The sequence below is a fragment of the Rana temporaria genome, chromosome 2 (assembly GCF_905171775.1).
Source record: "Rana temporaria chromosome 2, aRanTem1.1, whole genome shotgun sequence".
Classification (NCBI taxonomy): domain Eukaryota; kingdom Metazoa; phylum Chordata; class Amphibia; order Anura; family Ranidae; genus Rana; species Rana temporaria.
The window spans coordinates 118,629,960-118,774,138 of NC_053490.1; the positions used below are offsets into that span (position 1 = coordinate 118,629,960).

The following is a 144,179-nucleotide window of genomic DNA, read 5'->3' on the forward strand; positions in this document are numbered from 1 at the left end:
TTTCTGAGCTGATACCGCAGAACTTGTACCAGTCTCTACCAACCCAGCAGTCTCGTCACATCACTCTCAGTGACAATGTCTGTATTTTACTATTGGATGCAGGAAACACATTTCTCCATAGCGCCATGCTTTTTCCCTACCCCGGGCCCCTTCTCCCTCTCCGACTCCAGTCTCAGTATGTGGGGAGTGGGTCACTAGTGAAGGAGCCAAGCACACCACCCCCTCACTACTAGAATATTTGTCACCCTTGCCATGTCACCTTATTCCTGGCGATACAGCAAGTGACACAAACATGGTGATCCTCAGCAACAGCAATATACTTTCTTAAAACGGCTTCTATGCTTGTTAAACCCATGTACTGTATAGTCTCTAACTGCTCTTCTGTACTTTTTGTAAGCCCTGTTCTTTTGATATTCCTTACATGCACCCCTTTAAAAACTTCAGACCAGGCAATTTAGATGAACAATAAAGGTCTTTGAGAAGAGAAGCGGGGGAAGGGGGTGTTATGCTGTCGCAAATGACATCTTACATTAAAGTGAGAAGCGGGGGGTGCTGACTGCTTACCTCTTCTCCCATGCAGCGAGTGGGTTGAGAAGTGGAGTGAGGGGCCTAAAATAACTTCACACCAGGCGGGGCCTCTAGTAATTTGGGGGGCCCTCTGCAGCTTTGCGGGGCCATAAGCGGCTTGCATAGTGAGCCTATAGGGCAGATCGTCCCTGCCGGACAGTCATATGTGACCTCACCCCAAGATTTTACAAACTGTTCTGCGTATGGATTAGAGCTGTTGCAGCCAAATTTGCTTTAGTAAAGAACTGCATGCATGGGCGTAGGAACCGGGGGGGATGGGGGGGACGCATCCCCCCCAGGAAATAATGCGGAGGGGACAGGTATTGTAAAATCCCCCCCAGGTAAAACGGCCGCGGCGCTGTCAGCCTGTTTTTTTTTTTTTTTGTCTGTGCAGCGCGGAGGCCCAGCCCTCTACATTGCCGCCCCCTCCTACTATTCTCCTCACGAATGCTAATACCGCCCCGCCTTTCCAGCCCTCTGCTTTGCTGCTATACTCACAAATGCTGAGGATAGTAGGAGGGAGCAGCAATGTAGAGGGCTGGAGAGGCAGAGTTCAATGTAGAGGGCTGGAGGGCGGGGGATAGTACTGAGCAGCCGATGACTAATGGATTACAAACTTTAATGGTGGAGGGCGGAGCCTAAAGCTCCGCCCACCCCCTCCGTGCGGCTGTTGTTCACTGGGTCCTCTCTTGGAAGGGGGAGGCTGTCTGATGACAGGAGGAGGAGGAGAGAGAGAAGCACGAGGGGAACCCCCTGCAAAGGACAGCAGGTACAATTGAATAAAATACTCTTATGATATACAGATCATGATTTTTCAATAAAGTGATCCATGCTGCAAACTCAACAGTCTCCCTTCAGCGACAGTTCAAGTTTTGCAAACTTTGCAGTACATGAACTTTCACTGAAGGTGTAGACTGTTTAATGAGTTTGCAGCATGGATCACTTTATTGCAAAATCATGATCTGTATATTAATCAACTTTCAATGAATGTGATCTGTTTAACGAGTTTGTATTGATTTCAGCATGTGCAAAGTGTTCCATGCAATGCATGCTGAAATCAATGCAAACTCATTAAGGAGGTTGAGGCTGCACTCATTGCCACTGATTAGGCGGCACTCTAAGGGCCCTTTCACACGGAGCGGATCAGTACTGATCCGCTCCGTGTGTCCGTACAGCTCAGCGGGGATCCTCTGTAAAATCCCTGCTGAGCTGGCAGCTGACAGGGCGGTCCCCGCACACTGTGCAGGGACCGCCCTGTGTTTCCTTCGCTCTCCCCTATGGGGGATCGGATGAACACGGACCGTATGTCCGTGTTCATCCGATCCGGCAGACGGAAGAAAAATAGGATTTTCTTCCGTCTGCAAATGCGGATCTTTGCGGAGGCGGACAAATTACGGGTGTCAGCGGATGTTCATCCGCTGACACCCGTAATCACATAGGGACCCATGTATGTCCCGTTTTCATCCGCAAACGGACGGATGAAAATGCGGACATACGGTCCGATAGTGTGAAAGGGCCCTAAGGCTACTTTCACACTGAGGCATCAGCAGTAAAGTGCTGCTATTTTAAGCGGCACTTTACTGTCGTTTTGCAGCGCTATTCGGCCGCTAGCAACTCCCAGTTTACTGGATAAGAATATACCTGGCGAGTAAAAATGCTGTCCCCCCCAGATTTGTAAGGGTTCCTACACCCATGACTGCATGTGCTCGGTGGTAGGTCTGGGGAGGACAACAAAGATCAATATGTTGCCAGTCTGCTAATTAAAGTGTAAGTTCACCTTTCAAGAAAAATCTTTACGGTGAACTTACACAGGACCCGTCCCACTGACTTGCAGCATGGTGATCTCCCATTCTGAGCCCTGTTATTGCTGCCTCACCAAAACTGGGCTTAGAAAGCCCCTCAGCATTCTCTCTACTTCTTCCCCGCTGACAGGACAGGCTACGCAGGATCTAATCAACGAGGTGTGATTACTGTGTGTCAGCACCAATCCAGTTTCGTTTTACAAAGCATCACTGCCTCTATTGGCTCTTTGTCTCTGTACATCAGAGAAGCAGGAAACAACAGCAAAAACTAAACTAAACTGCAGGCACATTATATGATTGGTTTTTATCTATTTTTAATCATTTTTAAAAGGAATCAGTTAACTATTATGTCTCTATACCCTGTAAACAGCCATTTCAGCAAAAAAAAAAATCATCTCTTTAGTGACCCTTTAAGCCAAGGGGATTTTCTAAGCCCTGGTCCAGTGAGGTAGAGATAGCAGGGCTCAGAATGGGAGATCGCTGTGCTGCAGGTCGGAGGGGGTCCTGTGTAAGTTCACCTTACTGATTTTTCTGTAAGGGTGAACTTACCCTTTAAAGAATCAGTCATCCTCATGTAGCATGATTACCCCCAAATGAGCCACTGTAGATTCCCAAACTGGTGTATAGCACACAGCAACAGTCCATTCACTCTGGCTCATTGAACAGTAGGGGTTTGTATTTTATTGCTTATAGAAACCTGGGAGGGGATTTGGGGTTCTATTCTACAGAGGACAAGCTATACAATGCTGCAGAGGACAACTTTTTCCTCTCTCTCTAAATAGCAGCAACACAGTCTTTCACTCACAACTGGGAACCATGAAGTAGTCTGCAGGATAGGTAGAGCTAGACTGGAACGGTCTATAGGTTCATGAGACTGAAGTAGCTTTAGCACAGGTACATCTAGATAGGTTGATGGCTGGGGACCATGAAGTGGCTTTAGCACAGGTACAGCTAGATAGATTCACAGCTGGGGACCATGAAGTAGCTTTAAAACAGGCACAGCTAGCTCAGCCCATTGTCTGCAGAAAACGGGTCACAAGAGTGTAGAACGAACTGCACTCCTGTGATACACAGGAGAAGTATAGCCGTATGTGCTTTGGCTGTACTTCTCCTTTAATGGATGTCACAGAGCCACTCTGGGCTCCTGACCATATTGTTGGGATCTACCCAGCGGCCCGATTGACAACTGGGTCCGGCTCTCAGCAAGGGGCTGACAGCCAAAGCCAGCTACGCCCACACACTCTCCAGCCCACTGCTCCAGTAAGCACTGGAGGGGTAGAGTGGGGGGGAGGATGACTAACAGTCACTGCTCTCTGCTCTGAGAAGACGGAGAATTGAGCGAAAAGTGGTCTTGTGATCTCTCAGTTCTCACTCTTAGAGCGACGTGCAACAGCGCCAACATCACATTATGAAGGTGACTGCGTGTGTGTTTTTTTTTTTATGTACCCCACACTTTTTCATATAGGCTTATCATTGGGAGCAGATTCGATTTTTTTTTTTTCTTAAGTCTGCCTTGGTGGAAAAAAACTCATAAGTGAACAAAAAACTTGCATGTGAAACACACTAAAAAGTGCACTTAAGGGTGTGCACCCCCTGAAGGAGTGTCCACCCCGAAAGGAGTAGGACCTCTACCCTGATCCCCAAGGGCGCAAGACTCCTGACAGGGACTAAGGTTTACAATGGTCTGCCTAGCCAGGCAGACACCGTTCTTCTAGGTTAGCCGAAGTCGACCATTAAATACTTGGTCAAGGGGCTCTCCTTCTAGGTTAGCCGAAGCCGACCATTAAATACTTGGTCAAGGGGTTCTCCTCCTAGGTTAGCCGAAGCCGACCATTAAATACTTGGTCAAGGGGCTCTCCTTCTAGGTTATCCGAAGCCGACCATTAAATACTCGGTCAAGGGGCTCTCCTTCTAGGTTAGCCGAAGCCGACCAATAAATACTCGGTCAAGGGGCTCTCCTTCTAGGTTAGCCGAAGCCGACCATTAAATACTCGGTCAAGGGGCTCTCCTTCTAGGTTAGCCGAAGCCGACCATTAAATACTCGGTCAAGGGGCTCTCCTTCTAGGTTAGCCGAAGCCGACCATTAAATACTCGGTCAAGGGGCTCTCCTTCTAGGTTAGCCGAAGCCGACCATTAAATACTCGGTCAAGGGGCTCTCCGTGCAACAGCGCCAACATCACATTATGGAGGTGACTGCGTGTGTGTTTTTTTTTATGTACCCCACACTTTTTCATATAGGCTTATCATTGGGAGCAGATTCGATTTTTTTTTTTTCTTAAGTCTGCCTTGGTGGAAAAAAACTCATAAGTGAACAAAAAACTTGCATGTGAAACACACTAAAAAGTGCACTTAAGGGTGTGCACCCCCTGAAGGAGTGTCCACCCCGAAAAGGAGTAGGACCTCTACCCTGATCCCCAAGGGCGCAAGACTCCTGACAGGGACTAAGGTTTACAATGGTCTGCCTAGCCAGGCAGACACCGTTCTTCTAGGTTAGCCGAAGTCGACCATTAAATACTTGGTCAAGGGGCTCTCCTTCTAGGTTAGCCGAAGCCGACCATTAAATACTTGGTCAAGGGGTTCTCCTCCTAGGTTAGCCGAAGCCGACCATTAAATACTTGGTCAAGGGGCTCTCCTTCTAGGTTAGCCGAAGCCGACCAATAAATACTCGGTCAAGGGGCTCTCCTTCTAGGTTAGCCGAAGCCGACCATTAAATACTCTGTCAAGGGGCTCTCCTTCTAGGTTAGCCGAAGCCGACCATTAAATACTCGGTCAAGGGGCTCTCCTTCTAGGTTAGCCGAAGCCGACCATTAAATACTCGGTCAAGGGGCTCTCCTTCTAGGTTAGCCGAAGCCGACCATTAAATACTCGGTCAAGGGGCTCTCCTTCTAGGTTAGCCGAAGCCGACCATTAAATACTCGGTCAAGGGGCTCTCCTTCTAGGTTAGCCGAAGCCGGCCATTAAATACTCGGTCAAGGGGCTCTCCTTCTAGGTTAGCCGAAGCCGGCCATTAAATACTCGGTCAAGGGGCTCTCCTTCTAGGTTAGCCGAAGCCGACCATTAAATACTCGGTCAAGGGGCTCTCCTTCTAGGTTAGCCGAAGCCGACCATTAAATACTCGGTCAAGGGGCTCTCCTTCTAGGTTAGCCGAAGCCGACCATTAAATACTCGGTCAAGGGGCTCTCCTTCTAGGTTATCCGAAGCTGTCCATTAAATACTTGGTCAAGGGGCTCTGCCCCCCCCCCCTCCCCCCCAGGGACAGCGGAGAAAAGAACCTGAGGGCCACACATCCTCCCCTTAGACATCAGGGCAACACCCTTCATCCGTGAGAAGACACACACAAAAGTGATAGCAGCAACAAGCAGCGGAAGAAAAATAAATAAAAAAATAATAAAGTGGCTGTGCAATTGTGCAGTGGCCGCAACCTGAGGCCTGGTAGACCACTCCTAGGGGGCACAGACACCACGGACCTTCTTGCTTTCCCAGCCATTGCCAAACAAGGTAGAATGTCCAATTTAGGAGGTAATGGGTTCTTCCAGCTTTCCCGCGGGAATTACCCCCTATGCCCCAACTGCCTGTGGGCACCCCAGTTTTTGTTCAAGCCGGTACCAAGCCCTCACCACTCTAACAGAGATTCCTAGACACCACCCTAACCTTAGTCAGGTCAGAATGACAGCACAGAACCTCCACTAGAACACTGATAAGAACAAATACTACACCGGATCTTTGCCAAAAGGCAGAGAAAAATACGGAACGCTTCACCAATGTCACCCTTTGCCATGCTAATCTTCTCTTCATTGTTCCCAATGACCACAATGCCCGGGCACTCGCATTCCTCCCCTCTTCTACTATCAATCATGTCAGCTCTCCAAGCACACAGCCGCTGATTGGAGCAGAATATTCCAGCTGTTTCCAATAGCAACCAATCACAACTGTCGTCTGATGCTCCCACACCACTAAAGGAGAACCCAAGTTGTTTATTTTTGGTAACAATTGCACTTTCAGTTCCATTTTGTCCCTCCAGTGTGAATCATTCAGCCTCAGTCACAGCGAAAACAAAAGCATCCAATCCTCCCCACAGCAACCACAAAGCCTGACCACGGCCAGCACAGCAAACATCGCGAGACTTCGCGGCCACGCCCCTACGCGGTCCAGTAATGGTGATCCCGCATGATCCCGGAGCCCTAGCCGGGTCCCAGTTCTTCCCCTGTGCTCCCCATATCATATCACTTCATTACACCCGTCTACCCCACCATCGTCCCCGACCCCGCCCACACACTGCACCATCTCCCGTCATGCCTTGTAACCGGGCGGACTACATTTCCCGGCAGCCCTCCGGTGCTCCGGTGACGTCACAATGCCTATAAGTGGTTACATTGTAGCGAGCTCAACCCATTGTTACTGATGTATCAAGCCGGGGCGGACAGGGCTGGACGTGGCTGCTGTCCCCGATCTCTCCCCCATTGAGAATCACTGCATTCCTCCTCCTCCTCCTTATTCCCACCGCCCTTGTACTGTGTGTGTGTCCGAGCAGATCGAGGAGGACATGATCCCGATCTGACACCCCATGTCATTGATCTCTTCTCCCTTCCGCCCCGGCTTCGATCAGGCTCGCTGCTGACCAATGCTCCATCCGTGCACAACCACCGACACCCCCATACACACAGGCCGGATCGCCCCGACATTGCAGCACACCTCGGGACTCGCCCTTCACTAGCCGCCGATCTGCACGTCTGGGGTCCCATCGGGAGGAGGATCCGCGGACACAGTACGTATGGTGAATGTGGATGGACATTTAAATCCCCAGCCTGGGAGGATGGCCTCTCCTCCAATACACCATCCATGACTGGACATGGGGCCCAGACTGCTGGGGAGAGCACAGCATCCCCTATTATTATCGGCCATCTCCCCCCCCCCCCCCCCCCCCCCCCCCCCCCCATATACACATCACTACTTCATCTAGGCATCCCATAATAGTCTGCTGGAGGCTCCTTGTATTGCTGTACACAGAGCCTGCCTGCCTGGGCTCAGCTTTGTTCCAGGATTTCCCAGCAATCAGCTGCTACAGAGATCTGTGCTAATGGCAGGCCTGGCTGAGTGTCAGCTGCTGCAGAACCTCTTATTACTGTCTTGTCATGTGAACTTTCCAATTCACAGACCCCTGTAATGTCATCAATTTATGGGGAGCCTTGTCATTACAATGACACTTAGCTGCAGGGGATCCCACCACCACCTCCAGTTATTGGAGTTCCCTGGTGTGTGATGGAGTGCAGAGTATATGGGGGGGACTGTGGATGGATATCTGTGCTGGACTGACATGGGTGACTATTGGGGGTGGTGACCGCCATTAATTGCTGGAGTGCCTGGAACTCCTTCTTTTTTTTATTGTTGTTGACATAATTAATTCAATGTCAGCTTACCTTGTAATTACCCCACTGGATGGGAATGAGAGCCTTTCCAACTATGACTGTGCAGTCAATATCCCTAAGTTTTATATATACCGTATATATGTGTTTAAAATGATTGCATAGCTAGAAGAATGTGAATCACACCTTATAAGTACATTATTTGATTTTGATTTGGTGTTCCTCCAAAGTACAGAGTCAGTTTTTATATATATATATATATATATATATATATATATATATATATATATATATATATATACACACACACACAATGTGTATGTATGTGTGTATATCTATATATATATATATATATATATATATATATATATATATATACTGGTGAACAAAAATGAAAAGGCCCACCTGTTTATTTTTTTAAGTATTGTGTATATAGTGAGTTGTGTATACAAATACATACATGGGTATAAAATGTACTGTCTTCTAATGTTGTAGTCATGAAAGCTCTACTATACATAGGATTGATATTTTTTTTTAAGGTTTCTAGGTTTTGTGTATATATCTGATATATGAATACATATGTGTATAAATTTAGCTTCTGTTTAGATATGTTGCTTTTGAAAAAATGTATGTTTGCTTTGCAAGTTTAGGTTATTGTATAATTTTCTACTGAATACAGAGTTCTAGGTTTACAGCCGTGGTTCTCCACTAGTGTTTTGTGGAAGGGTTCCTCTAGAGCAGGGGGTCTCCAAACTTTTTCTAAACAAAGGGCCAGTTTTAGTGACCTTCAAACTTTATGGGGGCTGGATTATGGCCAGTGGGAGTAGAAAATGTTTAGGTATCAGTGGGAGTAAATAATGCCATAGGCTTGGTCAGTGGGAGTAAATAATGCCATAGGCTTGGTCAGTGGGAGTAAAAAAAAAAATTTATATATATATTATCTCCCCCTCTCTCTCTAATATATATAATCTCTCTCTCTCTCTCTCTCTCTCTCTCTCTCTATATATATATATATATATATATATATATATATATATATATATATATATATATATATATATATATATATATATATATAATCATTGGTGTCAGTGAGATAATTTGTTCCCCCATTTCGGTGGGAGAAAAAGTACCACATTGTGTCAGTCGGAGAAATAGTGCCCCGTGTTTGGTGTCAGTGGAAGGAATAGTACCCCAAGGGTTGGATAAAAGCAATAGTGCCCCAAGGGTTGGATAAAAGCAATAGTGCCCCAACGGTTTGGATAAAGGTAAACAAAGGCCCAAATCTGACCAGTGATCCACAGTTTGGAGACCCCAGCTCTAGAGCAGGGGGTCTCCAAACAAAGGGTCAGTTTACTTTAGAAGGGGGTGCAGATTGTGGCCAGCGAGAGTGTTCTGGCGTCAGTGAGACTAAATAGTGCCCCATTTTTGCAATGAGGGCCCATTGTTTGTGTCAGTGGGAGGAATAGTGCCCCAAGGGCTGGGTAAAGGCAAGCAAAGGGCTGCAGTTTGGAGACCACCGCTCTCGAGGTTGTTAGGGGTTTTTCTGAGCAGTGATCAATGTATGCCTTTTAGACAAGACCCCACTTACACAAGTGATTCTTTAGGTTACGGTATCTGTAAGGGGGGGGGGACCACCAATGTAAGGAGCATTCTTCCAATCGACCTTCATGTACTGTGAGCTGTAGATATATCTATGCAACTGATAAGTTATCTCAATATTTTCCATGTTAAATGGTGTATTTTTTCTGTCCCCAAACCTTTAGTCATTTGCTATCATTTCTCTCCCTGGACTATTTGAAATTTTGCTTTGTAAAGATTTGAGGCCTAGTAGCAAAATGGCTTCAACTCCAGCCCTCACATAGGTTCTTACCAAGACTGCATTCTCATAGCTGTTCTTTTTAATCCAGTTCTTCTTGCAAATAAATATCCTGATGAACACTTGTTATAACACGTTTTTGGTATTTAAATTCAGAGAACCCCCCTCCAAATTTGTAACCGCAATTATCACTGGTTTCTGCTTGACCAGTGGTCCTTGTCAAATGCGGTCTCAAATCGTATTACTCTGGAATTTAAGATATTTCTGGGATGGATGCCAAGACCTAAATGTATAGGATGTGAGGGGACATTTTCATTGCCACCATGTGTCACCAGTAAATGTTTCTTTGTAAATTTTGCAACATTGTAGAGAATAAAGAAAATGTTTCAGTGTTTATTTTGGAAGTTGCATTTTCTTGTACGGTAATTCATGCAGCTGCTGAGTAGTATAAGATGTTTTGAAATATCCAGAGCATCCGTTGGGATTGTCTAAATTTTGCATGATGCCTTAGAGGAATTGCAGCAACAGATGGATGCACAAAATAAATCTAACATTTCACCAGCAAATACCTAGCACTCTGAGGGTGTAATGGACTTTAAGTCATAAATGTAACTTTAAAGGTATACGGTAGATGACTATGTAATTCTACTATAGGGACAAGAAAAGCAGCGTATAGACATACTTAATGCATCAAGAGCTTGTACTAATATTCACAACCAGGATTAGTGATCTGCACACGGATGGTTGTTTTACAGCCCTGCTTAACAAAATCACAAAAGTTAATCTCATCTGGGGGTGTCTAAACTATAAAGTAGAGCTGTGGCTAAACTGATATACAGTGCATCCGGAAAGTATTCACTTGTTCCACATTTTGTTATGTTACAGCCTTATTGCAAAATGGATTCAAATGATTATTTTCCTCGAAATTCTACAAACAATACCCCATAATGACAATGTGAAAGAAGGTTGTTTAACCACTTCCCGACGGCCGTACGACCGCAGGGTGGCTCTAATTCTCTTTTTACGGCCTCCGCTCCTCCTGGCCACTGGGGGGCGCACGATTTAGTTGATTTGGACATGATTTGGAAAGGCACACGCCTGTCTATATAAGGTCCTACAGTTAACCGTGCATGTCAGAGAACAAACCAAGCCATGAAGTCCAAGGAATTGTCTTTAGACCTCTGAGACAGAATTTTATCGAGGCACAGATCTAGGGAAGGGTACAGAACAATTTCTGCAGCATTGAAGGTTCCAATGAGCATAGTGGCCTCCATCATCTGTAAATGGAAGAAGTTCGTAACCACCAGGACTCTTCCTAGAGCGTGCCACCCGGCCAAAATAAGCGATCGGGGGAGAATAGTCTTAGGGAGGTGACCAAGAACCCGATGGTCACTCTGACAGAGCTCCAGTGTTTCTCTGGAGACAGGAGAACCTTCCAGAAGAACAAGCATCTCTGCAGCACTCCACCAATCAGGCCTGTATGGTAGAGTGGCCAGACAGAAGCCTTTCCTCAGTAAAAGGCATATGACAGCCTGCCTGGAGTTTGCCAAAAGGCACCTGATGGACTCTCCGACCATGAGAAACAAAATTCTCTGGTCTGATGAAACAAAGATTAAACGCTTTGGCCTGAATGGCAAGCGCCATGTCTGGAGGAAACCAGGCACCGCTCATTACCTGGTCCATACCATCGCTACAGTGAAGCATAGTGGTGGCAGCATCATCCTGTGGGGATGTTTTTCAGCGGCAGGAACTGGGAGACTAGTCAGGATTGAGGGAAAGATGAATGCAGCAATGTACATCCTTAATGAAAACCTGCTCCAGACCTCAGATTGGGGCGAAGGTTCGTCTTCCAACAGGACGGCGACGCTAAGCACACTGCCAAGATAACAAAGAAGTTGCTATGGACAACTCTGTGAATGTCCAGACTTTAACCTGATGAAACATCTCTGGAGAGATCTGAAAGGGGCTGTGCATTGACGCTCCCCATCCAACCTGATGGAGCTTGAGAGGTCCTGCAAAGACGAATGGGAGAAACTGCCCAAAAATGTGTGCCAAGCTTGTAGCATCATACTCAAGAAGACTAGAGGCTGTAATTAGTGCCAAAGGTACTTCAACAAAGTATTGAGCAAAGGCTGTGACTATTTATGTATGTGTAATTTTTTTTCTTTTTTTTTTATAAATTTGCAAATATCGTAAACAAATTTCTTTCACGCTGTCAATATGGTGCATTGTTTGTAGAATTTTGAGGGGGAAAATGACTTTAATCCATTTTGGAATAAGGCTGTAACATAACTAAATGTGAAAAAAGTGAAGCGCTGTGAATACTTTCCAGATGCACCGTGAGTTCAGTTGAAATACATTTGTATTGGCTGTCTTTCCTACCTGAATTTTGGTGTTCTCTGCACAGTCATGTCGTCTAGGGGACCCATCCAGTAAATATAGCTAGGTACCTGACCTGACTGGCTGCAGGGCCTAGTGTTGACTACAATTATGTTTTTAAAGCCTATCTTCACTTACACCAGCCTTTTCCAATCAGGGCGCCTAGGCAAAATGACTAGTGCCCCAAATTGCTAACAAATTATGTACAAGGCAGCCGATGTGTCATGCCTTCCTTCTTGTTACACAAAGCCACAGGTTTTCATTGTGCAACATTACAGTCTTGGGCACTGTGTAGGCCAGCTGCCAGTGTCCTAATGCCATTGGATGATATGGAGGATACTAGGCACCTGCAAGCACCCTTGACAACCCTCTGTCAGCACTGGGGTCATTTTATCTGCATGGGGGAGAGAAAATTAGGAATAAATGTTGTAATACTGTGTAAAAAGTGGATTTGCTTTGGAAGAATAAATTAACTCTAATGTTGGGTGTCCTACATATGTGACTGCTGCAATATGTAAAACTATTATTTTTTTACATTTTAGAATGAGGGTGCATTGACTGGAAAAAGGTTGAGAAACCCTGAAGTTGTCATTCAAACCCCCAACCATCCTCAATATAGCCCATATAGTAAAATGCCTTCAACCCCAATTTCTTCACTATGCGGTCCTGCCCAGTCTTTGCACAAAGGTCCTGGCTGAACTTTTCACCTCATGGGCTCATGTGTTGCTACATTCAATTTTTTGACTTGGTTTGTGCTGCAGTGTTGGATGGCATTGTCTGCTATGAGTATCGCCCAACTGTAGGATTGAACAAAAATTGAAATTATCCTTCTAATGCCATCTTTTGCATCCCAGAAGTCCCAAATGTAGAGACAAATTAGTGAGTCAATAATGAAAATCTCTAGCCTTGGTGCTGTGCAGTACATATGACCAGCTATGACACAAGCCAATTTGTGGCTCGACAGTTCGGTTGAGAGCTTGCATGCTTGACCTTGTCAAGTGGTGGCTCATACCGTCTTACATCTTCTATTGGCCCATTACTATAATGGATTGCCAGTAGGAAGTTGTAAGAGGGTCAGTTCTCAGCATCATTAAAGGGGTTGTAAAGGTTTGTTTTTTTTATTTTCTAAATAGGTTCCTTAAGAGTTGGTTCACACAGGGGCAACACGACTCTTTGGAGGCGACCTGGAAGCGGCCTGAGCCCGCACCACAGCGCGACATGTGGCGACTTCAAGTCGCCTCCAGGACAGGAGGATTTCCAGTGGCCAATTAAACTTGAATCGGCTCTGTGGGAGGGAGGGGTTTGCCCTAAAAACTATTTTCACTTCCTAAAAAGTTGCTGCAGTAAAGACAGTGATCCGACTTCTGAGGCGACTTCCATTGAAATCAATGGATACTAGCGCTGCACGATTAATCGCGGAGAGAATCGCAATCTCGATTCACCCCCCCCCCTGCGATCTCCATGCTGGATGACCCGCGATTTTCTTCTCTCATCGCCCGCTCCACGTAACCAGCGTGGAACTCAAATGGCGCCGATATCGGAACCGACGTCAGCAGCCTGCACCGCTGGATGGATGCCTGGGCTTCTCTCACAGTTCTGTACAACTGCGCCATGCGCCACCCAGTGGTTGACAGCGGTACTGCTTCTGATGTATTAATCTCTTTCTCACAGTTCTGTACAACTGTGTGTATCCATGCACCACCCAATGGTTGCCGGCGGTACTGCTTCTGATGTATAAAAAACAGACCAGTGATATGTCTCTAATGTTCAAGACCATATAACTCCTATGAAAATAGCAGAATCAAAGTTTGATTCTGCTTTTTTCATAGAAGTTATATGGTCTTGAACATTATAGACATATCACTGGTCTGTTTTTTATATATTCATATTTTCAGATAAATCATAGGTTTATTTATTTGGGGGGGGGGTTCTGGCATTCAGTTTTTGAGAATCGTGAGAGAATCGTGATCTTTAGTCTAAGCAAAAGAATCGCGATTCTCATTTTGACCAGAATCGTGTAGCTCTAATGGATACAAGTCGGATTGAAGTAGTACAGGAACCTTTTTTTTTTTAAAGTCGGACAGTACAGTGTACATTTAGACGGCTCCATTACTGCCATTGATTTTCTCGAGCGTGCGACTTGAAGTCGGATCCCAGGTCGCCCCTGTGTGAACCGGCTCTTAAGCTAGTGCATTGTTGGTTCACTTACCTTTTGCTTTGATTTCCCTTCTAAATTTTTTTTTTTTCTGAATTTCTCACTTTCTTTACCTCCTCAGTAAGCTTTTCTGGCTGACTAACCCCCTGCCAGAACAGCTCGGATGATGGGGGCAAGCTTACTGAGGAGGAACAGGAAGTGAGAAATTCAGACAAAGGAAAAAAAAAACATTTAGAAGGGAAATTGAAGGAAAAGGTTTGTGAACCAACAATGACCTATTTAGAAAAAAAAAAAAACGAACCTTTACAACCCCTTTAAGTGTGAGCTTTGCATATTGGCGCACCTTGGGACTTGAGGCTTCTAGTGCACTCTGAAGGTGTTAGTAACTCGCATTTTGGTACTGCAGTACGTTTAGAGTGTTTGTTTTCCTTACTGACAGGGGTCCCTTATAGGGTAACCCCACTTTTGTGGGGGGGAAAAAATTAGCAAATAGAAAAAAATATAGCGCATACAAGTGCGACACAAGCCATATTGTAATTGAATGTTCTTAAAATTACTTTTCTATTCCAATCTGCAGCGCTTACATTTTTTGTACAATGCAATATGGCTACCTGGAGGAGTTCTGTAAACATATGGTGTACATAAGGCCTCCAGATATGTAATTTCCTGCTTGTGTGATTGGCTCACATAGTTTCCCAGAAGTCTACAATATTCAGATTTTGTATATCCCCTGCAACAAAAATGTAATTTTTGGTGAGATACTCCTAAAGGGAAATCACGTCTAATGGGGTGCAGACCTTGCCACTCTCCTCATTGGAGCCCTGCAGGTGCAGCAGCTGATGCATAATTATAAATCCACTCCCATACAGATTCACTTAGCACATGGACACAGACAAACCACCATTTCTTCAAAATAACAGAAGGTAGGAATCTGCAACAAAGTTTGTTAAAATGCCTGCAATGTACATAGATCACCCAGAGAGGAAGGTTTTTTTCTTAGCAAAAGTGGAGTTTCTCTTTAAGCAGTGTGGTTTGGTGAAGCTTCACTTCAGCCATTAGAGGGTGACCAACAGCAGTAACATGCAGCATATATCAATGCAGAAGAGTCTTAATGGTTCCCAGTGATGACCCCTCTGCTCCCAGTCCTGCTGTACGTATTACAAGAAGCTAATATTAATGTAGAACTAAACCACACATTTTCCGAAATGGTTACATTCAAGGCATGTCATGAATTATAACTATAACAGTTACTAGTGTGCTTATGCTGCCTCTCTATCAAATTGTCAAACCATCAAATGTCTGGTGTCCTAGCTGTTCACATGTGCAGCACAGTGGTACCTGCAAATCAGAGGACTAAAATGGCAGCTTCAATGGCTGTAAATGATTGGAGAGTTTAGTTCTTCTTAAGACAGATTCCATTACTTATGTTCTTTTGTTATTACTAAGCCTGTAAGGGTGAAATATGCGAGAAATGGGTCGTCTCTTAGTGGGAATAAACTATGTTGCTTTTATGGATGAATAAAAATTGAGCCGAGTGACATGATCGAAGTGTAGCTTCTCTATTTCTGCGTGTTATGGCTGTTAAAATAAAAATGCATTTTCATGATGTCTACCCCACCATTACCTTCACAGTACAACCAATTATTTATTTATCTCAGGTACTTGTATAGCGCCATCAATTTATGCAGCAGTTTTGTACATTTACATCCATCCCTGCCAATTGTACCAGTGCCTTCATAGTGTACATTCACATTAGTCCCTGCCAATTTATTTGTACTGAGACTTTGTGAGATACAACACACATGACCAATGAATAACTAGTTTCCAACATTGTTGTTTAATAAATTGCTTATAAAAAGAGGATAAAATGGAAACAAGCTGATTTGTAATGGATCCATATTAATGCATTTCATACATATAGTGTTGAACATATACAATCCATATGGCATTATTAAAATAAATATTGCATCCATAAACTTGACGCGTTTCGTGAATTTTGTTCACTCTTCAGGAGTTAGATGCATGCATAGTAGGGTGATACCGATACTGCGAGGGGGTGCTGATAAGTATTTAGCCTTACCCAGAAATAATTGAGTGAGAAAGCTGTTAATTGCAGGGTGTACTGGCCAATTTGTCTATATTCAACGGCGCAATAAGCAACTACCTATGATTTTAACTTTTCTATCTTTTTCAGGCCCAAAGTGAACATGGCAGCACCTCTAGAATTTTTTTGTGTAGCAGAGCATAGGATCATAATCAAGTTCTTGTTTCTCAAAGGGAAAGATGCAAAGCAGATCCATGATGAAATGTCACATACTTTGGGTGACAGTGGCCCTTTATATGTAACAGTTAAACCAGGGTTTGACAAATTTGCTTGGAATCTAGGAGCCAGCTAAAAAAGTTAGGAGCCAGAAAACGCACCCCGTCCCGACGAGCTTGCACGCAGAAGCGAACACATACGTGAGCAGCGCCCGCATACAGTATGTAAACGGTGTTCAAACCACACATGTGAGGTATCGCCGCGATTGGTAGAGCGAGAGCAATAATTCTAGCTCTAGACCTTCTCTGTAACTCAAAACATGCAACCTGTAGATTTTTTTAAACGTCGCCTATGAAGATTTTAAAGGGTAAAAGTTTGTCGGCATTCCACGAGCGGACGCAATTTTGAAGCATGACATGTTGGGTATGAATTTACTTGGCGTAACATTATCTTTCATAATATAAAAAAAAAATGGGGATAACTTTACTGTTGTCTTATTTTTTTATTAAAAAAAGTGTAATTTTTTCACAAAAAAGTGCGCTTTTAAGACCGCTGCGCAAATACGGCGTGACAAAGTATTGCAACAATCGCCATTTTATTCTCTAGGGTGTTAGGATAAAAAATATATATAATGTTTGGGGGTTCTAATTAGAGGGAAGAAGATGGCAGTGAAAAATAACATTAGAATTGCTGATTAACTTGTAATGCTTAACTTGTAATACCAATGGCCACCACCAGATGGCGCCAGCTCACATCTGGTGGTAATAACTTGTAATACCAACGGTTTACCACCAGATGTCCACCTTCCAAGCCAAGTCGCCCGGACACTATTTCTAGTCGCCCTGGCGACCGGGATTTGTCGAGCCCTGAGTTGGGTTGTCCATTTTAAAACTGTCCGTTTCGGTGTTGACATTTTGAAACCCAGTGCAAGGCCTGTTTCTGCCTCTGTACCTGTAAATGTGAAAGCCATCCATGACGTGATCATCGAGGGCTGTAGAATATTAGCCAAAAATATTGCTTCATATTTGGGAATATCAAGTAAGGGAGTTGGTGCCATTATCCACAACGACTTGCAAATTAGAAAGCTTGCAGCAAAGTGGATCCCAAATCATTTGACTTTTGTAGGCACAGAGACAAACGGGCCTTCCACTGGGTTTCTCATTTTTCAACTTCGAAATAGCCAGTTTTAAAATGGACGACCCAATGTTGCATATGAAGGCCCACTGTCACCCAAAGTTTGTGACATTTCATCATGGATCTGCTTTGCACGCTTACCTTGGAGAAACAGGAACTTGATTATGGTCTTCCACATTGAATTATTCTCAGGGGGCTTCCATGTTCACTTGGACCTAAAAAAGAAATATACGTTAAAATCATAGGTAGTTTTTTGCACCATTAAATATAGACAAATTGGCCAGTACACCCTGCAATTTGCAGCTTCCTTGCTCTATTATTTCTGGGTAAGGCTCAATACTTATCCGCAGCCCCTCGTAGTATCGGTGCTGATACCAAGCATTTGCACAAGTACTTGTACTCGTGCAACTGCTCCGATGCTTAATCTGATACCACCAGGAATGAAGAGGCATCCCTCCCGGAAGTCAGTGGGCGGAGAGAAGACAGAGCGAGTCAACAACATGCTGGCAGGTAAGCTGGCATGGATGCAGCCGCTATGTTCACAAGACAAATGCCGGGTGTTCATCAGAATCAGCGACCCATCAGATTCGGTAATGGAAGTGACGTTCCGTTTGAACACCACAATGCCTATCTTGGTACACCCTGCACTCGGCTGCAGTGGACATCTTGTTGCACCCAGCCCATATAGTGAAATTGCTTACTGCGGCCGAGTGCAGGGTGTACCAAGATGGGTGTCGGGGTGTTATGACGGAACACCACTTCTGTTACCGAATCTGACAGAACACCCGCCACTTGTCTTGGGAAGACAACATAAAACTTATTATTTCATATGTATTAAGTTGCAGTGAGGCCAATCGGTGCCCATTAGTTATGCCTATTGGCAATCAGTGCCTTCAATAAGTGGCACCTATCAGTGCCCATCAGTCAGTGCCACATATCAGTGGAGTCTCTATTGTGCTTTGAAAACTGTCACATGACATTAAACATTTTTTGGTGAGTACTTGGGGGGGAGAGTATCTGTACTCAGTCTTAAAGTGGTATTGGTGCAACCCTAATGTATAGTATTTGTAAGATAAAACATCAGGCATGTAGCAAACCTAATGGTATCTCGTAATACAAAGGGTAGTTCCAACCTCAAAAGCCGCTAGAGGGGCTCTAATACTTGCAACTCAGCTAAGAATAGACATGACAATATTTCCAAATGATGATTGCCAGGGTAGTCTCACCCGGGAGCTGTGGAAGTATGACTCAGTGAGAACTGAAGGGGACAAACAGGAAGCAGATTCAACGTGGGTGGGTAATGCATGATGGCACCCAAAGTAGTTGCTATAAAAATAAGTTTAAGTATGCATATAGTGATAAATGAATAATGAAATCAAAATGGGTAATAGGCAACAAACATAATGTGCAATGCTGGCTGCAATGTAACAGTGAATAGTGCACACATATAGCGAGTGTGTGAAAGGTGCAGAAAGCTGCACATAGTGGTATAAGCATTAGAAAGACACCTATGTCTCAGAGTTCAGTCCACAGTAAAAGGAGTGTGCCCGTAAAAAGTCCACCAAGTGCCCGGAGCGGAATATGAAGACCAAAATATGGGAAGCCAAAGTTCAAATCACCAAGAACTTTCATTATACTATTAAATAAATATTAAAGTAAGAAAAAGTGATAAACAAAAATAAAGTGCAGCACTGGCTTCAATATAGCAGTAGTTAGAGCAAACACATGATGAGTTTGTAAAAGGTACAAAAAAACTGCACATGGTGGTATGAAAAAAATAAATAAAAATTACCTCCACAACTGTACTATATATAATAAAGAACCCAGATGTAGACTTACCTTTAAAGCATAATGTCTCAAAGACATCTATAACTAACAGGTTTCAGAAGCTAATTAAACAATTGTTATTTGGATTTATGGGCCTAAACAAGAAAGGGAATGCTCAGAAATTGCAAAACTGTGTCTTAGATCTTATAAACAAGCCTTAAAGCGTTTGTTTCCCTAAAAAAAAAAAAAAAAAAAATGGATCCTGTTCCCTTAAAGCATGTTAAAGCAGTGTATGTGCTGTGTAATTTGGCCCCCTGTATAACCTAAAATACCTGGCTGATCCTGCCTGGTTCTGCCCTCCCCCCTGTAAACTGACCACGGTTTATTATGGTGGTCAGTTTACGTGCCTCCATCATCCACAGCTCTTCTTTAACATCCTCTCCCCTTCCCTGCCTGTCAGCTCCTGACAGTGCCGAACACTCGCCTCCTGCTGCAATAATTATAGTATATTCATGGCATCCTCTTTGTTATTTTACAATGTGTCTATATATAAAAAAAGCATATTTCTACCTTATATCAGAGCATCTTCCAGCGCTCATGTGAATCCTCAGCTCTCTCTCCTCCCTGGCTGACTTCAACGGGAGTTCTCTGCCCCTTCCGCTACCGCTGTCAGCCGGGGAGAGGATAGAGATGAGTTATTTTTTTTTTAAATAACAAACATGTTAGCCTGCTCTATGCAAGAGTTTTGCACAGAGCGGCCCAGATACTCACTCCTTTTCTGGGGTTCCCCTGGTAGCGCTCATGGCGCCTCCTCTTCTCGAGTGCCCCCACGGAGAACCGCATTCCATTGGACCACAGGTGCGGGCGCGCCCCCGAGTCCTGCTGCTGCATCTATTGACACATACAGCAGGACTCAGCCCGACTCCTGTGTCACTGGATTTTATTGACTGCAATCTAGCCAATGAGGACCCGAGACAGTGGCTGGAGCTGCTATGCTCATCCTTGTCGCTGGAATGGTCGGACTCAAAGAAGAAGGGACTCTGGGTGGCTGCTGCAGCACAGAAGCTTTTTCACCTTAATGCAAAGAATGCATTAAGGTTAAAAACCAAGAGGGTTTACAACTCCTTTAACCACTTGCCGCCCGCCTTATGCAAAAAGACGTCGGCAAAGTGGTTTCATCGCGGCGATCGTTGTTGCAGGGTGTCAGTCTGACACCCCGCAACACCGATCTAGGTAAAGAGTCTCCGACGGAGACTCTTTACCACGTGATCAGCCATGTCCAATCACGGCTGATCACGATGTAAACAGTAAAAGCCGGTAATCGGCTTTTCCTCATTCGCGTCTGTCAGACGCGAGTATAGGAGAGCCAATCGGCTGCTCCTCTGACAGGGGGGGTTTGTGCTGATCGATTATCAGCACAGCCCCCCCCCCCCCGAGAATGCCCACACTGGACCACCAGGGATGCCACTAGACCACCAGAGATGCCCACCACAGGTATGCCACCCTAGACCACCAGGGATGACAATCACAAATAATGGATGCCAATCAGTGCCCACAATGGGCATCACTGATTGGCAGGCATTATTGTTTGGCACTGATTGGCATCCATTAGTACAACACATACATTAGTATGTTAGTGCCACCTATCAGTACCCATCTATGCCCATTCGTGCCGCCTATCAGTGCCCATCCATGCCCCCTATCCATGTCCATCCGTGCCGCCTATCCGTGCCCATCAGTGCTGCATATTAGTGCCCTTCATCAGTGCCCATTAATGCCACCACATCAGTGCCACCTCATTGGTGCACATCAGTGCCCGTCAGTGCAGTACCATCAGTGCCCATCCGTGAAGGAGAAAACGTACTTATTTACAATGTTTTATAACTGAAACAAAAAAAAATCTACATTTTCAGTAATTTTTTTATTTTTTTTGCAGAAAATAAAAATCCCAGGGGTGATCAAATACCACCAAAAGAAAGCTCTATTTGTGGGAACAAAATGATAAAAATTTTGTTTGGGTACAGTGTTGTATGACCGCGCAATTGTCATTCAAAGTGCAACAGCACTGAAAGCTAAAAATTGGTGTGGGCAGGAAGGTGTATAAGTGCCCTGTATGGAAGTGGTTAAGGAGGCGTTGAACCACCCTATTACACAAGACATTTCTAAAGAGAACTTGTGAGAGAATGCTTACATCTATTCCTTCAGTCCATCCTCATCAACTCACTCTAATACAGATTAGGAGACTAGGCAAGATGGCATGTGAATATTTATAAAATATGGATATTGCTAAAGGATAAGCTAGCATTCTGAGTGTTTGCTTTAAAATTAAAATATGTTTTTCTATACTGAGATAAATAAAAAACTTTTAAACGTAAAATAATATAATATTATATATACCGTGGATATAAAAAGTCTACACACCCCTTTTAAAATGTCAGGTTTCTGTGATGTAAAAAAAATGAGACAAAGATGTATAATTTCAGAACTTTTTCCACCTATAAATTGTACAACTCAATTGAAAAACAAACTGAAATCTTTTAGAGTCGGTTCACACAGGGGCAACACGACTTCCAGCACGACTTTGGGAGGCAACTTGGACACGACTTGAGTATGAATCATCAGGCAACTTCAAGTCGCCTCCAGGACAGTACAAGGCAACTTCAAGTCGCCTCCAGGACAGGAGGCTTTCCAGTGGCCAATCAAACAACAATCAGCTCTGTGGGAGGGAGGGGTTTGCCTGAGAAATGTATGTTATCTTCCTGTATTGTTGCTTCAATTAAGACAGTGATCAGACTTCTGAGGCGACTTCCATTGAAATCAATAGGTACAAGTTGCCTACAAGTCGGATTGAAGTAGTACAGGAACCTTTTCTGAAGTCGGAGCGACTTCAGTAGTGTACATTTAGACGGTTCCATTCACTTCCATTGATTTTCTCAACCACGCGACTTGGGGAGACTTCAAGTCGGATCCCAGGTCGCCCCTGTGTGAACCGGCTCTAAGTGGAGGGGAAGCAAAAATAATAATGTGGTTGCATAAGTGTGCACATATTGTTATAACTGGGGATGTTCAGAATTAAGCAATTACATTCATACTCATAATAAATAGGAATCGGTACACATCTGCCATCATTTAAACTGCTTCTGATTAATCCCAAATAAAGTTCAGCTGATCTAGTAGTTTTTTCCTGACATATTCTTGGTCACATCCTTCAGCAAAAGCCATGGTCCAGAGAGCTACCAAAGCATCAGAGGGATCTCATTTTTAAAAGGTATCTGTCAGGAGAAGGGTACAAAAGAATTTCCAAGGCATTAGAAATACCATGGAACACAGTCATCAAATGGAGAAGATATGGCACAACAGTGACATTACTAAGAACTGGACATCCCTCGAACTGGTCAGGGAGGCTGCCAAGTGGCCTACAGCAACATTAAATGAGCTGCAGGAATATCTGGCAAGTACTGGCTGTGTGGTACATGTGACAACAATCTCCTGTATTCTTCATATGTCTGGGCTATGGGGTAAGACGGAAGCCTTTTCTTACGAAGAAAAACATCCAAGCCTGACTAAATTTGGCAAAAACACATCTGAAGTCTCCCAAAAGCATGTGGGAAAATGTCTTATGGTCTGATGAAACCAAGGTTTAACTTTTTGGCCATAATTCCAAAAGATATGTTTGGTGCAAAAACAACACTGTACATTACCAAAAAAACACCATACCCACAGTGAAGCATGGTGGTGGCAGCTTCATGCTTTGGGGCTGTTTTTCTTCAGCTGGAACAGGAGCCTTAGTCAAGGTAGAGGGAATTATAAACAGTTCCAAATACTAGTCAATATTGGCACAAAACCTTCAGGCTTCTGCTAGATATCTGAACATGAAGAGGAACTTCATCTTTCAGCATGAAAACAACCCAAAGCATAGAGCCAAATCAACAAAGGATTGGCTTCACCAGAATATTAAAGTTTAGGAATGGCCCAGACTTGACTCCAGATTGAAAATCTGTGGGGTGATCTGAAGAGGTCTGTGCACAGGAGATGCCCTCGCAATCTGACAGATTTGGAGTGTTTTTGCAAAGAAGAATGGGCAAATATTGCCATGTCAAGATGTGCCATGCTCATACACAAAAAGACTTTAAGTTTGTTGTTCAACTAAGTTGTACAGCTTATAGGTCACACTAAAGGTGGAACAAGTTCTGAAATGATTTATCTTTGTAATTTTTTTTACATTGCAGAAATCTGACATTTTAACAGGGGTGTGTAATCTTTTATGTCCTTATTTCTTCTGAGAAATCCTCACTTCCTGTTCTTCTGTCTGTAACTCCACACAGTAATGCAAGGTTTTCTCCCTGGTGTGGAGTGTCATGCTCGCCCCCTTTCTTATACACGTCATGCGACATGTGTTCCCAAAGTTGGAGCGTATGTCTTACCAGTGTGGACCCTGCCTAAAACCTGGAGGCCGATTGGCTGCCATGCACAGCTGGAACCAGAATTCGCACAGTTTTAGTAAATCAACCTCTTTGTGTTGTTGTTCCAGAAAACATACAAATGAGATGTTGCTTGTGGCAGTTTCTTAGCAACTTATCTGTCAAAATGCTTCAATAATAAAATCCGAGGCCACTCTCATTCACCTATTCATGCACTGGGTCGGTGAGCGGAATTCCTTCTTTTCTCTGATAAAGGATGAGACTAGGTACATTTATTTCACCAAACGTTTTTTTTTTGTCTCCTCCTGCAACCTGGGGCTCGGGTAGTATTGATTATGGTAGCTGCAGTTTCAGGGCATCTGATTGGTTACGTGTTACAATGAACTGTGGAGTAGCTGTTGTTCTTTTTGGCTGTTATTTTTCCTGCCCTGCTTCTGCTGTAAAGAATAGGGATCTTGGCCAGTGGAGTGTTGTGGGACAATTCTCAGGTCTGTGGGATCAAAATCTAAGAACCACCCCCCTTCCACCCATTGTGGTAATACTCAGTGTTGGGGGTTTCCACTGTGACTTTTTCTAATCAGCCTCTTGTAACCTCATACAGAAAAAAACGCAACATTTTCTGCCTTAGAAACCCGCTTATTTCATGGAAATTCATTAATGCCCATATGTTGTCTTCTGGGCAATAGAGTTCTAAAATAGGGGCTTCCTTCCTAGCCAACAAAGGCATTGTCTGGGAATGACTGCGGTGTATAGCCATTCCAGCCTGTGCAATGTATCTGAAGAACAATGAGTGTTTTAGGGAGTATCAGGGTTGTGGCTCTGCCCTGCCCTTGACACCCATATATATCTGCATGATTCACATCTGTATAATCCCCAGAACAATCCTTAAACAATTGTCTATCATGTACAGTTAAAAAAAAAAAAAAAAACCTGGAGTAAAAAAGTATGTGCATATAAATCTATTGGAAGGTTAAAGTGTATGTAAAGACAAGAGTAAAGCCTCCCTCGTACACACTGAGAATATTGGACGAATGATCATCCATTTTTTTTTTTTGCTTGTTAGTCTCATGTCAAAAATGAAGTGATTTATTCCATTTACGAAAGTTCTCGTACGATAGAATACAACTTCGAAAGTGATGTATTCTGTTGTGATGTGTTCTGTCATTTTCTGAGCATGCGTGGTCTTGCTCTTATGATTTTTTTTCAGACAAAAACTGTACTGATTAAAAGAAAATCGTACAATCTTGTATTGTGCGCGAAATTTTTCGTGTTTGTCTCTTCGAATAATTTTGGATAAACTGTCGTGATTGGCTCTCGAAAGCTGTCTATTAACGATCAGATTATCGTACGATTGCTTGTCAGATTTTCTGATCGTGTGTACTAGGCTTAAAGGTTAAGTTCACCTTGGAAACATGTTACATGTCCCAAGACAGTAGTATGAGGAAAAGTTCCCTGTACTAGCTGTTAGTTTTTGAAATCGGCACGGCCATATGGGGCTCCGTTCAGCGTCATTCATTCACAGAGTTCTGTGCATTGTTGAGCTACAAGTACTGACATCCTTGTTTGATTTGTAGTTCTCAATGAACTACCACGGTGCTGTGGAGAGCCATGGTAGTTCACTGATTCTTCCTGTCAATGTATCTGCTTGCCTGATAGATGTACAGGCAAACGGATACACTGACAGGTCTGCAGAAAACCTGCATTGCACCCATAGGCGCGCACGCACAGAGTCAGTAAGAGGGAGATCTATCCCATGTTCCTGCTGCTATACAGAGCGATAACATTAATGCGCATGGGGTGATTAGGGTGTGCGCGCCTGGGAAGAGCATACCCGGCACACCCTAATCGCCCCATGCGCATTAATGTTATCGCTCTGTATAGCAGCAGGAACATGGGATAGATCTCCCTCTTACTGACTCTGCCATAAGAGAAGTGTTTTTGCTCTTCTCTTTTACTGTGCTGGCAGGAGATCAATGTGTCTGGTGTGTGTATGTGTGTGTGTGTGTGTGTGTGTGTGTGTATGTATGTGTGTGTGTATATATATATATATATATATATATATATATATATATATATACACATATACATACCTGTTTGCATGAGCTAAAGTGTGCATACCCTAATGCATTAGGCTGCACACACCTTTGAATTTTTTAAGTAAACTTATCCTTTAATGACTTTACATACACTTTAAGCAGCTGACAGACCAGCAACTGTCAGTCTCTTTAGGTGACCTCTAACCTCTGGCACTTTTGCTAAAAAGTCTAACCTAAAATACTTCATATCAAGTTAATTAAGGGGACATACTTATTTTTTACTTCCTATAACTGACCAAGCTGTCCAACAAATATGGCAGTTAGCAAGTTCAGACAAACCATTTAACACTTACTGCTCACAATGGTCAACTTTTTAAAAGGAAAAAAACTTTTGTAACTGCTTAAGTCTTTTGAGTCCAGCTTTAATTTGATAGTCCATCTGAATCTACTAACAATACCCTCTCTTCAGGGTGACAATACTCCTATCAAAATTTTGGTTGCACATGCAGGAATAGGTGTAATTTACACACTGTCCTGCATCTGCAACAGTATGAACCTAGCATGAAATAAGCTACTTTTCAACAATAGCAAGTTGAATGAGACCTTTATTTTCTTATATCTGCACAATATTTAGACACAATTTTGAGGGGTAGGAGTTTACTAAAGAGTACCTTCTTACCTCAGCTCAGGAAGGCCAAGAATTATTGTCACAAATGTGGGCCTATCTTTTAGCCCGTTTAGAGTTTTTTTTTCGTTTGTGGGGGAATTCAGACCATTTCCTCTAAACCCCCCCTACTCTGCAGTCCAAGTCCTTCGCATTAAGTTTTGCCCCCACTCCCATCCCGACCAATTCTTATTGTATTTAAGTCTGGCCGCCTAGGGACTTGTAGCCCAGAGTGTGGTGATTCTATTTCTGACTGTGGAAATAAATTCCTACTCAAACCTCTTTACGGTGTCTAAGAAAGGTAGGCTACAACCTGTCTTGCATCTCATGTTTGAATGTTTTTGTTAAAATCCGCAAATTTAAGATTGCCATTTACCAGGGGTTCTTCAGAGAATTATCAGTCTGCAGCCTTGTCCTTTGGCCTAACCACAGGTTCTCGAGTGTTCACTAAAACGTTGGCACTATTGTTGTCTGCCTTGAGTTTGAGAGGCATAGCCATTATGGGGTATCTGGATGACCTACTGCATCCGTGAGTCGTAACTCAGAACTGGAATCCAACCTGTCCTTTACCATTTGGACTTGCTTATGCCTGGAATACCTGGGGCTGGTCTTTTTTTGTCCAGCTAGGTCATGGTGTTACTTCTGTTGGAAAAGCAACAAAGCTACAACTTTAGGTTTATCTACTGCATGTTCGCAGGTGGTTATCCATTTGCCATTTCACGTTTTTTCTGTCTCTGGATCGGTGATCGAGGTAAGTGATATTGACAAAGTCATTGACAGAGTCATTTGGTTTCATGTCTCGACTCTCCTTTTGGATGCCAGTCTGCGTAGATTTATCCAGTCTCCGGTTCACTCAGACTTCTTGGAGTAGTCCCTGCTTCCAAAGCCATTTGCTGGAACTTTCAGTGATCAGGCAGGGCTTGGATGATCTCTTAAATGGCCATATGTGCCTGCCTTAAAATCTGGTGACTAGATTGGGTCAATTTGTACACACCCAATAAATCACATGTTAATCTGTCCTTGTCATCGTTACAGAATTTCTGGCCTGTTTACAGGCCATTTTATAGAACATCTATTTAACCTATAAACTCCCTTGGAGTTAATGGCCTTGCTGAAGCAGAAGGTATAATACCAAATGATTGTCACTTATCCCTGCAGATTTGACAGGCTGACTTTTAGCATGCTATTAATTGAGCGATGAGTACATTGTAATTTCCAGCTAATATTGTATGGCAGTCATTCTTTAAGTGTCTTAAATTAAACAATTTTTTTTTCTGCAGGATGTTTTCAATCCCTGCTTGTTTTTGTGCTCTGGCCTATGAACAGAGTTGTTGGCATTGTAGGCAAAGATTAGGGAAAAAGGAGGTATGACTGGAGAAGTTGTATGTCATGGAGGCCATGAAAGGGATGGGAAAGACAGGATGTTATTGAAGCAGAAGTGAAACTAGATCCTTGGCTGTTCGTACAGGAGCATATTTCTAAAGCAGGTTATTGCGTAGATGTCCTTGTCTAACCCGTCTTCCTTAAAGCTTTCTGTGCTTCATTATTGTGCTGTTTGGCAGTCCACAATGTCAAATAAGGGTCTGTACAGACTGCAGTGCAGGTGTAATGTACTAGCAATGTAGAAACTAATGGGACTTTGGGGAAAGTTAAAGTGCACACTTTTTTTTTCTGTAGAAGCAAATGTTTCCAGGCTCTTTAAATCCTTGTTGCATTTAAATTCATTTCACCACCCAAATGCATACTTTATGACCTATCTAGCCAAGTCCTAATGCTGCATTTTTCTAACTCTGGGGTCTCCAAACTTTTCAGTATGAGGACCACATCACAAAATTTGCAAATATTCACGCACCCAAAAAAATGTTTTGTAAATGAACGATATAAATTAATGAATAACTTTTTCTTTGAGTTTTTGTCTAATCATCATATGATTTAGAACAGAAAAAAAAAACTTTAGGAAAACGATCCAATTCCAAGTAAACTTGAGCCCCTCAGGTACTCCCCCTTACACCAGAGTTCCCATCAAAGTCTACCTTACATTGGCGTTCCCCATACATCTGATTACCTCCTTACATCTGGGTCCCAATCAGAGAGTCACATAAAATCTTGCAGCAGGCCACAGTTTGGAGAACCCTGACCTACAAGCTGTAGCTTGTGTCTAAGCTTAATAAGCTGTAAGCTGTGTCTGGGTTTAGTTTTTGTACTTAATAATCATGCTGTAGGTAGTTCATGTGCACAGAGCACATAAGGTAATAAACAGACCTGTATAGAAAATGTGCAGTGTTGTCCTACCTCTATTATTTCCAAATGGAGCAAAACTTTGTCAAACGTCTTACCCCTGAAAAAAAACTTGCACGTTTCAGGTCTTGGAACGCCAGCTTAAAAATATAGTGGTGGACTTTCGGGTCACTTTGCGGCGGCAAACTAAAACAGGAGTGGGAGTGGGTACCTGTCAATAGCAGGTACCCACTCTTCAAATGCCAAATGTGGCAGCAGAGGTGGGGAGGAAGCAGGCAGGCGGAGCTTTGCATTTTTTAAAGCTGAGCTTCACCCAAAAGGAGATTTAGTCAAAAGACTGACTAAAACTAAATCAAAATTTTACCTCAACACAGATTGGTGGTCTATGTAGGTGAGAGATAAATTTGCGATTTCTCGAGAAACCCTAGTTGAGAAAGGCTGCTATAGCCTTACTGCTACCACTGCATAGGTGACATAGGGAAAATAAAGTATTTCAACCCAATTGTGTTAATACAAAAGTGGTCCTTTCAGTCTATCCAGCAGAAACACCAGTTGTTTAAGATAGAACATAAATACCCAGAATGTGAAGGCAACTGCACAGAACCTAATTTACTTCACCCTCCGAGTTGACACCTTGGTCCCAAAAACAGATGCTGGCTCTTCATGATGCTTGATCAAAGATGGTGGCATCTTTTTGAGAAGACAGGGAAGATGAATATCTAAACTGTTAGAAATTACCTAGTGTAAATGCATATGCTTAAAGTGGTTGTAAACCCATGGGAAAAAGAAACCCTTGCAAGACAAAGGCACAAGTGGTCTCTGCACACCGCTTTGGCCGGCGACATTGCTCCCTGGGGTTACTTCCGGGTATCGGGGGCTCCTTTGCTGTGATTGGCCGGAGCCACAATAATTGTCCGGTGCCCTGCATTTTAATGTAATAATATGCTAGTATGCATTGTATACTACAGTATGTAATGGCACAGTAGCTGAAGAAATGGAACGTATGAGATGTCTCTTCAGTGCGCACGTGCCGATGACAACAGCACATCCGTATACAGTGAATATCTCCTAAAATATGCAAGTTTAGGAGAAATTCACGGTAGCTACAGGTTAGCCTTTTAATAGGCTTACCTGTAGGTAAAAGTGGTTGTAAAGGGTTTACAACCACTTTAACATAAAAGTACTTTGATGTTTAGTCCACTTTTATTTATAACCTTGATGCCTGTGATCTGCAGAGTTTTTATTGTAGGTGGGAATGGTTTGTAAAATACATTTGAAACATTGACTTCACCAAAGTAGAGTAAAAAGAAATGACACCATTTGCTGGAGTATATCAGTGCATAATGTCGATAAGAACAGCGAATAGACAATGATTTGTTATCCTCAGTCAGTGCCTGCTGATGTCATAGTTGGCACAGGCTGCCAGTGAGATGCCCTGGTAAATGCATTTGCACTGCTCCAGAGTCATCCCCTTGGCAGATTATTCCCTCATCACAATGAGAATCCTGATCAGAGTTAGATGAACTTGTTTAGAATAGAAGAGGGGATGGGTAATTAAATGGGATTTGGCAGGCAGAAAACAATCTATTCCATCACGGGCCAGCACTATGCAGAGTGGTTATTTCACTTCTATCCATGCCATTCACATGTGGTCATGCTTTTAGGAAGTGTTGCTTATGTTTTGCTTAAAGTTTTACAGTAATTACCAGTTGTCATTTGTCCATTAAACTTGACATTGTACTTATATTTTTCCTAAAAACTTTTTTTTCCCAAGAACATTTAAACTGCATCCAAATATGGGGATTGATGGACAGTTTATAAAATATATACATTTTCTTTGGAATGAACATTTAATGCATGAAAACGAGATCTTGGTGCACTGCGGGTTTGCTAAAGAGACTATATGTTAGCTGCTTTATTTCAGGGACAGATCAAAAAAAAAAAAAAAGAGCCTAGTCGCGATGACATCGCTCCCGCTCATGCGCACGGAGTCACGATCACGACACAGCACTCTCAATGGATGACACACTTCGGTAAACCGTCCATTCAGAGCACATAGCACATGCGCCATTGACGTCAGCTGCAAAATATGTGAAAATCACCTAAACGGTGCACATTTAGGAGATAATAATTTTACCTATAAATAAGCTTTATTATAAGATTATCTGTGGGTAAAAGTGACTTCAAGGCAACTGTCAAAGACAACTTGCTCTTTGGTATAAAGTGCAAAATATATAGAGGTGACTGGACAAACGTGGTACAGCTTTTCAGTCCCCACTATGCCCAACATACAAAGTTTAGCCTGTAATGGTTTGTAACTTTGTACAGCTGTGTTTCCCAGTGTTAACCCCCCCATGCAACTTATTCCTCCAAGAGGTGAACTGAGTTCACACCAACTTTTCTTGCAGAGTCCTACTACAGACTCACAATACAAGATTCATGGGTGTTGCCACAGACTATTCCTCTGCCAGTGCAATGCAACTAGGAAACTAGCAGGAATATCTGTTCTCTACATGTGCCAACCCTTGGCTTTTCCATTCATATAGATCACAGTATTGAACAGTGTGTATTAAGATAATATAAATGTACACCTGTTAAGCCCTGTACACACGATCGGATATCTGATGGAATCTAATCCGATGGATTTTTTCATCGGATATCCGATGAAGCTGACTTTCATCAGTCTTGCCTACACACCATCGATTAAAAATTGATCGTGTCCAACCCGGTGATGTAAAACACCACAACGTGCTGAGAAAAATGAAGTTCAATGCTTCCGAGCATGCGTCGACTTGATTCTGAGCATGCGTGAATTTTTGACCGATGGACTTCCCCACAGACGATCGTTTTTTCTATTAGTTTTTTTTACCATAGGACACATTTAAAACAGGTTCTATTTTTTTTTCACCAATGGAAAAAAAAAAAACGATGGGACCCACACACGATCGGGTCGTCCGATGAAAACGGTCCATCGGTCCGTTTTCATCAGACAAACCAATCGTGTGTACAGGGCTTAACAGTATAGTAGAGGTATAGAATTGTACACCTGAGGCACAGTATAGTGAAAGTATAGAAATGTACACCTGAGCACTGTATAGTAGAGGAGTATAAATGTACACCTGAGCACTGTATAGTAGAGGAGTATAAATGTACACCTGAGCACTGTATAGTAGAGGAGTATAAATATACACCTGAGCACTGTATAGTAGAGGAGTATAAATGTACACTTGAGCACTGTATAGTAGAGGTGTATAAATGTACACCTGAACACTATATAGTAGAGGTGTAGAAATGTACACCTGTAACACGGTAGATGAATGTACACCCATAACACCGTAGAGGTAGAGAAATGTACACCTCTAACTGTATAGTATCAGTATAGAAATGTACACTTGTGCGTAGTATAGTAGCGGTACACCTGTATGCAAGGCCGCTGATAGGGGGATGGAGCAGGCCCTCTTTTACTGGGCACCATCAGTTCAGCAGGGGCCCAGATGCAGAAAGTAATTTTTAAATATCTTTGGGAGCATGCATGGTAATCCTATGGGCCATCGCGCTGTTGCTCCTTTATCCAGAGTGTAGGCACCACTCTAAGGCCCCTTTCGGGACCGTCTGTCAGTTTTTCAGGCGAACCCGATCGAACCACCCATTGTCCCCTATGGGGATCTCTAGGCATCCGATCCGACAAAATTAGCTGAAAACAGACGAATAGCGATAAGTTCGCCATCTATCCAGCGGATTGGAGGACAATGGGAGGGAAATGACATGCAGTCCGCTTCCATCCGACCGCCCTATAGAGGAGAGCGGGCTGTGTCCGCTCTGCATACCGGAGTGAACACGGGCCTGTCATCGGCTTGCTCAGCAGGGATCAGCGAAGAGATCCCCCGCTGAGCAGGTGGATTCTGTTTTGATGGAACTGCCCCATGTGAAAGGGGCCTAATACAGGAGGCGTGTTGCTGGTCAGATCACCAGGTGAAAACCCTAAAGAAGAAAATGAATGCTGCCACCACATCTAATGCTTTCTGAGCTGCAATATATACAATTTTTGGTTTTAATGGCATTTTAAGTTTGCAGACTGCGCTGGCTGGCTGCCAATTGTTCTGCGTCTGTTACTCATAGTATTAAAGCCAGGGACAGCTAGGCACTTTGCATGTTTAAAAGGAGGTCAACGGTGGTCACCTACTTCTCAGCACAGGTTTTCTGCTATCTTTCTGTCAACACAGTATTACATGGTCTGCGTGCAGTCTGATTTGTTGCCAAGGAGCCAGTTAATGAATTCATTTCCTTAGACCCAGGCAGTAGGGACCTTTCATCCTCATCAAAATATTATTTCCGCTCAGTATGTGAAGGTGTAGTAGGCAGGCGGTGATGTGAATTTTCTTCCCCTCACTATGAGCCCCCCTTCAGGATTATCTGTTGCTGGGAACGCCAGCCTATGCTGCTGTTATTGGATGCAGTCACTCGGTGTTACATAATTTTGCTAATTCTCCCCTATCTACTTTCCCCGCCTGCCTAACATCACGAGAGGAGACGCATGCTGGACTCGAGCAACACACTGCTCTGCGTTTCCCTTCTGAGATGTGGCGTATTCCCTCTGTGCAGTGAGCAGCCAGCAAGGTACAGTTTCAATGCACTCCTAAATACATGATCTATAGGCTACTTACACAGATTGTAAGCTCTTATGAGCAGGACTTTCCTCATCTTATTGTGTTGTAACTGTAATATCTCCCATTATTTTGTAAAGGGCTGCGCAAACTTGTTGCTACATAAATCCTTTAGAATAATAATCTAGATTGTTGACCATATACAATGCTGGCAAGCTTTGATTTCTCTCCATTATAGGTTTTCTGTAAATTAAACACAAATAATGAATTTAGGAAAACCTATACTAAAGTATGGAGGCTGCCAGATTTCTGCTTCTGAAGTTGCTAGTTTCCTGGCTGTCATGCTGATCTGACGAAGACCTTTAGGTCTGATATGCTTATGGATTCCAATAAATGGTGATGTTTTATCTTGCGTAAAGATGCATATCCTCTTGCAAGTTTAATGCTGATCTGTCAACTTCAGTCCTCAGCTTGCTTCATGCTTTGTCTTTCTCAGTGATGGGTACTGAAGCCTGACGTGGCCAGGCAGCTAGTGGTTGCTTAGGTTTAGCGATAGCAACCCTCGTATTCTCTCATTACATGTTTACTTTAAAGCCCATTTGCATGGGGAAATGTGCATCGTGTACTTTACTTTTAAGTCTTGATTCCAATTACCTCTTCCTTAGTCATCCCACGGTGTAATGGATCACAATCCTTTATACGCCATGCTTATTTCCTGCCCTGGGGAGCAGATATTTTTCCCTGCTCTTTATCTTCTTGAGCACTGGTCCCTTCACAACTCATGTGAGTTCTCCTGACTCCAAAGCCTATGAGAGAGGACATGTCACCTTCAACACAATGAGGTGTCCACATCATAAAGGCAGTGACGTGGACATCTGAAGCAGGACCCCGGGAAGTGGAACGGAAAAAAGGATCATCACTTGACCTTGGCTTCAGGTAAGTAAAATGAGCATTCAGATCTTTTTTTTTTTTTTATTGCGCGAAGGTAAAATCCACTTTCTAACGCAAAAAAGAACCCGACAAGGTTGTCCCCCGATGATTTTCATACTGACATGAGAGCCCTTTCTTTGCAGAATTAGGGACCATCCTGATATCATCGACCCCTCTATATGGACACCATTTCATTTGCATGTCACAGCATCTGCTGATGTCTTTCTCTTCTTCATCATAAACCCTATGATATTGCTTCCAAACCTTTTGACCGAGCTAGACAAATACAGTTCACTCTCTAGTTTCCGCATACATTTCCAGAAGCCAGAGGCATTAAACATCTCTTTACCCGAATACTGTATTGGACACCTTAAGACTAAATTTCCATTTAAATGGGTGATGGCACATATTACATACCTGGACACCAATCTGTCCAGAAATCTAGGTGACACTTTTGAGAATAACTAAGACCTATAGACTTTCTACTGTTCTGCACTCAGTGCGTGCAGCGAAAATCTCTATTTCTATATTTTTGAAATGAAGGCAAGCGCCTTCAATCACTGGTTAGTAAAAATCATGGAAATCTACAAAATAAGGGACCTGATTGCAACAGAGAAGGGCACTCGGGAGAAAAATGATTTTACTGGTATGACTTTGTGTACTCCCCTGTTTACAAATCCCTACTGGATATGACAAAAGCATGGTAGTTCTGCCTAGAGACGTGTGGGGAGGAACAGGGTTTTACCCTTTCTACCCCCCCCTTTTTTTTGCTTTTGCCCTGTCCCTTGGTCTTCTCTGCTCTATTTTATTTTTGTGTATGCAGAGAATTATACATGTATGTGGTAGTCACTTTTTTGTACTTTGCACTGCTACAATGGGCCCAGGGAATAGACATGACCATATATGTCTCCATGGTTGTATACCTTTGTTATTGTGCCATTGGTCCTGGTATTCAGTCTTTTCCACCATGATGCATCGTCATAACCCAGAGTGGGTCTTATTCATGGATACCCTTTGTGCTTTGATATAGTGAAAATAAAAATTATGAATTGGGGGGGGGGGGGGGGAAGTTCCATTTGCTTTACCAAGTAGAAAATCTGTCTCCAAACCACAGTTTGATCTCGCTGACTGACTGACCATTGATATCTAGACCTTAAAACCCAACTTCCAATACGTTCTGGGCAAATCAATGAAGTCCTAAAAATAATTTTTTCATAGTTGTTTCTTTAATCATCTGTGTCGAATTCAGATAAGCTTGGGAAGCAATTGGTCAGTAACATTACTGCTGCTTTGCATCTACTTGTTTAAGGTAGCTCATGCCTTGTACTTCATTAGCACTGTCCCCATTAGCCTCAATGTTCTTTGATGGAGCATGTTTTTTTTTTTTCAGTATTAAATAGCACCCAGCATCGGTCAACCAATTCCTGTAAACCCAGGGCATCAATAATGTCCCCCCCCCCCATGGTATTATGTAATCATGAAGCCACTCTGGGCCTAAGGAATCATTCTGAAAAGAGCATCATGCAGTTGGGCAGATGAAACCTGGAATAATGTACATTGATTTTTTTTTAAATAAAAGGGGGGCAGGAATTGGGTAGGGAAAGCAGAACTGGAGATGGACTTTAAACATATTTATTGTACCTTTTCGAAATCTCTGCTTTATATCATGCACAGCTTTCAGAGATCTTGAAAAATTTGCTAAAACTTCTGAATAGTTCTACAAAACCAAAGCTGTTAGTGGCCTCTGAACAGGTGTTTCCTTTTCTGTGTATCTGTCGCATAACGGATTGAATAGGACAGGTGTTCAAAACAGTGGCAGTGTGCTAGAAGTATATCTAAACTGTTTTTTTTTGTGCAGTAACCCTTTGGGTAATCATCCTGTTATTTGTCCTGGTGTGCACACTGGCTGTGCGAAGACTGATCTGACCAAAAAGTCTCTTCTGGCATTTTTAACTAAAGTCACATTTTAAAAGAAATCTATGGTTGGAGCTTTCACTTTATCTTATAACATTGCATTGTAATAGCAATACAGACAGTAGTTTTTGATAATCCGATATAAGCCTACTTGAAAATTCTCCTTTCATGTTGTGAACTCTACTTGCCTGCTGGCCATCTCTTTCCACAACGTCCTGCATTCCCTGCATGCTTTGTAGCTTCTCCTCTGCTGTTTACTTTCGATTTCTAAAGACCAAATATCCCATGGTTCCTTGCTTTCTGGAAGCAGTGATCTCTGCACTGACTCAGCCTACTGAAACTCCTCATCTCAGCACCTCTGTAGTTCAGAAAGCAGGCTCTGTGAAATGTGTGACACAGCAGTGCCTACTCACGGGGCATAGTGACTAGATGTCACAAATTCAAGGCTGTAAAAATGTGGGGATCTTTACAAAGTAAGTTTACAAACTTCAAAATCATTCAGATTGTTAGAAATAATTAATATGTGGGAATGAATATATGATTTTAAACTTTGACCATGGATATGCTTTAAAAGATGATTCTTGATTGGTTGCTGTGGGTTAGTATACTTTGCACATTATCAACACACTGTAATGGAAATCCTTTTTTGCAAATGTTCAAATTGTCGGAATACCATCCAAGGACATACCGTATTTAGGGAATTTTCAGGGAAAAAACTTTCCAGACCCCTGCACAGCACACGGACCCCCTGCACAGCACACGGACCCCCTGCAAAGCACACTGACCCCCTGCAAAGCACACGGACCCCCTGCACAGCACACGGACCCCCTGCACAGCACACGGACCCCCTGCACAGCACACAGACCCCCTGCACAGCACACGGACCCCTGCACAGCATACAGACCCCCTTCACTGCACAGTACACAGCCCTCCTCCTCCTCTGCACTCCCAGAAGACCACCAGTCTCCTGGGACAGCATTTCCAGCTTACTGTAAAGTAAATAAAACCTCACTGTCAGCCCCTTCTACACTGCTCCTGTGTCACTCTTACTGCAAATCAAAGCTTCTACATACCTCAATTAATGCCGTTCTCTCGTAGACACGGTCATGTGACTCTCCTCTGCTGTTTCATTGATGGTCACATGACCGCTCTCCTCCAATCACAAGCTACACTCAAGAAGGAGGCGGATCGGGAGGAGGAGAACAGCCAGAACGAGCGTCCTTATCTCAAGGTATTAGAGAGGCTTTGATTAATTTGAGACGGAGTGACACAGGAGCGTTTTAGGAGAAATGGCTGGCATTAATGTTTTCTACAGTGCTGTCCCACGGGCAGGAGAAGTGGGGCGGCCGGCATGACATCCTCCCAGTGGGTAGCACCCGGGGCGGACCACCGATCCCCGCCCCCCATTGAGAAAAAATTTAGATATCGGCGTATAACACGCAGGCATGTTTTACCCTCTATTTTCAGGGTAAAAAAGTGTGTGTTATACGCCGATAAATACGGTATTCATATCAATAGGAAGGATACATACATTTTTAGAAAGGGAGATAATGAGCAGATGTAGGGTGGGAACAGTTGAATGACTAGCCAAAGATGAGTAGGATTGAGGTAGATGAAGGAAATTTTTTTGTCCTTGTGTTCGATGTTCGGAAAATAAATTCATGAGTGCTACTGTGAAACCGGAATTGAAAGCAAACATTAAAAGCGAATGCAAATATTGATGTAAATTTTGCAAAGCATTTTAGTGTCAGGTAAATGTGATGGATACCTCTTCATACCATCTTCTATTTTTAAGGTGGTTCTGTAATTTTAGTAAATTATGTATTTGTTGGTGCCCTGTGTGAGGCCTGAAAGTAAATTATTTTACGGAAATAGGATATGCCCTAGTTTGCATATAAACCTTGGAACCCTGGTCATAATTTTTCTTTTTTTACCAGGACATTGCTCAACCTCCTGTAAATCTGATCACAAAAGCTGCTAATTTGTGTTTTAGACTTTTATTATAGTTGCTTGAATATTGCTTATATCTCTTAAAGTGTTTTTGTCTAGGCAAATTCACCCCCCAACATGTATACAGTATATGAGGCAGAGTCATGCTGAATTTGTCTTTTTGTCCAGACATACACTTAGATTTATGTTTTGATCTTCCTTCTAAAATTTCTTAAAAATCATCATAAAGTTGGGTGGGGACAATCTGGAAATAGAATTTAAATGGGTAATAAACCAAAATTGAATATATTGCAACTTACCAAACCTTAGATGTGGTGGTTGCATTAATTACTGTAGGCTCTTTTCCTCTCTGTTTTCACCTGGTAATCGGCCCAGTAACACACCTCTTGTATTACAGTGTCTCTACTCTGGATGAAGGAGCACAAGGGGCACCTTTGGACAATAGCATTGTCAGTCTGGAGGGATGGGGAGTTTTAGAAGTACTAGCAAATTTTAATACACTAACAAATTAAAGCCAAACTCCAGTCCACACTTAAGGCTCTGTTCACATATAGGTGTTCCTAATTTTCAGAAGTTTTTTGGGGAATTTTTTCAGAGTTTTGCAGCGTTTCTGTACAGGTTTCTGTTTCAAGGTTAAAAGATCACCAATGTAAAAGCAGTAAAACACCTGTTATCTGCCAAAAAGCTCCTGTACTTTTTTGAGCAAAGGGTGTTTTGCGTCAGGCAACAGAACGCTCAGATGTAAACAGGGGCCATTGAAATTAATGGGATTTGTCTAGTTGGGCGTTTTTTAGAGCTGATGCTCACTGCAAAAAAAAATAATAAAAATGCCTAGATATGAACAGGGCCTCAGTTACACAAGCAGCAATAGTTGTTTTTCTTTTGGGATAAAAGTTTTACATGAATAAATAAAAGCTGATTATTTTAAGCATCCCCAGTGTTAAAGAGGATGTCCGCTGAAAAAAAAAATATTAAAAGCCAGCAGCTACAAATACTGCAGCTGCTGACTTTTAATATTAGGACACTTACCTGTCCTGGAATCCAGCGCCGTCCGCAGCAGAGGACGGGCTATCGCTCGTCACTCTGCTGCCCCCCGCCATCCTCGGTGAGGGAACCAGGAAGTGAAGCGCTAACTTGCATTCATACATACACATAACTAGGGACAATTTAAGCCTAGTACACACCACTCCTTTTTTTTTTTTCTCATTAAACCAAGTGGGTTGAACCAAAAAAAAACTGACAGCTCCGATCTGATGTTGGTACAGCACTCCTCTCTGCTGTGTTCTACTGTGTTCTGACACGGGGACGTCCCTCTATCACAACACTCTGGTCAGCGTTCCCAGCCATTGGAGCTGATGGTTTTCTAGCATGTTTGTCCGACAGAAGCCAGCCAAACCGGCCAAAGATGCCCGACATTTGGCCTGTGTGTACTAGGCTTAAGACAGAAGCCAATTAACCTACTAGCATGTCTTTGGAGTGTGGGAGTAAACCAGAGTACTCAGGAGAAACCCTAGATAAGAAGTGGGCTGTAGTGCACTTGTTATAACATATTTGAATACTCGATTAGGAATACATGTACGTGTAATTTCAGAGGGATTAACAATTAAGACAACTAACATATGCGTTTTGGTTTCCAGCAATTTCGTCGTCGTTGGTTTGTATGAGGATCAGGTTCTCAGAGCTGATAGCATTCTGTGTTCAGGTTGGTATTGCTCATAGGCCTAATCCATGTGTGGGCTGCTTAATGGATTCCAGGTGTATCCTAGCTGTGTCCATTATCTGTTACCTAAACATAGCCATATGTCTTCCCTCCCATAGACCAAAGGTCATCTAAAACACCTTCTGTTGAGACCGATTCCTAAAACCTATACACTTTAGCATCCTGCTACCTCTGGCTAAACAAGCTTGGCATATCTTCAACACAAAATATTAATGAAATAAGGGTTTGATCAGTTGTGATGCATTCAAAATTAGACAACTTGTATTATCCTAATATGAATTTTATTTTGTCATTATGTATTAGTGTATATACAGCGGGATCGAAAGTTTGGGCACCCCAGGTAAAAAAATTTATTAATGTGCATAACGAAGCCAAGGAAAGATGGAAAAATCTCCAAAAGGCATCAAATTACAGATTAGACATTCTTATAATATGTCAAAAAAAGTTAGATTTTATTTCCATCATTTACACTTTCAAAATGACAGAAAACAAAAAAATGGCGTCTGCAAAAGTTTGGCAATTTATAGCATGCACTGCCCCCTTTGCAAAGCTGAGACCTGCCAGTGTCATGGATTGTTCTCAATCATCGTCTGGGAAGACCAGGCGATGTCAATCTCAAAGGTTTTAAATGCCCAGACTCATCTGACCTTGCCCCAACAATCAGCACCATGGGTTCTTCTAAGCAGTTGTCTAGAAAACTGAAAATAAGACACTGGAGTTGTGGTACACTATTCCACTATAAAGAGATACTTGTACAAATATGGTCTTCATGGAAGAGTCATCAGAAGGAAACCTCTTCTACGTCCTCACCACAAAAATCAGCGTTTAAACTTTGCAAATGAACATATAGAGAAGCCTGATGCATTTTGGAAACCAGTTCTGTGGACCGATGAGGTTAAAATATAACTTTTTGGCCGTAATGAGCAAAGGTACGTTTGGAGAAGAAAGGGCACAGAATTTAATGAAAAGAACCTCTGTCCAACTGTTAAGCATGGGGGTGGATCAATCATGCTTTTGGGTTGTATTACAGCCGGTGGCACAGGGAACATTTCACGAGTAGAAGGAAAAATGGATTCAATAAAATTTCAGCAAATTTTGGATGGTAACTTGATGCCATCTGTGAAAAAGCTGAAGTTAAAGAGAGGATGGCTTCTACAAATGGATAATGATCCTAAACACACCTCAAAATCCACGGGGGATTACATCAAGAGGCGTAAATTGAAGGTTTTGCCATGGCCTTCACAATCTCCTGACCTCAACATAATTGAAAATCTATGGATAGACTTTAAAAGAACAGTGCGTGACAGATAGCCCAGAAATCTCAAAGAAATGGAAGACTTTTGTAAGGAAGAATGGGCAAAGATACCTCAAACAAGAATTGAAAGACTCTTGGCTGGCTACAAAAAGCATTTACAAGCGGTGATACTTGCCAAAGAGGGCAGTACAAGATATTAACTCTGCAGGGTGCCCAAACTTTTGCAGATGCCATTTTTTTGTTTTCTGTAATTTTAAAAGTGCAAATGATGGAAATAAAATAACTTTTTTTTTACATAGTATAAGAATGTCTAATCTGTAATTTGATGCCTTTTGGAGATTTTTTCATCTTTCCTTGGCTTCGTTATGCACATTAATACAAATTTTTACCTGGGGTGCCCACACTTTCGATCCCCACTGTATCATATATACACCAATATATACATAATTATTGTATATATTTATAAATTCATGGACTTGAGTTTGAGGTGTTCTCGATGGCCCAAAAAAACATCAAGTGATTCTGGTCTCCTGTACCCCTTGTATTGAACTGTATTGTAATTGTACTGTCCCCCATTATATTGTAAAGCGATGCGTAAACTGCTGCCGCTATATAAATCCTGTATAATAATAATGATTTCTTTTGTCGAGAAATCAGTTTGAAAAACAGCCCTCCTCCCCCAAGCATTTCTGGTCGTAGCCATCTTGAGTAAGGCCAGATGTAACATTTTACTTCCTCAAACCATCTGCCCTTTGCTTAAAGCGGAGTTCCACCCTAAAAATGAACTTTCTATTAACAGCTTGCTTACAAAGGTAAAATGATAATGTGCAAAACAAATTCCGCAGTACTTCCCAGTATTTCCTAGTGGTTCCGGCCCTTACATGTTACGCGACGTGGCGTAACATGTAAGGGCCGGAACCACTAGGAAATACCAGAAGTACTGCGGAATTTGTTTTACACATTATCATTTTACCTTTGTAAGCATCTTTATTATCTTTATTAAATCCTTTATATTACTTACTTCACTATGGGGAATCTCTCCTTTTTATCCTGAGCAATATCAAGGGACCTATTTGGGATATTCCCTGCATTGCTGGAATCTAGTTGGAGAACACTTTATGGGAACCACTCTAGGAGATATTCAGCTGATACAGGTACTAAGGAATGAAAGGATTTGGCTCATGTATGGAGGCATGAGGTTGCCAACATCTCTGTATCAATTGAAAAAGATGAATACCTCTAAGTGAGGTGAGATTTTTCGGGCAACCAAAAAAAATATAGTGACAACTAGGTCATAAAAATATATAAATTTTAATACATTAATTTACAGCATAAACATTTCATAATGACAACATTAATTAAAAAAAGGGGGGGGGGAAGGAAAAAATTATTACTGCTAGAGGATCACCACACACCCCAGGACTAGGCTAAGGGTATAGGTGATCATTAATCCGACGCGTTTCAGATGTCTCAGTAATACATCTTTCTTCAGGGAATAGAAAGCAGCAAGAGTTTTTCCTAAAACAAAAGAAAAGTATATAATAACATACAGAGTATATACCTGTAACCAAAGATTTGTTCTTTGACATTTGCAACATGTAGAAAAAAGGGGGGAGAGATGGAAAGCTCAATATGTAAGAGGAAAAAGGAACTCACCCCTTTCCAGACACAGAGCGCCTAGATCATCCCCATGGAGCTTGTGTGTGAGCCGCAATCAGGGCAACCAAACCAGATGGTGTACTTAATGTCCATAACGATCCCCCAATCCAGAGGACTCCATAACCATGGGGGGGTGGAGTGACATAAGTCTCCACAAAGGAGTCAGCAGTCATAGGACAAATAAAAAGTGTAATGGCTGGGGAGAGATTTAGGTAAATAAGTACAGGGAGGGTATTAGATTCTTCACTAAAAGGTGAGACCAAAAATAGAAACAAACTCCCTAAAATGTACTTACCACTCCCAATGCATCAGCTCAAAGGTGAACAGCCATTCCAGTCAAAGAAAGGAAAGCAAACTTGACCAGAAGACAAAATAACCTCCAGCTCCAACAGGTGAGGGGAGGAAAGTGAATGCTGACAGGGAAACCCCCCCTGACTACCCTTTATACTTACTTTGAGGATGATGGACCTCAGGTGTGGATGATCCATTCACTCCGGCGGTGTAACAGCTGTTCCTTGAATGGGATAATTGGTTGTAGGTGGAGCAGTAAATGGACATTTGGGGATCAACTGAAGTGATTCCTATCCTCCAAATCCCCCATGTTTGGCGTGCAAACAGCGCGCCCACTACTGACGTCAGCGTCAGGTGGCCGAGCTCTGATCACTCAGGGCACGACACCGTGGACATGCCGCTGGTGACGCGCCTCCTGCGCGTCACACAGCACATGACTCACGGCGTCTAGCGTGATCCCAGAATACCAAAGGGTCATGTGACGACTGCGCACCCAATCAGGTGCATGAGACGTCAGACGACCGAACGCGAACGCAACACACACAGTGGTGCCACCCACTGTACGCGTCACAGCGACGCGAACGAAGTGCGCCCAACGACCAGACAGGGAAAGACAAGGAAGTGTCCGCACAGAAGGGGCGGAAATCACCACCCGTTCCAGAGAGCCTAACAGTCCATAGATTTAGACAGCAGCAATAAAATTGCAGTTTCGGGGCATCATTAAACAGGGGACCCGGGGAAACAAGAGAATCCAAAAACAAATACAGGGCAAAAATGGAACCATTGGAGGAACGCTTGATGGAGTGAGGGCAAATTCCTGAGAATGGGGCAAAGATATTCACTGTGCCTAGATGTCTCAGAACTGACAGATAAGAAAGTCTGACAGTTAGAAGGGAGATAAAGTCACCACTGCCGGGTAGGGGAGAGCCTCTAGGGCATAGAATGCCCCTGGGGCGGGCACCAAGGTGCTACTCTCCCCCGGCAGTGGATGGAGGAGCCCTCTTGTGATTGGTTAAGATAAGACCATAACGGACATCAACAACATCCAGAAAGGGCCGGTGAAAAAGCGGTACTTGACACATAAAGCTCCTGGTTGGAAAGCCACAGGGTGCACTGTCAACAAATCATCAATGGTTGATCACAGGTTTACAGTCAAAAATTTCATGTATAAATCCAAGAAGAAAACTTTTAGCTCATACATTTACAAAATCATAATCATACAATAATTTACAAATATAAATCCTACTTATTACAGATCTCAACCTAAGACCCCAGTATACCACAGGGTACAATTAAGGTTAGAATAGGGAGGGGGGGAGAGAGAAAGGGGGTGGGGGAACAATTTTAACAGTTAGTCGGTTCAGGAGAAGGGGAAGGGACAGGAGGATGATTTCCCAGTGGCATATGGGGGCTAGTCCGTTTTCCCCGAACTGAACCCCTCTAGGAAGGGCCTAAAGCTCTCCATCTCGTTGAGTCCTGGAAAGGTTGTAGCTTTAAGGCATCTGATCCAGCGCATCTCGCGCTGGAGGAGTACCTTGTTCCAGTCCCCCCCACGTAGAGGGATATGTATTCTGTCAAGAACGGAAAAGTTGACTTTGGGCATATGGTACCCATGTGCTTTGGCCACGTGTCTCCCAAGGGGTAAATATAAATTGCCAATTCTCATGGAATGCATGTGTTTTTCCACTCTTTTATAAAGAGGTTGTTTGGTCTTGCCAACGTAGAAGGAACCACACTGGCACTGCATGAGGTAGACTACTCCCCGTGTGGTACAGTTGGCAAAATGTTTTAGCGAGAGAGTCTCCCCATTGGGCAATGCCAGTGTGGTCCTCCTGCCAATGACCTCACATTGCGCGCAGTGTCCACATGGGAAGGTCCCATGGGTCTTGCAGGGGTCCTTGGCAGAGTTGCCTTTGTATTCACTCCGGACCAAGATGGTCCCCAGTGAATCCGCACGTTTAAACGTGAGCTGAGGTCTATCCAAGAGTAGATTTTGGAGGATGGGGTCCTCAGTGAGTATAGGCCAGAATTTCGTTATTATTCTTCTAATTCTTGCATGCTCATTTGAGAACCCCAAGATTATCCTTGAGTTGTTTTCTTCAGATCTAACATTTTGTGATTTGGTTTTAAAAATCAACTTGCGTCTGTCTAAGGCTTTAACTCTGTTAAACGCTTTCCGGAGACAAGTTTTGGTGTATCCCCTGGCGGATAGCCGGAGGGAGAGTGCATTGCATTGTTCGTGGAAGTCATCTTCCATCGAACAGTTTCTCCTAATTCTAAGAAACTGGCTATAGGGTATAGACCTCTTGAGGGGTTCGGGATGAAAGCTACCCGCATGTAATATGGTATTCCCAGCGGTCTCTTTCCTAAAAAGGGTGGAGTAAATTTTACCATTGGGATCTTTTTTAATTTTAATGTCCAAAAAACTGATTTCTGATTGATCGTGAGACATGGTGAAGAACAAATTAAATTTGTTGATATTCATAAGTCTCAGAAGTTCATCGAGGCCACTTTGCGGTCCATCCCAAATAATAAAAATATCGTCGATGTAACGCTGCCAAATTAAGATGTGGGCAGCGCACATCGACGCATTCTCTCCCAGGAGGAAATCCCGCTCCCACTCCCCCAGGTACAGGTTGGCGTAGGAAGGTGCACAGCACGTTCCCATAGCCACACCCTGTACCTGGAGGTAGTGGGAGCCCTGGAAGAGAAAGGTGTTATGATACAAAATAAATTCTAACATAGTAAGGATGAAGGCGTTGAACTTGAAATCAGTGGTTGGCTGCTGCTTGAGAGCCTGTTCAACAGCCCTCAACCCAGATGAATGGGGAATGCTGTTGTACAGGGTCTCAACGTCGACGGAGACCAAAAAGGCGTCCGTCGGTATCGTCATATCTTCCAGCATCTGTAGCAGATGTATAGTATCTTTAGTGTAAGATGGTAGGTTGAGAACGTGTGGTCTCAAATATTGGTCAATGACCTCACTGACACCTTCAGAGATTGAGCCAATCTCAGGTACTAAGGAAAGCAGAGATTCATATCCAAGGAGTCATTACATATGTAAGGAGGTAAGCGCTCTGTGAGCTCACTTTTTGAAGACCACTTTAGAAGATCACTGGAAGATTATTTACTTATTTACGAAGATCATATATTATTATCTTATGGGACATTTGTCATTATACTGCACATTGTCACTTTCCTATTGGCTGTTTAGTCCACACTGTACTTATTTGTTTACATATTTATTATTGCGCTCATCAATTTATATTTTATTCACTATTGGTATTTATTTACTATTTACACAATTAGATTGAGCAGCAGTTTTACATCACCTCATTTATATATTGTTACTTGGAGGCGCGAGAGCACACCCACATTATTTATGCATAGCATACTAGCTCGTTATGAATTACTTACCTGAGATTGAAGCCCCTGCAGCGGTCCTCGTTCCCCTTCTCCATCGAGCGCCATCTCTCCTGGAGTGACTTCTGGGTATCGCGGCTCCAGCGCTGTGACTGGCCGGAGCCGCGATGACGTCACTCCCGCGTATGTGCCTGGGAGCCACCGGTCACTGCACAATCGCTGTTGGATACGGCATGCTCAGTGCGCCTGCACCGGTGTCAACATGACTCAATTACTGTACTTGGCACATTATCATGGCCTTGGGTACCGTGTGATTAAAAAATACACATGTCAGTTTTAAGACTGATGTATCTCGGTTGCATGCACTGTAGCCTTGGTTCACATTGACTGACAGCGAGATTGAAATTGTGCGAGTTCAGCTGAACTCACGCGATTTCATACCCACATGTCAGTCCGACTTCTAGAGCAAATTAGGAGACGTCTATATGGGTTCTTGCACAGATGTATATACAAATCATACCCCAAAGTCGCCAAAAGTAGTACAGAAACTACTTTTGGGAATTGGTGCGCCGTCATAAAGTCCGCGTTGTACCGATTCGGAAGTTGCCATTGTTGGCAATAGCCGCCGAATTGGCACGCGATTTGACATGTCAAATCACATCAGTGTGAACCTAGGCTTAGAAGGGGATTGAAAGACTAAAAATGCAGTGGAAAAATAAGCCTAGATGTTATAATTTTTGAACCATGGTGGTGGCAGTAAAAGAATTGGTTATTTAGGACTTGTCAAATTCTAAACTGGTTTGTTTTGCTCAGTTGAAGTGGTTTATTGCAGTTGCCTTTTCGTTTCTCAATTTAGTGTTAGTACGGCAATGGGCTTCCAAAACAATGTATGGGACAATTCGTACTGGTGCTAAATAACAGAGCTATGGATTAATATGTAGGACAACCTGGTACAAAGCTATGCAAAGTCTAGTGTCAGATAATAGTAGCAATCACTATACTGTGTTCTGCTTACATCCTTCCTCTGAATATCTCTGCTTTTAGGGGCTTTAGTGTAATTTTGTCTATTACTCTTTAGCCTCGTACACACGATCAGATTTTCTGCGGACAAAGCGTAGGACTTTTGTCTGAAGGGCGTTGGCCAGGAACTTGTATTGCATACAAACAGCAAGGAATTGTCGTCCAACAAACCCGAAACTATGTGGTTTTTCAGCTCTTTAGAGCCACCCTTTGGGCTAATGTTGTGTTATGGTGAGCATTGCTTCTGAGCATGCGTGTTCGTACTTTGGAGTTTTGTCCGACAGACTTGTGTACACACGATTGGAAAATCCGACAACATACATATGTTGGTGGACAATCGTAAAGCATGCTTTCCCACATTTGTCCACGGAAAATCCGACAACAATTGTCCGATAGAGCATAAAAACAGTCAAATTTTCCAACAACAGCCTGCCATCACACAATTCCCGTCGGATAATCCAATCGTGTGTACAAGGTTTTAGACTTGGTCAGTGATTTGGAGGCCAAATTGCTGGGAGAGGAATAAGGGGGGTGCTTTTGTGGAACCATTAAAGGGGAGGGGGGGGGGGGTTCACATATTTTGATGCCTTTCTGGTTTAAGTGACATCCAGAACTCTTATGCCGCGTATACACGGTTGTTTTTTGTGATGAAAAAAAACAACATTTTTAAAAACGTCATTTAAAATGATCGTTGTTTTATGTCTTCTGAAAAACGACAAAAAAAAAAATTCGAACATGCCTCAATTTTTTATGTCATTTTTCAAAACTTCATTTTTTGTGTCATTTAAAATGATCGTGTGTGGGCTAAAACTACGTTTTTAAACCCGGGCATGCTCAGAAGCATGTTATGACGCGAGCTTGAATGGAACAGAGTGCCGCCGTACGTGCTGAACGTAACCGCGCTTTACTAGAGCATTTTGAAAAAACGATGGTGTGTAGGCAACGTAGTTTTTTAAAATGAAGTTTGAAAAAACGTCGTTTTTTTTCATGACAAATAAACGACCGCGTGTACGCGGCATTAAAGTGGATTTTCAGTCATTTTTTTCAACTTCCCATCTATTATCTTCTGCCCTTGTTTTAACTTTGTATAGTAAAACTTTTTTTCTGCCGATAAATATCTTTTACAGTCCACTTCCTGTTTCTTGCCTGGTAAAAAGCCTAGGCTTATGACATCATGCACATCTCTCTCTCTCTCTGATGCCGCGTACACACAATCATTTTTCGGGTTGTAAAAAACAAAGTTTTTCAGGCTCTAGAAAAAACAACGTTTTTTTCAAGTTGATCATTAAAACGGTCTTGCCTACACACGATTGTGAAAAAAAAATGCTCTAGCAAAGCGTGGTGACGTACAACACGTACAACGGCACTATAAAGGGGAAGTTCCATTCGGATGATGCCACCCTTTAGCTGATTCCGTGTTAGTAAAAGACGATTAGCGCTTTTCTGTTACAGTGTGATGATTGTGCTTACTCCATTACGAACGGTAGTTTTACCAGAACGAGCGCTCCCATCTCATAACTTGCTTCTGAGCATGTGCAGATTTTTCACGTCGTTAAAGCCCACACACGACCAATTTTTACAACCCGAAAAACGACGTTAAAAACGTTGTGAAAAAATAGTGCATGTTCGAAAAAAAATATGCCAATTTTTCAGAACCCAAAAAATGTTCTGAAGCCCGCACACGGGGTCAATGAAAGCTGCAGAGCTGGATGTGTGTGTCTGTGTAAATCCAGGAAGTGAACAGGCAGCAGCTTCAGCTGCCAACAGTTAAAATGGTTGCAGCAAGACTCAGTGGAGGGAGATTTCTGCAGCATATTTGGCAAGTACAGTATTACAGTACCGTATTTATCGGGGTATTGCGCGCTCCGGCGTATAGCGCGCACCCCTAAAGTGGACCCGCATTCCTGTAAAAAAAAAGATTTTAGTACTTATAGTTTTGGTGTCTTGCGCGGCGTCCATCGGCGGCCTCGTCGGGTCCGGCGTCCGTCTGCGGTGGTGTCCTCTTCGTCGGGTCCGGCGTCCTTCTGCGGTGTCCTCCCCGCTCGATCCCCTCTTCCCGTGCTGAGTTTGAACTACTGCGCCGGCACATACCGAGCGCAGTACACTCGTGTATAGTTGGGCAGGCTCGGCTCCTCTCGCGGTCACGTCCTGTGCGTCCTGTACGTCCAGGACGTGACTGCGAGAGAACCCGAGCCTGCCCGACTATACACGAGTGTACTGCGCTCGGTATATGCCGGCGCAGTAGTTCAAACTCAGCACGGGTATCAACGTATATCGCGCACCCACGATTTTGCCCTGAATTTCAGGGCAAAAAAGTGCGCGTATACGCCGATAAATACGGTATATATAAAATTATATGCAAAGTGGTTGGAGGGAGAATGGCAAAGATGTTTGTATTACAAATTATGTGAGCAGACTGCAGTCCTCTTCTAAGCAGTATAAACGAGTGGTAGCCATGGTAAGAATTATTCGCAAGCTTAGCACTGTAAAGGTTTTAATAATGGAGCTCATCTGAATAATGTTTATGAAGTGCTGATCTGTACAACACTAAATTTTACCCATTATGAAGTCAGAACTTCTTTTGACAGCACAGATATACAGCAAAAATTCTACGGTGTCCCTGCTTGTCCTTTTTTAATTGCAAAACCTTTTTACTAGATTTTCTTGATTTACGCGTGATGGATTTACGACATTTTTACATTTTCCATGGCCGGTCTAGATCTCCGCTCTCCGGGTTGGCTCAGTTCTGTAAGCCCATGCTGTTTGCCCGATATCTTTCTGCTTCTACAAAAACTAGGAAGTTACCATGACAACCAATCCAAATGACGAGGGTGGGGGAGGTGAGATGCATTCAACCTGCTGAGGAGAAAAAACATAAAGACCTAGTCAGCCAGGAGAGAGGAAGCGGAAATCAGAACGTTACAAATCTTGCTAGAGAAGCTTTTATATTAAGCCTTTCATTGTTAAAAGCAGTGACTTATTTTCAGTAGGAAATTTAAAGAGAACCCTTTTGTTTTTGTAGAAAACCATTTTATTTTAAGGTGTACGCAATGTAAGCATTTGGCGAGATATTTGGTGTAGTAGTTCGCAAATTGTCATAAATTCCTAGTTTAAAATAAGAAAAAAAAGTAATTGGAAAGAAAAACGATGGCTAACTGTTTTATTACTGACCCAATGGTGACTTTACCAATACTATTTAACCGCTTCAGCCCCGGACCATTTTGCTGGTCAGACCAGGCCACTTTCTGTGATTCGGCACTGCGCCGCTTTAACTGACAATTGCGCAGTCATGCGACGTTGTTCCCAAACAAAATTGACGTCATTTATTTCCCACAGATAGAGCTTTCTTTTGGTGATATTTGATCATCTCTGCGTTTTTTCCTTTTTGCGCTTTAAACAAAAATAGAGCGTCAATTTAGAAAAAAAAATCAATATTTTTTACTTTTTGCTATAACCCCCCCCCCCCCCAAAAAAATTTCCTCAGTTTAGGCCGATACGTATTCTTCTACATATTTTTGGTAAAAAATTGCAATAAGCGTTTATATTGACTGGTTTGCGCAAAAGTTATAGCATCTACAAAATAGGGGGTAGTTTTATGGCATTTTTATGAATATGTTTTTTACTAGTAATGCCGATAAACGAAAACGCGGCTAAACGCTTGTGCCCCGTTTGGCATCTGAAACGTGGTAATCTCTGGCGTCTGAACTAATTTTTTTGCTTTCAAAGAAACGCTGGTAAAAGCAACTGCCTAAAAACGACTGTAAACGAGACTGTGTACATGGTCACATAAGATAACATTGAATGTGTTCAGGGTCAGTTGAAAAAAGCATCCAACTGCCTCTGAACGTCCGTTTAACAACACAAGTACAATACAGAAGGTACAGGAGGGTCCTGCTCGAAGAGCTTACATTCTAAAGGGAGGGGGAGGGTGGTACAAAAGGTACTGCATAGAGTTCCTTAAGATAAAAAAATCTTCTGCCTTGATAACTACCGTATTTATCTTCCTATAGCGCACACCGTCGTATAGCGCACACCCATACTCTAGAAGGGAAATTCCTGGAAAAAAAATGAATTACTTAGTTTGTCAGTGTCTTGCCCGGCGTCCATCGGCGGCCTTGTCCGGTCCGGCGTCTGTCTGCGGCCTCGGCGGTGTCCTCCCCGCTTCTCCCGCGATGTCTCTGAGCACCGCCGCCGCCATATACCGAGCGCAGTACACTCGGGAACGCTCGGCCACGCTCAACTCCTCTCGAATAAAGGCTAGGAGGCGGCACAGGGCGTGACCGCGAGCGGAGCCGAGCACGGCCGAGCATAGCCGAGTGTACTGCGCTCGGTATATGTCGGCGGCGGCGCTCAGAGACAGCAGATTGGCGTATAACGCGCACCCACGATTTCCCCCTGATTTTAAGGGGAAAAAAGTGCACGTTATACGCCGATAAATACGGTACTTTAAAACAGAACTCGGAAATAAAAGACACATTGATGTAAGCATTAATTAGTCTGTAAATGTTTTTTGTAATTGCCAGCAATGTAAGTATGGGAATTTGAATTGGTATCAGGCTCTTGGAAGCCCTGAGAAGAGCTCAGATGGAGGGAGTAGTAGTACAAGGAGTCTGAGTTTGTGCTAAGTTGTAGTTTGCTGACAGAAGGGAAAAGCAGAGTGCCAGATGAGTTTATTAGTATGTCCCAGAGATTTGTTGGGGACAAGTTGCATTTATTTAACTGCAGTAGAGAAAAGTTTGGTCCCCTGCCTTACCAGACAGGGCTGTGCTGTGTGGTAGAACTATTTAAAGTGGCTGTAAACCTCAGACATGAAATATTAACAAAGCATATACCTCTATAGTGCACTAAGAGCACCAAGTGTCATTTCTGTCTGCTGCTTAGTTCCTCTGCTATCTGTATGAGTGACTTCTGATACGTTTTCCTGACACCAAAAAAAAAATTGTGATGGGGAAGGTGCTCCAGCTGATTGACAGCCTCACCTCTGTTCCTGTGTGCTGTTTGGAGGGGGGGGTGTCTCTTCCCTCCAATCAACTCTTATGGGCCATACAGACGACCGAACATGTCTGCTGAAACTGGTCCGCAGACCAGTTTCAGCAGACATGTTTGGTCGTGTGTAGGCCCGAGCGTGCTGGATTCCAGCAAACATTTGCCCGCCGGGCCTTTTCCCAGCGGACAAATATTTCTGGACTCGTTTTAAAACAGTCCGCTGGAATCCTGCCCGCTCGGACATGTTCGGTCGTCTGTACAGACCTACCGTTAATGTCCGAGTGCCCGCCATCCCTCGCATGCGTCGAATGACTTTGACGCATGCGTGGAAGCATTTAACTGGCAGGCCCGCCCACGTCGCCGCGTCATCGCCGCGGACACGCCCCGCGTATTGTTTACGCGCAGATTTCTGTACGATGGTTAGTACAGCCATCGTACAGAAATCCCCGGGCAGACATGTACGGTGAAAACGGTCCTGCGGACCGGTTTCATCGTACATGTTTGCCCGTGTGTACGCGGCCTTAGAGCTCTCCTTCCTATATTTTATCTGTGTGTTTAGTGGTTGCCTGAAGTTGTGGTATATGTATTTTTTTTACATCAAACTAGCATAAATACCTTAATCTGTCCTTCAACGAGCCTCTTGTAATCCCATGAACAACATCATTCAGACTATTAACCACTTGCCACCAAATCACGTACCTGGTAAATCATTTGAATTCAAGTGGTTGTACTCGGGTGATGCTGTCCCACCAGGAGACTCGAGCTACTAGCTGGCATGTCCGCCCACAAGTTGGAAACCCAATGAATGCCGGGATCAGCTTTGATCGGGTCACCGCTATGGTAACCCAGAAGAGATGACATGACATAATTTCCAGTTTATTGTCATCTTACAGCGGCATTATTTTTGAAAATCGAAAGTATTCAAAAACACCGATCTTTGCGTTTTTTGAATGCTTTCAAATGCAAGGGAGGGATTTGGAGTCTTATAGACCCCATATCCCTCCCTAAAGAGACCAGTCACATGCCATTTTCTGTTACAAGGATGTTTACATTACTTGTGACAGCAATATAAGTACCGGTAATCAAAATCATGATCATTGATCATGTTTGGTATCTATTTACTCGGCGCAACATCATCTTTTATATTTTACCAAAAAATTGGGTTATGTATTGTTTTTTTGCATTAAACTTTAAAAAAATGTATATTCCCCAAAAAATTGAGTTTGAAAATCCACTGAGCAATTAACATGTGACGTAAAAAATTGCAAACACACCAATTTATTCTTTAGGGCCCATGCTTTAAAAAAAATATATATAAGTTTTGGGAGTTCTAACTAATTTTCTAGCAAAAAAACAAAAACAGATTTTCACATGGAAACAAAGTGCCAGAAAATGCCTGATCTTCAAATGGTTAAAGGAAGGAGGGAAGTATTAGGAGCCAGTTTGGGGCCCTTTTGGTTTTTACATGGCTAGTTGTGAACATGCTTACACGTGAAAAATCCACAGATGACCACATGCTGCCTTTGTATTGTCTTATTGGCTGAGGGAGCCTTGGCGACCCAAGTTCTATTGCTTAGTTGCAGCAGAAAAAAGGGGAAGTCGTTGACCTGTGCTGGCAGCCTGGGTTGCCTGGATGACAGGCTGGTTGCACACAAATACAAATCTATTTTTGGCAAGTCAAATTTTATGTATTTAAATTTCAACCATGTATTATTTTATGTGTAGTTCAGTTTTTATTTTACAAAATGTAATTGTTCGTAGTTTGTTTATATGTTCGTTTTCTGCCTGGTTTGCAGGCCACCCTTAAACAAATGGATGCTGTGACGAGCCGAAGCCTGAAAAGAAAATTTGAAGATGTTGACGTGGGCTCCCCTATTTCTACCCCAAAAGATTCAGATGATGAAATCTCAAATAGTGACAGTGCAGAAAGCTGTGACAGCATTACCGCTCCCACCACCACTGGACTTATCCGTAAGTTCCTCTAAACATAAAGCCTACTGTTGGCATACCACCTTGTCAATGTAAATAACTTATTCATATTTTCAGAGATCTTAAAGTGTACTGGTCATGCCTGTGCAACAATGGTGGCCATTTTGTGATGGAATCAGTTGTTCAGAAAATTCAGTTATTTGGACCTGTGATATTCCTTTGTGTCCCATACCCCAGTGATTTCACCAGTCCCTCTTGATAGGCCCTTTTTTAATGTATGAAATAGTCCATGTTATCCTCTCAAATATTGCTTGGTAATGCAAATTTGAAAGCACCCAATGCAGAAAACTGCATTTCCTGATTTAATTGTAACCTGTATCCATTCAAAATCCACTCTTATTAAACACTTGTGTAGAGGTCTCCCCGACTTCCAAGGGCCTGATGGTGACCCCCAGAGCTGATGTGAAAAGGAATTTAGCAGTTTGTTTGCTTACCCAAACAGATTTTAGACTATTTTGACCTTACAGGCTGATGGTCCTCCTCTGCCCACTTGCCTGCATTATGCGCCATTCTAGTGGGAAAGTGTGTTACAATATAGAGTCATCAAGATAGCCAAAGGGTTGGGTAGGTTGTGATAGTTTCTCTCATCACAGGCTTTCTTTAAAATGTGATGGAGTGAAGGGTGCTTCTTCACTTCTCTAAACATAGACACTATGGGCCTGATCCACAACGAGCGGGCTTAACTTAAATATTCGAATTTAAGTTACACCGCCGCAAAATCTCTACCTAAGTGCCCGATCCACAAAGCACTTACCTAAAAAATTTGAGCGGTGTAACTTAAATCCGTCCGGTGCAAGGCGTTCCTAATCTAATGGGGCGAGTCCCATTTAAATTAGGCGCGCTCCCGCGCCAGACGTACTGCGCATGCTCCCGACATGCTTTGCGCGGTTTTACGTTGCACCGGGTTTTGAGAATCGCGACGGGCGTAAAAAAAAAAAAGTTGCGGCGGGAATTTTTTTTTAAAAAAAAATAAATGACAGCGATGCGGGATAGAAGGGTATACTTTTACAAGGTGTAAACAGTTTACACCTTGTAAAAGCAACCCTAATTTTGCGACGGCAAACTAATACTTACGGAGAAAAAACGAAGCGTAAATGCTTCGTGGATCTCCGTAAGTGCTAATTTGCATACCCGACACTGGATTTCGACGAGAAATGCCCCCAGCGGCGGCTGCGGTACTGCATCCTAAGATCCGGCAGTGTAAGTCCCTTACACATGTTGGATCTTCTGCCTATCTATGTGAAACTGATTCTGTGGATCAGTTCCATAGATAGAAACAGGGATACGACGGCGTATCAGTAGATACGCCGGCGTATCCCTTTTGTGGATCAGGCCCTATGAGGGCAGCCGACTTTGCCAATGGCCAAATTGGATGGTTTTCTTCAAAATGCCTTTCCAAACACCTCCTCCTTGACACCACTCCCAAAAGCACCTTGGTAGTCACTGGCTTGCAACTAGCATATGGCAAATAAAGTAAAAATACCTGATTTGCATACTTGTTCCAGGTCAGCAACCCAGGAAGTTCTTAAGCCCTTTTTCTCAGTCGTTTCCTTATTCCGTTTGTAGTTCAATGATTTTAGCCAGTTGGCTGAAAGTTATCGTTTAAGATTTTTGAAACTATGGTCCGATTTTAGTTTTTTGTTTTTACTATTCATACTTCATTGTCAAACACATTAGTTTTGAGGAAATTTAGAAAGATTTTATGCCCTTTTAATGTTAATTTGAAGTTGTACATTCGATGTAATGTTGCTTTGTATTTAGCAGGCTCTTTTGTAAATGTCTTTAAATAAATTTGTAATATGTATCTATCATGGTTTGTTCAGCGATATCCATCTTGAAGAGGCAGAAACTCCCGAGACAGAAGAATGTGCGCTTCGACCAGGTGACTGTATACTACTTCTCCCGGCGACAAGGTTTCACCAGCGTGCCAAGTCAGGGGGGCAGTTCCCTGGGCATGGCGCAGCGCCACAATTCAGTGCGGAAATATACCCTGTGTGAGTTTGCACAGGAACAGGAAGTGACACATCGAGAAATCTTACGTGAGCACTTAAAGGAAGAGAAGCTTCACACAAGAAAAATGAAGGTGAATGTCTTGTCCTTGTATCTGTTAACTGGTAGCCATCCATACTATCTAAGCCAAGATGATCCTGTATAGAAGTGTTTGAAGGAAGATCGTTTTTGGCCATAGCATTGTGGCGTAATGAAACTCAATATTTTTTGCATTGGCAACAAGAACTGCCTTAAAGGGGTTGTAAAGGTTTGTTTTTTATTTTCTAAATAGGTTACTTTAAGCTAGTGCATTGTTGGTTCACTTACCTTTTCCTTCCATTTCCCTTTTCAATGTTTTTTTTCTTTGTTTTCTTTGTCTGAATTTCTCACTTCCTGTTCCTCCTCAGTAAGGTGTTCAGTAAGCTGTTCTAAATGACTTTCCACCACTCGGATGATGGTGGAAAGCTTCTGAGGAGAAACAGGAAGTGAGAAATTCAAACAAAGAAAAAAACATTTAGAAGGGAAATTGAAGGAAAAGGTAAGTGAACCAACAATGCACTAGCTTAAAGGAACCTATTTAGAAACTAAAAGATGAACCTTTACAACCCCTTTAAGCTTATTTTAGTGCATTATTCACAGAATATAGAAGCTTTCACATATCAATTAATGTCCCTATCGGTTGAGGCTAACTCACCTAGCAGTATTGGTTTGTGAGTGTTGGATAAAACTTGTGTAACTATGGGGTGAACATTCAAACTTTATGTAGGTAGAGATCTGAGAAGAATTGAACCCAGGGCCCCACCTTTGCAGGGTCATCAATCCAGCTGTCTGAGGCCATTCATCATTGGTGGCTGTTTAACGATTTTTGAATTAACAGAAAATGCTCTTGTTAGGTTTTTACTGCTATGCTGAGGCTCCATTAGGCAAATATAACCTCAGTCCTGCTGAATATGGTTCCACCAGATAGGAAGGGAGGGAATAGGAACACTATCAGAAATTAAAATCTAAAAGCTCAATGCTGATGTACATTAAATGCACTTGCATCACCATCACAGCTTCCTTTTTCATTTTCTCTTGTCTCCCTTGGGGTGTATGATGAAACCTGCCTTTGGAGAATTGTTATCTGTCTGGTATCATTCTATTTCTACAAACAGCCCCATGCAGTAACTTGCGCCCCCCCTCATTAAAATTTATTTTCCCGCTAGTGTATGGTGAAACTTAGGGTCAACATTTTATAAAAAAACAAATCAATTTACTATTTAAGTAGATAGGGCAGCAATACTGGACCCAAAGGTTACAGTAAATATCAATATACTGTAATGCAAATGTAGAAAAAAAAATCTAAAGTGTACAGATAATCTGTGTGCTTGTATACTGTCAAATCTATAAAGAGGCTACTACATCTTAACCTAAATTAATGTAGACTAAATTTAAAATGCTTTCCAGAAACTTAACTGTGAAAAAGTTTGGAAAGCCCGTTCCAGTTGCCTTAACCTTTAATTCAACTTTAGGTCATAAAAATAAAAAAAGGTTACAAATAAATACGTACGCCTGGTTCTGACTTACGGTATCTTCTCGTCCTCCATTAATCTTTATGCATTATTCCATAAATATGGGGAATTGTGCAACACTAAATGGACCATCTATCTCTTAAGTTGACAACCACTGATGCAAGCAGTATACAGGACCCTTACATCATTAAAGAGGTGACACTTTCACTACAGACTGCTGGGGTCCATGGGGCTGCACAAGGAGTCCCAAAAGGGCCACAGGTTGGGCTCCAGGGGTTTGGTGCTTTATTTTCTCAAGTGTTATCACCACCTCAAATGGTTTCTTGTATCATTTCGGGAGCCATAACTCACACGATAAAACATTTATAAATTTAATTTTATATCCAAAATGCCACTAAAATCAATAAAATATATACGGTATATGGTCAGTTTAGCAGATTCAACAATGCTTTAAATGAAAAGAGAAATCGGTTTTCAATCATTAGTTTAAAAAACGAAAAACAAAACAATGAATGGTATTTACCTTGAAAGCCAAATATTTTAAACTGAAAATGTCAAACGCTCCAGCAATGCAAATTACGATGTGTGATGTCTGCTTAGCACTATTTGCCTTTGGGTTATGTGCTGTTGCGTGGAAAATTTGGATGCGGTTTTAGTACAAACCTTTTTGTTTCGAAAAATTCACTATTTATGGTATTCCCTATATCTATTCATAAGTGAAGAATTTAGCAGCCAACCATTGTCCTTAGAATTTCATAGCATTATTCTTATTCATAAACAGGACAGAGATGCAAAACATTTCTTATGTCCTCTTTAAAGTGTTTAAGGTTAAAATGAAAAAATATTGCAATGCCTCTTTAACCACTTAGGGACCAGAAGGCTTTACCCCTTTAATGACCAAGCCATTTTTGCGATACGGCACTCCATCACTTTAACTGAAAATTGCCTGGTCGTGCGACGCTCTATCCAAACAGAATCCTTTTCCCCCACAAATAGAGCTTTATTTTGGTGGTATTTGATTACCTGTGCGGATTTAATTTTTTGCGCTATAAACAAAAAAGAGCAATTTCGGAAAAAAGGCAATTCTTTTTACTTTTTGCTATAATAAATATCCCTGAAAAAATATATAAAAAAACATCTCTTCCTCCGTTTAGGCCGATATATAATCTTCTACTTGTTTTTGGGGAAAAAAATTGCAAAAAGGGTATATTGATTGGTTTGCGCAAAAGTTATAGTGTCTACAAAATGGGGAATAGATTTATGGCATTTTTGTTATTATTATTTTTTTTACTAGTAATGACGGTGATCTTCGATTTTTAGCGGGACTGCAATCTTGCAGCGGACAGATCAGAAACCTAAATGAAAATGTTGACACTTTTTTGGGGAACCAGTGGCATTATTACAGTAATCAGTACTAAAAATATGCACTATTATTGTACTAATGAAACTGGCAGAGAAGGTGTTAACATCAGGGGAGATCAAGGGGTTAAATGTGTTTCCTGCAGGTGTTTTCTAACTGTATGGGGGATAGGCTGCCTGAGGAAACACACAGGTCCATCTACCTGCATAGCAGAAAGACAGGATCTGTGTGATCTCCCCTGTCACAACGGAGGCAAATCCCCGTTCTGTCATTGCAGGGAACGATCATAGGTGGCCGCCAGACATCAAGTCCATCCCACCCGCTGAATAGCTGGCCAGAATAGAGTTCCCGGGCCGACGTACAATGACGGCGATTCACGTAAACGAGCTGACCTGCCGCAGTACAATGATGGTGGCTTGTCAGCAAGTGGTTAAGCTATTTACATGTTATTTCTCAAGTCTGTTTTGTTTTTCTGCCTGCCTATGCTCTAATATACCTGGTTGATCTTGCCTGTGCTGCCACTCCTATAAGTAAACTGACCACATTAGCATGGCAGCTGATCCATGCCACCGTGGTCAGTTTATATCTTGTGTCATCCTGGTAAAGATACAGGCATGCTGTACTATTGCCCAGTGCACCTGTATCTACCATAGTCAGTTCAAAGCAGGTCTGTGCATCCAAGAGCGATCACGTGATCTGCATTTTGGAAGCTGGACAAACTGTTAAGGCAAGATTGTTTTTTTTTGTTTGTTTTTTAAACCAAAGATCACTGCTTATTTAAAGGGGTTGTAAAGGTTCGTTTTTTATTTTCTAAATAGGTTCCTTTAAGCTAGTGCATTGTCGGTTCACTTACCTTTTCCTTTGATTTCCCTTCTAAAAATGTTTTCTTTGTCTGAATTTCTCACTTCCTGTTCCTCCTCAGTAAGCTGTTCTGGCTGACTAACCCCCATGGATGATAGGGGCAAGCTTACTGAGGAGAAACAGGAAGTGAGAAATTCAGACAAAGAAAAAAAACATTTAGAAGGGAAATTGAAGGAAAAGGTAAGTGAGCCAACAATGCATTAGCTTAAAGGAACCGATTTAGAAAATTAAAAACAAACCTTTACAACCCCTTTAATCTTGATTTTGTTTGACAGATAATTTGATTATTAGTAAAGGTTCCAACCACTTTAAAATCATATATAATTTACATATTCCCAACCTATCTGCTTTTTTTTCTGTGTTCTGGGGTATTCTTTAGTATTTTAATTTTATACCTGCAGTACATTTACAGTACCTTGAAAAGGTATTCATACCCTTTAAAATTTTCCACATTTTGTCTTGTTACAACCAAAAACATAAATGTATTTTATGTGATAGGCCAACACAAAGTGACACATAATTGTGAAGTGAAAGGAAAACGATAACTGGCTTTCGATTTTTTTTTTTTTTTTTTTTTTACATTTAAATATGTGCAAAGTGTGGCATGCATTTGTAGTCAGTTCCCTTTACTCTGATAGCCCTAACTAAAATCTAGTGGAACCAATTGCCTTTATAAGTCACCTAATTAGTAAAAACAGTCCACCTGTGTGTAATTTTATCTCAGTATAAATACAGCTGTTCTGTGAAGCCCTCAGCAGTATGTTAGAGAACTTTTGTGAACAAACAGCATCATAAAGGCCAAGGAACACACCAGACAGGACAGGGATAAAGATGTGGAGACATTTAAAGCAGGGTTAGGTTATAATAAAATATCCCAAGCTTTGAACATCTCGCGGAGCACTGTTCAATCCATCATCTGAAAATGGAAAGAGTATGGCACAACTGCAAACCTACCAAGACATGGTCATCAACCTAAACTGACAGGCTGGGCAAGGAGAGCATTAATCAGAGAAGCAGCCAAGAGGCCCATGCTAACTCTCGAGGAGCTGCAGAGATCCACAGCTCAGGTGGGAGAATCTGTCCACAGGACAACTATTAGTTGAGCACTCCACAAATCTGGCCTTTATGAAAAAGTGGCAAAAAGGAAGCCATTGTTGAAATAAAGCCATAAGAAGTCTAGTTTTTGAGAAGCCATGTGAGGGACAGCACACATGTGGAAGAAGGTGTTCTGGTCAGATGAGACCAAAATTGAACTTTTTGGCCTAAAAGCAAAACGCTATGTGTGGCGGAAAACTAACACTGCACATCACCCTGAACACACCATCCACACCGTGAAACATGGTGATGGCAGCATCATGTTCTGGGGATGCTTTTCTTCAGCAGGGAGCTGGTCAGAGTTGATGAGTTGATAAGAAGATGGATGGAGCCAAATACAGGGCAATCTTAGAAGAAAGCCTGTTAAAGTCTACAAAAGACTTGAGACTGGAGCGGAGGTTCACTTTATAGCAAGATGACGACCCTAAACATACAGCCAGAACTACAATGGAATGGTTTAGGTCAAAGCATATTAATGTATTAGAATGGCCCAAAGTCCAGACCTAAATCCAATTGAGAATCTGTGGCACGACTTGAAAATTGCTGTTCACAGACGCTCTCTATCCAATCTGACAGATCTTGAGCTATTTTGCAACAATGAATGGGCAAAAATGTCACTTTCTAGATGTGCAAAGCTGGTAGAGACACCCCCAAAAAGACTTGTAGCTGTAATTGCAGCGAAATATGGTTCTACAAAGTAAGAAACATTTATCATTTTCCTTCCACTTCAAAATTATGTGACTCTTTGTGTTGATCTATCACATACGTTTACATTTTTGGGTTGTAACATGACAAAATGTGGAAAATTTCAAGGGGTATAAATAATTTTTCAAGGCACTGTATCACATACCATATCTTCCCCCTCAAAAATGTCCCACTATGCCCTTGTGCCTGCCCCACCATGGGGTTTTTGTTCTACAGGTTTTTCCACTAAACAAAGTTTTGGCTTTTTGCTTCTCTCCATGGGCAGCTGACAAAAAATGGTACCATAGAGTCTGAAGAAGCCGATGGACTCACCTTAGAAGATGTGTCAGACGAAGATATAGATGTAGATAGTGTAGAAGTAGATGACTACTTCTTCCTTCAACCATTACCAACTAAAAGACGTCGAGCTCTGCTCAGAGCAGCTGGAGTTCATCGTATAGATGCTGAGGAGAAGCAGGAGCTTCGTGCCATCCGTCTCTCAAGAGAAGAATGTGGATGTGACTGCCGCCTATTCTGTGATCCAGAAGCTTGCCCATGTAGTCAGGCTGGGATCAAGTGTCAGGTGGGTTATTGAAGTCTGCTTTTAATGTATTGACTCCAGAGGGGAAACAAAAGTGCTGTTATTTTACAGAACAGATCATTTTTGCATAAGCCTCCTTTCTGTCTTGCTGTGTCTCTAATGTGGATCTCCTTTGTCATGTAGAGGCAGCATTCGAAACATGAAAATGACTGCCAGAGCTCAATGAAGTAGACATTTTTGTGGTTTAATTTGCCATTCTGCAGTACCTGGGTAGCTGTCACTGAGCAAACATTACACAAAAAGCATACTGTATGTTCATAAAGGGCAATTGTATGTGTACTAACAGTGAGTGCAAAATGTATGCACATTAGTGAATTTCTGTCACCACTTAAGCGCCAATCACACCTATGGCAGGTATGATGGTTAACGTGTATTTTTTGTTTTATCGGGTTGCCCTGCACACAACAGTCGAACAGAAGTGCGCCCACCATTTTTTTTTATTGCACTGCAGCGCATGCCAATAAGTTACCAAGTCGTATGATTTGGCACATGTGGTTTGTTTGAGGTGCCATTAAGAATGACTAGCAGCCAGCCTGCAAGAAATCGGTATTGGACATGGGCTCGTGTTGCGCAAGTGTGAACATGACTTCAAGAGCGTGCATAGTGGTTTTGTTCATTATTTCTTTATTATATTTAGGATTTCATTTAGACCCCTTTCACACTGGAGATATTTTTCAGGTGCTTTAATGCTAAAAATAGCACCTGTAAAGCGCCTGAAAAAAGCCTCATCTGCAATCCCAGTGTGATAGCCTGAGTGCTTTCACACTGGGGCGCTGCGCTGGCAGGGTGTCACAAAAAGTCCTGCAAGCAGCTTCTTTAAGGCCGCTCCTAATGCATCCCTGCCCATTGAAATCATTGGGCAGCGCCTTCAACAGCGGCGCTTTGCGGGCGCTTTTAACCCTTTAGTCGGCTGCTAGTGGGGGTTAAAAGCGCCGCAAAAACAATGGTAAAGCGCCGCTAAAACTAACAGTGCTTTACTGCCGACGCCCCCGTGCTGGCAGTGTGAAAGGGCTCTAAGGCTGTCTTTACACCTGAGCGTTTCAAAGTTGCGCATTTTTATAGCGTTTTTGTCGCAATTTTGTACAGGTTACCAATGTAAAAAGTAGAAAAACGCCTGTAATCTGCCCTCGAAGAAGCCTATGTTCTTTTTTTGAGCTTAAGGCGTTTTTCAGGCATTTTGCTTCAGGTGAAAAAACGCTCATATATAAACAGGTGCCATTGAAATTAATAGGATTTTGCTTGTTAGGCATTTTTTCAGGCGTTTTAGGAGCGTTTTATGAGCTGAAAACACTCAGGTGTGAATGCAGCCTTTAAGGCTCTGTTCACACCTAGGCGTTTTTGGGTGTTTTTTTTCTGCTGTAAGTCTCAGCTCTAAAAACGCCCAACAAGACAAATCCCATTCATTTCAATGGCCCCTGTTCACATCTGAGTGTTTTGTCATCTGAAGCAAAAACGCCTGAAGCTCAAAAAAGTACAGGACCTTTTGACCCGTACAAAATTGTAGCAAAAAACTTGCGACTTTATGCCTAAAAACAAAGGGCCGGATTCACAAAGAGCTACGCCAGCGTATTAGTAGATACGCCGACGTAACTCGGAATCTAAGCCCGTCGTAAGTTTAAATGTATGCTCAAACTGAGATACACTTAAACCTAGCTAAGATACGACGGCCTGCGCCGTCGTATCTTAGGGTGCAATTTTTCCGCTGGCCGCTAGGTGGCGCTTCCATTGATTTCGGCGTAGAATATGTAAATGACTAGATACGCCGATTCACGAACGTACGCTTGCCCGTCGCAGTAAAGATACGCCGTTTCCGTAAGAGATACGCCGCATAAAGATAAACCTGCCCCCTAGTTGGCGTAGCCAATGTTAAGTATGGCCGTCGTTCCTGCATCGAAATTTGAAAATTTTACGTCGTTTGCGTAAGTCGTCCGTGAATGGGGCTGGACGTAATTTACGTTCACGTCGAAACCAATACGTCCTTGCGGCGTACTTTGGAGCAATGCACACTGGGATATGTACACGGACGGCGCATGCGCCTTTTTAATAAAAAAAACGTTAATCACGTCGGGTCACCAATAATTAACATAAAACACGACCCCTGATCCTCATTTGAATTAGGCGCGCTTATGCCGGCCCCATTTACGCTACGCCGCCGTAACTTAGGAGGCAAGTGCTTTGTGAATACAGCACTTCCATCTCTGACTTACGGCGACGTAGCGTAAATACGATACGCTGCGCCGCCGTAGAAATGCACAGATCTACCTGAATCCGGCCCGATTTGCCTAGGTGTGAACAGAGCCTAAATAACATTTTAAAAGTGTTCCTTTTTTAGTCTGTAAATTTAAAAAATTGAATTTTTTTCTAGCCAGCAGGTGGAGCTGTTGCCCGTTTTTCATGGTCAGATGTTATTTCAAAACAGTCTGTTTACAGAGATCAGTGGTAGGGATGGTCAAAATCTGCCTGGGTCCTACCAATTTTGTTCAAAGTTTTGGTGATAATAATTGAAGTCTGTATGGGTTGCTATTTAGAGCTAATAGGCAAAGTACTGTCAAAAATGCATGGGAGGCATGTAACAATGGCAAAAAACAAAACAAACCTGTACGGTGGAAAATATCTTTTTATGTGGCTTCAAGGATAGCGTTAAAACTACACAAACATGTGTCTTACCATGATACTTGACGTTACAGAACAGTATGATTTTTATAGTCCGACATACTGCAGCCTTTGTGGGGCTTTACTAAAATAATTAAGATACTGTACAGATCAGGGATATTAGGCCAAAAGTACTACTGACGTAGCACAGACAAGTATACTACAAAAATTACGACACAGGCAATACAGTAGTTTAAAATTGTCCAGCGACAGGACACATTTTTAAATGGGCAAGGATAGGCCCAAATTTACTAGAGACAAAGTGCACAGGCTGGGGTTTCACTACATGAATTATGACACAGCAGAGGATACATTGTGCAAAACTGGCCAGCGGCAGGACCATTTTATTTAGGGACAGTAGGTCTAACTGGTATATACCTGACTTTTATTTTCTCTATGGGGGTAGGTGGTACGGTGAATGTGTATAAAAAGTGAGGAGGTTTAGTTGCACAATACTCTTGCACTTAACTTTTCTTTTTGTTCAAACGATGCAACGGCATGCTGCAAACAGAATGCAGTTTTAAGAACAGATTGTCAACAACTAGTGAATGTTGGTTTTTCTTTGAGCACCCCAATTTTTTTTTTTTTTTTTTTAAAAAGCACTATCAATATAAAATAATACTACACAAACCAAACTCTAAAATACCACTGTTAAAACAAAAGTCACATTTTTGCTATGAATGGGGCAACAGCTGCTGACCTCAAATCAACATAAAAATTAAAATGAGACGAAAAAGCCTACAATAATAACACCTCTCCCTATGCAGTTTGTCAGATTTCCTTATGCTTTCCCTGCAAAAGATTCCAATTTACTGACTCTGTTCCCCCCTTTATAGTGAGGGGTCTGGTTTAACCAAAAAACACCTTTATTGGTCCTTCCAAGCCTGCCAATGTTCTAATGCCATGCCATGCCATGCTGTGCATTATGGTTTGAAAAAATTCTTCCAGGGAAATCTGCACATAAATTTGGAGAGACTGTGAATCCTGAGCTTAAGAGATTTGCCTTGATCCCATAGTAATGGCGACTGAAATCCTCATTCCTAATGGTTATTAACCCCTTCCTCCTGACTGCATCCCAGCCCTTTAAGAGATTTAAAATTCTGGATGCGTACATTTAGGTCATGTAACTGCTGTGATTGGCTGTCACAGTGGTCACATGATTGGACGGCTCAAGATCGCAAGGATGTTTACCGATCCCCGCCAGCAAAAACTGCTTTTTTTCTGTTCTTAGACGCTGAAGCTCAAAAAACGCGAATAGCCTAAAGTAGTGTGCATGGACACGTAGGATAACACTATTTATATTCTAGGAGCAGAAAGAAATGGCAATAACAGCTTTTAGGAGCTTAAAAAAAGCTAGTGTGTATGGAGCCTTAGCCCCAGTTCACACCAGCGCGGCTTCAAAGTCGCACAACTTTGAAGCTGACATGCCTGTGTGACTTCATCGTGGCTTGCATACAACTTATTTAACAGAAGTCAATGTAAGTCATATTGAAGTCGCCCCAATGTCGCTTTTCTAAGTCTGAGCAACTTGAGTCAAATGGTTAAAACGGTTCTATTGCCATTAATGGGGCGGGACTTGTCATGCCACAAGTCGCAGCAGTGTGAACCAGGACTTATACTACATTCACACTATCCTTCTGCATTTGGTTTACTTAAATGCTGGTGATATTATCTGGAGATTATAAACAAAGTTTATGCTTCCCAGATCAAGTTCTCCTGCATTTAAATGTACACGGGTTTACATTTGTTCAGAGTATCTAATCTGCCATTGCATGCACTGAATTAGATTTTCTTTAAGGGCACATTCACACCAGATGCTCTTTTTTTATTTATTTTTATTTATTCTTTATGGCTTTGCATATTACAGACATTATGCTAGACACACAGCACACAATTGCAACAAACCAGTATGTACAAAATATTAATAAAAAAACATAAGCTGATCAAATCAAGAAAAAAAAAGAAGAGAAAACCGTAGCACTCGACTTCAGACGCATTTACTGGAAATAATGCACAGTTAGGCTAACTTGGCTCACCCGAAGTCAAGTGCATACCATAACCTGACTGAGACTAGAACACGTAACTGGTCTCGTGGTAGTTTTGCACTACTCAAAAGCAGTATAGGTGAAATTAAAATGAGATGCATTTTTGACTTAACTCCAACTGCATAGACAGTCCAAAATCCAGGTTATTTATGGTCATAGTTCACATTATTTCAGTGCATTGAAAAAAAGTGCAGAAAGCTGGATTTTTATACACTGCAAATGCATGTAAAGGCACGATAAACGCAGTGCAGTGCACATAAAAGTACAACAAAGAAAGAAGACAGATGCACCACAAATGCATGTATAAAAAGGTGCTTCAAATGCACGTCACTGCACATGCAAAAACTCAGTTTCTAGTGTAAATGGGCCCTAAATGTAGCTAAACTGAATACAGGTAAATGCACAGTGTGGACTCTACCATTAAAAATCATTACCGTATTGCCAGTGTATAAGGCAACCAGGCGTATAAGACGACCCTCTAATTTTACAGTTTTTTTAAGATTGTTTGCCTGTACTCACTGTATAAGACGACCCCCCCTTCTGAGGCTTCTTATTTCTTCCTTCTGGAGCCATATTCTTCTTCATTCTTGCTGGAGCCGGAGCCATATTCTTCTTCCTTTTTGCTGGAGCTGGAGCCAATCACGGCGAGCAATGTATTCTTTTAATGAATACAAAGCCTACTTGGATTGGCAGAGGCTGTAACGTCATCGGTCCACACCTCTCTGACTCTCAAAGCCAATCCAGCAATCCAGAGGTTGTTACTCCAATCCGAGCAGGCTCTGTATTCATTTGAATACATCGCTCACCGGGATTGGCTAAGCGGTATATATTGTATGTAGCCGAAGCTACATACAGTATTACCGCACATCCAGCAGGCATTCACGCAGCTGACCCGACATATAAGACCACCCCTGCTTTTTGGAGATTTTTTTTTAAGTGTAAAAGGTAGTCTTGTACGCCAGCAAATACAGTACATGCATTTAGATATTTGAGTACTTACAGCAGTCAAGCAGACAATAGTCGAGGTTTGGAAGAAAGAAAAACTAAAAATAGGACTGCACAGGCCACAATTCATGATTGTGGCAAAATTAGTGGATACAATTCAAAAATACATCCGGCAGCCCTGGATTGATGAGTACTTGCTGCTGGGCTTTGACAACATGTCATTAGTACCCAGTGTTCTCCCAAAGCTTATACACCAGTGATCAGATAGAGCTAAGTCAGGCCCTTTGCCTGCCCATGACTTCTCTAGAACCCCATCCCCCATTCCTCCCTGCCACCCCCTACCCCCACTTACCCAATCCTAGTTGTAACATTGGTTTCTACAACCAAACCTACAGTCTAATCCTCAACATGGTACTGTAATAAACTTCAATGACTTTTATTCTATTATTTATTTGTAACTACCATTCACCATCATTGTCTTGTGATATGATTGTACCTGTACTTTAGCATTCTCTCTTAGAAACTCAATACGATTTTTTTAAACATTATATGCATTTAGAAAATAACTAAAAACTCTTTTATGTAATTGTCATTGTGAAAGAGGCCTAAGGTGTTTATCTAACCACAACATTTGTTTAAATTTGGATGGAATGGGAAAGGATTAGATAGCCTGTCAGGATCCTGTGTTAACGCTGGGGAAATTGCCCCCCTTATTTTTTCTAGTATCCATCTTCACCAAAACAGAAATAAATATGGAAAATGCTAAATTTTACAGTTGTCACAGAACAGGAGGGGAAGGGAAACCATCCAATGAGGATACCTGTTCCAGTAAAAAAACTGTCTGAGAGGGCACTTTATTCGCGTTGTAGTGATTTCCCCTGACTTCCTGTTTGTTATTCACAGGATGTGAATGGACATTCCAATGAGCAAAAATAAAACTGACCTGGGTATTAACACTTACCTGCACAATTTAAAAGTATTTTTGGTAAACCTACCTTTTTTTTAGTTCTAGAAAAAAAGTGTTAGCTTCATGATCATTCAGGTTTTCAAGTGTGTGAGGTCTCAAGGTAGAGATCTAGCATCTGGTTCTTCAATAGAATACACACCATATACCGTGTTAAATCTAAAAAGATGTGTGGTCTTCCCTACTCCTAGTTTAACCCTTCTCTATTTTCTCTGAATTGAATAGGTGGATCGTATGTCATTTCCATGTGGGTGTTCCAGGGATGGCTGCAGTAACGTAGCTGGTCGCATAGAATTCAACCCTATTCGTGTGCGAACTCATTACCTCCATACTATCATGAAGCTTGAGCTGGAAAATAAACGCCAACAGCCACGACCTCAGCCACTAGAACAGGAAACTCCCCCTGACTCCCTCACTGCCCAACAGCATCAGGAGACACAGGACTTCCATGAATTTATAGCTGAGAACTATCACTTGGAGAACGAGGCTGCTGTCCGGCACCTGCAAAGTGCAGAGGAGCGCCAGAGGCTGCTTGATGAAGGTGAAGAAACATCAAGTGGCTCTAGCCTCAGTCTGGACTCCAGTGTAGAGAGTTTAGAGGTCTGTCTTCTGGAGGCGCCCATTTCGCTGCCACCGTCCGATTGCCATTCCTCCGACAATCCCGTCTTGCTGTCTTCTGACTCCTCTGTTCTCTGTTACACTGATGAAGACTCTGGGAGGCCAGCTTCACCACCGGACTACACAGATGACAGCATGGTTTCCATTTATGATCAGAACTCAACCAGCTTAACTCCAGGGTCAGACATGACAGAGTCTATCGCCTCTGAGACTACAGAGTCCAGTGGCTCAGTCCAGATAGATACAGAGGATTACACAATGATGACTCCTTATTCTAAGGAGGAGAACCTAGAACCAGAGCCTGCTGGGAATTCCTCTGACTTGGTAACACAGACAAGCAGGCAACTAGAAACCTCTATGAGTGAAGGAGGGAGGTTGCAGGAAAATTCTGACAACCCCTGGTCAGGCCAGCACTTTTCTGCTGAAAGTTCCCTGACCATGTGACACTTTTGGCAAATGTTTTGCACAAGCTTCTCCATCTTCTCTTTTCCAATCAAAATCCTTTCCTCAACTTTCCATGTGTGTACCTGTGGGAGATCTATTTATATTAGCATTGTCTTCATTTACAAATGTCTTTTTAATATGCGTGAAAAACAGTGGATGTGTGAGGAGGGGGGGAAAAAAATCTAAAGATGGTTCTGGGCCTTCTTACAACTTTTCTGAGTTTGCCTAAGCCAATGATATGCCAGCTCACCCTTGGGTATGTTTAGCTTTATAGGGAGGATGGTTGCCATATTGCTGGGTTGTGTTGCAATATTATCCATGTTTGAAATTTGGTGACCACTAGAACTTTGCAATAGACACACTGCTCAAACCATTGTCTGATAAATGCAAGACTTTTACTTACAAACTAACGGCGCTCTATCTGTAGATCTACCACCTTCAAACACGCCTGTATGTGGTTTGGCAAGATTTGCTCACCACGTGGCAGGCTACCTTTTTCCTTTGCATGGTTCCTTGCTTTTTGGATTAATCTGTTGTGGCTCCCTAGCATCCCGTGTCTTCACCCCAACAGTCAATGTAGAAGGAATGGGAGCCTAACATGTTGACTACACAGATATACCCATAGTATGGTGCTATTGGATAGGCTTAAGTTTCAAATGATGGTGCAGAAGCACTTTAACTTCAAGACAAGACTAACCTACAGGACTTTTCTCAACTTTATGAAGCTGCTAATCTTCAATGTGGACTATTTAAGGGGACAGTTGTACTATTTGTGCATTCAAATGTGCTAGTCTTTTATTGGAATGGAACGGTATTAATTTTAAGCACCGCCCCTTCCCCGCCCAAGCATTAAAGGGGTTTGTGCGATGTACAGTTTTTATTTTTTTATGTAGATTTTTACTTTGAAATATTTGTGTTTAAATTATGAGATCACCAAATACACCAATGAAAAATATTTATTTATAGGTAATAAGTCAACCTATTACATTTTGGCAAACATTTACAAAGCATACCGTCACTGCAGTGTTTTTAGTAAACTGCGACATTTCTTCCTTGGAGTAACTGAAATATGGTCCTAGCTTTATTGGCAAAATTCTGACATTTCTAAGACTCATTTTACCCAAGGACTAAATTAAATCAGCCAATAAAGTTATTGCCACATACAGCTAGGCTGGAACTTATTTGTCTATTGTCTTTCTTTGTTGTTGACATACATGTCTTATTGTTTGCAGAATCCTTTATGCATTAGCTTAAAGATGACCGTTTAAAGCAGTATTCATTCCAAGACCAAAAATGTAATATGTTGCAGCTTACCAATCATTAGATGTGGTGCCAGCTTTCTTTTTATTTATTTTTTTAAGGCTTTTTCCCTGGTGGTCTGGCCATTAACACAACTCCTGTATTGGTGTCCCCACTCTAGATAGAGGGGCACCTTTGGACAGCAGCATTGGTAATCTGGGGGTAGGGGAGTGTTAGATGGACTGGCAAATTTAGATTCACTAGCAGACTGAGGCTGAACTCCAGCTAATACTTTATAAGCAGTTACAGAAATGTATTTTGTTTTTTCCTTTTGGGATAAAGGTTTTACATAAAAGAAAAAGAACTGTTGACCACTGTAAGCAACCCCTACGTTGACCACTGTAAGCACCCATATCAGTGGAAAATAGTGTGTCTCATTCCTCTAACTGCTACATCTGCTAGACAGCTGGTTTTGAAGCATAGACCTACTGGTCGGATCACCAGGTGAAAATAAGGGAGAGAGCTTAATGCAGCCATCAATCACATCTAAGATTTGGTAAACTGCAATATAACAAATAGTTGCTTTTGGGTTTAATATTGCTTTAACATTTAATAGAAGAAGTATTCATTACCTTGCATAGTCTGATCTGGGGGGGGGGGGGTTTGATTTTTCTGTCTACCCTTTATGAGGCGGTCATTTAAGAAAAAAAAAATTGTCGTTGGAACATAGTCAGCCAAATTTTGTATGTTTACCAGATATAAGATAGTGAGGATGAAAGTATTCAGCTGCTCTGTGAATCATGCTACTGCCATGGTATCGGTGTGCTCTCAACTCTGCATATTGTGATCAATATTGTATAGCTCTCCCCCCGTGTGTTGGGAGCAACCACAAAAATACCTGTTTTTGCCCAAATATACAGTGCCCTATGCCCTCTGTACTCCAGCTGATAAATGGTTAACAAATTCTATTTTAATTGGGCCAATGATTTGGTTAGATTGAGGAAGGTCCGGGATATATGTTTAACCAGGCTTTATTTTTGGCGGTAGGCAGTTCCTACAGCGGTTTCCTTGTTCTGGCCTGTCCATTGGTAGAAAGGAGTTTAGCCTAACTTTCAGTAGTTTGCAATCCTAGACTTATGAAAAAGTCCTAATTGGCTCTTAAACTATAGTATTATGTATAGTTACTGACATATGCGGCTTTCATAAGAGATGAAACCTATAAAATACTATTTTATTCACAATTTGTTAAAATGTAGCCTGTTTATCACAGGTGAGTATTTTTCAGTGATGTATAAAATGTGATAAGAGGTTGTCCAAGAAGACCTTCAGTTTGGCTTGAGGTAAATCTTGGCATATGTCTTACATTTCATAATAGGCACAAATTGCATATGTTTAACACTGTGCATATTTTCTTACTGGACAGTTGTTTGGTTATTTCATTTCTTTTTTTACCTGTTAATATACAGGTTTTTGGTTATTCTATTTATTTTTTACCTGTTAATATACAGGTTTTTCTTCCCCTCACATGAGTGTTGTGTCACCAGTTACCAAGTCTGATCAGTGTAATGAACATGGGATCAGCATGATCATGGTTGTACTATAGCCATAGCATGGCCCAAGTGTAAACAAACTTTGCCATAATGGCAATGCAGAAATTAAAAGACTAACTAGTTTATAAACAGAAAATTAGAAGAATTCTATAGAAATCAGAGGGCTTGACCACAAGAGCCAGAATCCTCAATTAGTTGTAATCAAGAACAGCAACTTAAAACTGGTTGCCAGAGAAATCAATGGTATGCAAAGACCAATCCATTTTAAGGCTATAGAACTGCATCACAGCCAATGAGAATCTTAATTTTAATATCTGCAATCGAAAAATATTTCCATCTGCTTAATGTAGGGTAGCGAGATTAACTTCAGACCTGTTTGTAAATGAGGCCTAGTACAAAGAACCATTTGTTTCCCAGTGTTTGCTTTTCATGTGGTAGAGCATACAAATTATAAACTTTTTGGAATGTTATCTGTAATATACATTTAAGGCTCATTCTTCTGAATTTGATGTAATCCACTCAAATAGAACACCTCCAAAAAAACTTAAATAAAGCATGATCCGATGTGCTGTGAAAGGAGACAGTAAATTCTCCCCGATTCCCCAATATGATATTCTCTGGATCAACGTTACCTATAAATATTGGTATCCAGTTATATTGTGTGCATTTAGGAAACAGACCTTTCCTAAGACAACCTACTGAATTGGCCACAGCCAGCTCTTGAAGTAGTCTATTCCACAATTTGACAGCTCTTACTGTGAAGAAACCTTTCTGTATTTGGAGATTAAATATTTTCCTCCAGATGTAAAGAATACCCCCTTGTCCTCTGTGATGACTTTAAAGTGAATAACTCAACACCAAGTTCACTATATGAACCCCTTATGTACATGTCGCTCATATCCCCTTTATTTTCCTCTTCTCAAGAGAGAATAAATTCCGTTCCTCTAATCTTTCCTCATAGCTGAGCTCCTCCATGTCTCTTATCAGTTTGGTTGCCCATCTCTGCACTTTCTCCAGTTCCCCAATATCCATTTTTGAGAACTGGACTGTATATTCCAGATGAGGTCTTACTAATGATTTGTACAGGGGCAAATTGATATCTATTCCTGCAGTCCATGCCTCTTTTAATACCAGAAAGGATTTTTGCCTGCTTTGGAAACTGCAGCTAGGCATTGCATGTTGTTGTTAAGCCTATGATCTACCAAAACACCCAGCTCCTTCACCACTGATTTTCCCAGTTGGACTCCCCCTAGTATGTATGATGCATGCATGTTTTTAACCCCCAAGTGCATAACTTTACATGTATGAACATTAAACCTCATTTGCCTAATTAAACAGTGCATTGAGGTCGGCTTGTAAGTTGGAGACGTCTTGTAAGGACGTTATTCCACTGCATAGCTTGGGCTCATCTGCCAACACTGAAATGGTACTGGTTTGCTATGATAGGAGAGGTGCTATTTCTAGCCCCCCTTCTATGACAACAATTTGCCTGACCTGTTTTCTGGCTTCAGTACTTTTATGTCAATGGCCTACCTGGAGGAGTTCAAAGAAAGGACATCTGATCTGCAAAATCGTTTCAGGTTAATGAACACAACTACTTAAATGGCTGGATCGATATAAGGACCAGACAGCTAGCGTTTTAATAAAGTTAAGTCGGCAATGGCAGCCTCCCTTTAAAAGCGACATTCCCTGTCACTTTTAGGTTTACGTTTCAAAAACTGATCTATGTTGGATCACAGTTGTCATACCTACACTGGAAAAAGACAGGTAGGAGCATGAAAATGTAAATCTAATTAGTGGTTTGGGGGATAGTTCTTAAGACAATGAGTTTGATATCTTTCCATTGATAAAATGACCCCCAGAAAGCGCTATAACATCAGGCTTCACGTAAGTTTTGAATTGTCCTGTCGACAGTTTCTTCATTGGCAAAATCCTTGAAGTTGGAACCAAGGGGGTAAATGTCTTGTTATAAAATGTTTTGTGGGACCCAAGTTTAAAATCTCAGTTCCCATAAAAGTTCTACTGGTTGTAAAGACCTTTGCATTCCCTTTGACCAAATGGTATAGCCTGCCTCCCTTGCTCATCGTGCATCCAAGTCGCAGGGCACGCATGCCAACTGCACAGTTGGATCTGGATGTGACAGCCTCTAGGGCTTGGTGACATGCCACAAATCCACCAAATGAATTGTGAAGTCTTCTTCTTTATCAGCCCTGAACCCCTTAGAAAAATCCACCAAGCTTTTATGGAGGCTGTTTAATTAGGTAGGGCTAACCCCATTATTGTGGTTGGGGGTAATCTTTTGGCATTAAATATCAAAAAGCTTTCTTTATGAATCAAGGCAATCTAATATTTATATGCCCGTTCACACTGGAAACGAGCTCCGCATTCCTTTGCCACTCGGTGTACTGCGTTTTTTTTTTCACCCATTCATTTGAATGGGCTGAAATTGCACTGGATTGCACCAAAAGTAGTACATGCATTACTTTTAAAGATGCAGTGCAACCGGATCAAATGGTATTATGTGAGCCAGTGCAGGCAAATGCACCACATTTGTGGTCTATTTGGGGGTGGTGTTAGGAATATATAGACACCTGCAGCAGATCACTCACCCAGTGTTGGGAAATGTGCACAGAACACAGAATTCCTGAATTTCAGTGTGAACAAGCCCTTAGATCATGTAGGCAATTCTCTCTAGATTTTGACTGATCTTTGATATATATCTAAGACTAGAATAGTCTTAACCAATTTTTTTTTTGGTTACATTGTTTTCAAAACATGTATTGGCGCCATATTTTCTACCTGTCAAATATATGTAATATACAGTAAAAGATATTAAGATATCAGATGCCATGTTGCATACTACAGTAAATAGAAAGGAATGGTTCTCAACAATAACTTTGTTGGGCATGTCATAATGGTGTGTTTTGGCACACACAACTCTTTTTTTTTTTGTATTCTTTTTTAGGGGCTGGTTTAAGGATATAAATGTAATGAGTTCCTACTCATGCTACGGTTAGTAAAGGCTGTACTCCCTTATATAAGTTTACAAATGAATACTTTGGAAAATGTTTTTAATAGCTCATTTCTCCAGAGTAAATGGAATTTGCAATTATTACTAAAATAATTACCAAAGTGCATTCATTTTCTCAAATTACTTAGGCATGGCCTTCAGTAGAGGTGATGTGGCCCTTTGAAGATTGTCATACACATTTTTGACGGCATTAATTTTAGTTTAATTAACCTGTGCTAAATGTTGCTTATAATTGGCATTGACTGCCCTTTAGATGTTAGAATCATTAAGCATATTTAGAAGTATAGGCACCTCCATCAGATAACTGACATTTCCAGGAGTCATACCACAGTGGGACCCAATCTACAAACGCCTAGTGGTAAGTTTTTGCTTGTGGCCTGGCCATATTTGTGATTGCTTGAATTACTGTACCCTAAACATGCACATGCAGCCTAAAATAGATATGGTCTTGCCAAAATTGGGCGCTAGGTTTGTACTAACTGGGTATTTTGTTATGAATTTCCAAGACATGAAGTTGACAAGCACACATATTTGGTCATTTAAAGCTAAGTTTTAAGAAAACAAAAGTCCCATAAGCTGCCATATTTCCATCCTGGAAGTTTTCTTTTCACTTTCCTGTTTGTGTCTAAGTAGGTATAGTTGATATTCCACTACTCTTTACCTATCCTCATTAAATAAATCATACTACATGTTAACCAAACACTAAGGCCTGCATCAGAATGGGAGACACGTGTCTTACCATAGGACCAAAAATTGCTAAATGGCTATAGTAATTCATAAAAGCGCAATGAGTGTGGGTGTGTTTCTACCTACACCTATTGCTGAAAAATTGCTTTCATGCTTTACTGGTGTCAGACATATAACTCCCACCACCTCAAGGGTCTGTGGGCATAGGGTCCATACAACCCTGATTGGGTTGGGCTGAAATTAAGTTGTATAGTGGTATATAGTGTGGGTGCTTGAACCAACTGTAGAGAAAAAATACCTTTTTAAAATATCAGGTTGGCTTAGAAAAGTTCAGACAGATTCCCAGTTGTCCCCTACATGGTTTCCTTTGGCTTGGAGAACCCACCAGCATTTCAGACTTTGATTGGCATATTGGTGCATTTATTTATTCCGTGACACAGAATCTTGAAAAATGTTACTCCCCCCCTCCCCCTTTTATAGCCAACTTTATTCCACTTCTCTGCACTTCTGGCTGGTATGTGATGCACAGTCTGCCTGATCTATACTTGAAATAACTGTAAGATGTTAAGTCAATGGGGTGTGTTTGTTTTGTTAAAAAAACACAAATACTATATGTTAAAAGAATATAATGTGCCCTTGGTTGGGCGGTAAAAGACTGGTACATGACTTGCACAACTGGATTATTATCCAGGATTACATTGATAGGGGTCATGCAAGAATTTAATACTTTATAGACTTTTCTGTGTGATGCTACAACAAGGTGCAATGACGAGCTTATATATATTCATGGAGAAGTAATGCATATATATTTGTTTTTATGACCATAACAGAATATAAAAGGTGCTGTGAAACAGCTTATGTGAAAGAGAAAAGCAGGGTGGTTAGTGATGTACAAAAATGTCCATAGAATTTCAATTTTTTTTATCAATTTTATATAGTTAGTATGTACTTGATTTTCTTTTTCTCAATTCCTCTCATTGCCCACATCGGGTGACTTCGTTCTGCTGATGTTGACAAGAACTCCCAGCGTGGTCACTGATTGGCTGAGAGTTCACATCTGCAGAAACTGGGTTGTTGACGCCTGACCTTTCCCACGCAGCCACCTAGTGGGAGATGTAACTTACTACATCTTGCATAAACATGACTTTAGCTTACATGGCACAACTCTTTTTTTAATTTTTGTAGTGTTAGCTTAATCTAATTCCCTAGCTTGTTCATCATTGTAGCACATTATTCACCTCTAACCCTTTCCTTTACAATGCTGTGCACAAACGTATCATTTCAGTGTAAATTCAACGCTTTGCCATGTTTTTTTCCCCCAGCCTTCTCATTTGCATTTCTAGGATTTCTGAATTGTGGCAATTCTGTATTTAAGAGAATATTTAAATGTAAAAACAAATAAAATTATGCTAAAACTATATTTGTTGTTTTGTTTTTTTTTCCTGTCAAATCCATAAGGGCTGTTCCTTAAACTGGATGAATATTTCTGTTTTTATTCTACAAAACTTGATCTATTCATATGGAGATGGATTCATGTGGTAAAAAAAAGCTGTCATAAATGTGATTTGTGAAACGGGAACATTGTGGCAGCAAATACACCCTTGTATGAAAGTTAATATATCCATGCGGTTATCGGTGCAAAGTGGAGTCTTCCTTAAGAACCTATGAGATTTTAGCTTACTGCACTCATAATTTAGATTGTAATGAGTATGGGTGTGGGGCCGAGCAGCGCTGTCTGTCTCTATAGATGCAGGCAATGCAACTCGAGTAAGCCAGCAGGTGGCATCCCATAGGAAGCGGATTCCTGTGAGGTACCACTGAGACTAGGAGCGCTGGCAGGAGACCCAAGAAGAGGAGGTTTGGGTCCACTCTGTGCAAAACCATGTATGACATGTTTATTATTAGAAAATATATATGTGTGTATATGTATGTATGTGTGTGTGTGTGTGTGTGTGTATATATATATATATATATATATATATATAGTTTATACAGTGGGTAAAAGAAGTATAGAACACGTCACCATTTTTCTAGGTATATATATATATATATATATATATATATATATATAGTGCTATTGACATGAAATTTCACCACATGTAGGTAACAATCCATACATACAAAGAAACCAAAACAAATCATTTTAGAAATAAAGTTTGTGTATTAAAATGGAATGACACAGTGAAATAGTATTGAACACGCTAACTGAAATTTACTTAATACTTTGTTGGTAATGACAGGATCAAGATGCCTCCTGTATGGAGAAACTAGTTGCATGCATTGCTCAGGTGGTATTTTGGCCCATTCTTCCATAGTCTTCAAATCTTAAAGGTTCCTGTGGGCCACTTCTATGAACTCTAATCTTTAGTTCTCTCCATTTATTTTCTATTGGATCCAAGTCAGGTGATAGGCAGGGCCACTCTTACGGCATTATTTTTTTTCTTTGAAACCAAGATTCATTGACTTTGTGTTTGGGATCATTGGCTTGCTGAAATAGCCACCCTCGTTTCATCTTCATCATCCTGGTAGATAGCAGCAGATTGTTTTTATCAAGAACGTTTTGGTACATTTTTTTCATTCAACCTTCCTTCAATGAAATGAATGCTAAAAAACAGCCCCACATGATGATGTTCCCACCTCCAAAACTTCACTGTTGGTATTGGGTGATGTGGAGTGCAATTTGACCTCCAAACATGGTGTATTATGGTATCCAAAGAGTTACATTTTGGTCTCCTCTGACCAGACTATATTCTCCCAGTATTTCACAGGCATGTCTAAATGTTGTGCAGCAAACTTTAAACGAGTTTCAACATGCCTTTTCTTTAGCAATGGAGCAATGCATGGTAAGCGTACATACAGGCCATGGCAGTTGAGTGCATTACTTATTGTTTTCTTTGAAACAATTGTACCTGCTAATTCTAGGACTTTCTGATGCTGCAATTGGTCATTGGTTCTTGGACAACTCTTCTAATACATTTTTTTCACTCAACTGTCAAACATCTTGCAAGGAGCACCTGGTCATGGCCAGTATATGGTGAAATTATGTTCTTTCCACTTCCTGATTATGGCCCCAACAGTGCTCACTGGAACATTCAGAAGTTTTGAAATCCTTCTGTAACCAATGCCATCAGTATGTTTTGCAACAATAATGTTGCAAAGGTCTTGAAAGAGCCCTTTTCTTTTTACCCATCATGAGATGTTTCTTGTGTGACACCTTGATAATGAGACACCTTTTTTATAATTATTATTATTATACAGGATTTATATAGCGCCAACAGTTTGCACAGTACTTTACAACACGAGGTCAAACAATACAATTACAAAACAATTCAATACAGGAGGAATCAGAGCTTACAATCAGAGCTTACAATCTAGAATAGGGAGTCAAGTGAAACAAAAAGTAATAACTGTGGGGGATGAACTGATGGAGAAACTGCTGTTAGGTGTGGGTAGGATAGGCTTCTCTGAAGAGGAGGGTTTCAGGGATCGTCTAAAAGCTAATAGAGTAGGAGATAATCGGACAGGTTGGGTGAAAACAGTTCCATAGGATTGAAGAGGCTCTGGAAAAGACCTGGAGGCGAGGAAAAGAGGAAGTGACAAGGAAGCTAGAGATCCGGAGGTCTTGAGAGGACAAAGAGAAAGATTAGGTTGGTATTTTGAGACTATGCTAGTGATGTAGCTGGGGGCTAAATTGTGGATGGCTCTGTAAGTTATTGTTAGTATTTTGAATTTAATTTGTTGGGTGAGTGAGAGCCAGTGGAGGGATTGACAGAGAGGAATAGCAGACACAAAGCGATTGGTGGGTGGATGAGTCTGCCACCAGCATTTGTGATGGATTGAAGGGGGGGGGGGGGTAGCCTATGTAGAGGTAAGCCAATGAGTAGGGAGTTGCAGTAGTCAAGGCAAGAGATGACCAGGCAGTGAATTAAGAGCTTTGTGTCATTGGTTAGAAAGGGGCGTATTTTGGAGATGTTGCGGAGGTTTAGGACAGTGATTGGACGTGGGGCTTAAAGGAGAATTCAGAGTCAAGGCTATCGGTTTAGACTGAGATTAATTTTCACTGACAAGGGGTGTTCAATACTTTTCCCCCCCATATCATTTTATTTTATTGCACAAAACTTTATTTCTTAAATTATTTGTTTTGGTTTCTTTGTATATGTGGATTGCATGGGCTGTTACGGACATATGGTGAAAATTTCATGCCAATTCATGCACCTTTGGAAATATATTGACCTAGAATGGTGACATGTTCAATGCTTAGGCTAGGTTCACACCACGATTTTACCATCCGATAAACGGACCGGTAAATCGGATGGAATTGTATGTGACAAAATCGTATGTCAAAATTTTCACTAAAAAATCGGATCCTGATTTTAAATAATGTCTGGGAAAAAGACGATTTTTGAAGTTATGGATATTCAGGGGAACCCCGCCGGCAATTTAAAACAAAAATGATGTGCGGTTCCCCCTAAATATCCATAACCAGACCCTTCAGGTCTGGTATGGATATTCAGGGGAACCCCGCCGTCAATTTAAAACAAAAATGACGTGCGGTTCCCCCTAAATATCCATAACCAGACCCGTTATCCGAGCACGTTGACCTGGCCGGCCGCAGAAAAGAGGGGGGGACAGAGTGCGGCCCCCCCTCTCTCCTGAACCGCACCAGGCCACATGCCCTCAACATGGGGAGGATGTCCCCATGTTGATGGGGACAAGGGTCTCATCCCCACAACCCTTGCCCGGTGGTTGTGGGGGTATGCGGGCGGGAGGTTTATCAGAATCTGGAAGACCCCTTTAACAAAGGGGACCCCCAGATCCTGACCCCCCCCCCCCTGTGTGAAATGGTAATGGGGTACACTGTACCTCTACCATTTCACGAAGGAAGTAAATAGTATTGTAAAAAAACACACTGACACCAAAGAATAAAGTCCTTTTATTAAAAAAAAAAAAAACATCCAGCGGTGACAAATCCACTCGTTCCCGGCTTCCTGCGTTGTCCTGATCCAGCGACGGGTGCGGGTGATCTCCCGCGATGAGAAGATCCAGCGTCGGGTGATCTCCGCTCCGGCGATGAGAAGATCCATCCATCCGGCGCAGCAGCATCCCGGACCTCCTCTCACCGCTGGGCACAGCCCAGCGAATGAGCGGCTGAAGCTGTGACATTTCTTATATAGAGGAGGCAGAGCCACCCGTCACGTGACCCCGCCCCCTCTGACGTACCTCTGCTACGTCACTGGGGAAGACCAAGAAGAGGAAAGGTCTTCCCTCTTCTTGGTCTTCCCCAGTGACGTAGCAGAGGTACGTCAGAGGGGGCGGGGTCACGTGACGGGTGGCTCTGCCTCCTCTATATAAGAAATGTCACAGCTTCAGCCGCTCATTCACTGGGCTGTGCCCAGCGGTGAGAGGAGGTCCGGGATGCTGCTGCGCCGGATGGATGGATCTTCTCATCGCCGGAGCGGAGATCACCCGACGCTGGATCTTCTCATCGCGGGAGATCACCCGCACCCGTCGCTGGATCAGGACAACGCAGGAAGCCGGGAACGAGTGGATTTGTCACCGCTGGATGTTTTTTTTTTTTTTAATAAAGGACTTTATTCTTTGGTGTCAGTGTGTTTTTTTTACAATACTTTTTACTTCCTTCGTGAAATGGTAGAGGTACAGTGTACCCCATTACCATTTCACACAGGGGGGGGGTCAGGATCTGGGGGTCCCCTTTGTTAAAGGGGTCTTCCAGATTCTGATAAACCTCCCGCCCGCATACCCCCACAACCACCGGGCAAGGGTTGTGGGGATGAGACCCTTGTCCCCATCAACATGGGGACATCCTCCCCATGTTGAGGGCATGTGGCCTGGTGCGGTTCAGGAGAGAGGGGGGCCGCACTCTGCCCCCCCCTCTTTTCTGCGGCCGGCCAGGTCAACGTGCTCGGATAACGGGTCTGGTTATGGATATTTAGGGGGAACCGCACGTCATTTTTGTTTTAAATTGACGGCGGGGTTCCCCTGAATATCCATACCAGACCTAAAGGGTCTGGTTATTGAATTTGCGGGGACCTCCGTTCGGGTTCGCTCAACCCTAGTAATAAAAAATCGGGTATGATTTATCGCACAGTCATCCGATTTAGTACGATTTACATTGACCACAATATAAAAAAAAAACGGACACGATTGTAATACGATTTCAAATCAGGACCAAAAATCGTGGGCAGACACGTTTTTTGATACGATTTTAAATCGTATCAAATTGTATGCGGATCAAATCGGATGCACTTGGGGACCTAAATTAATGAATGGCAGTGAATGGATCCGTTTTGCCATACAGATTTGTACGATTTTAAAGCTAAAATCGTGAGTAAAAAACGGATGACAAAATCGTGGTGTGAATGCACCCTTATTTTTATCCGCTGTGTGTGTAAAATATATACACACACCTTTACAACTTCTTTTAAAAAAAAAGTCAACCTGTAGAGAAAATAGGGAAATCTAAAGTTCTCTTGATACGAGACATAGATAAAATAGGTTGGATTGCATTGCTTCAAATGCCTATGTTTCTGGTATAATGCAACATTTCAATAAGCAGTAACCTCTGCTTATGCATTCATCATATGCTTAGTTTATTTTGTAACAGGGTTCTTAACCCCCGAGCGTGACTCGGGGTGGTTTTTCCATGTTAGGATCAGTATCCCCGAGTCACGCTTGGGGTAGATGTGCAGAGCGTGCAGCGGCGCGGCTTACCTTTCGCAGCATCCACAGACAGGGAATTACTTACCTTGTCCCTGGATCCTGCGATGCATCCCGGCTGTGTGAGCGCTCGATTCAGTGTCCCCGTGTGCCGCCGATCTCCGTTCCCTGCGACGTTACGACGCACGGGGCCGGAGAACGGCGCCAAATTCAAAAAGTAAACAAACACATTACATACAGTATACTGTAATCTTGTAGATTACAGTACTGTATGTAAAAAATACACACCCCCTTGTCCCTAGTGGTCTGCCCAGTGCCCTACATGTTCTTTTATTATTTTAAAGATATTGCATACAAAATGGTATCAACAAGTTTCGAGACTAGCTCTTTATTTATCTACGTTTGCACACTTACCTTTACAGCAGTCCCTGCTGGTTCTGGAATGTGTCCAGGAAGTCTTTTAAAAGTGTCTCCAGCACATTCTGCGATTCGCACTGGATCTCTGCAATGTTGCGTGCAGTCAGATCATGATTTTTCTGGTGGGAAATATACGTGAGGTGAGCTCAGTGACAGGGTGTGTTGTCACCATGGAGCATCCAGTTTTTCACATTTGCACTAACTTACAGATATGGTCAGAATAGCACCAGTTGCACAGCTAAGAGCTGAAGTTCCTGGGAGCTTCACAGCAGACGAAGACCTGGTGTATGTACACAAGTGGCAGTCTCAGCCTGTACCCTGCCAGGCCACACCCCCAATGCATTTCACACTGCTCACTGGAGCTTACTCATGGGGATGGAGTATCTCCCCCTGAGGAAGATTCAGTGGGCAGTGTGAAACGTGTTGGGCATGGCTTTGTGGGGGTTCAGCAGGTCTTGTTCCAATGTGCAGCTCCCGGCATCTTCAGTTCTTAGTTATAATTTTCTGGAGCATGGGTGGTACAGAACTACACTACCTTGCAGCTCACATAAACACCATGGGTTAGCCGTTGCACAGCGCCCAATGTACACAGGACAATGTCTTTTGAAGGTAGGTGCTCCCTTTTTTTGATAACACTACATATCAAATGTAATAATAAAGGGTAATGCAATCATGAATTCCACATATGAACTTTTTTTTAAAAGGTGAAAAAGTTTTAGATACTTTAAAATATACAGAAAGTCCCCCCCCCCCCCCCAATCCCTGTTTGGGCACTTGCCCTTACTTCCTTTCCTAAAGACTGGTTTTGAGAACAGACTGCGCAAGGAAATATCCCAAAAGTGTTTTTGAAGGACTGTGGCAACGGCTGGATGCCACTTGCTTGGGGACTTTGCTAGTGAGATCTTCCCATCATAGTTCCTGCCTTGTTCCCACATTGATGATTTAGATCTTCCTGCTCATATTTCTGGTGTTCTATTCTTCATAATAAAAAATTAAAGTGGAGGTTCACCCGGAAATGAAAATTTTTAAGCTTAGATTCATGCTCATTTTGTCAAGGGGAATCGGGTAGTTTTTTTTAAATCGAAGCCGTACTTACCGTTTTAGAGATACATCTTCTCCGCCGCTTCCGGGTATGGGCTGCGGGACTGGGCGTTCCTTCTTGATTGACAGGCTTCCGACGGTCGCATCTATCGCGTCACGATTTTCCGAAAGTAGCCGAACGTCGGTGCGCAGGCGCCATATAGAGCCGCACCGACTTTCGGCTACTCGTGACACGATAGATGCGACCGTCGGAAGCCTGTCAATCAAGAAGTAACGCCCAGTCCCGAAGACCATACCCGGAAGCGGCGGAGAAGATCGCTCTCTAAAACGGTAAGTACTGCTTCGTTTTTAAAAAAAACTACCCGATTCCCGTTGACAAAATGAGCATGAATCTAATCTTAATTTTTTTTTTTTAGGGTGAACTCCCACTTTAACTAAAAACCCATTAAGAAGAGTGGCAGTCCTTTGTATTTAATAAAGTAAGTGTATACAGTTGGAAATCACCATGATTCAAAGACCTATATGGAATTACTACAAGGTTTAACTCAACATATAACATGGCCTGACCCTTTAAGGTGAACGCATTAAGAAAACAGATGGGGGCTGCTATTATTAAGCACCTGAAAGTGCTGGTACCTGGTTAACAGATGCACTGTCCTACAATATTTTTAAGTCACTAAGCCAAAACAAATATATTGATCAGACAAGTCCGTCGCCAATCACTCAAGTACTGAGGGGCAAATGGTCAGCAAAACAGACAGTTAGCACGGTGAGACAGTAATGACAGCCTCTGTTTTTCTCTCATGACATCATTCATTTCATAAAAGAAAATCTAATTACAGGACAGGAAGTTTAATTTTACCAGACACAAAGTGGAACTATACTAAAAAAAAAAAAAAAAAAAAAAACACAAACATAATGCAGTCTATAAACACGTTTTTCGGAGTGCCCCCTGTAACAGTGTTATTGTGTGTTACTCCTGCCCCTAGATCTGTCATTTTAGGGGGACAGCCGTTGGCTCTGCAGTGGTCAAGGTAGTCTTGGATGGACATGTTGTTTTTGATGGACTTTGAAGATACCCTGCCACCATTTTTTAGAAGATTCCAGGTGAAAGCTCAGAAAAAAAATAAAAAAAAAAAAATAGGATTTTTGTACTCACCGTAAAATCCATTTATCCGAGTTCATGGACAGACACAGCAGCAATTGACCTTAGGGTATTATATCCTTCCTTCCAGGAGAGACTAGGCAGAAAACAGCACTTTAAGTGTTAACACTTTCCTCAGTACAGCTCCTCCCAGGGGGGCGTTGTCCCACTCTCTGACTATGCAGCTCCAATTCGTAACAAGCAGTACAAACAAAAAGGAGGGGTGGGTGCTGTGTCCGTCCCTAAACTCAGAGAAATGGATTTTACGGTGAGTACAAAAATCCTATTTTCTCTTCCGTTCATGGATGACACAGCAGCAATTGACCTTAGGGACATCCCCAAGCAGTGTCAAAAAAATTGAGGGGTGGGAAAAAACACAGCAATTAATCTTCACCCCCAAACAAACCAGAGTTCCTTAACAGAGGAGCTTCAACCTGAAACAGCCGCCTGCAAAGCCTTGCGGCCAAAGAAGGCATCCGCAGATGCACTCACATCCACCTTGTAAAACTTGAAAAGGTGTGGGTTGACGACCAGATCGCTGTCTTACACACCTGTAAAACGGACACCTGATGGCGGAAAACCCAAGAGGGGTCGAATGCGCCATAACCAGAAAGGGAGGCGCCCGCCCCTTTAGGGCATAGGCCTGGAGCACGACCTGTCTGATCCACCTAAAAATGGAGGCCGACGAGACCGCCAGACCATTCTCAGGACCAGTCACTGACACGAACAGTGAGTTCGATCTCCGGAACAGAGCCATAGCAAACAAATACGCCCGTAGGGCTCGCACCACGTCCCAGGAAAGTAGCATGGCTTTCTTAGAGTTCTTCGGCTGAGGACATAAGGATAGTAAAACTATGTCCTCATTATAAAAAAGCCCTGCCACACAAGGCCGTCAGATCAATAGGCTCATCTGACCGAAGGAAAGGCTACTAGAAAGACCACCTTCTGGGACAGAGAAAAGAGAGGAATCTCCTGAATGTCCTCAAACAGAGCCCTTTTGAAGCACCGAGAGGATTGAATTCAAGTCCCACGGAGGCAGTGGAGGACACACAGGAAGGTCACATGCCTGACCCCCTGTAAAAACGTACACACTAGGGAATGCGTTGCCAACGGTCGCTGAAATAAAACAGCCAAGGCCGAAATCTGACCCATAACCGTACTTAAGGCGAGAGCTTGACCCACGCCCTGCTGTAGAAACAGCAGCATCTGGGACAGAACGTATGTGTGGGAGTGTCCTTTCATCTCTGCACACAAAGAGATTTAGACCTTCCACGTATGATGGCAAATCCTACGTGAAGTAGACTTCCGTGCAAGTAGCATGGTAGAGATCACAGAGTCCGATGGACTTCAGACCTCCAGCTCCTGGCTCTCAACAGCCATGCTGTTAAAGCCAGCGTCTGTAAAGCAGGGTAAGGGGAAAAAAAAAAAATCGGACCCTGCGACAGAAGATCTACTCTCAGGCGCACCAGGTCCACGTACCAGGAAAGGCGCAGCCAATCCAGAGCGACCAGGATTGTTGGCATCCCCCCCCCTTCCACTCTGCGCAACAGGTGAGGGAGAAGCTTCCGAGGAGGAAAATCGTAGATTTAGGCGATAGTGACCTCACGGTGCCACCAACGCATCTGACGCGTCCGCCCAAGGGTCTCTTTACCTGGCCACGAAAAACGCGACACCTTCCGATTGAGACGGGACGCCCGAAGGTCCATGCCTGGCGTGCCCCATTTTTGGCACAACTCTGAAACACTTCCGGGTGCAACGACCATTCTCCCTAGTCCAGTGTTTGGCGACTTAGGTAGTCGGCTTGCCAACTCTGCAACCCCGGAATGTACACGGCCGACAGAGCCGGAGCGTACCTTGGGGCTCACCGGAGGATGTGTGCAACCTCCACCACCGCAGCAGAGCTCCGCGTGCCCCCTTGATGGTAGACATACACCACAGCCGTGGTGTTGTCGGACTGGATCCTGACCGAACGGTCCTGCCGACCCAGAAACCACTTGGGGAGACGCAGCCTGATAGCCGTAGTTCCAGGACATTGACTGGCAGATGGGACCCCACTTGAGTCCAGCGCCCTGGGCTGACCGGACACTCCAGAACGCCCCCAGCGTTCTGGAGTGAAGTAAAGGAGGGACCCTGCTTATGACGAGGCTCCTTACCCTTCCCAGATTGCAGAAGCAGAGTGCTCTTACCCCCTGTAGCATCTATAATGATGTCATCCAGGAACTCCCCAAAAGGCCGTACACCCTTCAAGGGTAAGACCTCCTAAAGACCTTTTAGAGGTTTGGTTCGCAGTCCAACACTTTAGCCACACAAGGCATAGTACCACTGCGTAGGCGGAGGCCCTGGAGAGCAAAGCGTATCCAGGGCCAATTCACAGACAAACTGCAGGCCCTGCACCAATTCACAGACAAACTTCAGGCCCTCCAGCTCCTGCAGCAGGGACTTTTGCCCGCTCGGTAATTGTCTGTGACACTAGAGCTCCAGCCAAAACCGGTCTCACTGCTGACCCCACTACTGTGAACATTGAGCAGGCCACGGCCGCAGCTCTCCTATCTGTGGGGTCCATAAAGGAGGGAGCCCCTTCCACAGGTAACGTGGTAGACTTGTTCAGTCTGGACACAGGGGGGTCCGCTGACGGAGGACTTTTTTTATTTATTTTTTAAGTCTTCCTCAAAAGGATAACGGACCGCAAAGTATTTTGGTACAGCAAAAAACTTTCTGCGACCGATTCCATTCCTTGTATAATATTTTGTCTAGTATGGAACACAAGGAAAGACTTTTTGCGGTGCGGGGCGGCTTGCGGAACCCAAAAGGGACCGGCGTCTCTGATGTCTCCGCCGTCCTCAAGTTTTTGAGAATCCTGCACCGTAGTAATAAAAGCTCCAACAAAACGCCTAAACAAGCGCTGACCCTGAGCAGAGTCATCCTCACTGACCGTGTGGGCTAAGCCTGCAACATCTGACATGACAGAACCAGAGCCAGCAGCAGGGTCCGGTTCCGTGTCAGAGCCATCCCCAGAAGCAGGCACAGGGGGGGGGGTGTTTACCCCCGTTCTGGCCACTTGTCTCTTCAATCCTGGTGATAAAACGCCTAAGGGACTTCCTTATGGGCTCTACAGAGACCGCAGGGGCAGGGACACTAAGGGTTAACTCAGGCATTGTTGGGGTAGAAGCCTCTGGTTCAGCCTCTATGTTGCCCCACCGCTTATGCCTTGCAAGGCAGACACCCACTGGTCACCTCCCGGCTGTAAAACAGAAGGCAGGATACCCCCAGGGAACTCACCACCCGACCCGGTTGCAGCGTGAGCTGAAGCGCTGAGAAGTGTTGAGAAATGCTGGCTGCGCTGTCCCCCAGGAAGTGATTCGCAGGCTTTTGCTGCGCTATTCCAGGCACTAGAGGCCAAGACTTTTCCAAGATGGCCGCCTTATGAGGTAAAAACAGCATGCGGGCCACAAGAAAATGGCCGCCGACCTATGTAAACCGCGTCAGCGGCAAAAAGGCGGCCATACACGTGTAAAAAACACAGCGACACAGCAGAAAGACACAGCCCAGCACATACAGCACTGCCCTAACAAAAAAAACAACAACACCTCACAGTACACGGTCCCTGGTAGTGACAAACCCCAGGAGGACCCCCCCTTACAGCCGCCACCCAGCATGGGGAAGGAGGGAGAGGAAAGGAGAGAGGAAAACAGGGCAGATCCTCATTCGACCTCCCAGGGAAGCACCAGCCATACCACCTTGCCAGGGCAAGGGGCCACTATTTACCCCTCCTGCGACACCGGCTGGAGGCATTCCGGACAGAACCAACATCCGCTAACCGGCATGGCTGTCGGCCAGACACACTGTGACAAAGCCATAGAGACCGGTCATATGTGTGCCCTGGAACATGTAGTTCCCCGGCCACCCCTGGAGCAACGGGGCATGTCGTGGACGATCCAGAGCTGAGCTGAGGGCCGGCACACGCTCGATGGCCGAACATGGGGGGACTACAAGGATCAAGACCCAGCCTGTCACCCAGTCGGCAGTTGATAGTAGAATCTCAGGATTCAAAAATGCAGGAACAAAACAAAATAAAAGCGAAAAAAAATTGCATAAAAATTCCAGAGTACATGGACTCCAGAAGGCCATGTCTCTCCTAACGCTAGGCAGAAAAAAACTGGAGCTGCTGAGTCAGAGAGTGGGTTATACCCGGGGGACCACGCCCCCTGGGAGAAGCTGTACTGAGAAAGTGTTTTAACACTTAAAGTGCTGTTCTCTGCCTAGTCTCTCCTGGAAAGAAGGATATAATACCCCAAGGTCAATTGCTGCTGTGTCCGTCCATGAACGGAAGAGAAAAGTATTTTAAATGCTTACTTGCATAGTTTTTGCTTAGCATACATACTGTTTATGCACTTACAATGTGCTTTGACGGCAAATGTAACAACTTCAGCGTGAGTAAATTCCCTAAAACTGCCCCCTCTCTCCTTCAATGTCATGACCCTCTGCTCTTCTAGGAGTAATTACAGTACTTTGTGTTGGCTCAGCTTCTCCACTCCCTCCATAATCATTTATGTAGCAGCCAGAAGAGGAGTGAAAGGGGAATAACAGAAGTGACAGCACTGAGTCTGCTGGGGCCACGGACATATCCAAGATGGCAGTGCCCAGTAATAGCCTCAGGACTCAGAGCTAATGGTCTCTGGCTAATATTCGATTACTAGTCTGAAATTCCAGAACTCACTTTTTCTGGACAGCTCAGTCTGCATGTAAATGTGGAGGAAAAAAAACTATTATACAGCTACCAGAATACAATTTGTCCTTTAAATACACCTATCACACCCTCTTTATAACCTAGAATTAAAGTGTTTGTCAACAAAGTAAAAGGCCAAACCACAGTTTAAAAACAAGTCTATTGAAAAACACCCATTCTTTCCATAACATGCTGTATGCATCTTAAAGGCTTAATATACAATATTGTATATCACTTACACATACACTCCCCTGACCAACACATAAAATATTCACAAACCCATAATACTATACATGAACAATAAAAAACCTTCATAAAAGATCAATATTTCTGAGATAAAGTTCTAAAATAATATTAAAAAGTGGTTTGTTAAGAAAATGCCACTGGTACAACAGAAACGTCATTGAAATGAAAAGGTGCAATGCGAGGTACGTATAGATGTATATAGGAAGAGTGGTTATAAGACACGTTTTAGGCTTATGTCATCAACAGGAGCCGAGTGCAGAGATGCATAGCAACCAATCAGAATTCAAACCAATGAAAGTTGTAATCTGATTGGTTGGGTACTGCACTTTACCCACCGCCCATTTTTACTGAATAAGCCTGACACAGGTAAATCAGCTGGATGTCAGTTCATGGACACAACGGTACAAGGATAATCAGTAAACCAAAGTGCAGAAACCCATAAAAACTGAGCAAGTGTCATGTTTCACCTATCCGATTTAAAGGAGGCCTGGTATTTCGCTCATTCAAGAAAAACTGATTTTTCTTAAATCCCACACTGGTTCATATAGACTTCCGCCTCCCCCCACCTTTTCTCACAGTTGCTGCACAATACCTGGGGGTTCCAGGTATGGGGATGTACAAGGGGACTTCAAAAAGTTTTCCACACTTTTTTATATTTAAACACTTTATCCCCGGACCATTTTGCTGGTCAATGACCGGGTCACTGTTTGCGATTCGGCACTGCGTCGCTTTAACTGACAACTGCGCTGTCGTGCGACGCGGTTCTGAAACAAAAATAACGTCTTTTTTTCCCCACGAATATAGCTTTCTTTTGGTGGTATTTGATTACCTCTGCGGTTTTTATTTTTTGCTCTATAAACAAAAATAGCACTACCATTTTGAAAAAAAAATCAATATTTTTTACTTTTGCTATAATAAATATCCCCCAAAAATATATAAAAAAAAAATTTCCTCAGTTTAGGCCGATACGTATTCTACATATCCTTCGTAAAAAAAAAAAAAAATCGCAATAAGCGTTTATTGATTGGTGTGCGCAAAAGTTATAGCATCTACAAAATAGGGGATAGTTTTATGGCAATTTTATTAATATTTTTTTTTACTAATAATGGAGACGATCTGCAATTTTTATCGGTACTGCGACCTTATGGAGGACACATCGGACACTTTTGAGACCATTGGCATTTTTATAGCGATCAGTGCTATAAAAATGCATGGATTCCTGTAAAATGTCACTGGCAGGGAAGGGGTTAACACTAGGGGGCAATCAAGGGGTTAGGTATGTTCCCTCATTGTGTTCTAACTGAAGGGGGGACTGACTAGGGGAAATGGGGAAATGACAGATCGCAGTTCATACATCGTATGAATAAGATCAGTCATTTCTGCCCCTGAAAGAACCCAGGAGCTGAGTGTTTACACTGCCGGGTGCCCGGCAGGGATCGCGACCGCCGGGCACTCGCATCAGCACCACCAGGGGTGAGCAGGGGGCGTGCACACGCGCCCCTAGTGGCTGCATAGCAACATCACGTTATATTACGTGATTTTGCGCAGCCGAGCCAACCTGCCACAGTAAAACTGCGGTGGACGGTCAGCAAGTGGTTAATATAGTTTAAACGAAAAAAGTGCGCAAACTTTTTGAAGAACCCTTGTACATTACCTCCTCCCATTATGCAGTACTCAGGGCAATCACCAGGATCAAACACTGTCATGTGAGGAGGATGAACAAATCAGTATACATGGGTTGGGATGTGGGCTTCACCCCAAGTCTCTTTAAAGTGAAACGGTGTGAAAAATAATAAAACATATATGATGACGTCTGTCAAAAGCATTAGCACAGCAATTTCTGTTTCTCGGAGTCCTACTGTAAACAGTTGTACTACCCTTTCTTCCTGCCAGTAAATACATTTCCTGCACTGGTCCAAGGTGCGCCACAAAAGTGGAGTTCCTATGATGGACAGCTTTTATTCATACAGCTAAACCCCCCCCTCCTAACAAAAGGGGAAAAAAATGGCTACAAGTACTCAAAGTGTTAGCTGGAGTTGGGGCTTAACTTGTTTGTTTCTTACTTAAAGAGTAACTCCACTTTCGTTGAGAGAAAAACAAAAAAATCCCCTCTGACTGATCCATGTACATTGCAAGTGTTTGTCTGTATCCATATGCAAAGGGAATGGAAATGTGAGCAACTTTATGATCAATCAGCTGCTACACTTGCAGATTTCTAATGAGGAAAGTGGGAGGATCTAAATCCCTTTAGACATTTCCCTTTGGGTGTATCTCACCACAGCTTGCAGGGGATGCCCAAAATCTGACTTGTATATCTTGGTGCACGCTTCTGCCAGACAATGCCAATGACATTTCTGGGGGTGGTCTGTATACAGAACACCATCAGATTGCCGCATTACACAGAAAATTGCAGAGCTCCAGATTGAAAGGGAAAAGGTCATTTTTAACAGCATTCAATTACAATATGGCGTGTCCCAATTGTATACGCTATAATTGTTTGGATTTAAAGGGTGAACTCCAAAATAAATTTATAAACTATGTTTTAATTATCTACAACCATCATGTGTCCCTAGTAAAATAACTCACCTATTGGCAGGCTCAAAAAATACCAAAACTATGTTGCAGTGGGACTCCTGGTAATGCTACTAACAAAGTGCATCATATAAGTCATTTTTTCAACGTGAAATAAAAAAAGGCATGCGATTACTTTGAGTATTTGCAGGTTGCACTTCTCTGCTGCAGAGAGTAGTACCAATAAAGGATTTATGGAAGCACCGGTAGTTCCAAGTATGAAGGTTAAAAGGACATACATTCTTGAGCATCAGTATTTAGTCACCCTGAGTACTGTAAGGCTGCATCTACCAAATGATGTGTTATCTGGGTTATATAGACAAGCTATATGAACAAAGCTCATACTAGAAGCACAATAGGAATGGTGGCAGGACTCTGGTTTCACTGAAGATGTTGAACCAAAAGGATTGTCATTTTGTTAAATCTGGCCCAGTTAGACAATTGCAGATTTAGCAAATCGGCGTTATGCATGCAGCGAGCCACTTAAAAAATCTGCCATACTGCGTATGTACAATAAGACTAACTGCATATAGATCAGGGGTCTTCAAACTACGGCCCTCCAGTTGTTCAGGAACTACAATTCCCATCATGCCTAGTCATGTCTCATGGGATGTGTAGTTCTACAACAGTTGGAGGGCCGTAGTTTGAGGATCCCTGATATAGATGAAGGGCTGGTGTTGATGCCCCCCCCATTTCAAAGTGGGAGTTTATATTCTTGTACAAGTTACTGGAAACACAAAACCTGCTTGAAACAGGTGAAAAGGAGGCCAAATGCCCCAATCAATGATCTCAGAAGTGTCTTAAACTGATACCATCAGCAGAAGGCCAGACTTCTGATATTGCTGTTGGCTCTTTTGTTATATTTTTGATGCCATGAGGAAACAAAAAGTGCTATCTATACAACAATGGATCTCGTATCCTAAACTGTACTGGTCCTTAGACCTTTTTTTTTTACTTTGGTACAGAAGAGTTTGGACCACAATACACTTATTTATGTTTAGAAACCAATAAAACATATAATGAAAGTCTGCAGATGGTTAATTCAAGTTGGTTCAGTCAGTTGAGAAGATCGGTGATCATAACCAAGACACGCCATTTGTTTGGTCCCATTGGTCCATGTCCTCCTTTCAAGTACTTGTCCAGGTAAAGTGAGATCCTACAAGTAGTTTCCCAGGTTTAAATGAAGTATTCCAACAACATCTGGCTAGAATAACAAAATAAAGTAAGAAACCCCTCCATAGTGCACACTTTATGTCATCACGTCCCAGTCTTTGAAGCTGTAGGGAAATATTTAGGCTGTTCATGTTTTAGAGAACGATCAATCCTTCAGAGACTGGTGATAGTTTGTAGATAGAAGGACCATGCTGTGCACCAATAAGGAAGCCTCAGACACTGTAAAAAAAAGAAAACACATCTCAGTATATCTATGTCATTACCTGCTAAACGAAAACCATATTAACCACTTAAGCCCCGGACCAATATGCTGCCTAAAGACCCAAGGGGTTTTTACAGTTCAGGACTGCGTCGCTTTAACAGACAATTGCGCGGTCGTGCGACGTGGCTCCCAAACAAAATTGGCGTCCTTTTTTCCCCACAAATAGAGCTTTCTTTTGGTGGTATTTGATCACCTCTGCGGTTTTTATTTTTTGCGCTATAAACAAAAATAGAGCGACAATTTTGAAAAAAATTCAATATTTTTTACTTTTTGCTATAATAAATATCCCCCAAAAACATATATAAAACAAATGTTTTCCTCAGTTTAGGCCGACACGTATTCTTCTACCTATTTTTGGTAAAAAAAAAAAAAAAGAAATCTCAATAATCGTTTATCGGTTGGTTTGCGCAAAATTTATAGCGTTTACAAAATAGGGGATAGTTTTATTGCATTTTTATTTTTTTTACTACTAATGGCGGCGATCAGCGATTTTTTTCGTGACTGCGACATTATGGCGGACACTTCGGACAATTTTGACACATTTTTGGGACCATTGTCATTTTCACAGCAAAAAATGCATTTAAATTGCATTTAAATGCATTTAAAATCGTGGGTGCGCGGTATACGCCGATACCCGCGCCGAGTTTGAATACTGCGCCGACATATACCGAGCGCAGTACACTCGGGTATAGTCGGGCTCCTTCTGCGCTCACGTCCTGGACGTACAGGACGTCAGCGCGAGAGTTGCCGAGCCTGCCCGACAATACACGAGTGTACTGCACTCTGTATATGTCGGCGCAGTATTCAAACTCGGCGCAGGAAACGAGCGGGGAGGACGCCGCAGAAGGACGCCGGACCCGACGAAGAGGACACCCGAAGCCGCAGAAGGACGCCGGACCCAACGAAGAGGACACCCGAAGCCGCAGAAGGACGCCGCGCAAGACACCAAAACTGTAAGTACAAAAAAACTTTTTTTCCACAGGATTCAGGGCAACTTTAGGGGTGCGCGGTATACGCGGGAGCGCGTTATACCGCAATAAATACGGTAGTTTTCAATTTTTTTTTACAAATAAATATCTGAAAAGTATGGTGTGCATTTGTATTCAACCCCCTTTACCCCAAACTAAAATCTAATGGAACCAATTTCCTTCAGAAGTCACTCAATTAGTAAACAGAGTCCACCCGTGTGTAATTTAATTTCAGTATAAATACATCTGTTCTGTGAACCTACAAAGACATGGCCGTCCACCGAAACTGACAGGCTTGGCATGGAGAATATTAATCAGAGAAGATGGATGAAGCCAAATACAGGGTAATCTTAGATATATAAAATTGGCTCTAGGGTCCCCGAACCCGAGGTGATTTAGGACCCATTTGTCCCTTTTTTCACTTTTTCTCTATCTGCCCCCTCACCATCACACCACGTCATTTTTCACACTCTCTTAAATACGGTGCATTTCAACCCTGAGATCGCACCACTGATTTTCATCACGTGTGATTCACCAATCTCCGTACTTTCAATCTGGGCTTCATATACTTATTATATCTTTTATCTTCCGTACATGAGAAGTAGGTCCATTCGCCCATACACGTACCCCATGGTTGTCACACGGGACCCTCTGAGGTGGCGTTCGCCCTCTCCGCTAGTCGATGCGGGGGGGGTTTTTAGGTGAGCAGCGGAGTCTACCCTTCCCCTATGTATACCCACTGTATTGTTGCTGTATAGGTTCATTGTCTGACTTTTTGTTATCTTTAACTTTAGACTCTTCTGATGAAGTGGCATACAGCCACGAAACTAGTTAAGATGTCGTGATATGACCTTCTACCCACTATGCTTCTCCCCTCCTGGGGACTACTATACTGGCGATTTGTTGGTCATATATTTTGTGTTGTGTTTCTGAACCATGTATCCCCTTTGTGTCGTTATCGACATTTTATATAATAAAATTGTTTTTCTTTATTTTTATCTCTTTTTTTTTTGTACACCACCCACATTAATTACTAGTACCGTAATAGTCCAACAATGGCCCAATTATCTCCCCCCATTTGGCTCCTCGGGTTCGGGGACCCTAGAGCCAATTTTATATATCTAGAATCTGGATGATGGTACGCCCCTTTAAAATGTTCAACTTTCACACCCTCAGAGGTACATATCCATCAGGGTAATCTTAGAAGAAAACCTGTTAAGAGTTTCCAAAAGACTGGGGCGGAGGTTCACCTTCCCGCAGGACAATGACCCTAAACATACAGCCAGAGCTACAATGGAATGGTTTTCAGGGGTGCCCTCCAGCTATTGCAGAACTACATGTCTCATCATGCCTCTGTCTGAGGGAGTTATGCTTTTAACTGTCAGCCTTGCAATGCATCATGGGACTTGTAGTTCCACAACAGCTGGAGGGCCGCCAGTTTGAAACCTGTGGTTTAAAGCATATGCATGTATTAGAATGGCCCAGTCAAAATCCAGACCAAAATCCAATTGAGAATCTGAGGCAAGACTTGAAAATTGCTGTTCACAGACACTCTCCATCCAATCAGACAGAGATTGATATTTTTGCCCACTCTTTGTAAAATGGCTCAATTTAGATTTGCAAAGCTGGTAGAGACATCCCCAAAAAGACTTGACTCAGGGGGGCTGAATACAAATGTATGCCACACAGATTTGCAAAAATCTTTGAAACCATTTATCATTTTCCTTCTACTTCACAATTAAGTTCCACTTTGTGTTGGTTTTTCACACAAAATCCCATTACAATACATTTACCTTTTTGGTTGTAGCATGACAAAATGTGGACAATTTGCAAGGGGTATGAATACTTTTCCAAGGCACTGTATACAACAGGGTCCTTACCTTCCAATTTTCCAGACAGCTGGATCCAGCAGCTTAACCACCTTCTGCAAGCTTCTGTACCAAGATTGTTAGAATTTAGTCCTCTGAGGTAACACGCCTGCAATTGCAGAAAGCAAAGACACACAATTATCACATGCAGCAGAATAACCTGCAACACTTATTCCCAAAATACCACCGCACCACTTTTTTTCTTAAAGAAACCCATCTGGGAGATGCCAATGCTCATGGACAGTTAACCTTATCCTTGCTGCATTATCATGCGAGTCACAGACCTGAAACGAGCATATATCTGGTGTTGAACATTTAACAAAAACGTACCCCACCATTCCATTCCATACCATCATTAACCACTTAACCCCCGGACCATATTGCTGCCCAAAGACCAGAGCACTTTTTGCGATTCGGGACTGCGTCGCTTTAACAGACAATTGCGCGGTCGTGCGACGTGGCTCCCAAACAAATTGGCGTCCTTTTTTTCCTACAAATAGAGCTTTCTTTTGGTGGTATTTGATCACCTGTGCGTTTTTTATTTTTTGCGCTATAAACAAAAATAGAGCGACAATTTTGAAAAAAATGAATATTTTTTAGTTTTTGCTGTAATAAATATCCCCCAAAAATATATAAAAAAACATTTTTTCCTCAGTTTAGGACAATACGTATTCTTCTACATATTTTTCGTAAAAAAAAAAAATCGCAATAAGCGTTTATTGATTGGTTTGCGCAAAAGTTATAGCGTTTACAAAATAGGGGGTATTTTTATGTCATTTTTATTAATATATTTTTTTTACTAGTAATGGCGGCGATCAGCGATTTTTTTCCGATACTGCGACATTATGGCGGACACTTCGGACACTTTTGACACATTTTTGGGACCATTGGCATTTTTATAGCGATCAGTGCTATAAAAATGCATTGGATTACTATAAAAATGCCACTGGCAGTGAAGGGGTTAACACTAGGGGGCGGGGAAGGGGTTAAGTATGTCCCTGGGTGTGTTCTTACTGTGTGGACAGAAGGATCTTACTGTATAAACAGAGGATCAGCGTTTTCCCCCCCTGACAGTACCGGGAGCTGTGTGTTTACACACACAGCTCCCGCTCCCCGCTCTGTAACAAGCAATCGCGGGTGCCCGGCGGCAATCGCGCCCGCCGGGCACCCGCACGGGAGTCACGGACGAGCGGGGGGCGCGCGCGCGCCTCTAGTGGCCACTAAAAGAGCCGACGTAGAGCTACGAGCTCTCGCCCAGGAGAGCCGACCTGCCGCCGTAGAATGACGGCGGCTGGTCGGCAACTAGTTAATGAAGATAATTGGCCTGTGACAATCTGAATATAGGTGGGGCACCCTTTTAAAATACTCACATTTTGTTGCTTTGCAGGCTGAAATGAAGACAGTCACAGTTTTTGTTTTATCCAGCTTTATTTACTCTGCAACTTATAACAGCAAAGTAAAAGAGAGAACACTAACATGTCAGATTTTTTTTAAAAAAAAAGGCTGTAAATAAATCAAAAGGTGGTTCAACAAAATACTGACACCAGGATAGAGCTGCACGATTGATCGCCAAGAATCGTTATCGCAATCTTTTTCTGTTGCGATTCTTGACACAGGGTTTCATCTTTGACATGAAAATAGTTTTCTCTCTGCACTTTGGTATGCAAAGAATTTCCTCTCTACTCTCAGCCAAAAGTCAAAGTCTGGGCAATCTGCCAAGTTTTGCAAACATTCTTTATCAGTGGAAAGTTAAGTCTAAGGCTGCATTCACACCTAAGCGACAGCCGCGTACGCGTGTAGCGGCAGATTTGCCGCGATTACAAATGTTTCTTTTTTTTTTTCTAAAGTATTCCCATTGCTGTCTATGGGAAAACGCGCCTGTCGCGTGAAAAAAAGGGTCCGGGACTTTTTTTCAGGCGACAGGCGTTGCGCGTCTATGAGATGTGAACCATCTCCATAGACGGCAATGGGAATTCTCCCCTCTAGCGACAGAAGCGTCCCGCGTCGGGCGTTTTGTCGCTTAGGTGTGAATGCAGCCTAAGGGCTCTTTCACAGGTCCGCTCAGTTTTTTAGATCATTTTTTTTTCATCAGTTGATCCGTTTTTTCATCCGTTTTTCGTCCGTTTATCGTCCGTTTTTTCCATCCGTTTTTTCATCTGTTTTTTTTTTTTCAAGCTTTTTACATATTTTGATGAAAAACAGATGTTAGCGGATTGGATGGTAAACGGATCGTCCGCTAACGTCCGTTTTTCGTCCGTTCCGTTTTTTTGACGGAAGAAAAATAGGGTTTTCTTCCGTTCAAAAAAAACGGAGCTTAACGGAGACGGATGTTAACGGACGTCCAAAAAACGGACAAACGGAACGGACGTGTGAAAGAGCCCTAAACATTGTATCTCATTGACTTTTACATCAAAGGAATAAACTTCTGTATGTAAATTAGAAACGTTTAACCACTTAAACACCAAACCTTTTTCTGACAGCTCTTTTCAAGTTAAAATCATTTTTTTTTTGCTAGAAAATTACTTAGAACCCCCAAACATTATATATTTTTTTAGTAGAGACCCTAGAGAATAGAATGGCGGTTGTTGTAATATTTTATGTTGCACTGTATTTGCGCAGCAGTCTTTTTAAATGCAATTTTTTGGGAAATGAATTAAAAAAAAAAAAAGCTAGCCAGAAAAGTTAGCCCATTTTTTTTTTTTTTTTGTATAAATGTAAAAGATTTTAGGCCATGAGAATCGCGATCTTCATTCTAAGGAAAAAAATTGTGATTCTCATTTTGGCCAGAATCGTGCAGCTCTACACCAGGGGGTGATTTTTTCCCAACCCAGTGATTAGTGTTTTTGGATTGAATTTTTTTTCCCCCCTGACATGTTGGTGTTATATATTTTACTTGGATGTTATAAATTACAGCTGGATAAAACAAAAACTGTGTCTGTCTTCATTTCAGGCTGAAGAGCAACAAAACACGATAAAAAAAAAAAAAGGGGGCGATTCTTTTCTATACCCACTGTATGTTTATTATTGTTTTTATTAATGCAATTGCAGGGGGGGGGGGGGGTTCCATGATTGTCATGAATGAGCACTTTTCACAGTACATGTGACAGGATTACACAGCTTCCATAGCCACTAGCAGGTGCAGAGCTTCAATAGCGCACATGACTGCTGCTGGAATCTCTATGGAAACAACTGTTAGGTAGTCGAAAAAAAGCAGCTTAGCAAAAAAAAACACGAACGATTACGCGTTCGATAATCTCATCATGTGTACTAGGCTTAACAATGTAAGGGCATAGTCAAATGAAATGAGTATGGGTCTACTTACTTGCTACAAATGTATACAGTATATGTGGCAATCCTGTACCCATATAATATGCTTTTATTACTGTGCCACTAGCAACAGTAATCCTCCCAGTGAAGATCTCTTTCCCAAATCCCTCCCGATGCATGAACTTTCCCGCATATCCCTCCAGTAGAGAGCCCTCTCCTGCCATCCCCAAATAGCAGATGTGAGTTTCACCCATGCACGTTTCCATCTCCGCCTGGCAAACAGGGCTCATAAGAAAGGCTGCACCCACCTTCAACTCATAGGGTATTATGTCAGTGTGTGGACTTTACCCTGCCCCTTACACCGTGCCGACTGCAGCTATTTTAGGCTGGTGCCCTTTTCAGTGTGCTGATCCAACACTGGAAATCCCCTACCTGCTCCAATCCCCCTCCCAAGCCTGTAGGCAGTACATTCAAAGTTGGGGATGCCCACAAACCTACTTCAGGTTCCTGAAGCCTTCCTTTGCCTCCTCTGTCCCCTCACTATGATGGGCAATTTCACTGACCAAATAGAAAAGGCATAGGAGGGCAAACTTCTGGAATGCACATTGGCATTAGCACAATAGAGCACCCTTGTTTGGAGCTCTGGGTGAGTGAAAGCGAAGGTTCACTCCAAACACCATTACACAGGAAGGATAGAGTTCACGATACCGCGTCACCAAATAAGATGAAAAAATCTCTAACTGCAATGCAACTTTTGACTTCAAACAGTTTGTATGGAATAAATATAAAATCATTATCTAACCCTTTTTACTTCCTCGTCAGTAAGTTCATCGATCCCGAGTTGGAGCAGCGCGCCGTCTAGGTGCCAAATCTCTAAAACGTGCGATTTGAGCCAGCGTTTCAGGAAGAAGCCTGGGAGGTGTGGCGTCAAGAACATAATGCGGCTTAAAGCTTTCTGTAGAAAACAAAAGGCTGTATCAGTTATCCACATCATGTCATAGGACACTACTTCCTAAACCTACCCTGGCCTCACAAAACAAGGCAAGGCTTTGTGGGCTTCCCAAGAGCACAGGTGTTCCACTGGCTGCTTTATAAAAAGAGAGATCCATAAGACAAGCACTGCTAGTGAGACCCAACCCACCATCATAAAAGCATAACCACATTCAAAAGGGAACATTACATTGTGTCTACAGGTAGGGGCATATAAGCATTCTCCGAAAGGTCTGCAGCATTCAGCACCTGTATAATGGCAAATATGAACCATCACAGGAGAATGTATACAAGAATATTCCTGCAGTATCTGTGAAAAGCCATATTATAGCAGGGTGATGCATGGTTTACAGGTTTCCCTAGCAATCAGTCTTAAGCCTCGTAAACACGATCGGTTTTCCCCGGCAGGAAAACTGCCAGGAGAGCATTTGGCCAGGAATCCCGGCCGTGTGTATGCTCCCTAGCAGTTTTCCTGTCAGGAAAACAGTCGGGAATCCAGATGGGAAAATAGAGAACCCTGCTCTCCATTTTCCCGTCGGGATTCACGCCAGTGTTTCCTGCCGAGAAAACCGGTCGTCTGTATGCTTACCTGTCCCAGGTAGTCCCCGCGCATGCTCGATAAGAGTTTGGCACATGCGCAGTAATATACAAGTTTAGTGTGGGGTGTAGCAAGATGGCGGTGACGGCATTGAATGTGACGAGCGCCGGCATATCTGTCTCGGGAGGACTCCACTGCCGCCATATCTGTATACATACAAGCGCTATATATCTCAGTACAATGTTAGTGCAATGGCTTATTAAATTTATACTGTTTTAAACAAGATTACGCAATGTGGCTTTTCCTCTTCTTTTCCATCTCCTCTCCTTATTTATACACACTGAGGGCAAGTTTGCGTATTTGGTACCACTGCTCATCTTCCATTCGGTTGAACCTGTCACTTTGGATGATCGGAGGTCATGATGTATACTCAACAAGGATTTTCCAGTCGATAACATTATCAGTCATGCTTGTTGGACTCATGGAGATATAAGTTTCTCTGAGTCCACTTGTTCCGGTAAGCTCGCAATTTTATCGGTGGCGGGTCATCACATTCTATATAAGAAGTCACGACTTCTTCCTTAAGAATCACTTCGAAGTTTGTGTTCCAGCTATTTCGTGACACTTGGTGGACTATCCATTTATATATTTATTTCTTATGGACTATAAGTTCTATCTTTTGTCACATTTGATTCACATTTAATTGTATCGTTCTTGTCACAGTGAGCCATCACTATTTGTGGTTCATCCACTTTTTGTATGCAATATTTGGTTATTTTATTATTTTGTTTTGTTTGAGCGCTACACTTATATACCACATATTTTCAGCCGTGTTAGCAGCTATAATACACACTGGCAGCGCAGGGTTATTTACAGCAATGCGACGAGCGCCGGCTCGTCGTAGTCGATGACTTTACCGCGTTCTTGCCATTCAAAAGAACAACGGTTCTTTTGAATGGCCGTCTGTATGCACGGCTTTGCAGGACAAGCTTGCCAGGAATCCCATCAGGAAAACCAACGTTTTTCCCGGCCGTGTGTACAGGGCCCGATTCTATTTTATGTTCCATGTTCGCCATAGTTTAGACTCCTGGGATTAACATAAATAAGTGTGACTCAACATGTACCTACCAAAGAAAGATCAAAATTACTAATAAGGTCTTGTAAAGCAGCAATATGTTAACAAATAATACCATTTGAGGAATATCCAATTCTGTCATACAGAGAGGGGGGCCTGAGAAAGCTGCTTTGATTGCTTCAATGTCCGTCAGCTGGGGATGAGCTCCATTCTGCACCTGAAATAGAAAGCTTTGTTACACAACTGGGAACTAGAATGTACACTGCTTTATAATAACCAAATAAAATGACTGAGTAAAGTGTTTAGTGCTGGTTTCTTGCAGAGCTGAGGGTCTACAGTTCAAATCTCACCCAGGATGTTGGTGATAGTTGCATGGAATCCATATGTTCTCCTACACACAAACATACTGGCTGGTAATCGGCTTTCAACAATCTGGCTTTGGGGTATTTTTACATATGTGTACCTGTTAAATGGACACTAGATGTAAGGCTCCCGCAGGGAGGAACTAATGAGAACACATGCTTAAAGTCCTAAATCTTAAAATTTGTTTAAGCAGAAGCCAGGAGGAAGTATCTGCAGAATTCCCTACATCACTTCAGGTCCAGTCAATCCTATTATTCCCATGATCTCTCAGGAGTTTTGTGGGCTGGCTCTGGGGAGTAAGAGACCATTGCTGAAGCTCAGCATATGGGTGGTGATAGGGAGGCAGAGAGCTACCCTGTTACCGCTCAAGTACATTGAAGTCAGCCATAGATTGTTCGAATCTTGGCTGGTTCAGCAGGGACGTGGCGGAGATTTAAACCACGTATGGGCAGGCTGATTGTACCAAATTTATAAATTGCTAGCAATAATCACTGTGATCTCCCGGCAGGGACGGATCACCACCCTCCCAGGGGGAGAACACAATAGCTCCACCGGGGGGATTCTCCCATCAACATTGGCTGAGCAGTTGCAAGAAAGAAAAAAAATATTGCACCGTCTGTGGCCAGCTTAACAGAGACAGACCGAGCTGTAGAAGCTTTCATATCACAACTCTAGCACCAATGCAGATAGAGTCTGCAGAGCTGTAGCAGCTGCCACTCAAATTGCCGTCTTCAGCACTGCTTCATTGATTGGCGTTAGTGAAGTGGAATTAAAGAAAACAGAGCCTTTGGTGTGCAAGCTCCTGCAAAGTACAAGGCGTCAGATGTTAGCAGCTTTCACAGAAGCTAATTTTTCTAGTTTTACTAAAGCAGATCAGTGGAACACGGTGTAGCAAGGAAGGGAAAGACAGGCAATGGCAGAACAGCCTGTCTTTATTTTTCAAGCAAGAACCGCCTACTGAATGCAGCACTTGTGTAGTGACATCAATGCTGCCTGCATAAATCTACAAGGGGACGGTAAGGAGTGTGGGTTACCCAGAGCAAAGGTAGCCTGATCAGGAGATTGGTCCATTTTTGAAATGTAGAGTAGCATGCAAAAATGCATATAGTTCTCCCTAAACTTAGGGAACAAACGCAGTAATACTAAGGTTAAATCAAACACACACACACACACACACACACACACACACACTATTTAGCTCTGTAGATATAGGCATTGTGCACAAATTCATCTTTAGGTTTACAGCACAGAGTGAACATTTTCTTTCTACTGACCAGTCTAATAGTGGTAAAAAAACAAAAAAAAACACACACACTAGAGTGTCTTTGAAGATCCTTAAAAATAAATTACTTCACACTACATGCAGCAGTAGAGGCTTGTTTTAAAGTGCCTTTAATTGTATAAAACATGTAAACTATACTTTGGACAGTTTTAAAGAACCTCACGTCACTGGGTGAAGCTGCTTTCCCTGATTTTCACAACTACTACCTGGCCTCTCAATTATCCCATTTTTAAATATTTAGATAAAAAACAGACCTTCTGCAATATCAGTCTTTGGTACACAATAACCCTAAACACCCCCACTTCAGGCTATTCTTAGGCCTCGTACAGACGGGCAAACATGTACGATGAAAACGGTCCGCCGGACCGTTTTCAGCGTACATGTCCGCCCGGAGATTTCTGTATGATGGCTGTACACACCATCATACAGAAATCCGCACGTACACGATACGCAGCGACGAGGCCGCGCTGTCGCCGCGAAGATGACGCGGCGGCGTGCGCGGCCCTGGCAGTTTAACGCTTTCACGCATGCGTCAAAGTCATTCGACGCATGCGAGGGATGGCGGCCGCTCGGACATGTACGGCAAGTCTGTACAGACGACCGAACATGTCCGACGGACAGGATTCCAGCGGGCATGTTTCTAAACAAGTTTAGAAACATTTGTCCGCTCGAAAAGGGTCTGGCGGACAAATGTACGCTGGAAACCTGTCCGCTCGGCCATACACACGACCAAACATGTCTGCTGAAACTGGTCCGCGGACCAGTTTCAGCAGACATGTTCGGTCGTGTTTACGGGGCCTTAGAGGTAAATCACACCATGGGCCCTCTCGGCATGAAGATGGTATGCTCCCACATCAGTGTATCTGGGAACTTACTTTGCATAAATGAAATGTTCAGCCAATCAATCCCCCCCCCCCCCCCCCCATGGTGGAATAGTCATTTACCAGAACTACCAACAATCTGGACTCTGTCATTTGGGCTACTTATAGAATACTATATACTTAAAGTTATGACTCCCATTGGACCCAAGACATTCCAAGCACTGAAGGGGAGAATTCTCTCTCCCCCAACCACCTATTTAGGCATCTTCAACTTCTACACACCCTATGAACCCAATTTCATACCTTGAATCCCTCCTTGACTACCACCCCTATACTCATGCACTCTGCAGTGTAGTTGAGCTTAATGGGAAATTTTGTTCCAAAACATCTGCGGTGCCAAGGTTCGCCATCACTGCCCTAGAGTCTAAACTGCGTGTGCTTGGTCCACTACATTGACAAGTTCATTGCTGCTTTCCTGCGTGAAACACTTTTCCTGGCTAGGAAGACAGTGGCCCAGAACTGGATACAGGCATTGCCTCCCATGGTCCAGAGCTGAAAAAAACTGATGGTTATCCAATTGTGAAACTTGCACTTAACTAAATGCTTATTACAAAATCATACAGTGTTAATGAACTACTAAGTTACCATAGTATACCCGATACATGATAAAGTATCTGTTGCCTTTGTTTACACTGTGTATGTGGTCTCCTTATATTTATGCACTGAATATTTGTACCATGTGTGTTCTCTCAATAAATGTCCTTGATGTGGACCTGTGTATGGTATAAAACATACCTGTGTAAACAACTGGACCATGCGATTGTGCAGAGGCTCCTTGGAGACTTTAGAAGCAGCAATTTGTAAACTTTCTAGCACATCCCCGTAGACCTCATTTCTCATGTTGTGGTAAATTTCCAGAAACTCTTCTTGTTGTCTTGGAGTCCAAAAATGTCGGATTAACATCTGGCGAGGAAAAAAATACCTGAAGAGAGACGAAAGGAGAGCCTTCAATCTATTATAAGGATTTATAGGACTTTGCATAAAAACTGAAACTACTACTACTACTGATCAAAAAAGAATTGAACACATTACATACAGCAGAGATATGCAATTAGCGGACCTCCAGCTGTTGCAAAACTACAAGTCCCATCATGCTTTTGCCTCTGGGAGTCATGCTTGTGACTGTCAGAGTCTTGCTATGCCTCATGGGAATTGCAGTTCTGAAACAGCTGGAGGTCTGCTAACTGCATATCCCTGACATACAGCATTTTCAGTCTATGTCTCTCTCACTCACAGTTTACCAAAATGAATTCCAGTCAAGAGGAAAAGCCAATAATATTATACAGTGCCTTGAAAAAGTATCCATACCCCTTGAAATTTTCCAAAATTTTCATGTTACAACCCAAAACCTAAATGTATTTTATTGGGATTTTATGTGACAGACCAACACAAAGTGGCACATAATTGTAAAGTGAAAGGAAAATGATTTTCAATTTTTTTTTACAAATAAATGTGAAAAGGTGTGGCTTGCAATTGTATTCAGCCTCCTGAGTCGGTCAATACTTTGTAGAATCACCTTTCGGTGCGATTACAGCTGCAGGTATTTTTGGGGTATGTCTCTACCAGCTTTGCACATCTAGAGAGTGACATTTTTGCCCATTCTTCTTTGCAAAATAAACTCAACCTCTGTCAGATTGGATGGAGAGTGTCTGAACAGCAATTTTACATTTCTTGCCACAGATTCTCAATTGGATTTTGGACTGGGCCATTCCAACACAATTTTTTTTGGATCTATACCATTCCATTATAGCTCTGGCTGTATGCCAGTGCCTGAAAAACGCTGGTAAAGCGCCAAGACCCCTTTTACACTGGGGCATTTTTCAGGCGCTTTGGCGTTATAAAAAGCTCCCTCAATGGGAAGGGGGCTTTAGGAGCGGTGTATTCAATGCTCCTAAAGTGCTGCAAAGAAGCTGCTTGCAGGACTTTTTTTTGACGCCCTGCCAGCTCAGCGCCTCAGTGTGAAAGGACTCTGGCTTTCACATTGGGATTGCAGATGCAGCTTCTTTCAGGCGCTTTACAGGCTTTTTCTTTTTTTTAACGCTAAAGTGCCTGAAAAGCGTTACAGTGTGAAAGGGGTCTTGAAGCAGGCGCTACAAGGTTTTACAATGTTTTTTAAAGCTGCCGTTTTTTGGCTTCAGGCACTTTTTGCAGCTAGTAAACTCTCTAGCATGTCCATGCACACATAGGCTTATAAAAACTTTATCCAAAAAAAGCTGATTAAAACGACCAGTGTGCATGAGGTCTCTTGTTTGCCAGAAAATAACTTTCTGTGCAACCCTGTAATCCTGGTTACTACAGACTTGACTTCCTACATAGTTTAGCAGGACTCCCCAAAGCTAAGCCCCAGAGTCAGGAAAGGATCAGAAGAGAAATCCAGGCAAACCTTTTTTGGGTTGAAAGTAAATCATAAAATGTACTTTAACCGATTGCCGATGTACATCGGCAGAATGGCACGGCTGCGCATATTGGCGTACAGGTACGTCCCCTTTAATATGCACAGCCGTGGGTCACTCGTGAGCCGGTCGGGTACTCAGTGACAGCACTCGATCGCCGCTGGTGTCCCGCGATCTGGTCACACAGCTGAAGAACGGGGAGACTGTCATTGATCGTCTGTTCCCCGTCATAGGGAACGACGATCAGTGACGTCACACAGCAAGCTACGCCCCCACCACACAGTAAGAAACACTCCCTTAGGTCACACTTAATCCCTTCAGCGCCCCCCCCCCCCCCCCAATTTAACCCCTTCACTGACCGTGTAATTTTGACAGTAACAGTGCATTTTTATAGCACTGATCGCTGTAAAAATTACAATGGTCCCAAAATGGTGTCAAAAGTATCCGATATGACCGCCATAATGACGCAGTCACGAGGGAGAGAAAAAAAAACGCTGATCGTCGCAATTACTAGTAAAAAAATAAAATTATAATAAAATTGCCATGAAACTATCCCCTATTTTGTAGACGCTATAACTTTTGCGCAAACCAATGAATATACGCTTATTGCGATTTTTTTTTACAAAAAATATGTAGAATACGTATCGGACTAAACTGAGGGAAAAATAATGTTTTTTTTCTATCTTTTTTGGGGATATTTATTATAGCAAAAAGTAAAAAATATTGAGTTTTTTTCAAAATTGTCGCTCTATTTTTGTTTATAGCACAAAAATAAAAACCGCAGAGGTGATCAAATACCACCAAAAGAAAGCTCTATTTTGTGGGGGGGGGAATTGTCAGTTAAAGCGACGCAGTGCCGAATCACAAAAAGGGGCCTGGTCCTTAAGCAACAAAATGGTCCAGGGCTTAATATATAATTTTTTTAGGGCTTCATTAAAGATCAATTTTTCAGAAAGTGAATGAGGGTCTCAAGTGTAGCTGAACAGTATTGATACAGCACTTGTAAGAAAGCCATAGATTGCAAATGTATATTATAAGAACAGTGCAGAAGATATAGGTTTAGTATTCTTATCCTACATTCTTAGGCCTCATGGACACACTGGACATTTTTACAGCTGCTGTTTTTTGTATCATATTTTTTGTTCCCTGCAACCAGTAAACTCCCCAGCATGTTATCCTACCGTGTTTCCCCGAAAATAAGCCCGGGTCTTATATTAATTTTGGCAACAAAAGACACAGTAGGGCTTATTTTCGGGGTAGGTCTTACCATGTGATGTGCTGTCTTCTCTCCCCCTCTCTCTCTCCCTGCCTGTCAAGAATCCCCAGTGTAAACTGAGTTAAAATGCTTGTAAAATCTTATAATCCACTCTATTACAGTATTATATAATGTACAATGTGTGTGTTTCTGTAATATAATTGTGCCAAATACCTTTGTTATAGTGCCATTCGGCGCTTCTGTGACCCGCTGGAGCTCTCTTCCCCGCAATTATATTACAGAAACACACACATTGTACATTATATAATACTGTAATAGAGTGGATTATAGGATGTTACAAACATTTTTAACTAGGGCTTATTTTCGGGGTAGAACTGCTCCGATGCTTCACCCGATACCTGGGCAGTCATGGGTGATCGGTGCGGCAGGGGAGTTACAAGCACTGATCTGCCCCCTTTTCAGCTGTTTTAGTGAAAGTTATACAGCGGTGATCAGTGCTTGTAACTTCCCCCAAAGCGGCACAGATCACCGCCGACTGTCCCCGTGCTGTCCCGCTCCGTGCAGCGCTTCCCCCTTTCATGCTCCGTGTAGCTCTCCCCCCTCCCGCGCAGCTCTCCTCCATCAATTTGTCAGGATGGAGAGCGGAGGTAGGGGCCGCTAAATACGGCTCCTACCTTTTCCGAATGAACAGAGACTCTGTCCATTCACATAACTGAGCATTGTAACGTGTGTTTACGATGCTTCAGTTTATGAATGGAGAGGAGCTTTTCTCCATTCATTTTAGCTGAGGCTGCAGAGAAAGGGACTGGGGAATCGGTGTCCTTAATCCCTTTCTCTGTCTCAGAGGGGAGATGTCAGAGGTCTGTTAAGACCCCTGATATGTCACCAAAGCCCCCCAACAGGGCTGAAAAAAAAAAAAAAAAAAAAAAAAAAATTGCAACAAAAATAAAAATAAAATGTAAATAAAATTAACCACACTGACAATCCACTCCTTGTGCTATACTTACATCAGAACAAAGACTAAGTAATTGGCAAAGGGTGGAATTGAAATAATCATCACCGGTGCTGCTTTAATAATATCTCTTCGGAACTAAGGAGACAGAGAAAGGCTATTTGGGGAAAAACCAAAACACAAAGGCAGATCTAAAGAAGATGACGACAAACACATCCAATCAAACCTAACTGATTTGTAATTATTAAGTCACAAATGTAAAAATTCAAAGTTAAACACTTCCTAGGACAGACCTTTACACTGCTTCCCTGCAGACAGCTATGGTCCCACACAGTAAAGCCGGCCATAGAGGATTCGAATCTCAGCCAGGTCAGCAAGAACCGGAAATGATTCAAAACATGTATGGGCAGGCTGAATGTACCCAAGTTGATCGATCCATCAACTTGGGTACAACCAGCCTGTCGGAATTTACCTGTGATTGCTAGCGGCTGTTAGAGGGGAGAACACAATAGCTCAGAGGGAGGGATTCCCCCATTTACACAAACTGTTTATGTTGGAATCAAGCAATTTTCTTTCCTGCAACCTGAGGGAAATTATATTTGTACAACGGTTTGTTAAACAGATTTTTAATAAAGAAACACACTAAAATAATTATAAAATGTATAAGTGATTTTGCGCTATTCCTTTGTGAATAAACATACAAATATAAAAAACGTGTCCAATATATGTATAGTATTAATAACAACAAAAAAACAAAGGTACCAAATGTGATTGCTACCCAAAACATAATGTCTAATAGGCAGATGGAAATCAAGTACTCAAGTATTAACCGAGGATCAGTCCTTTTAAGGAATACTCACACTAACACCTTAGTGCTCACAGAACTCTCGCCTCATAACAAGAGCCTTTGATCAAATTCCAATATGTGGTTAGTGATCCTTCCTCACAGAACCTTTTTCGCATCTCCTCTGTCTACAAACAAGGAACCCGGCTCCAGTTCCATATGTGGGGATGAAATAGACAATATGCCTCCAATGTTGTAATACGTTTAAAATGAAGCCATTTATTTAGGAGACAATGACATGCTTACATCAGAGCAAATAAATAAATAAATCGCATGGAATTGTAAAAACCACCTCTATCGTGACTTCTGGTCCGCTGTGTGCTCCGGCCATGCCCTACACGTTACGTCACCTGAATTCCTCAGGGTTCCCCTGAGGAAGTCATGTAACGCATAAGGCGTGGCCAGAAGTGACGCGAGAGGCGAATAACGCAGTTTTTACAATTCAATGCGCTTTTTATTTTGCTTTGATGTAAGCATGTCATCTTTTAAATAAATGTATTTTTTTTTTTTTTTTTACATATTACACCATTGGAGGCATATTGTCCATTTCATCTCCTCATATGGAACTGGAGCCTGGATCCTTGTTTGTAGACAAAGGAGATACGGAGGAGGTTCTGGGAGGAAGGATCACTAACCCCATATTGAAATTATATCAAAGGCTCTTGATGTGGCTATGAGGTGAGAGTTCTGTGAGCACTGAGGTGTTGGTGTAAGTACAAAGAATTTGTAGGAGTATTTCTTTAAAAGGACTGATCAATACTTGATTCCCATCAGCCAATTGGACATTGTATGTTTGGATAACAATCACATTTGGTTTCTGGATTGTTTATTTACACTATACATTATTGGACATGTTCACATTGTACATTTATTCACCGATTTTCTGAAATTTTACTTTATGCATGTGTAGTTGTGAACACATTAGGTATTGCAGCAATTCCTCTGAAGTCACTTGTGTTTATTCACGTTTTCAGTACAAAGTAGTGCAGGGGATTATTAACATTCAACCCATTGTACTAAAATAATTATAATATCCATTTTTTTGTAATCTAAATAAAATAAAAAATTAATAATAAATAAAAAAGAGGCTGCATTGTGTCAAGCCTCTATGACACTTTTCATAAATTCCCTTTATACATTTCCAAGGATGTCCAATACTGAACTGAAAAATAACTACACTCACATTGCAAGAAATGTAAGAAAAATTGGTTCTCTTTTAACCCCTTCCCGACCGCCGCATGTATATATACACACACGTCGGCAGAATGGCACGTACAGGCACATTGGCGTACCTGTACTTCCCTGCCTTCTAGCGGGTGGGGGGGTTCGATCGGGACCCCCCCCCCGCTACATGCGGCGGTCGGATTCCCTCGGGGAGCGATCCGGGACGACGGCGCGGCTATTCAGTTATAGCCGCTCCGTCGCGATCGCTCCCCGGAGCTGAAGAACGGGGAGAGCCTTATGTAAACACGGCTTCCCCGTGCTTCACTATGGCGGCTGCATCGATCGAGTGATCCCTTATATAGGGAGACTCGATCAATGATATCAGTCCTACAGCCACACCCCCCTACAGTTGTAAACACACACTAGGTGAACACTAAATCCTACAGCGCCCCCTATGGTTAACTCCAAACTGCAACTGTCATTTTCACAATAAACAATGCAATTTAAATGCATTTTTTGCTGTGAAAATGACAATGGTCCCAAAAATGTGTCAAAATTGTCCGAAGTGTCCGCCATAATGTCGCAGTCACAAAAAAAAAAAAAATCGCTGATCGCCGCCATTAGTAGTAAAAAAAATAAAAAATTCATAAAAATGCAATAAAACTATCCCCTATTTTGTAAATGCTATAAATTTTGCGCAAACCAATCGATAAACGCTTATTGCGATTTTTTTTACCAAAAATAGGTAGAAGAATACATATCGGCCTAAACTGAGAAAAAATAATTTATATACGTTTTTGGGGGATATTTATTATAGCAAAAAGTAAAAAATATTGCATTTTTTTCAAAACTGTCGCTCTATTTTTGTTTATAGCGCAAAAAATAAAAACCGCAGAGGTGACCAAATACCACCAAAAGAAAGCTCTATTTGTGGGGAAAAAAGGACGCCAATTTTGTTTGGGAGCCACGTTGCACGAAATTGTCTGTTAAAGCGACGCAGTGCCGAATTGTAAAAACCCCTTGGGTCATGTAGCAGCATATTGGTCCGGTCCTTAAGTGGTTAAAGCCTTCACGTTAGACTGGGGTCCTACTTTATATCTATTCTCTGCAATGTGAAATCCCTGTTAAGGGTTAAAAAAACAACAACTGTTGTATTGAGTACACAAACATACCTGTCTCAGTTTCTCCATTTCTCTGTAAGGTAGTTGGTAATATTTTAATCCCCGACTTCTCATATTCATCTTGATCATGTGTACATCTTTTCCATCTACCAACAACATCCGTAAACCTGTAGAGAAGAAGAAGGACAAGGTCACTTACTCATTGTGACAAGACCGGGGACCGGCAGAACTGATATGAAGACAAAAGCCAAAGTCTACAAATAATAAAGGAAGGTCAATTATTTTAAGTCAACCACACACATTAATAGGACAACAGTTAAAGTAGAACTAAAAAGGTGCAACCCCCCCCCCCCCCCATTTTGGATAGCGCAAGGGAGGGTTATAACCCCTGTCAGATTTTTTTTCGACATCTGTGTCCCATTTTGTGGATTTCCCTTCACTTCCTATCCCATAACCAAACTGTAAATCTCTGCAAATTAAGGGAATTCCTTGGGGACCCCCAGGTCACCAGAACTAGTGTCCCCATTAGAAGGTTTAGCCGCTGTTATTTTTCTAGGGACAACCCTAAATCTGGAATTGACTTTTACTGATAATGGTAAGCAAGACAGAGAGGGTGAATCTCCTTAACCACTTAAGACCCGGATTATGCAGGTCAAGGACCTTGACCCTTTTTGCGATTCGACACTGCGTCGTTTTAACTGACAATTGCGCAGTTGTGCGACGTGGCTCCCAAACAAAATTGGCGTGGTTTTTTCCCCACAAATAGAGCATTATTTTGGTGGTATTTGATCACCTCTGCAGTTTTTATTTTTTGCGCTTTAAACAAAAATAGAGCGTAAATTTAGAAAAAAAAATGCAATATTTTTTACTTTTTGCTATAATAAACATCCCAAAAAAAGATAAAATGTTTTTTTTCCTCAGTTTAGGCCAATACGTATTCTACCAATTTTTGTTAAAAAAAATAAAAAATATCGCAATAAGCGTTTATCGATTGGTTTGCGGAAAATTTATAGCGTTTACAAAATAGGGGATAGTTTTATGGCATTTTTATTATTAATTTTTTTTTACTCGACCTCAAACCAAGGAAGCGCATTGCCCGGGGTCGGCAACCCATCGTGATCCGGGCTTGCCCACCCACCATCCCAGAGCATATAGAGCCAGTGGAGGAAGTAAGTGGCCATGGAGAGAGCAGGAGCCGCATAAGCCAATGCTTCCTCTGTAGCATCGGGACCTGTACCAGGCGGAGGGATATCAAGTGTTTTTACAGTAGACCGAACCCGACCCCCCCCCCCCCCCCCCCCCCAACCACTGGTGTAGCATCAAGGGTCCACCCCATGCTCAAGAGTCTCTGTGCAGCTTCCGTCACATTCTGTTTTAAACTTGGGCAGAAGAATGGCATAAACCGGAACCAATCCTCTCCATCTTCCTACTGCAACCACTGAAAGCTAGCTTCTCCTCCTCTCCCTCCAGCGGCTGCAGGAAGAAAATGTTGGTGTGACATTATGGTGGACACATCGGACAATTTTGACACATTTTTGGGACCATTGTCATTTTCACAACGAAAAGTGCTATAAAAATGCACCAATTACTGTGAAAATGCCATTGCAATTTAGGAGTTAACCACTAGGGGGCTCTGAAGGGGTTAGGTGTGACCTCATATGTGTTTCTAACTGTAGGGGGGCGGGCTGGACATGTGACGTCAGTGATCGTCTCTCCCTATATCAGGAAACAGACTATCACTGACATTGCCACAATGAAGAATGGGGAAAGTGTGTTTACACACACACCTCTCCCCGTTCTTCAGCTCCTGTGACCGATTGCGGGACACCGGCGGCGATCGGGTCTGAGGGTTCCGTGTTCGCGGAGCTTCGGACCGGGTCGCGAGCGCGCCGCCGGCAGCGTGCTCGCGGCTGGGCTCTTAAAGAGGACGTACAGGTACGTGCTTGTGCCCAGCCGTATATCGGCGTGAAGGGGTCCTTGAGTGTTTAACGGTGGCACAGACAGCAATAAAAACTGATAGGCGTTCTAATCCCTCCCCACTCTTTTCAAAACTAAAGAAAAAGTTTTGCCTTTAGTTACATGTTAAACACTTTCTTCCAGCAATGTACTCAAGCATGATGTGAATATTTACCTTTCGTAAAAGTAGAATATAATGTATAAAATTTGGGGAACTTTCTTTCCAAAAATTGCTCATATCTTGTATTCAGTTGTCTGGCCTTCAAAGACAAAATGGATAAAATGCTTTGTGGCTTCTGGTTTGTTGACAGATGGCATTGCTGGTACCTGGGAAAATAATGAATTGTATTTGTTGTTAGTAGTGAAGACCGTGATCACACACACACACACACGTTTTTTGGCAATTTTTTTTTGCATAGGTATAAGCCACATGAGTGGCTAAAGGGTGCCTTACAGATAAAAAGATTCAGGGCTGTGCACCAGCATTGATTTCACATTGGGACACGGCAGTTGTGTCCATGCAGCCACTTGTCCCAATACACATCTATGGGATGTGTCAGCAACAGACCTGCACAGGGCACTAAACCAATTGCCCCACGTGAACGAGGCCTTACACATGATTTGGGAATCTGACCGATGGCTTTTCTGGCCCCATGCAATTCTGCAGCTAATCATCCACAGAATGGCGTTGAGTCCAGAGTCCACATCTAAACACTGCAGCCTATCCGTGCTCATTCATCCAGCTTAATGAAGCTTTATGGCAGGGGTGCTCAACCTGTGGCCCTCCGATGTGGCAGTCGACCTCAAACCAGGGAAGCGCATGCCCGGGGTCGGCAACCCATCGTGATCTAGGCTTGCCCACCCACCATCCCAGAGCATATAGAGCCAGTGGAGGAAGTGGCCATGGAGAGAGCAGGAGCCGCATAAGCCAATGCTTCCTCTGTAGCATCGGGACCTGTACCAGGCGGAGGGATATCAAGTGTTTTTACAGTAGACCGACCCTGACCCCCCCAACCACTGGTGTAGCATCAAGGGTCCACCCCATGCTCCAGTCTCTGTGCAGCTTCCGTCACATTCTGTTTTAAACTTGGGCAGAAGAATGGCATAAACCGGAACCAATCCTCTCCATCTTCCTACTGCAACCACTGAAAGCTAGCTTCTCCTCCTCTCCCTCCAGCGGCTGCAGGAAGAAAATGTTCATTAAGATATTTAAAATAAAAAAATTCTGAACCATTTAATTTCATAGTGGCCATTGGCCAGTAACCACTTAAGTGGCCCTTGCGCTTTATCAGAGAAGAGACATGCAATGTGATGAAATACACCCACCTGCCCGCTCACAGTCTATGGCATGTAAATTGAGCTGCATATGTGCAGGAGTTATGTTACCTTGAGCTGGCCAATAGAGATACCTGAAGATTGACACCCGGGAAAAAGATGCCAGCGATGGCGAGGGACCCAGGCTGTTAGGCTCGATTCACATCTATGCATGTTGCTTTTGAGCATTTCTGCAGTTCTTTCTGCTTTTTTTTTTTTGCGATTTTGCTGTAATTTGCGTTTTGTTTGCTTTACAGTCACAAAAAAAAAAAATAAAAAAAACGCACAAAATGCAATTTGCAGGAAAAACACAGTACCACCGTACTTGCGCGTTTGGATGCAGGTCCATTTAAGTCTATTTAAAAAAAAATAAAAATAAAACTGTCTGTAGCTGAGGCCACTGGATGTGCAGTATAAACTGTCTGTAGCTGAGGCCACATAGAGCAATACCACATTGTGTTCCGGGTGTGAGCGAGACCTTCCTGTCTCATACCCGGAACATAATAAGAGTCTGAACGGTGCTCGACCATTCAAGGAAAGCAATGAATACATAGCTTCCTCTGATTGGCTGAACCAGAGGTTGTGACATCATCAGCCTGAGGAAGCGTTGTATTCATTGCTAGAATATGTAGCTTTGAATGGCTGAGCGCTGCTCAGATAGTGTGTTCCAGGTATGAGACTGGAAGTCATGGCTCCAAACCCAGAACACAGTGTGGTATTGCTGTATGTGGCCTCAGCTAAGTAAAACATTGGACAGAGGCGTGGCTGTGGACGTGGTATACTTGGATTTTGCAAAAGCGTTCGATACAGTACCCCACACACGGCTCATGTGTAAGGTAAAGTCTACAGGCTTAGATATATCAGTGTAGTGGTCAATGATTTTTACTCTGAATGGTCCAGGGCAGGGGTGTCAAACTGGTGGCCCTCCAGCTGTTGCAAAACTACAAGTCCCATGAGGCATTGCAAGGCTAACAGTTACAAGCATGACTCCCACAGGCAGAGACATGATGCGACTTGTAGTTTCGGAACAGCTGGAGGGCCGCCAGTTTGACACCCCTGGTCCAGGGTTATCAGTGGTGTACCCCAAGGTTCAGTGCTGGGACCCTTACTTTTTAATATCTTTATAAATGATATTGGGTCTGAGATCAAAAGTAACATTTCTGTCTTTGCAGATGACACCAAGCTATGCAGTGGAATAACGTCCTTACAGGATGTCTTCAATTCACAAGCCGACCTCAATGCTCTGTCTGATTGGGCGACTAAGTGGCAGATGAGGTTTAATGTTGATAAATGTAAAGTTATGCACTTGGGGGCTAAGAATATGCATGCATCATACATACTAGGGGGCGGATCTGGGGGTTTAGTAAATCATAAGCTCAATAATATCATGCAATGCTAAGCTGCGGTTTCCAAAGCGAGCAAAGTTATTTTCTTGTATTAAGAGAGGTATGGACTCCAGAGAGAGATATACCGTATTTATGTGTATAACACGCACCCTAACTTAAGAGGGAAGTTTCAGGAAAAAAATAATAATAATTTCCACGGCCCCCTGAGTATAACACAGTTTATACTCACTTTTTTACCCTGAAAAATAGAGTGTTATACGCCAATAAATACAGTAATTTTGCCCCTGTACGAATCATTAGTAAGACCCCATCTGGAATTTGCAGTTCAGTTTTGGGCACTAGTTCTCAAAAAGGATATTGGGGAACTGGAGAAAGTGCAGAGAAGGGCAACCAAACTGATAAGAGGAATGGAGGAGCTCAGCTATAGGGGAAGATTAGAGGAACTGAATTTATTCTCTGTTGAGAAGAGGAGAATAAGGGGGGATATGATCGACATGCACAAATATATAAGGGGTCCATATAGTGACCTTGGTGTTGAGTTATTCACTTTACGGTCAACACAAAAGACAAGGGGGCACTCTTTATGTCTAGAGGAAAAGAGATTTCATCTCCAAAACACAGAAAGATTTCTTCACAGTAAAGCCGCGTACACACGATCGGTTTGTCTGATGAAAACAGACCAATGGACTGTTTTCATCGGACAAACCGATTGTGTGTGGGCCCCATCGTTTTTTTTAACATTGGTGCAAAAAAATAGAACATGTTTTACATTTTTCCTATGGATAAAAAAAACGATAGAAAAATCCGATCGTCTGTGTGGAACGCCATCGGACAAAAATCCACGCAAGTCGACGCATGCTCGGAAGCATTGAACTTCATTTTTTTTGGTTCGTCGTAGTGTTGTACGTCACCGCGTTTTGGCACGGTCGGATTTTTGACTGATAGTGTATAGGCAAGACTGATGAAAGTCAGCTTCATCAGATATCCGACGAAAAAATCCATCGGATTAGATTCCATCAGATATCCAATCGTGTGTACGGGGCTTAAGAGCTGTGAAAATGTGGAACAGACTCCCTCCAGAGGTGGTTCTGGCCAGCTCAGTAGATTTCTTTAACCACTTGACCACCAGGCACGTAAACCCATTTAATAACCAGACCAATTTTCAGCTTTCGGTGCTCTCACAATTTGAATGACAATTACTCAGTCATACAACATTGTACCCAAATGAAATTTTCGTCCTTTTTTTCACACAAATAGAGCTTTCTTTTGGTGGTATTTAATCACCGTTGGGTTTTTTATTTTTTGCGCTATAAGAGAAAAAAGACTGAAAATTCTGTAAAAAAAAATAATTTTTCTTTGTTTCTGTTATAAAATTTGGCAAATTTAGTATTTTTTCTTCAGTATTTTTATAAATGTGAAAGATGAAGTTACGCCGAGTAAATAGATACCCAACATGTCACCCTTCAAAATTGCACACGCTCGTGGAATGGCGCCAAACTTTGCTACTTAAAAATCCCCATAGACGACGTTGCAGGGTATTGTGGGGTATTGCGGAGTATTGTGGGGTATTGCGGAGTATTGCGGGGCATTGCGGGGTATTGCAGAGTATTTTGGGGTATTGCAGAGTGTGGGGGCATTGCAGAGTGTGGGGGTATTGCATAGTATGGGGGTATTGCATAGTATGGGGGTATTGCATAGTATGGGGGCATTGCATAGTATGGGGGCATTGCAGAGTATGGGGGCATTGCAGAGTATGGGGGCATTGCAGAGTATGGGGGCATTGCAGAGTATGGGGGCATTGCAGAGTATGGGGGCATTGCAGAGTATGGGGGCATTGCAGAGTATGGGGGCATTGCAGAGTATGGGGGCACTGCAGAGTATGGGGGCACTGCAGAGTATGGGGGTAATATTGCAGAGTATTGCACAGGGAGGGATGGATCTGTGACTGCATGTGTCACAGATACAGCCCGCAGCAGCAGCTGCTGCTGCTTCTGCTCTCTCCCCTCTCCTCTCTCACACTGTACCTCAGAGAGGAGAGGGAGGAACCGGCGTCATCACATGACGCCGGTTTGTTTACTAGTGATCGCTCCGTCATTGGACGGAGCGATCATGTGGTAAACCGCCGCTATCAGCCGCTACCGACTCCCGTGTGCGCGCCCCACAGGGCGCGCGATTCTAGGAGGACGTACATTGACGCCCTCCTAGAATTAAGCAACCGCCTTGTAGACGTATTTCGTCTATAGGGCGGTTGTTAAGTGGTTAAGAAAGGCCTGGATACTTTCCTAAATGTACATAACATAACGGAGTACTGACATTTATAGGTAAAGTTGATCCAGGGAAAATCCGATTGCCTCTCGGGGGATCAGGAAGGAATTTTTTCCCCTGCTGTAGCAAATTGGATCATGCTCTGCTGGGGTTTTTCCGCCTTCCTCTGGATCAGCTGTGGGTATAGAATTGGGTACTATATATGGGACTGTGTGATATTATTTTATAGTTGAACTGGATGGACTTGTGTCTTTTTTCAACCTATGTAACAGTTTTTTACAGCACATCCAGCGGCCTCACGTTAGTCTGGGCCAGCTTGGTAACAAATGAACTATATAAAGTGTAACAAAAGTTAGAGTGCAGCCAACAATGATGAGCTCAGACACGAGTCTGAACGCACCTAAGCTATCCTGCCGGGAAGTTGTGAAAGCCAATCATAGGTGACTGAGCAATTCCCCACATACTTGCAGCTGAGGGATGGGGAATGCTTCCGTCACTTAGATTGCAGGCGCTATAGCGTTAAAAATAGCGCCTGCAATCCACCCTTAAAAAGCTGCTCCATTGTGAAAGCCCTGTGCGCTAGCAGGACGGTAAAACAAGTCCTGCTAGCCGCATCTTTGGAGCGGTGTGTATACCGCTCCTCCACCGCTGCTGCCCATTGAAATCAATGGGACAGCGTGGGTATACCGCCATCAATGCGCTGCTTCAGCAGCGCATTGCAGGCAGTTTCAACCCTTTCTGGACCGCTAGCGGGGGTTAAATGTGCCCCGCTAGTGGCCGAAATGCACCGCAAATCCACCCATAGCGTCAGCGGTAAAAATATCGCTGTTTTACCGCTGACGCTATGGGCGGCTCAGTGTGAAGGGGGTCTTAAGATTGGCTGTTGGGCTGGTCAGCGTTCCATCAGGATAGCTCCAGTGGGTTTGGAGTCGCGACTACGCCTGAGATCATCTCTAATTGGTAAGTGTACGGCGCATTGAACAATCTTTTCCATCACTGATCGTATTTACTTGGACAAGGCTAGGATAACGCGGTCGTGGGTGCAAACAGCGCGTAAATCACACCTGTTCCCGCACCCATAAAGCGCTGCTCTTTTGCAGACACACAGACCGGCCATTTAATGTGAATGGAACCCCGCCTAAGCGGTTTTGGGTACCGGAAGTTCCCCAGGAGCAATATTATTGCGCAAATTCCCTGCAGCTGCGTTTTTAGGAAGATGCAGTGACCTTTTTCCTGCGTTTCCCCCAGATACTGCGGCTCATTCAAATGAATGGACTACTCTGAGCGTGAACGTGTGAGGCGCAGCGAGTGCATAGATGAGACCCTAGCATTAATCGCTCGTCAATACGATCGTATAGAAAATGATTCTGTGTATAGCCATTGTCCACCATTGGACAGATTCCCTGTCACCCCCTGCACACTATTCACCATGGTGAGGGGTGTTAGCAGCAGGTGCACTCATGATGGCGATCTAATGACACCCACCTACCCCCCTCCCCGCTACTCACAGCGTTATAACACATCTCATTAGTCGCCGGTCCCCCACATCCAACCCCGATCTGTACAGCGCCATGTTTGAGAAGGAGAGCCGCTGTTACCGCCTCAGTCATCGGCAAGGTCAGTAATGCACAGGTCACATGACAGGACAATGTGACAGGGCGGCCATGTTTGTTGAGGGCACGCAGCCTCTTCCCTGCTCTGAGGAGGATATGGTGTGCGGAGTGCCTGGTTGTCTAGGAGGGAGGGGGCTCCTCAGGTCCTGTAGCGAAAGTAGCAGGTCAAGGAAATGTCACCATTGCAAGGCTGAAGAGAGAATTAGTATGGTGTAGGGCGGCAATAACCGGCTTTTATAGCGCTTGTCTGTCAGCACCATTGTGAAATGAAGACTAGGTGTCTTTACCAGCCACAAGATGGCAACAGTGAGTTATAGGCGAACTATGGGCGCTGCTAGTGCTGGTCTGCTGAAAATGCTAAATTACCTGGCAGGTTGGTGACACAAAAACATATCTGCCTGGCAGCCAGTGAACTAACTAAGAAAAAGTGTCTACAGAACACTTTCATGACGGGTGTACTTTTGTAGAAAGGGCCCTGAATGGGATCCCCCACCCCCCACTTACTGGTAGCTATTATACACAGAAATAGACCTCAAATGCTGTTGGCTCTCCACTCCCCTGTGTGCCGTCTGATTCTCCACTGACCCCCTGTGTGCCACCTGATTCTCCACTGACCCCCATGTGCCACCTGATTCTCCACTGACCCCTGTGTGCCATCTGATTTTCCACTGACCCCTGTGTGCCATCTGATTCTCCAATGACCCCCTGTGTGCCACCTGATTCTCCACTGACCCCTGTGTGCCATCTGATTCTCCACTGACCCCTGTGTGTCATCTGATTCTCCACTGACCCCCTGTGTGCCACCTGATTCTCAACTGACCCCATGTGTGCCATCTGATTCTCCACTGACCCCCTGTGTGCCACCTGATTCTCCACTGACCCCTGTGTGCCACCTGATTCTCCACTGACCCCTGTGTGGCACCTGATTCTCCACTGACCCCCTGTGTGCCACCTGATTCTCCACTGACCCTTTGTGGGCCACCTGATTTTCCACTGACCCCTGTGTGCCATCTGATTCTCCACTGACCCCCTGTGTGCCATTTGATTCTCCACTGACCCCCTGTGTGCCACCTGATTCTCAACTGACCCCATGTGTGCCATCTGATTCTCAACTGACCCCCTGTGTGCCACCTGATTCTCCACTGACCCCCTGTGTGCCACCTGATTCTCCACTGACCCCCTGTGTGCCACCTGATTCTCCACTGAATCCTGTGTGCCACCTGATTCTCCACTGACCCCCTGCGTGCCACCTGATTCTCCACTGACACCCTGTGTGCCACTTGATTCTCCACTGACCCCCTGTGTGCCACCTGACTCTCCACTGACCCCCCTGTGTGCCACCTGATTCTCCACTGACCCCTTGTGTGCCACCTGATTCTCCACTGACCCCCTGTGTGCCACCTGATTCTACACTGACCTCCTGTGTGCCACCTGGTTTCCTTAAGGCCCTCTGCACACCGCCTGACTCTCTGCAAACCCATGCGCCTTGCCTGGTTTTCCACTGATCCTTTGTGTGCTGTCTGTCTCTCTGCAGACCCCTTACACCCTGCCTGACTCTCCTCCATGGACCCTCTGCTTCCTGTTTGGCTCTCCGCAGACCCCCCTCACGTTGCCTGGCTGCGCATGGACCCCCTGCTCTCTGCCTGGCTGCGTGCAGACCCTCCTCACCATGCCTGGCTGCGTACGGACCCCCTGCTCACTGCCTGGCTGCGTGTGGACCCCCTGCTCCCCGCCTGGCTCTTCACTGACCCCCTGCGCCCTGCCTGGTTCTACCCTGACCCCCTGCCTGGCTCTCCACTGACCCGTCTCACCCTGCCTGGGTCTCTGCTGACCCCCAGCTCCCTGCCTGGCTGCCCCCAGACTTCATGTTTGGCTGCCCAGGGATCCCCTGCTTCCTCCCAGGCTCTCTGCGGACCCCCTGTGCCCTGCCTGGCTCTCTACGAACCCCCTGTGCCCTGCCTGGCTCTCTGTGGACCCCCTGCGCCCTGCCTGGCTCTCTGTGGACCCCCTGCACCCTGCCTGGCTCTCCGCTGACCCACCTCACCCTGCCTGGGTCTCTGATGACCCCCTGCTCCTTGCCCGGCTGCCCCCAGACTTCATGCCTGGCTGCCAGCGGATCCCCTGCACCCTGCCTGGCTCTCTGTGGACCCCCTGCGCCATGCCTGACCCTCTGGGGACCCCCAATGCCCTGTCTGGCTCTCTGCGGACCCCCTGTACCCTGTCTGGCTCTCTACGGACCCCCTTTGCCCTGCCTGGCTCTCTGCCGACCCCCTGCCTGGCTCTCTGCAGATCCCCTGCTTCCTGTCTGGCTGCCCAGGGACCCTCTGAGTGGCTGCCCCAGACCCCCTGCTCCCTGCCTGGTGGCCCACAGACCCCATGTGCCTTGCCTGGCTCTCTGCTGACCCCCTGCACCCTGCCTCGCTCTTTACGGACTACCTGCTCCCTGCCTGGCGCTCTATGGACCCCCTGCGCCCTGTCTGGCTCCCCGTGGACCCTCTATTTTCCAGTTGGCTCTCTGTGGGCCCTCTGCACCCCTCCTGGCTCTCTGAAGACTCTTTGCGCCCCACCTGGCTCTCCGCAGACCCCTGTGCACTGCCTAGCTCTCTGCGGACCTTGTGCTTGCTGCTTGGCTCTTTACAGTGCATGGCAATGTTACACATTATTCCCTAGGGCAACTACATGCACCATAGTGTATTGTGCACAGTACTGAAATCATGCGCTGGAAGCTTGTTGTATATTGCAATATGCTTTGCTTTTACGGAGGAATATCAGAACATGTCTTTTCATCATAGAACAGGAAGAGAACAACAAACAAGTGCACATAGAGGAAAGAAAACACTTCCTCTTATTACATTACCATAGAATACACATTATAACACTGCAGTGCCACCTTCTGGCTAGAAAAATATAATGCATATATATTGTTCACAATACAAAATGCTACTTGCTGTTTCTTTTCCAACAGCATGTGCTTTGTCAAATTACATTCAGCTGGTTCTGGATATAATTATGACATTCCTTCAACAAAGGCTTGGTGAGTGCATTGGCAGTCATCTCCTCTGAGGGGCAGTATTGAATGCCAATACCACCTTGCTCTTGATTAACCCTCAGTAGGTGATACTGGACATCAATGTGTTTGGTTTTAGGATTGACCCTTTCTGATTGCGTAAGCTGTATACATCCCTGGTTGTCTTCAAAAATGGGAATTGGTTTTGACATGTCTATCCCAATGTCCACAAAAAGTTGACAAGTCCATATCGGTTCTTGACCCGCCTGTGCTGCTGCAATGTACTCTGCTTCAGTTGAAGATAGAGCGACAGTTGTCTGCTTTTGATTAGACCAACTTATGGCTCCTTCCCCATACTGGAAGATGAATCCACTAGTGAGTTTGTGGTCTGTGCAGTCCCTGGCCCAATCAGCATCCACATATCCAACCAGTTTTGAATTGGATGTTGCTGATAACCATAACTTCAACTGTACTGTATTACTCTTTTTACTGTGTTCCAGTCACGCTAACAGGGAGCTGAAATTTTCCTGCATAATATGCCCACTGCTGCAGCTATGTCTGGTCTTGTCACAGTGGCAACATATAGCAGCTTACCGATTGCTCTGCGATACATGTCATTTTTGGGTAGCATGTGTAGCGGCCTGCTCCTTTTTGAGCTGGCGCTGCTTTAAATTTAGAGGGTAGTCTGAGAGTTAGTTGGCTCAGACAGTTATGATTTTTACTAAATTTGGGCCTCTGTTCCAGCCATGGCTGTACTGTGAGTGCAGAAAAAACACAAAACCTCCTGTGCTCTGGTGTTTCGCCAAACCGGGTACAGCAGTGTAGTCTAACGGCAAAAATCAGTCTTGCAGCCCTCCACAGAACAAAGGGTGTTCATATGGCTAAAACTAAACAAAAAAGAAAGGAGGGCGCACCGACCTTGTGCATTACCACTTACATTTTTTTATTAAAACAGAATAAAAAGCAATAGTCCTACTCACAAGACAATCGTAAGTAAGCGCTTTTCAGACAACTGGACTGGGCCTCGCGGCACCTGCCAGTGGAACTTCAGACATCTGAACGGCTGACGCGTTTCTGGGGCGTACCCCCTTCTTCAAAGCCTGGATAGTCCGTGATGCCTCTCTCCTACTGCATATCCTCCTTTTATTTAGGTGCATGTGTGTATGTATGGGCGTCTCCCGACGCTACTGGCCAAAGACTGCAAGTCCCACCCCTATCACGGGGCATTCCCTAACTCAGCTGCCAGAATGTCAGCCACCACTGAGAAGGACAGATAATGACAGAACAATCTGCGCACCTCTGTACAAACCCCAGTCACCCTGTCAGTGCACGACAAGTGGCAGGAATCACCAGACCCACCTATACCTTAACAGGTGATCACAGTTCCCAAAACCACAGACACCACCCAGATGGCCAAGATACATTAAAATGATCCCTACCTGTTCCCCTCCTGTGTTAGGGGACAGGAGTCGTCCTAGGAATGTTCCACTGTCCTCCCCGTGTAGCATGTGTATCTTGGCCATCTGGGTGGTGTCTGTGGTTTTGGGAACTGTGATCACCTGTTAATGTATAGGTGGGTCTGGTGATTCCTGCCACTTGTCGTGCACTGACAGGGTGACTGGGGTTTGTACAGAGGTGCGCAGATTGTTCTGTCATTATCTGTCCTTCTCTTAGGGTGGTTTAGGTCTACCGGATATTACCCTCTATTATAAAGCCTGCCAGCTCACAAGGATTGTAGATTGGCACCTTCACAAGTCTAGCATAGATTGGGTGGCGGTAGAAAAAAAGTTTCTCCAATTTCCCATTTCACATCTGCCCTGGATTGATCCACAATCTGTTCCTAAATCGTGTCTAGATCACCCTTTGATTGGGCCTACGATCTTGAACTTTAAAGCTGTCTGCTGTATGTTCAATCTGATTCCCTCGCCTGGGCCCATGACTCCTCTGTGCCACAACCCCGACTTTCTGCCAGATATAACATTGTGTGACCCGACTGCAGACTTTGACCCTACCCAGGTGAGGGCTGGCCAGTTCTTTCGTGATGACACCCTTCTTGATCCCTCGGAAATGGCGGCGGCCATACCTCAGGTGGCCATCCCGTTCTTTAAATTCTTGCAAATTCGACACTTCCTAGGTAAGGCCCAGTCATCTACGCTATGGTCCAGGAGTCTGACTCCATTTGAACGCATATGTAGCTCTCAGGAACCTCAACGCCATCTGATATCGTCTTTATACACCATGTTGCTATCCAGGTCGGCCCTCACGCCCACGTTCAGGTCTGCATGGAATGCGGACCTGTCCGTGGACCTGTCGGATGACGACTGGGCCAATGTCCTGGAACACACACACAAAGGCTCCATTAACGTCTCGGTGCAAGAGAACAGGTTTAAACTTTGCTCCCGCTGGTACCGTACCCCTGACAAATTACATAAGATCTTTCCGACAGTACCTCCTGAGTGTTGGAGGTGTGGCTCGGAATCAGGCTCGCTACTCCACATTTGGTGGGAGTGCCCCGCGTTGCAACCGTTCTGGAAAGAGGTGCATGGTCTCATCACTAGGATTACTTCATATCATCTAGAATTCGCCCCGGCACAATATTTACTGCACCACACGACCTTGCCAAAATCCTGTTACCGTAAATCACTGGCACTCCACCTCATTAATGCAGCCACCCAGTGCATTCCTCTGAGGTGGAAATCTGTTATCCCCCCCACAGTGTTGGAGTGGCACCTTAGGGTGACGAAAATTGAAGAGATGGAACAGCTCATACATCGTGCTCACGACACTCATGCAAATTTTATGGAAACGTGGGCCAGCTGGATTCACTACAGAGAGTCCTGGGACCCTGCGAAGCCTGCAGCCCCTATTAATATACCCCACTAATTTGATAATTAACCGCTAATGAGGTCGCATTGCTATCGGTTGCATTCCCATCCCCTCAGGGGTCCCTCCTCTCACCCTTCCTCCCCTCCTCCTTTTACTCTTTTCTTTCTCTTTTCTCTTTCTGCCTCAAGATAGGATAGAAACATAGGCGGATGCAGATATCGTTGCCCGCTTAGGGGCCTCCCACTGTCCACTGACAGCTCCCCCTAGGGGTGGGTGGTAGGAGGGGGAGTCCGGTTTTAAGGTTTCAAGTCTCTGTTAGCCATTTTTGTTCTCCTGCTGGAAGTCGAGACTAATGTAACCCCAGTGGCACACCTGGGTACTGCTCTTACCCCTCTGAAAATATCTCGGCATTTTCTTTGAGTGGTCTCATGGCCCTCATGCAGTACCTCCATTTCGCATATATCTGATTTTTGAATGAACTTGTTTATGTACCCTTGTATACATGATACTGGTTGCATCCAGTCTGGATTTATGTTGTACTTATCTCTTTGCTGAATATCCAATAAAAATGTTTACAAAAAAAAAATGTATCTGTCCTTCTCAGTGGTGGCTGACATTCTGGCAGCTGAGTTAGGGAATGCCCCATGATAGGGGTGGGACTTGCAGTCTTGGGCCAGTAGCGTCGGGAGACGCCCATACATACACACATGCACCTAAATAAAAGGAGGATACGCAGTAGGAGAGAGGTATCACGGACTATCCAGGCTTTGAAGAAGGGGGTACGCCCCAGAAACGCGTCAGCCGTTCAGATGTCTGAAGTTCCACTGGCAGGTGCCGCGAGGCCCAGTCCAGTTGTCTGAAAAGCGCTTACTTACGATTGTCTTGTGAGTAGGACTATTGCTTTTTATTCTGTTTTAATAAAAAAAAAAAATAAGTGGTAATGCACAAGGTCGGTGCGCCCTCCTTTCTTTTTTGTACTGTGAGTGACCACCATTGTTTGTCTGGGGTGCCGTTACCACCCCAGGCCAAGGGTGGCAGCAGTTAGGTCAAGGTGATTTGGGTGTTCCCCCTCAGCAGCCAATCAGTGGGGGTTGATCGTCCCGCTGTGCATGCTGGGGAGGAGTACTTAAAGGACAGATGTCATTAGACCGGGGTCGTTGATCGCTGGTCTGACGTCCCACTACCCCCCGTGTGTGGCCCTCCTGGCCGGGGGTGCGTGTTCCTGTGAACCTGGCTCTGGGACCACATTGGTCCGGGGTTGTGATCTGTCTAAGTAGGCCCAGAAGTCGTCAGACTGGGTCTACGCTTACAAAGTGGTCCTGTGCTGTCCGTCCGGGAGGGAGGAAGCCACTCGATGAAGAACCTATCTTGGAGAGCACCGAGCACGAGGCTGGTATCTCAGGAGAGGCCTAGAACTTCATCGAAGGACGCACCATTACTGAAAGGCTGGATGATGATCGCCTGTCAGTTATAAGTTCATAAGAAGTTAATCTGGAGAGATCCGGGTGCTGAATCCTGTGCTAAGAGGATTTTGGACCGAACATACCTCCACCTGTGGGAAGGTCTGTGGCAGAGACTGTACCATTTTCTGTGCGCCATCCTGGCTGCTAGGCTAGTGAGAGAAACCTATACGGGTGCGCAACACCCACTCTGGCTACAGTGGCAACGAGAACTGTGTTGCTGGAAGCAGGAGTGTTTCTGGATTTAACTGATGCACCTGAACCTATTACCCTTCCACCTTTTCAACTACTTATTTTATTCTTTTACCAAGTTCAGCAAATAAATATTAGAAAATAAGTGCAAGGTGTGGACATTGAACTTCCTCAGCTCTCATCTGATACCCTAAACGGCAAGGAAATAGAGGTAACATGCCACCCAAAAAAAATCAGCAGCTCCTTCGGGGGTAGTGCTACACAAGTTTTCTGCTTCGTTGCTCTTTTGATAGCCTGGTTCCATAGGAGTTTTCACTTCCTTTGCATCTTGCATATGGAAATGTTCCAAGATTTCTGAGGTTTTCTAAGATTAGTTGAGAAGATAACGTCCATCCCTTTCTCTCTCTATTTGGATTCCCAGATAGTAGCTAATGTTCCCTAGCTCTTTGATTTCAAAACTTTCTTTCAACTATCTGATTGTAATCCCCTTCTTATTCAAAACAAGTTATGTCATCAACATAGGTAAGGATGTATACCCATCTGTCTCCTTGATTTCTGGAGTATAGACAGGGGTCTGCGTTACTTCTTGAGAATCCCTCTCTAGTAAGCATTCATTCACTTTCTTATTCCACATCCTTGGAGATTGTGTCCTTGCTCATGCCCTGGTGGTTGCTCCATGTAGAGGCCTTCTTTAATGTCTCCTTAAAGAAAGCCGTTTTAACATCTAGGTGTTTGACGTGCATGCCCATTCCCGGCTGCAACGCTAAGAAGCGCTCTGATGGTGGAGTGTTTTACAGAAGGAGCGAATGTTTCATCGTAATCTTAGATATTCCCTTCTGCGTTGAAAGTCCACTTACTTCCTATAGTTTTGCAGTTAGGAGGGAGTTCTGTGAGTGTCCAGGTTTTATTTTTTTGAAGTGACTTTAATTCTTCTTCTGCGAGAGAAAGGGGTTCCCCAGTAGCGCTTTTAGGCAGCGCGATCAAAAATTAAATTAAACAGTTTCAGTAAAAAATTATATTTATTTGCCGAAGATATCCGATATTATCGGCAAATAAATATAATTTTTTACTGAAACTATTTAATTTACTTTTTCATCCCACTGCCTAAAAGCCCTACTGGGAAACCCCTTTCTCTCATGTAACTCTGGGGCGAGCAGCTCTTCCATCTCTACCCCATGTGTCCTGTCCCTATCGCGTAATTCTTCTTCTGCTGCCTTTCTCCATTTATCGGGCTTCAGGTTTTGGCAGTTTTTCTGTCTTCCCAGGATGTTGGTTCAAGTATGCGGTGTGTTTTGACAGTGTAAGACAGCTTGCATGGTGGTATCCTCTTTGTAGTCTGAGTGGATCTTCTGCTTTCAGGCAGCTCAGCAACATCTGATGGGGAACTTGGTTTAGGCATTGTGAGTTCCACCTCTTGTTCTGACTCCTGCAAAGGACCGCTTTGGTTGACCTTTTCTTTTGGTTTGTTGGGCATATTCACTTCACAGCTTTCAGGGATTGGTTTTCTGATGATGGGCTCTCATCAAAATAAACACTGCGACTTATTGTCATTGTCAGTCTTTGGGTGTAGGATTCTGTAACCCTTAGCTTGCTCTCTGTCGCCTACTAGAATGCCCCCCATGGCTACGTTCTCCAGCTTGGATCGCTTTTCACTTTAACCACTTGCTTACTGGGTACATATACCCCCCTCCTGCCCAGGTGAAATTTCAGCTTCTGGCACTGCGTCGCTTTAACTGACAATTGCGCGGTCGTGCGACGTGGCTCCCAAACAAAATTTATGCCCTTTTTCCCTCACAAATAGAGCTTTCTTTTGATGGTATTTGATCACCTCTGCGGTTTTTATTTTTTGCGCTATAAACAAAAAAAGCAACAATTTAGAAAAAAATTCAATATTTTTTACTTGTTGCTATAATAAATAGCCCAATTTTTTTAATTTTCTCAGTTTAGGTCGATACGTATTCTTCTACATATTTTTGGTAAAAAAAAAATCGCAATAAGCGCTTACAAAATATGGGACATAATTATTATTATTATTATTATTATTTTTTTTACTAGTAATGGCGGCGATCTGCGATTTTTTTATTGGGACTGCGACATTATGGCGGACGTATTGGACACTTTTGACAAATTTTTGGTGCCATTCACATTTATACAGCGATCGGTGCTATAAATATGCACTAATTACTGTATAAATGTGACTGGCATTGAAGGGGTTAACACTAGGGGGTGAGGAAGGGGTTAAATGTGTACCTGTATTGTGTTCTAACTGTGGGGGGAGGGGGGTGACTGGGGGAGGTGACCGTACAAGGGACACAGATCGTTTACACACAGAGCTCCACGTCCCTGCTCTGTCATTACCGATCGCGGGTACCTGGCGGACATCGCGACCACCAGGCATGCGCATCGGCATCTCGGGGACGCGCCGCTGGCCTGCGCGCTCGCGCGCCCCCCAGTGGCCGGAGGAATCCAGGACGTCATATGACGTCCTGTTGGATTTTCAGAGCCACCGTGAAGCCGTCATTTTACAATGACCCGGGGCTCAAGTGGTTAAATATAGGCATATGCTTTACACCAGGGATCCTCAAACTACGGCCCTTCAGCTGTTGCGGAACTACACATCCCATGAGGCATTGTAAAGCTCTGACATTAACAGACATGACTAAGCATGATGGGAATTGTAGTTCCTGAACAACTGGAGGGCCGTAGTTTGAAGACCACTGCTTTACACACTCTGATGTGCTCTATGCTAGGCTTTGATCCATGCCACATTTTGAATGGAGTACTTTTAATGGCTCTGTTCACAGCAGTCAGTTAAGCAAGGTAGTCTGTTCTGTAGGTAGGTTGCAGTCATGACTGCTTCTCCCCAGTACTTGTGAGGTAGGTTGGCATCCAACAACATGCACCTGGCCATTTTTATAAGAGTGCGATTTTTCTATTATGCTACACCGTTTTGTTCAGGATAGTATGGTGTGGTTGTCTGGTGTATTATTCCTTGTCTCTTCAGGTATGAGGCTACTTCTTTGCTTATGTATTCTCCCCCATTGTCTGTGCGTACTGTTCCTGGTTTGCTTTGGAATTTGTTGCTAGACATGGCAACAAACTCTTGAAGTTTCTCTGATGTTTCATTCTTGTGTTTCATCAAATAAGTAATTATTAATGAAAGTCAGTAGATATCTGTTCCCGCCTGACGTGGGAGTTTTCATTGGACCGCATACATCACTGTGTATGAGCTGCAAGGGGTGGGTGGTTTTTCTTTGAGATGCCTGTGGAAGGGGAGCATGTGTGGCTTTTGCTTCAATACAGCATTTGCATTTCATGAGCACTTTGCAAAGCCCTATTGTTAAATCTTCTGATAAGCCTCTCTTTATAATGCCCCGTATAGCTTCTGGACTTCTGTGCCCCAGCCGCCTGTGTCATAAATGAATACATTTGCTGTGTAGGTCATTAGAGACTATATTGGTTTGCTGGCCTGTGGTGATGAGCTTGTATAGGTGGTCAAGGAATCGCTTATTATTGTGAATCATGCTTTCATCACCCTGGAACTTTAAAAGGCTGCCTTCTAGTTCTGGAACATACAGCATTTTTTTTACAAGGATACTTTTCTTTCCCCACTTGTGGTGTAATGCAGTTCAGGTAGCCCTGGGCCCCGTACACACGAGAGGATCGATCCGCGGAAACGGTCCGGAGGACCGTATCCGCGGATAAATACTCTGGCGGATTTTGATCTCATGGTTGTACTAACCATGAGATCAAAATCCCGTGGAATTCTCTCCGCGGTGACGTGTCGCGCCGTCGCCGCGATGATGACGCGGCGAGGTGCGCGACGCTGTCATATAAGGACTTCCACGCATGCGTTGAATAATTATGACGCATGCGAGGGATGGAATCGGACGGATTGATCTGCTGAGTCTGTACAGACCAGCGGATTAATCCGCTGGACTGGATTCCAGCGGATAGATTTCTTAGCATGCTAAGAAATCTTGATCCGCTGGAAATACATCCCCGGGGAAAAAAATCAGCGGAAAAATATCCGCTGGATCGTACACACCAGGGGATCTATCCGCTGAAACCGGTCCGCGGATCAATTTCAGCGGATCGATCCTCTCGTGTGTACGGGGCCCTGGCCTTTACCTTTGGAGGTGATGCTTTTCCTATTTGCTAGGAAAATTTTAGCACAGTAATCAATGCTTGTCTCATCACTAGTCATGTGACTTGTCGCACCTGAGTCTATGCACCAGCTGCTTGGCTTGCCGCTCTGTGTTACTTTAAAGGTGCCACTCCATGATGTGTCTGCAGTTTCTTTTGTGATTGCTTTGACTCTCTTTAGTGGATAGCTCTAGCTTTTGCTGCTCGGCTTTCCAGATAGAACAGTCCTTTTTTAAGTGACCAATCCTTTTACAATGAATTGTATTTTAAAGCGGTAGTTCACCCCCCCCGACACGATTTTACCATCGAGACAGGCATTGTAGCGCGAGCTACAGTATGCCTGTCCCGATTTTTTTAACCCCGGACTCACCTTGTAATCGGACATCGTAGATTTCGGCTCCCGCGGGGAATGGGCGTGCCTATGGAGAGGGAGGATGATTGACGGCCGGCCCTGGCACGTCACTCTCCCCGAAGACAGCCGGAGTAGGTCTCGGCTCTTCACGGCGCCTGCGCACAGGCTATGCGCACGCGTCGTGAAGAGCCAAGCCTATTTCGGCTATTTCCGGAGAAGCGTGACGCGCCAGAGCCGGCCGTCAATCATCCTCCGTCTCCATAGGCACGCCCATTCCCCGGTATCTTCGATCTACGCGTACAAGGTGAGTACGGGGGTAAAAATTTCGGGACAGGCATACTGTAGCTCGCGCTACAATGCCTGATTTTATGGTAAAAGAAAAAAAAAATTTTTTTTTTCGTCGATAGGGTGAACCCCCGCTTTAAATGTATCTTCAGCTGAACCTTAGATTTGAATAGATTAGTAAAAACCCAATTCCCACTGTGGAAATTCCCCTTCATATCCTCAGAAACATAACAGGAAGTAAGATGTAGACATATGCAATTCGCTTCGTTAGACATCTGAATTTGGATGAAATTTGCGTGATTCAGATTTTTTTTTTTTGTAAATCTGTTTATTGAATTTTAAAACATTCAACAAAAAGAAGAAAACAACATACATTTTAACAGACATTGGTCATGACAAAAATTGGCTAAGGTACATACAGAAATATGATACGGGTAGAAGGACAACTCCGGGCTAAAAAAAAAAATAAAAAAAAACTCCAGTGCAACTCAGAGACACATGATATATTACAGTCATAGAATCCTATACAACAGCAGGGTACAAAGAATTAAGTGGAGTTTGGGTCTGCAGCTGTGGAAGGATCAGCCATTTGGACCAAACCTTATCATATTTTTGAGGGCAACCCCTATTAGCATAGCAATCTTTGTAAAGAGGCAGGCTATTGTTGATCAATTGCTTCCACAGGGAGAGAGGAGGAGAAGTAGGTTTACGCCAGCTAAGGGCTATGGCCTTGAGGGCATAAAAGAGAAGCAAGCGTGATTCAGATTTATCCAAATCTCCGAATCACAATAATAACGAATTTCAAAAAATTTGATATATATTAAATTGAAAACAACTAATTAATTTGTTTCATTCAGATGACATGATGCGATAGCTTGGGCCTTTTGTTAATGTTTGAAGCATCGAAAATAACCAACGAAATTATCCCAATAGATTCAGATCCATTTGTTTTTATTCTAGTGAGCGTAGCGTAAATATATATATATTTTTTTTTAAATCAGAAAAATGGTTTATTGTGCCAAAAAATAAAAAAGGAACGTCAGATACATGAATATAGGTCAGCATACATGAAAATATACAGAACATCATCGCATGGATACTAGTACCATACACCCATACACATGCTAAAACAGAGGCACAAGAAAAGTACAGAAACCATTATTGTCAATAACAAAATTAACACAGTGTCGGGTAGGCGAGAACCGCCTCACCCCCCCACACAATCAGACACTTGGCCAACGGGCCATACCTGAAATCCCGCATTCCACAGTCTGCCCAAATATTCAGAACAACTTCCTGCCATTGATGCATGCTCTCGTATCCATAGTATAATCATGGCCGTCTTTACCACAGGGCAAATGGGGAAGCTGCCCAGGGCCCTGTCACTGTTGGGGGGCCAAAGCAACCCCCTTTAAAAAAAAAAAAAAAAAAAAACTTTTTTTTTTTTTTTTTTAGGGGTGAGGAGGTCCCCAGGGGCCCGGAGGCCCCTAGGGCCCCATATGGCAACCCCTTGTTTCATTTATTTTTAAATAAAAAAAAATATATATATATATTTTTATTTTATTTTCTATTAAAGGGCCAATTTTTTTTTTAGAGTTTTTTTTATTAAAGGGACAATTTTTTTTAGGGGTCCCCAGGGGCCCGGATGCCCCCAGGGCCCCAGATGGCAACCCCCCCCCTTTTTTTATTTAGTTTTAAATAAAAAAATATATTTTTTTAATATATTTTTATTTTTCATTAAAGGGACAATTTTTTTTTTTAGAGGTCTGGGGGTCCCCAGGGCCCGGATGACAACCCCCCTTTTTTATACAAATTTTTTTTTTTTTTATATATTTCTTTATTTCTTTTATTGTATGTATATATATATATATATATATATATATATATATATATATATATATATATATATATATATATATATATATATATATATATATATATAACATTTATTATTATTATTATTAAAGGACCCAGAGGTCCCCAGGGCCCTGGATGGCAACCCCCCTTTTTTTATAAATTTTTTTCATATTATTTTATTTCTTTTATTTCTTTTTATTTCTTTTATATATATATATATATATATATATATATATATATATATATATATATATATATATATATATATATATTTTTTTTTTTTTATTTTTTTTTTATTAAAGGGCTCAGAGGTCCCCAGGGCCCCATGTGGCAAACACCCTTTTTTATTTTTTTTTATAAATGTTTATTTTTTTATTTTTGTTTATATATATATATATATATATATAGATATATATATATATTTTTTTATTAAAGGACCCAGAGGTCCCCAGGGCCCCAGATGGCAACCCCCTTTTTAAAAAAAAACATATATATATTTTTTATATATATTTTTTATTTCTTTTTTTCTTTTTATTAAAGGGCCCAGAGGTCCCCAGGGCCCCGGATGGCTACACCCCTTTTTTTATATATATTTTTCTTTATTTCTTTCTTTATTTCTTTTTTTGTAAAGGGCCCCCCGCTTCTAAATTCGCGGCAGCCCCCCCCCCCTGCTTCTCAATTTCAGCCCCCCCCCCCGGTTCTCTGCTCCAGGGGGCCCATGCCTGAAGCTGTGTAAGTGGCCCCATAATTCCTGATCCCTGCCGCCCATTAAGCCCATTAAGCCCCTGTGCTGCCCACAAATCAGGCTGAAAATCATCAGCGGCACGCAGCCAGTGACAGTACTGCTTCCCTTCCCAGTGTTTTAAAATGTACAGCACCCCTGGCTTCCCTTTAGACGTGCACTTCTCCCTTCCTGCCACTGGGTGCTGCTTGTATATAAAAGTGAATTAGAATGTGATTTTATAACATCCCCAGTTTGCTCTTCCCAAGGCTGACTTCTTCATGTCCTGCTCCTCAAGGTATGTCACTGTCTGCTAATCTATATTGTAAACAGAAGTTTTCTGTAGAGTGTGCCCAAAGTCTTTATAATATTTGATGATTTACTGCAGGTCTGGTCAGTGTTTTAAAAAGTTCCTCTATTTTACACATGGCATGGCATGGGGGTCACAGCACCGTCTGTCCAGTCTGCTTTAGCACCATGGGACCCCATGCCATGCCATGTGTAAAATAGAGGAACTCTTTAAATCACAGACCAGACCTGCAATCCAGGCTGAGTAAGGCCTCAGAGCACATGGCATTACTGTCTGTTTTTAACTGCTTGATGGGCTTATTTTGGGCCTGGCTGGTTCACATGTATGTGTTTTGGCGGCCCACATTTGCACATGCACAGCAGCCCATTCATTTGAATGGGCCGCCATGCCTGCATTTCATGCAAAGAAAAGCGCATGCCTCATGTAATAGGCTGCGCACACGGCACACCTATGCCCATCAAGCACTGAAATACAGCACTGTCTATCAATTATGCTGTCTGCTGTGACTTATCTGCAGTTCCCGCACTGTCAAACTTGCTGCATTTTTAGACGTATAGGTCACGCTTTTAAAAACAGTGCGTTTGTGTGTGCAAGAACTGCAATTAAGTAGCATGGTGCAAAAGCAGAATGGATTTCAAGGCAACTGTATTTTTAAAATGCTGAATGCACCTTTTTTCTGCAGGAAACGAAGGCATGGCAGCGCATTCAAATCAATGGGCTGCTGTACCTGCACAAATGAAGACCGCCAAAACACATACATGTGAACCAGCCAGGCCCAAAATAAGCTGGAGGGGGGCCCAAAAAAAATGTTTGCCCAGGGCCCAAACCATATTAAAGACGGCCCTGAGTATAATACCCACTAATACAAATATTTCTATACACAATCAGGTTCTACTCCCGGGGGGAGAATGTCACCTACATCTGCAACAACCGAGTCATAACCAGTCTCGGAGGTGCTAATCCAGGCGTCTCCAGCCAGGGCTGCCAAATGGAGTTACATTTTTTGGACGCATTTTTATGCTGATATGTATAGTGCTCCCTCACAATAATAAGGTTCACCTGGTCGATCCATTGTTTTTTAGTCGGAACGTGCGGGGACAACAAAAATCTAGCTATCTGTTTCCTTGCTAGGTATAAAAGCCTGATCACTGCAATATTAACTGGTGGAGGGTATACCTCTTCGTCTACAGCACCTAGTATGCATACCAGGGGGTCCAATGGGACCCTAACCTGGAACACCGAGGAAACAACCTCCGTGACACTCCTCCAGAACCGATGCAGCTTGGGACAGCGCCACATTAGGTGAATAAGCGATCCCCCCTCCCCGCATTGTTTGGGACACAGAGAGGAATCCCTCCTACCCCATCGGAACAGTTGAATGGGTGTGCGGTAGACCCTGTGCAACAGAAACAGGTGAGACAATCTATGCGATTGTGAAACTGAGGTCAAAGGCCCCGCTTGTAAACAGGATTCCCATGTCTCACCGTCAATGTCCCCCAGGTCCTCCGCCCAGCCTCTTCTACACGGTAAAGTCACTGAGTTTTGTATGGACGACAAAAGGGAGGAGTAAACATGGGATATCATGCCCTTTTTGTCTCTACCAGAGAATATATCTGTTATCAGCCTATGACTAGATAATTGAAGAACAGACATCCGACCCTGGGCCTGTAAGGCATGCCTGAGCTGCAAGTATCTGTAGAATTGATGTCTAGGTAAATCAAACTCATTTTGTAGGTCCTGAAACGACTTAAGTACGTTATTATGATAAATCTGGGCAATATTTTGAATCCCTGCCAATTTCCAAGATAGGAAACCTTCAAGTCTGAAAACCTCCATCAAATTTAGGTTATCCCACAAAGGGGTGTCCACAAGAAATCCCGAGACACCCAAAGTCGACCTGACCATGGACCATAGCTTTCCAAGGAGGACCACTGTGGGCGCCGCCCGTGGCAGGTGCGGAAACCCGGCCTCCAGACATGCCAAAACCGACGCATTCCCGGACCCCACCCGCAACAGCGTGTCAATGGAATCCCTGTTATTAATCCGCCCCATACCACACAGGTGCTGTAATTGGGAGGCCAAAAAATAAAATTTAGGATTAGGTACAGCTGCTCCCCCCTGGTCTTTGCCATACTGCAATGTAGATAAACGGATGCGGGCAACTTTCTTTTTCCAAATTAGTGATCGAAATAAGGAATCTATCCGGGTAAACCACCGACGAGGTATCCACTGAGGGGAGTTATGCATAATGTATAAATGTTGGGGGCCCCACACCATTTTAATTAAATGTATTCGTCCTATCACTGATAACGGGAGTTTGCACCAGGTATTACAAGTCGATTGCAAGCATTTGAAAAGGGGTAGGAGATTCTCCTCTAGATATTTCTGTGGGTTGACCGACACATGAACCCCCAAGTACTTGAAAGATTCCACCACCTGTAGGGACCCTGCAACCACTGGTAAAGATCCGATCGGGCCATCCACAGGTAAAAGAACGGATTTACCCCAGTTGATCGAAAAACCCGACAAGGAGCCAAAGCGCTGAATGTAAATATTTTAATAAGATTCTTTTTGTATTGGGGTTGAGAAACCATTCGTTCAATTTGTAAGTGCACGACCCAATAAACAATCAGTTTGGAATGGAGAAATTACCGTATTTTCCGGCGTATAAGACGACTTTCTGGATGCAAAAAAATGCATCCAAAGTCGGGGGTCATCTTATACGCCGGGTACGGTCTCTGCCATCACTCACTTTTTTCCTTAATAGGCGGTGCGATGCGGTGACAGTCTCCGAGCTGCGAGCGTCAATGATTTAAAAGACGCTCCTTCTTCTCAGCATGTTCTGTGATTAGTGGAACACAAATCTTCCCAGCAGCGCCTCTGTTCTGTGTTCCTCCTATCACAGATGCCTTCTCATCCTCGGACGAGATGAAAAGAGTCTGCAGGATTCCCCCTTACAGTGCACGGACCCTGATGTAAGTGGGAACTCTGATGTAAAGAGAAAGCAGTGAACTCTGATATAATGTAGTCTCTGGTCACCAGAGTCCCCCTCCACATCAGAGTTCCCCCTTACATCATGATCTGCAGCGTTCCCCTTTACATAAGAGTTCCCTTTCACTGTAAGGGGGAATCCTGCAGACTCTGATGTAAGAGGAAACTCTGAGAAGGCTGGGTTATAGTAACCTAACCTTCATGTCAATGAAGAAATTTGTAAAACTGTAATTTTAGGTACTTTTTTTGCAGTGCCAGTAAAATAAATGTGGTTCTGCCAGTAAATATCATGATTTTTGTCAGTAAATTCTCGTGCACGATTGTGTAGACAGGGCCCCAGTGCACTGTATTGCCCGGGGGCCTATAATTCTCTTAAGATGCCACTGAGCAAAGTGCCACGGTCTCTACGACACCTCCAGTAACAATCCAAATCTGAGGAGTATATGCATGTATATGCATGTATATGCATGTAGGAGGTCCATGTACCAAAAAAATAGAACTTTGTATGTATTTTCTACATAAAGAGTACAAATAGAGATTTTGGCTGCCTGGGACCATATGATCTGCCACTGTTCAGTAAAGAGCTCTCCCCCAAGTGCCGGCTCCCATTTAAGCATATAACTATGTTTGCCCATGTTAGAGTCCATATTGTACGTATTTAATAGGGGAAATTAATTTTAGAGTTAATAACATAACAAATGGAAATGGATTAATTTGTTTTATTTGGATGAGAGCGGCGCAGAAGTCTTTGACTCTTGGGTAATCAGTCGACCGTGCAGTGGCCCTGACATTCTTCAATCCTGAAATCTGCTTTGCTTTACTTTATTTGCGGTGACGTTGCATCATCTGGCAAGCAGTGCCATAACAATACTGTTGCTAAAAAGAGGCTTGGGTTTCCTCAATGGGCAAGCAAGGTATTTCTATGTGAAGTCAGTGGTGGGCAACGTCTAAACGGGGAGTTAAGTGCCAGAATTTTTTGAAGGTGGCATTGGCTTCAGCATGCAGGAGTGCAACATGGCCTGCAGTAATTGTTATCATGTTCACAGGTATCTTGTGCACAGGTATCTTGTGCACAGTTCTGTTTACGAAATTCTTAAAGTTGCATTTTTGAGATTTTAATGCTGACTTTACTTCTGTTTTAAGAGCTATTTTTTTTAAACCCACAGATCAGTTGACAGAGGTCCACATTTGGTAAGTTTTTCTTCTGAATCAATGGAGCACGTAGGAAGGTTACATTTTGATGGTTTTATATTTTACTCCCTACAATCATCATTTAATATGTTGAAATATGTTTGTTCGTATAAAGTATCGATTGTCCTTAGAAGGCTATAATTCACTCATTAACCATTCTACAACATAATTAATGTTATTAATTGAGGCCAAACCTTAGATTCACCTCTTGATGTGACAAATGGGTGAAATGTAATACCTGTACCTTGGCAGACTTTAGCTAAACTATCAGCCATGAGTTCTGTGTCAGCACTCATGTCTACAGGTGTGCCCTTTTTGCCATACTGTGTTATATCTATAAACCATAAAAACAGCTGAGCTGCAAAACTCTACATGCTTCCTGCTTAACTTGCAAATTTGAATAGTTTATAGACTCGCTAGAACCTTTTGGTCATCAACAAGCTACATTTAAAGAATCAGTTTTGACTAGATCAGACAGAAAATCAAGGTTCATTACAAGAGAAATTTGTTTAAAAATACAAGCCCACGTACAATTAATTTAGTAAATTGACTCAAGCATTGATATGAATCCCAAATTCAACCAAAATATAATAAAGAAAAAGAAGATGAATAAATGATAAAAGCCACAAACCAAAAATTAAGTGTTCTGACACTATAAAAAATGTGAATAAATGTGTCATGGTGTAACAGGCGCCGTCGCACCGGCTATTTTTTGTAATTGCAGGCGCTTTCAGCGCCGTAATGCGTTCCGTGCTGAAACGCATACGGCACTCGCGCAATAACGTCATCGCCCGGCGCCGTGGTGTGTTTCAGCCTGGAATGCGGATTCGGCTTATGCACTGCACCTGGCATACACCTGTTAGTTGCCTATAAAGGCATTCAGGCTACAGTCAAGCCCTGTTTTTTTATTGTCAGCCGTAGCTCAGCCACGCTACTCCTATTGGTGCCATCGCTCCCCATGCTGATACACCGCTCCAGACTACAACTACTACTTTGGTGCTGTTGCACCTATTGCAACACAGAGTCATTGCTGGGGACATCCTTTGAGGCCTTCCTACTGAACACCCTACACCACGGAATCCCTGTTTTCTACACTGAAGCCTGCAAACGGATAAGTAGCTATTGTATCACTTGTAGTGCTATAGGAAGATCTGCAGCTTATGTTCCATCTTTGAAATTATCAGTAGCCAAAAACTACTCTATCACTCATATGCAGACGACACGCAACTGTATTTTCGCATCTGCAACAAAAAGGATCATCATCTCAATTTAGAGAAATGTCTCTTTGATAGAAAACTGGATGACTAAGAGTTATCTTAAACTCAACAGTTCCAAAACAGAACTTCTCCTGTTTCATGCCAGTCGCAAGAGTCAACTGGCTACAACCTGGACACCCCCGCCCATTCTGGGCCAAATCATCACCCCTAGCTCCAAAGTCAAAAGTCTCGGGGTCATCTTCGACACCTACATGACAATGAATGCACAAATAGGGTCAGTAGTCAGCGGTTCTCACCATCTGTTGCGCCTACTACGCAGACTTATTCCATTTATCCCCAAAGAAGACGTAGCAGTCGTGGTGGGAACAATCGTGAACTCCAGACTGGACTATGCAAATGCCCTTTACCTCGGACTCCCAAAGTACCAAATCTCTCTTCTGCAAGTCGTTCAGAATACGGCCGCCAGACTTGTGACTGGGAAAAAAACATGGGAATCAATCTCACCTTCGTTACTGGTTGCCAGTAAAGGACAGAATTGCTTTTAAAGCACTCTGTCTGACCCATAAGTGCATCCATGGGAAGGCTCCGCAATATCTTTGCGACAAGATAGAACCCCACAATTCCAATCGCGTTCTGCGATCCACCGACCAAAATCTGGTCAAGGTACCCAAAGCAAAATACAAGTCCAAAGGAGAAAGAAGGTTTGCTTTCCAAGGTCCAAGACTATGGAACCAGGGCTCGAGTCCTGCGGGAACGCGTGGGAACGGCATCCCTGCACTTATTTTACAGCAGGAACGCCCGTTCCCTTTGCAGGACTAGAGCCGCCCGAGCCGATCCGAGTCTAGCCTGGCCAGTTTGAGGTATGCGACATAGCCTCCTCCTCCTCTATCAGCGCCCAGCTCTGCGGCTACTTACGGGTTTCCTTTCCTCACACTGGTCGGCTGGAGCAGGAGGCGGCAGGGAGGAATCTGCTGTGGTGGTATGAGGTATGCGACACCCTCCTCCTCCTCTCTCAGCGCCCATCTCCGCGCTCCGCGCTACTTCGGGGGTTTCCTTTCCTCACAATGTGGTCGGCTGGAGCAGGAGGCGGCAGGGAGGAATCTGCTGGTGGTGCTGCGGGACCTGGCTGCCCCAGAAGGACACCCAAGATTACAGAACAGGAGGCCGAGCCGTGAAGGGAGAGCTGTGCGAGGCAGTGCTGCAGCTGCTGGGGGGAAGGTGAGGCTGATGCACAGAGAGCTGTGTGTGTGATGTGGGGTGAGCTGAGTGCAGCTTTGCATTATATGTTATTGGTCACACTCCTCCCCCACCTGACACATTGCTCCCCCACCTGACACACTGCTCCCCCCCAACAAACTGCTCCCCCACCTGACACACTGCTCCCCCAA

At 43.3% G+C, this 144,179-nt stretch overlaps 2 protein-coding genes and 1 long non-coding RNA gene across 5 annotated transcripts; 1 reads left to right on the top strand and 2 right to left on the bottom strand.

Annotated features, from left to right (window-relative positions):
• Positions 1–6,737: 6,737 nt before the first annotated feature.
• CSRNP2 (cysteine and serine rich nuclear protein 2) lies at positions 6,738–73,243 on the top strand. 3 transcript variants are annotated; one of them, XM_040340847.1, is made up of 5 exons: positions 6,739–7,134; positions 54,094–54,268; positions 56,110–56,369; positions 62,073–62,369; positions 69,219–73,243. In XM_040340847.1, the coding sequence occupies exons 2-5, from the start codon at positions 54,109–54,111 to the stop codon at positions 70,053–70,055; spliced, it is 1,554 nt and encodes a 517-aa protein (XP_040196781.1). In that variant the 5' UTR covers positions 6,739–7,134; positions 54,094–54,108; the 3' UTR covers positions 70,056–73,243. The 3 variants fall into 3 exon arrangements, with proteins under 3 accessions (XP_040196783.1, XP_040196781.1, XP_040196782.1); XM_040340848.1 differs by lacking the exon at positions 6,739–7,134 and adding an exon at positions 32,705–33,222; XM_040340849.1 differs by lacking the exon at positions 62,073–62,369 and having other exon boundaries at positions 6,738–7,134.
• On the bottom strand, positions 42,456–43,276 carry LOC120929427. The gene is made up of 3 exons (XR_005747387.1): positions 42,933–43,276; positions 42,635–42,833; positions 42,456–42,496 (listed from the first exon to the last, which is right to left on the bottom strand). It is a non-coding gene; the product is annotated as an uncharacterized LOC120929427 (long non-coding RNA).
• Positions 73,244–93,289: 20,046 nt separating the features above from the next.
• Positions 93,290–122,428, bottom strand: LETMD1 (LETM1 domain containing 1). The gene is made up of 9 exons (XM_040340850.1): positions 122,132–122,428; positions 115,874–116,025; positions 113,794–113,909; positions 110,669–110,751; positions 106,788–106,974; positions 103,642–103,743; positions 101,726–101,878; positions 97,669–97,765; positions 93,290–94,777 (listed from the first exon to the last, which is right to left on the bottom strand). The coding sequence occupies exons 1-9, from the start codon at positions 122,194–122,196 to the stop codon at positions 94,704–94,706; spliced, it is 1,029 nt and encodes a 342-aa protein (XP_040196784.1). The 5' UTR covers positions 122,197–122,428; the 3' UTR covers positions 93,290–94,703.
• Between the last annotated feature and the right edge of the window lie 21,751 nt (positions 122,429–144,179).

Bases quoted from the DNA above. Each gene is read 5' to 3' on its own strand.
- CSRNP2 (XM_040340847.1), top strand. From the start codon at position 54,109: ATGGATGCTGTGACGAGCCGAAGCCTGAAAAGAAAATTTGAAGATGTT. The intron at 54,269-56,109 runs GTAAGTTCCTCT...TGGTTTGTTCAG, and splicing joins CACCACCACTGGACTTATCC to CGATATCCATCTTGAAGAGG. The intron at 56,370-62,072 runs GTGAATGTCTTG...CTCCATGGGCAG, and splicing joins TTCACACAAGAAAAATGAAG to CTGACAAAAAATGGTACCAT.
- LETMD1 (XM_040340850.1), bottom strand. From the start codon at position 122,196: ATGGCGCTGTACAGATCGGGGTTGGATGTGGGGGACCGGCGACTAATG. The intron at 106,975-110,668 runs GTAAGTATAGCA...GTCTCTCTTCAG, and splicing joins TACTTAGTCTTTGTTCTGAT to GTATTTTTTTCCTCGCCAGA. The intron at 97,766-101,725 runs GTTAGATAATGA...CTGCAATTGCAG, and splicing joins CTGACGAGGAAGTAAAAAGG to GCGTGTTACCTCAGAGGACT.